The 112,189-nt window shown below is 44.9% G+C and overlaps 3 protein-coding genes across 6 annotated transcripts; 2 read left to right on the top strand and 1 right to left on the bottom strand.

Moving 5' to 3' along the window:
- Positions 1 to 7,543: 7,543 nt before the first annotated feature.
- Positions 7,544 to 56,088, bottom strand: EXD1 (exonuclease 3'-5' domain containing 1). 4 transcript variants are annotated; one of them, XM_050799483.1, is made up of 13 exons: positions 56,023 to 56,088; positions 55,815 to 55,930; positions 50,799 to 50,984; positions 43,933 to 44,001; positions 40,278 to 40,335; positions 39,849 to 39,976; positions 36,718 to 36,776; positions 30,327 to 30,413; positions 22,165 to 22,269; positions 22,007 to 22,087; positions 17,258 to 17,401; positions 15,795 to 15,986; positions 7,544 to 9,423 (listed from the first exon to the last, which is right to left on the bottom strand). In XM_050799483.1, the coding sequence occupies exons 3-13, from the start codon at positions 50,929 to 50,931 to the stop codon at positions 8,761 to 8,763; spliced, it is 1,719 nt and encodes a 572-aa protein (XP_050655440.1). In that variant the 5' UTR covers positions 50,932 to 50,984; positions 55,815 to 55,930; positions 56,023 to 56,088; the 3' UTR covers positions 7,544 to 8,760. The 4 variants fall into 4 exon arrangements, with proteins under 4 accessions (XP_050655440.1, XP_050655439.1, XP_050655441.1 ...); XM_050799482.1 differs by lacking the exon at positions 56,023 to 56,088 and having other exon boundaries at positions 55,815 to 55,983; XM_050799484.1 differs by lacking the exons at positions 43,933 to 44,001; positions 56,023 to 56,088 and having other exon boundaries at positions 55,815 to 55,984.
- A 399-nt stretch (positions 56,089 to 56,487) lies between these two features.
- Positions 56,488 to 110,560, top strand: CHP1 (calcineurin like EF-hand protein 1). The gene is made up of 7 exons (XM_050799586.1): positions 56,488 to 56,789; positions 69,795 to 69,867; positions 83,569 to 83,649; positions 90,689 to 90,816; positions 98,205 to 98,266; positions 107,735 to 107,857; positions 107,996 to 110,560. The coding sequence occupies exons 1-7, from the start codon at positions 56,723 to 56,725 to the stop codon at positions 108,047 to 108,049; spliced, it is 588 nt and encodes a 195-aa protein (XP_050655543.1). The 5' UTR covers positions 56,488 to 56,722; the 3' UTR covers positions 108,050 to 110,560.
- Positions 98,646 to 99,190, top strand: LOC126959887 (40S ribosomal protein S24-like). Its single transcript, XM_050799601.1, has one exon. It carries the CDS (start codon positions 98,697 to 98,699, stop codon positions 99,087 to 99,089), a length of 393 nt encoding a protein of 130 aa, XP_050655558.1. The 5' UTR covers positions 98,646 to 98,696; the 3' UTR covers positions 99,090 to 99,190.
- Positions 110,561 to 112,189: the final 1,629 nt, after the last annotated feature.

A 112,189-nucleotide genomic window follows, 5' to 3' on the forward strand; every position in this document is an offset into this window, starting at 1 on the left:
TGGGTTGAAGTGATTCTCCTGCCTCAGCTTCCCAAGTAGCTGGGATTACAGGCATGTGCCACCACACCCGGCTAATTTTTGTATTTTTAGTAGAGATGGGGTTTCACCATATTGGCCAGGCTGGTCTCGAATTCCTAACCTCAAGTGATCCACCCACCTTGACCTCCCAAAGTGCTAGGATTTACAGGTGTGAGCCACCACGCCCAGCCCCCTACCCTTTCTTCTTGAATCAGTTTTAGTAATTTGTGATTTTCAGTGAATTTGTCCATAAAACTAAGTTGTTCAACTTATGGGCATAGATAGCACTGTCTGTAGTATTCCTTTATCCTTTAAACATATGTAGAATCTAAAATGATAGCCCCTCTTTCATTCTTTGTTGTTGTTGCTCTTTCATTCTTCTTTTTTTTTTTTTTTTTTTTTTTTTTTTTTTGACACACAGTCTTGCTATGTCACCCAGGCTGAAGTGCAGTGGCACGAGCTCAGCTTACACTGCACCCACTGCCTCCTCGGTTCAAGCAATTCTCCTGCCCCAGCCTTGTGAGTAGCTGGGATTACAGGTGTGTGCCAGCATGCCTGGTTAATTTTTGTATTTTCAGTAGAGACAGGGTTTCACCATGTTGGCCAGGCTGGTCTCAAACTCCTGACCTCAAGCGATCCACCCGCCTTGGCCTCCCAAAGTGCTGGGATTACAAGTGTGACTCACCTCACCCTGCCCAGCTCTGAAGACATTTCAAAGTAACCTTTTATAATGAGTATGTTAACTTTTTTAGAGTTTCTATGATTAAGATATATATTATATGGCAGGGAGCAGTGGCTCACGCCTATAATTCCAGCACTTTGGAAGGCCGAGGCGGGTGAATCACCTGAGGTCTGGAGTTTGAGACCAGCCTGACCAACACTGAGAAACTCTGTCTCTACTAAAAATACAAAATTAGCCGGGTGGGGTGGTGCTTGCCTGTAATACCAGCTACTTGGGAGGCTGAGGTAGGAGAATCACTTGAACCCAGGAGGCGGAGGTTGTAGTGAGCTGAGATCACACCATTGCACTCCAGCCTGGGCAACAAGAGCGAAACTCCATCTCAAAAAAAATAAAAAATAAAATAAAGATATACATAATATTATCCTTAGAGATTAGGAACATTTATCAGAATTCACATGTTCCTAATAGTTATGCTCTCATTAATTTTCACTGTATCCAATTCAGGTAATTTACCCAAAAAATGACAAGAAGCCTTTAAGATTTCTGGGTAAAGGCTGGGCACGGTGGCTCACACCTATAATCCTAGCACTTTTGGAGGCTGAGGTGGGCGGATCACCGGAGGTCAGGAGTTCAAGACCAGCCTGACCAACATGGAGAAACCTCGTCTCTACTAAAAATACAAAATTAGTGTGGTGGCACATGCCTGTAATCCCAGCTACTCAGGAGGCTGAAGCAGGAGAATCACTTGAACCTGGGAGGCAGAGGTACTGGTGAGCCGAGATCGTGCCATTGCACTCCAGCCTGGGCAACAGGAGTGAAACTCTGTCTAAAAAAAAGAAAAAACAGAGGTTTCTGGGCAAAGAAGTTTGAATTTTTTTTTTTTTTTTTTTTTTTTTTTTTTTTTTTTTTTTTTAAGACAGAGACTCGCTCTGTCGCCAGGCTGTATTACAGTGGCATGATCTCGGCTCACTGCAACTTCTGACTCCCTGGTTCAAGCGATTCTCGTGCCTCAGCCTCCCAAGTAGCTGGGATTACAGGCATGCGCCACCATACCCAGATAATTTTTGTATTTTTAGTATAGACGAGGTTTCACCATATTGGCCAGACTGGTCTCAATCTCCTGACATTGTGATCCACCCGCCTCAGCCTCCCAAAGTACTAGGATTATAGGCCTGAGCCACCGCGCCAGCCAAGAAGTTTGAATTTTTAAAGTTAGAAGTATGCCATGCCTCTCAAGAGAAAAATCTCATGCTCTTGACTGGGCATTGTGGCTCATGCCTGTAATCCCAGCAGTTTGGGAGGCTGAGGTGAGTAGATCGCTTGAGGTCAGGAGTTTGAGACCAGACTGGCTAACATGGTGAAGTCCTATCTCTACCAAAACTACAAAAACTCTCTGGGCGTGGTGGCGCATGCCTGTAATCCCAGCTACTCAGGAGGCTGAGGAGGGAGAATTGCTTCAATCTAGGAGGTAGAGGTTGCAGTGAGCCAAGATTGTTACTGCACTCCTGCCTGGGTGACAGAGGCCTTGCCACAAAAAAAAAAAAAAAAAAAAAAAGGCCTGGCGCGGTGGCTCAAGCCTGTAATCCCAGCACTTTGGGAGGCCGAGACGGGCGGATCACAAGGTCAGGAGATCGAGACCATCCTGGCTGACACAGTGAAACCCCATCTCTACTAAAAAATACAAAAAAACTAGCCGGGCGAGGTGGCGGGCGCCTGTAGTCCCAGCTACTCGGGAGGCTGAGGCAGGAGAATGGCGTGAACCCGGGAGGCGGAGCTTGCAGTGAGCCAAGATCACGCCACTGCACTGCAGCCTGGGCGGCAGAGCAAGACTCTGTCTCAAAAAAAAAAAAAAAAAAAAAAAAAAGAAAGAAAGAAAAAAGAAAAAAATCTCATGCTCTCAATGGTGATTATTACAAAAATTAGAGGTGGCAATATAATTGGTTAATGCTTTTAGAAAGCAACTTAGCAAGATCTGTAATAAACAAAAACAATTGTTAAAAACAAACTTTGATTTGCAAGTTCTAATATTGGATTTTCATTCTAACAAAATGATCCAAGATATGGAAAAAGCTTTATGCATGAAATCATTGGAAACAACCTGAACATACCCAAATAGTTAAATAAGCCATACTGTATCTTCTTAGGAATATTATGCAGTCATTAAAAATCTTTAGTTTGTGTAACAGCACAGGAAGGCATGCATGAGGCAGGAAAAATACACATGTATGATTACAACTATGTAGTGGGAAAAATGTCCTATCCATAGAGGTTGGAATTAACAAATATGTCAGCTGCTTTTTCCATTGGGTTAGAAAAATAAGTACATTTTTCTCTATTTTCCTGTATTTTTCAAATTCTATTTTATTGGGGTTTTTTTGTTGTTTTTTTTTTTGAGGCGGAGTCTTGCTCTGTCGCCCATGCTGGAGTGCAGTGACGCAATCTCGGCTCACTGCAAGCTCCGCCTCCCGAGTTCCCACCATTCTCCTGCCTCAGCCTCCTGAGTAGCTGGGACTACAGGTGCCTGCCACCGCGCCCTGCTAATTTTTTTTGTATTTTTAGTAGAGACGGGGTTTCACCGTGGTCTCGATCTCCTGACCTTGTGATCCGCCCGCCTCGGCCTCCCAAAGTGCTGGGATTACAGGTGTGAGCCACCGCGCCTGGCCTCTATTTTATTTTATTGCTTTTTTAGACACAGGATCTTGCCCTGTTGCCCAGGTTAGAGTGCAGTGTTGTGATCCTAGCTCACGAGGCTCAAGCAATCTTCCCACCTTGGCCTCCCAAAGAGCTAGGATTGTAAGCATAAGCCACCATGCCCAGCCAGTTTCCAAATTCTATTGAATAGCATATTAATTTTAAAATGAAATATCTAGGCCAGGTGCAGCAGCTCACGCCTGTAATCCTAGCACTTTGGGAGGCAAAGGCAGGCGGATCACATGAGGTCAGGAGTTTGAGACTAGCCTGGCCCACATGGTAAAACCCTGTCTCTACTAAAAGTACAAAAATTAGCCATGTGTGTTGGTGCACACCTGTAATCCCAGCTACTCAGGAGGCTGAGGCAATATAATCGCTTGAACCTGAGAGGTGGAGGTTGCAGTGAGCCAAGATCACCCCACTGCACTGTGACCCAAGTGACAGAGCAAAATTCTGTCTCAAAAAGAAAGAAAGAAAGAGAGAGAGAGAGAGAGAGAGAGAAAGGAAGGAAGGAAGGAAAGGAAGGAAGGAAGGAAGGAAGGAAGGAAGGAAGGAAGGAAGGAAGGAAGGAAGGAAGGAAAGGAGGGAGGAAGGGAAGAAGGGAAGGAAGGAAGGAAGGAACGAAAGAGGGAAGGAGGGAAGGAAGGAAGGTAGGAAGGAAGGAAGGAAGGAAGGAAGGAAGGAAGGAAGGAAGGAAGGAAGGAAGGAAGGAAGGAAGGAAGGATCTAATATATCTGGCCAGGTGCAGTGGCTCACACCTGTAATCCCAGCACTTTGGGAGGCCGAAGCCGAGGCTGGTGGTTCACCTGAGGTCAAGAGTTCAAGACCAGCCTGGCCAACATGGCAAAACCCCATCTCTACTAAAAATACAAAAATTAGTCGGGTCTGGTGGTACACGCCTGTAGTCCCAGCTACTCAGGAGGCTGAGGTGGGAGGATCACTTGAGCTTGGGAGGTGGAGGTTGCAGTGAACCGAGATTATGCCACTGCACTCCAGCCTGGGTGTCAGAGTGCGACCCTGTCTCAAAAAAAATACAAATAAAATAAATAAAAAATAAAATAGTGAAATGTTGGCTGTTACGATTTAAAATAAAAAAATACATAATATAAAAAGCACAATAGAAAAATGCATAATATCAAATGATGAACCATCAAAACAGAAAAATACATATCAAAAGCACAACAATTGTATTTACAGTATAATTGTAATTGTGTTTAAAGTGTGTGTGTGTACGGTGGGAGAGAGAGAGGAAAGAAAAATATCAAAGTGCCAGGAAGGATCGTATAAAGTAGGGTTGTAGTTATTTTTTCTCTTATTTTCTAAATTTTCTGTAAGTTATTTGTGTTGCTTTTAAAATAAATATCTTTTTGACAAATTACTCATAGGGAGTCAATTGCACCCAGGCATCCCGGTTTACCCGAGGCCTCATCTCAGCTTGCTGCTGGGCGTGCCTTGTCTCAAAATGATAAGATGCCTATAGGGAATTAAAGTTCTATTGTGCCATAACCTATCAAGCTCTTAGGGGCAAAGCCGCTGCAGTGACTTTTCATACTATAGTTGAAAGAACGCGGCCGGGCGCGGTGGCTCAAGCCTGTAATCCCAGCACTTTGGGAGGCCGAGACGGGCAGATCATGAGGTCAGGAGATCGAGACCATCCTGGCTAACACGGTGAAACCCCCGTCTCTACTAAAAAATACAAAAACAAACTAGCCGGGCGAGGTGGCGGGCGCCTGTAGTCCCAGTTACTCGGGAGACTGAGGCAGGAGAATGGCGGGAACCCGGGAGGTGGAGCTTGCAGTGAGCTGAGATCTGGCCACTGCACTCCAGCCTGGGCGACAGAGCGAGACTCCGTCTCAAAAAAAAAAAAGAACGCCTGAATGGAACAAGAAGCCAAGAAACACTGGTTCCGTTTTCAGTTCTGCATTTTTGACCAGGGTGGTCATTTAACCTCCTTTCCTTTTTCGGATACTAAAAGGGTCAGATTACTAGTGAGTCTCTAATTATAGGTTATGTATAGAAAAGTCAGCCGAGTAGAGGAGATAAAGAAAATTAGAGGTAGACTAGAGCAAGACTCCAAGAGTCTGGGAAGCATGGGTTATGATCTCTCAGACTAGGAAAATACAGAGTAAGTAAAGAACTCAACAATGGGTCGAGACAAAAGTGCAGGGTTTCCCAAAAGGTAGACAAGAAATCTGGGTAATGGGGCAGGGCACTAGCAACAGGTCTTGCGTTAACAGGAATTTTTTTAGACTCTATCTAGCAAAGAACAGAAATTCATGGTAAATTCATAGAATTTGGGTAGGCACTCCAGGCTGGGATTAACATGTAGAGAAAAATGCTGTTTTGGGTATAGATGAGTGTTTCACTTGAGAGAATACTGTAACGAAGCCCAAAAGGCTCATTTAGTTTGGGGAGTCAGTAGTTCTCAAACACACTGTCCAGTATAACTTTTTTTCCTTTTTTTTTTTTTTTTAAGACGTTATCTCACTCTGTCGCCCAGGCTGGTGTCCAGTGGTGCGATCTTGGCTCACTGCAACCTCCACCTCCTGGGTTCTAGCGATTCTCCCGCCTCAGCCTCCTGAAAAGCTGGGACTACAAGTGCGTGCCACCACGCTTGGTTTTTTTTTTTTTTTTTTAGATGGAGCCTCGCTCTTGTCACCCAGGTTGGAGTGCAGTGGCATGATCTTAGCTCACTGCAACCTCCACCTTCCTGGTTCATATGATTCTCTCACTTCAGCTTCCTGAGTAGCTGGGATTACAGGTGCCTGCCAGCATACCTGGCTAATTTTTGTATTTTTAGTAGACAGAGGGATTCACCACGTTGGCCAGTCTGGTGTCAAAGTCCTGACCTCGATTGATCTGCCTGCCTCGCCTCCCAAAGTTCTGGGATTACAGACGTGAGCCACTGCGCCTGGCTTTTTTTTTTTCCGATAAGAGTCTCACTCTGTTGCCCAGGCTGTAGTGCAGTGGTGCCATGTCAGCTCAGTGCAACCTCCACCTCCCAGGTTCAAGTGATTCTCCTGCCTCAGCCTCCTAAGTAACTGGGATTACTTGTGTGCTATCACACCTGGCTACTTTTTGTATTTTTTGTAGAGACAGAGTTTCACCATGTTGGCCAGGCTGGTCTCCAACTCCTGACCTCAGGTGATTCATCTTCCTCAGCCTCCCAAAGTGCTGGGATTACAGGCATGAGCCACCACGCTGGGCCGGAAAAATCCTTTTTATAACATGAGGGGTACTACGTTGTACTTTCTTTTTTTTTTTTTTTTTCTTTTTTGAGATGGAGTTTCGTTCTGTCGCTCAGGCTGGAGTGCAGTGGCATGATCTCAGCTCACTGCAACCTCTGCCTCCTGGGTTCAAGCAATTCTTCTGCCTCAGCCTGGAATTACAAGGCGCTGGAATTACAGGCGCATGCCACCACGCCTGGCTAATTTTTGTATTTTTAGTAAAGACAGTGTTTCACCATCTTGGCCAGGCTGGTCTCAAACTCCTGACCTCGTGATCCACCCGCCTCGGCCTCCCAGAGTGCTGGGATTACAGGTGTGAGTCACCGTGCCCACCCTGAGGGGTACTACATTGTACCTTTTTTTCCATTTTTTTTTTTTTTAACATTGTACTTTATAGCATGTATGTATATATGTTATGAGTAGCAACTGAATGATCTTATGGCTCACCTGAGGTCAGGAGTTCAAGACCAGCAACTGAGTGGTTCTGTTAAGAAGCTAAATGAAGTTCAAAAATTTTACAGGAATCCATGCCTTTTGCAGAGTTAACCTCGATTGACCACATTCTGGGCTCAACCTGGAGATGCATTCACCAGAGATAAACCAGTAACTACTCTGGCCCCAAGTGACTTTCTAAACTAAGTATAAGGTGAGACAAGGCAACTGCAGGGCTGAACCGACTGCCCTTAGGCCTGCCTTAATCTTAAACTCAGATTAGATCTGGGTTCCGGAGTTTGGAAAGGCATAGCAATTCTCTCAGTGGCACTCAGAATCAACCAGTGCAGACAAGGATGCTCCTGATCTTACATTGTTCCTAAGTGCAAAAAGAGTAAGAGTCGAATCACAGATTTATAAACTGGACTCTGGACCTAGAAATCCAGACATTTCTTTCCACCCTGACCCAATTAAGAAAAGTGAGAGATTGTTATTTTTAAGTAGAATATGCCAAAACAGGTTTATTGGTTATTTTACACAAAAGAACGTGAGCAATTTGCAAGCATTCAAGACTTTAAAAGGCTCAATACAAGCTGCCTTCCTTTCAACCTAAGAAAGTATACTAACTCCAGGCAAATAGAATGGAGTCAGATTTCAAGTTTATACAACAGACAGACTAAAAAGAAACCCAGGGTTCCTGCTTTGTTAGGAAAATGGACAAAACCAGCTAAAAGTAAAGGAAATAAAAACAAATTAAAATAAAGATATTGGCTGGGCACGGTGACTCATACCTGTAATCCCAGCAATTTGGAAGGCCAAGGCGGGTGGACCACGAGGTCAGTCAGGAGTTCGAGACCAGCCTGGCCAACATGGTGAAACCCTGTCTCTACTAAAAATACAAAAATTAGCCGGGCGTGGTGGTGGGCACCTGCAATCCCAGCTACTTGGGGGGCTGAGGCAGGAGAATCGCTTGAACCCGGGAGGCGGAGGTTGCAGTGAGCAGAGATCATACCACTGCACTCCAGCCTGGGCGACAGAGCGAGACTCCATCAAAAAATAAATACATAAAACAAAAATTAAATTATTGATTCCTATAATATTAACTATTTGCCTAAGAGACAGACAAAACATACAACATTCAAACATAAAGTTAATAACATATTTTAGAAAGGAAAAAAGTGGCTACTCCAGGCACACTGCCTATGATGTAGCCCTGCTCCACAAGGAGCGGTAAAAAAAATAAATAAATAAAACCAATAAATAAATAAAAAAGAAAAAAAGTACTGGTAAAATTATCAGGTACCAATTTTTAAAATGGATCATTAATAGTTTTACCAGCTCCCTTCAGAGGAATCTGCAAGTCAAGAAGCAAAACAAAATTTGAAAATGATGGCGTCTTCCTGACACTAAGCCCAAGATTTTTCCTTTCTTCAAATCCTCTAAACCCAAATTATGAGAAATAATGCACTCTGGTCACTGAGAACATTTCTACACAGTGACATAATCAGAAATTATACTTCTTCCATCATTTAACTTATTCATTCTCATTCTCTGCATACCTGGAACACAGGAGTAAGCAAGAGGATATAATTTTCCCCTGTGACTGAAGCATTACTACATTTACAACATGAGGAACGTGGGCACTGTGGAAGGCCCTGATGGCAAAGGAAATATGCCACCTGCATGGCCTTAAGAACAAACTGCACATCTCTAAGGCAGAGTTAGAAAAGGATTTATCCAGGAATCGATCTTCTCCAAGGCTGGACAAGGAGGGAGTGTGGAAAGCACAGCATTTTTTATAGGATAAAAGGTGTCACTTGGAGACATTCTGGTTTCCTGAGAAAAGGAAGACATTGAAACAGCCTGTTTTGTGCATTTTAAATCTTCCTTGTTTTCCACCATCAATAACTGTTCTATCTCCTCTTTCAAAGATAAACTTGCCTGCAACTCATGTTTGGGTGTCATAAAGTGTTCTTTCTGAGTTATTCTCTGGTCCTCTGACCCCTTTGACTCAGAGCAAATGAGTTTGTTACTGGAATCCTCACTGGTTTCCCCTTCCTCTATGGGAGGCAGATGCTGAGGCTTTGTAGCTTGTTTATTCAAAGATTCTTCTTTCAGTAAATTCACATCCCCATGAAAGTCTTGAGATGTAAAACTTGGAGCTTTATCTATCCTAAAATTTTTACCAAATAAGAAGCCTTTGACTTTCTCCTCTTTCCCTGCTCTCTCTATCACTAATTTCTTTGGCTGTAGCACTGTCCTTATTAGGAGCCCCTGTGCATTCACCCTGTATTCTCTTGCAGCTTTCTCCCTGCGCTGCTTCTGGAAGTCCTTGAGTTGAAGCAGTTCCTCTGGCAGCTCCATACATGTAGGCTAAGAAGAGAAAGCAAACACAAGTTTATTGTAACTAAACTTCTGAATTTGGTACTTAAAATCACTTTTTTTTTTTTTTTTTTTTTTGAGACAGAGTGTCCCTCTGTCACCAGGCTGGAGTGCTGTGGGGCGATCTCAGCTCACTGCAACCTCTGATTCCCTGGTTCAAGCAGTTCTCCTGCCTTAGCTTCTCAAGTAGCTGGGATTAGAGGCATGCGCCACCCTGCCCAGGTAATTTTTTTTTTTTTTTTTTTGAGACAGAGTCTCCCTCTGTTGCCCAGGCTGAAGTGCAGTGGTGTGATCTGGGCTCACTGCAAGATACGCCTCCTGGGTTCAGGCCATTCTCCTGCCTCAGCCTCCCAAGTAGCTGGGACTACAGGCGCCTGCCACCACGCCCAGCTAATTTTTTTTTTGTTTTAATAGAGACGGGGTTTCACTGCATTAGCCAGGATGGTCTTGATCTCCTGACCTCGTGATCCACCTGACTCGGCCTCCCAAAGTGCTGGGATTACAGGCGTGAGCCGCTGCACCCAGCCATGCCCAGGTAAATTTTGTATTTTAGTAGAGATGGGGTTTCACCATGTTAGCCAGGATGGTCTCGATCTCCTGACCTCATGATCAGCCGGCCTGCCTTGGCCTCCCAAAATGCTGGAATTATAGTCGTGAGCCACTGCGCCTGGCCTGAAATCACTTCTATTGTACCAAATGGTAATTGGTAAATGAGAGTCTATTCAAATGTGTTCATATAGCACCCTCTGGTGTCTTCAATTATAGTAGTACCATTTTTCCAGTAATTTCAATATTTTGAAAAGGGAATGAATCCATAGGGCTGTGTGTCTGTTTGTATATGCACGCATGTAAAAACATTATACAGGAAAAGTCAGTCTCCCTTCCAACCTGGCCTCAGCTGCCTTAGCAGGTACATCTTCTTAGAGCAGTTTCTTGTATTATCTCCCAAAGATAGTCTACCTGATCATATACATATATTTTTTTTTCATTGGATTACATTTTTATTTTCCTACAAATTTTTATTTTGTTAACTCTTTCAGGTTTGGGGGAGTTGTTGTTTTTTTTTTTTTTTTTTTTTTTTTTTTTTTTTAGACAGGGTCTTGCTCTGTTGCCTAGGCTGGAGTGCAACGGTGCAATCATGGCTCACTGTAACCTCTAACTCCTGGCCTTTAGTGATACTCTTGCCTCAGCCTCCTGAGTAGCTGGAAGCACAGGTGCATGCCACCACACTTTGCTAATTTTTGTGGGGTTTTTTTTGAGACAAGGCCTTGTTCTGTCACCCAGGCTGAAGTACAGTGGTGTGATCATGGTTTACTGCAATCTCTACCTGCTGGGCTCAACCAATCCTCCCACCTCAGCCTCCGCCACTCAGAGTAGCTGGAACTTCAGGTGTGTGCCACCACGCCTGGCTAATTTTTAATTTTTTTGTAGAGACAGGGTTTCACTACGCTGGCCAGGCTGGTCTTGAACCCCTGGGCTCAAGCGATCCTCCCACCTCAGCCTTCCAAAGTGCTGGGATTATAGGCATAAGCCACCACAACTGGCCTCTGATTATGTTTTTTAGCTGCTTTATATGGATATCAAAAAGCTAGTAATTTTTACATTTGTACCCAGGCACTTTATAAATTGGCTTTTTGTTTGTGGTAGTCTTTTTCAGTTGTTCCTTTTTAGTTTTTAGTTGTATAACTGGCAAGTCATAATTCCGATTCCTTTTTTCGATTTTCATAGCTCACATTTTATTTTCTAATTTCACTGGCTAATAGCTTCAAAAATGCTAAAATAGTGGTGAGAGTCACAATTTTTGTACTATTCCTGATACTAGTGTTCTCAAACAAATATGTAGTCTTCTCTCTTGAGATACTTTCCATATCCATGGGTTCTGCATCCATGGATGCAACCAATTGTAGATTGCAATAGTCAGGAAAAAGTGGTTCACACCTGTAATCCCAGCACTTTGGGAGGCTGAGGTGGGCGGATCACTTGAGGTCAGGAGTTCCAGACCAGCCTGACCAACATGGCCAAATCCCATCTCTACTAAAAATACAAAAATTAGCTGAGTGTGGTAGCACATGCTTGTAATTTCAGCTACTCAGGAGGCTGAGGGAGGAGAATCACTTGAACTCAGGAGGTGGAGGTTGCAATGACCCAGGTTGTACCACTGCACTCCAGCCTGGGTGACAGAGCAAGACTCTGTCTCAAAAAAAAAAAAAAAAAAAAAAGGATGGCTGCATTGGAAATGATTATGTACAAACTTGTTTTTTCATTTCATTATTCCATAAACAATGCAATATGACAACTATGTACATAGCATTTACATTGTATTAGCTATTATAAGTAATCTAAGAATGATTTAAAGTATAGGGGAAGATATGATAGTGAAAAACGAAAAAATGCTGCTGCACATTTCCATATAACCTATACATATCCTCCCCTATACTTTAAATCATACTTACATTTCATATAAGGGACATACATTTCATCCATACATTTCTTTTTTTTTTTTAGGAGATGGAGTTTTGCTCTTGTCACCCAGGCTGGAGTACAATGGTGCAATCTTGGCTCACTGCAACCTCCACCTCCTGGGTTCAAGCGATTCTCCTGCCTCAGCCTCCCGAGTAGCTGGGATTACAGGCATGCACCACCATGCCCAGCTAATTTTTGTATTATTAGTAGAGACAGGATTTCACCATGTTGGCCAGTCTGTTTTCAAACTCCCGTGCCCAAGGTATCTGCCCGCCTTGGCCTCCCAAAGTGCTGGGATTACAGGCATGAGCCACCACGCCCGGCTCATCCATATGTTTCATATAATCATCCTTATGTTTCACATAAGGGACTTGAGCATCATGGGTTTTGGAATCCATGGGGGATCCTGGAACCAATCCCCCACAGATACTAAGAGATGACTGTATATATTTTATTGGGTTAGAAAAGTTACCATCTATTCCAACTGTGACCAATAATGCATGTAGAATATTATAATTTATAAGATAATCATAAGACTTTCTTGGCTCTACTGAAATGGAGAATCTTGTCACACTGAACCATGCTTACAACTAGAATCCAGTGACACATTAAAAATAATAACATATATAGGGTTCATATAAAAAATGCTAGTATTAGGCTGGGCACAGTGGCTCACGCCTGTAATCCTAGCATTTTTTTTTTTTTTTTTTTTTTTTTTTTTTTTTTGAGACAGAGTCTCGCTCTGTCGCCCAGGCTGGAGTACAGTGGCCGGATCTCAGCTCACTGCAAGCTCCGCCTCCCAGGTTCACGCCATTCTCCTGCCTCAGCCTCCCGAGTAGCTGGGACTACAGGCGCCCGCCACCTCGCCCGGCTAATTTTTTTGTATTTTTTAGTAGAGACGGGGTTTCACTGTGCTAGCCAGGATGGTCTCGATCTCCTGACCTCGTGATCCGCCCGTCTCGGCCTCCCAAAGTGCTGGGATTACAGGCGTGAGCCACCACGCCCAGCCAATCCTAGCATCTTGGATGGCCAAGGAGGGCAGATCATCTGAGGTCAGGAGTTCGAGACCAGCCTGACCAAGATGGAGAAACCCTGTCTCTACTAAAAATACAAAATTAGCCAGGCGTGGTAGCGCATGCCTGTAATCCCAGCTACTCGGGAGACTGAGGCAGGAGAATCGCTTGAACCCAGGAGGCGGAGGTTGTAGTGAGCCGCTATCATGCCACTGCACTCCAGCCTGGGCAACAAGAGCGAAACCCCATCTCAAAACAAAGAAAAAAAAAAGCTATTATTTTAAGATTTGATATCAATATTCATAAGTAAGATTGGTTTATAGCGGCAACTGGCAAACTTTTCCTGTAAAGGACAAAACAGCAAATATTTTAGGCTTTGTGAGCCACAGTCTCATATACTACTTCTACTACTTTTTTTTTCAAACAATCGTTTAAAAATGTTAAATTTGTTCTTAGCTCATGAGCTGGAGAAAACAGTCTGCAGGCCAGATTTGGCCAGCAGGCTACAATTTGCCAAATCCAAGTCCATAGTCTCCCTCCCCTCCTCCTCCTCCCTCTCCCTTTCCCTCCCCCTCCCCTCACTCCTCTCTTCCTCCCTCTCCCTCTTCCTCCTCCTCCCCTTCTCTCCCTTCCTCCTCCTCTCCTTCCCTCCACACTCCTCCCCTCCCCTCCCCTCCCCTTCCCTTGCCTCTCATTTATTTTTTCTTTTTCAGACAGAGTCTCTGCTGGTCACCCAGACTGGAGTGCAGCAGCAGAATTTCGGCTCACTGCAGCCCCCACCTCCTGGGTTCAAACGATTCTCCTGCCTCAGTCTCCCAAGTAGCTGGGACTACAGGTGCCTGCCACCATGCCCAGCTAATTTTTGTATTTTTTGTAGAGACGGGGTTTCACCATGTTTGCCAGGCTTATTTCAAACTCTTGACCTCAGGTGATCATCAGCCTTGGCCTCCCAAAGTGCTGGGATTACAGGCGTAAGCCACCGTAGCCGGCCCCGGCCCTTTTTTTTTTTGAGACAGTCATTGTTAATATTCATAGTATGCTTGAAAAATGATTGAAATTCTCAGTTTAATAGTTTAAGCTTTTCCTTTTTTTTCTTTTCTTTCTTTTTTTTTTTTTTTTTTTGAGACAGAGTCTTGCTCTGTCACCCAGGCTGGAGTACAGTGGTGTGATCTCAGCTCACTGCAACCTCTGCCTCCCAGGTTCAAGCTGTTCTCCTGCCTCAGCCTCCTGAGTAGCTGGGATTACAGGCATGTGGCACCACACCTGGTTCATTTTTTGTATTTTTAGTTGAGATGGGATTTCATCATGTTGGCCAGGCTGGTCTCGAACTCCTGACCTCAGACCTATAGTTTTTTTATATCTCTCTGCTGCATAAGAATAAATATGGGTGGCCAGGTGCGGTGGCTCATGCCTGTAATCTCAGCACTTTGGGAGGCCGAGGTGGGTGGATCACAAGGTCAGCAGATTGAGACCACAGTGAAACCCCATCTCTACTAAAAAATACAAAAAAAAAAAAAAAAAAAAAAAAAAAACTTAGCCAGGCGCGGTGGTGGGCACCTGTAATCCCAGCTACTTGGAAGGCTGAGACAGGAGAATGGCTGAACCCGGGAGGCAGAGCTTGCAGTGAGCCAAGATTGTGCCACTGCACTCCAGCCTAGGCAACAGAGCAAGACTCCATCTCAAAAAAAAAAAAAAGAGAATAAATATGGAGGCCAGGCACAGTGGCTTATGCCTGTAATCCCAGCACTCTGGGAGGCCGAGGCAGGCTAATCACCTAAGGTCAGGAGTTCAAGACCAGCCTGGCCAACATGGTAAAACCCCGTCTCTACTAAAAATACAAAAATTAGCCGGGCATGGTGGCAGGTGCCTGTAATCCCAGCTACTTGGGAGGCTGAGGCAGGAGAATTCCTTGAACCCAGGAGGCTGAGGCTACAGTGAGCTGAGATCATACCACTGCATTCCAGCCTGGGTGACAGAGCGAGACTGCATCTCAAAAAATAAAAATAGGCTGGGCGTTGCCGGGCGCGGTAGCTCAAGCCTGTAATCCCAGCACTTTGGGAGGCCGAGACGGGTGGATTACGAGGTCAGGGGATCGAGACCATCCTGGCTAACACAGTGAAACCCCATCTCTACTAAAAAATACAAAAAAAAACTAGCCGGGTGAGGTGGCGGGCGCCTGTAGTCCCAGCTACTCCGGAGGCTGAGGCAGGAGAATGGCGTGGACCCGGGAGGCGGAGCTTGCAGCGAGCTGAGATCCGGCCACTGCACTCCAGCCTGGGCTACAGAGCGAGACTTCATCTCAAAAAAAAAAAAAAAAGAAAAAAAATTGGCTGGGCGTGGTAGCTCACACCTGTAATCTCAGCACTTTGGGAGGCCAAGGTGGGCGTATCACGAGGTCAGGAGTTTGAGAACAATCTGGCCAACATGGTGAAACCCCGCCTCTACTAAAAATACAAAAATTAGCTGGGCGTGGTGGCAGGTGCCTGTAATCCCAGCTACTCAGGAGGCTGAGGCAGGAGAATCACTGGAACCCAAGAGGTGGAGTTTTCAGTGAGCTGAGATCACGTCATTGTACTCCAGCCTGGGTGACAGAGTGAGACTCCATCTAAAAAAAATAAATAAATAAAATAAAATAAAAATAAAAAAATAAACATGGAAATATTAAACTTACCCATTCTTAGACAGAAATATTTCCTGGAAACCTAACTTAATATTATAAAAAGGTGAGGGGATGGATCATGCCCAAGCTGTTGCCCCTTCAAGAGTATTTATCACCAAGTTGGCCCCATAAAAACTATTGCAGCTATGAAGAAAGGGTGTCACTGCGTCTGCCTTCCTTGAGAAGAAGGCAGAAAGGAGGTCCTGAAGACAGACAGCTGCACCTACCTCGGTGCCTCCAAGCCGGTCTGCAGACCCTTCACGATACGTGTTTAGGTAACCATCCACCAGGGTGGTTAGGTCAGACATCATCTCATCTAGGAGTGCCAAGCGAAGGGGTAACAGGTAGGTAGCTTCCAGGGCCAAAATTTTCAGTAAAGAGGGTGACACAGGTCGGATGAACCACACTTCTGGATTTTCCTGGAGACAATAAAACAATTTCCTCTGAATAGTAAGCAAGACTTTAAAGAAAATAATTGTTTAAGGCCGGGCGCAGTGGCTCACGCCTGTAATCCCAGCACTTTGGGAGGCCGAGACGGGCGGATCACAAGGTCAAGACATCGAGACCATCCTGGCTAACATGGTGAAACCCCATCTCTACTAAAAATACAAAAATTAGCCGGGTGCGGTGGCGCGTGCCTGTAGTCTCAGCTACTCAGGAGGCTGAGACAGGAGAATCGCTTTAACCCAGGAGGCAGAGGTTGCGGTGAGCTGAGATCGCCCCACGGCACTCCAGCCTGGTGACAGAGTGAGACTCAAGAAAAGAACTGTTTAAAGTGTTGCTTAATTTAAGACACTATTGTTTTCTTCTATTATTACCTTCTACTTTCACACTATTGATAGCCTTTGAGCATACACACGCTTTGCACACATACTCCTACATTAACAGTGTGTGCGTAACAGAGAAAGAGCAGGGTAGAGGTTGGTCAATCAAGACTTCTCAAAGCCAGAGGCAGCAAACTTGATTATGTGAACAGAACTGCAGCCAATACAATTATGACCTAAGTTTTCATGCAAGGATGTCAGAAGCTAAAGAAAATTTACTTTACTTTGGGAGAAATAACTAGGGTGATTTTTGGTTCCATTGCCTTGATCCAAATTCTCACAAAAATTTCCCCCGTCACAGCTAGAAAATGTATTTAAAAGTGCTTATTTTATTTATTTATTTATTATTTTTTGAGACGGAGTCTCACTCGGTTGCCCAGGCTGGAGTGCAGTGGCGCGATCTCAGCTCACTGCAATGTCTGCTGCCCCTGCCCCCAACTCCGGGTTCAAGCGATTCTCCTGCCTCCGCCTTCCGAGTGGCTGAGATTACAGACGCCTGCCACAATGCCCAGCTAATTTTTGTATTTTTAGTAGAGATGAGATTTCACCATGTTAGTCAGGCTGGTCTTGAACTCCTGACCTCAGTTAATCTGCCTACCTCGGCCTCCCAAAGTGCTGGGATTACAGGCATGAGCCACTGAGCCCGGCCTAAAAGTGCTTTTTAATTGAGAGCCAGCAAATCTGGATCCTGGCTTTTATCCACTTGAGACCAGATATAAACTATTCCCATTTGGCACAGTTAAGATTTTGGCAATGTTCATATGAGTACATGGCAGCTGTCATTTTTCTATATAACAGGCTGATAATACAGCTCAGAAAACACTTGAAAAAAGATAATGTCATACACGACATCCTCTAACACTCACCTGAATCAGTTTTTGTCTCTTTTCTAGAAAGGAGAGATATTTAGGGGCTACTTTAAGGTGTTTGATTAAACTCTCCTGCAAAGTAGTGATGCAGTTTGGAAGATAGCCACCCGTTTCCATGGAAAACTGAAGTACATCTGCTACCTGTGGTATTTTAAAAAGACAAACAGAGCAGTTGAATATATACAGAGAGCTATCTCATGCCAGAAATATATTTAGAGAAATGTCTAAATAACATTTTCCCCAAGGACCCACACAATAGACCATGTCATCAGGAAATTTAAAGTTGTTCAGTCAACTTAATCTGAAAAATGGGGGGAAAAAAAAAACAGAATAAAAGCTCAATTTTTTTTTTTTTTTTTTTTTTTTAAGGTGGAGTCTTGCTCTGTCACCCAGGCTGGAGTGCAGTGGTGTGATCTCAGCTCACTGCAACCCCCACCTTCCAGGTTCAAGCAATTTTCCTGCCTCAGCCTCCCAAGTAGCTGGGACTACAGGTGCAAGCTATGACGCCTGGCTAATTTTCAACTTTTTTTTTTTTTTTTTTTTTTTTTTTTTAGAGACAGGGTCTTGCTATGTTGTCCAGGCTGGAGTGCAGTGGCTATTCACAGGCAGGATTCCACTACTGATGAGCACAGGGGTTCTGACCTGTTCCATGTCTGACCTGGGCTTGTTCACCCTTACTTAGGCAACCTGGTGGTTTTCCCCGCTCCTGGGAGGTCACCACATGGATGCCAATCTTAGTACAGGCATCCAATCAGCACAGCGCCCTACAGTCCAAAACTCCTTAGCTCAAGCAATCCTCCCACCTCAGCCTCCATAGTAACCATGACTACAGGCACAAGCCATCACACCCAGCAACCCAACTTTACTGTGTTCTTATCTACTTTCTTTTTTCTTTTCCTGAGACGGGTCTTCCTCTGTCGCCCAGAGCTGGAGTGCAATGGTGTGATCTCAGCTCACTGCAACCTCCACCTCCTGGATTCAAGCAATTATCCTGCCTCAGCCTCCTGAGTAGCTGTGATTACAGGTGTGCGCCACCATGCCTGGATAATTTTTGTATTTTTACCAGGGTTTCACCATGTTGGCCAGGATAGTCTCGATCTCTTGACCTTGTGATCCGCCCGCCTTGGGTTCCCAAAGTGTTGGGATTACAGGCATGAACCACTGCGCCAGGTCTTTTTTTTTTTTTTTTTTTTTTTTTTTTTTTTGATATAGGGTCTTGCTCTATCTCCCAGGCTGGAGTACAATGCCACAATTATGGCTCATTGCAGCCTCAATCTTCCAGGTTCAAGGGATCCTCCCGCCTCAGCCTCCAAGTAGCTAGGGCTACAGGCACATCCCACTACGCCTGGCTAGTATTCTTAAACTTTTTTGTAGAGACAAGGTCTCGCTACATTGTTCAGGCTGATCTCAAATTCCTGGGCTCAAGCAATCCCCCTGTCTCCGCCTCCCAAAGTCTTGGGATTATAGGCGTGAGCCACTGCCCCTAATTTTTTTTTTTCTCCTTGTTTTATAATACCTGCCTGCCTTATGGTTGTTTATTAGTCTTTGTTACCCTTTAGGGAATGAAGAAAGGGAGATAAAATTCAAGAATTATTTTTAGTGGGCTGAGAATGCATTCCTATAGTCCCAGCGAGTTGGGAGCTGAACCAGGAGGATCTCTTGAGCTCAGGAGTTCAGGGCCAGCATGGGCAACATAGTGAGACTCCGTTTCTGGGAGGAAAACAGATGGGCCTGGCATGTTGGCTCACACCTGTAATCCCGGCACTTTGAGAAGCCAAGGCTAGAGGACTGTTTGAGGTCGGGAGTTCAAGACCAGCCTGGACAACATAGAGAGATCCCATATATTAAAAAAAAATTAAAAATCAGCCAGGCATGGTGGTGTGTGCCTGTAGTCCCAGCTACTTGGGAGGCTGAAGTGGGAGGACGGCTTGAGCCCAGGACTTTGAGGCCTCACTAGCAGAGAGCTATGATCATGCCACTGCACTCCAGCCTGGGCAACAGAGCCAGACCTTGTCTCAGAAAAAAAAAATTACTTTTATTATCTACTGGTAACCAGGAAAATTTTATAAGAAAACCTAAGGCCGGGCACGGTGGCTCAAGCCTGTAATCCCAGCACTTTGGGAGGCCGAGACGGGTGGATCACAAGGTCAGGAGATCGAGACCATCCTGGCTAACCCGGTGAAACCCCGTCTCTACTAAAAAATACAAAAAAACTAGCCGGGCGAGGTGGCGGGCGCCTGTAGTCCCAGCTACTCGGGAGGCTGAGGCAGGAGAATGGCGTAAACCCGGGAGGCGGAGCTTGCAGTGAGCTGAGATCCGGCCACTGCACTCCAGCCTGGGTGACAGAGCAAGACTCGGTCTCAAAAAAAAAAAAAAGAAAACCTAATAAAATAAATAATTAAAAGTATTTATCTATGTGTGGTAGGCTGGCCAATGGCCCCCAAAGATAACTACTTCATAAGCACTGGAACCTGTGAATGTTATCTTACATGCAAAGGGGACTTTACAGCTGGGATTAAGTTAAGGATTTTGAAATGAGATTATCCTGAATTATCCAGGTAGTCCCTAAATGGAATGACAAGTGATTTTTTTTTTTTTGAGACGGAGTCTTGCTCTGTCACCCAGGCTGGAGTGCAGTGGCGAGATCTCAGCTCACCTCAAGCCCCGCCTCCCGGGTTCACGCCATTCTCCTGCCTCAGCCTCCCGAGTAGCTGGGACTACAGACGCCCGCCACCTCGCCCGGCTAGTTTTTTTGTATTTTTTAGTAGAGACGGGGTTTCACCGTGTTAGCCAGGATGGTCTCGATCTCCTGACCTCGTGATCCACCCGTCTCGGCCTCCCAAAGTGCTGAGATTACAGGCTTGAGCCACCGCGCCCGGCCTGACAAGTGATTTTTTAAAAAATTTTTTTATTTACTTATTTTTTTTTTGTGGCACAGAGTGTTGCTCTGTCACCCAGGCTGGAGTGCAGTGGTGCGATCTCGGCTCACTGCAAGCTCTGCTTCCTGGATTCACACCATTCCCCTGCCTCAGCCTTCCGAGTAGCTGGGACTACAGGCACCCGCCACCACTACGACTGGCTAATTTTTTGTATTTTTAGTAGAGATGAGGTTTCACTGTGTTAGCCAGGATGGTCTCGATCTCCTGAACTCGTGATCCACCCGCCTTGGCCTCCCAAAGTGCTGGGACTACAGGCGTGAGCCACTGCGCCCGGCCTGACAAGTGATTTTTTTTTAAGAGTGAGGCAGAAGGAGATTTTACTACAGTCAGAGGAGAAGGTGATGTGATGATGGAAGCAGGGATTACAGTGATGCACTTTGAAAATGGAGGAAGGGGCTACAAGCCAAGGAATACAAGTGGCTGCTAGAAGCTGAAAAAGGCAAGAAAACTCACTCTCTCTTCAGAAGAGCTTCTAGAATAAACCAGCCATGCAAGACACCTTGACTTTAGCCTAGTGAAAATGATTCAAGATTTCTGACCCCTAAAACAATAAAATAATAAATTTGCATTGTTTTGGGCCACTAAATTTGTGGTGATTTGTCACAGCAGCAATAAGAAACTAATACACTGTTATAGAAAAACAAATTGGTGAAAATTCTGCTTCTTGGACTATGTAACTCTAAAAAGAAAAACATGAACAGATATGCCAAGGTCTTCATTAGACAATACATATAAGATCTAATCAAGAAGCCTAATGTCCTCAAGGAAACAAACAGCAATTATGTTAGATTTTGGAGTAAGCATAAAAGCAATCCCTACTAAGTGAAACATCCTGAAAGAAGGCACAAAGGAAGAGGTAAGTGAGAAATGGCAGCAAATTCATTATGAGTAGATATACAAACAGAAAAAGTGAACCAAATATAGTAACATAAAATTGAACTTTTAGAGATTGCTGCTCAAAAATAATTGGCCAACTCATTAGTTCAATTTCTCTCCAAAGGCTCTAAGCTTACATAATCAAGATTTCCCTTTCCTGTCATTAACCTAAAAGACTAGAAGAACTTGAAGAAAACATAATTAAAACTAGTGGTTTTACTGTTCTCACAGTCAAACCAGAAACCCAGATCAGCTCTAAGAGCTAGTAGAGGTTCATGCCTTTACTTGGGTGGCTGAGGCAGGAGGATGGCTTGAGAGCAAGAGTTTGAGACTAGCTTGGGCAACACAGTAAGACTCCACTTCCAAATAATAATAATAATAATAACAACAACAACAACAATGGCTAGTAGAATCTAGGGATTTATCATTTCTCTAAGGTCCCCTAGATGACAGACAAATTATATCACTTCAGGCTGTTTGGGGCCCACATAGATTTGGGGGGGGCATACGCAGGATGACCTGTACCCCTGAGCTAGATGTCAGCTTGCCTTAATTGTTACATATGTGGTAAAGGCAGATATGTGATTGTTCATCTCACACTATGTCTCCCATATCAGGCTTCTGAATGATCCCTAAATTGCTCAAGTTTCTGAATGCTATGGAGTATGAATCTTGCTTCTTATTTGACAAATTCTGGAGCAAAATGAGGAAAACATCTTTATAAATAATTTTAAGCAACTTTTCTGCAGTGCTTTTATAGTACACCAAATGTTCTCACATATTGTACAAACATTTTACATGAAAAGTGAGCAGAAATGGAGCATGAAAAAAAAAATTTAAAAACACTTTCACTCATCAGATGACCAGATGAGCCTTTTTATCTACAGGAGCTGCATATAATGGTTTGAATCCAGTGCTTCCCTTCATGTACCTGTGTGTCAAAGACATTATTCAGCAAAATTCCATACTGATGAGAGAGGCAATCAGAAAGCCAACGACAATCATGGATAACCTAAGGAATCAGAAGGGAACAGTCATTAGAACCTGGCTGCTAATCTTAATAGCACAGGAATCGGTTTATATACTTACCTTCAAAATTCTCTTGTCTTCTAATATCATCTGAAGTCCATTGTTGAAAGCTCGACTTCCCAGAAGGAAAATGTCAAATAAGTAAACTCGGCAATTTGTGGCCACCTACAATAGACCATCCAGACACACATGTCATAGGATAAGACAGAACTGAGGAAGGGAAATTTGAGGATGAAGAGTAAAAGACATGTGATAAAATATCTAACATCTTCACTTTATTTATTTATTTATTTAGAGACAAAGTTTTGCTCTGTTGCCCAGGCTGGAGTGCAGTGGCACACTCACGGCTCACTGCAACCTCCATCTCCTGGATTCAAGCAATTCTCCTGCCTCGGCCTCCCAAGTAGCTGGGATTACAGGCATGCGGCACCAAGTCCATATAATTTTTGGTTTTGTTTTTTGTTTTTTTGGGTTTTTTTGAGACAGAGTCTTGCTCTGTCACCTGGGCTGGAGTGCAGTGTTGTGATCTCGGCTCACTGCAGCCTCTGCCTCCTGGGTTCAAGCAATTCTCCTGTCTCAGCCTCCCAAGTAGCTGGGATTACAGGTGCATGCCACCACGCCCAGCTAATTTTTGTTATTTTTAGTAGAGAAGGGGTTTCACCATGTTGGCCAGGATGGTCTCGATCTCTTGACCTCATGATCCACCCGCCTTGGCCTTCCAAAGTGCTGGGATTACATGCATGAGCCTCCGCGTCCAGTGAGAAGGGGTTTCACCACATTGGCCAGGCTAGTCTCAAATTCCTGACCTCAGGTGATCCACCCACCTCAACCTCCTAAAGTGCTGGGATTACAGGCGTGAGCCCCTGCACCTGGCCAATTTTTGTATTTTTTGTAGAGATGGGGTTTCACCATGTTGGCCAGGCTGGTCTCAAACTCCTGACCTCAAATGATCCACCAGCATCAGCCTCCCAAAACTTTATTTTTTTTGAGACAGGGCCTTGCTCCGTCACCCAGGCTGGATGACAGTGGCGTGATCTTGGCTCACTGCAACCTCCACCACCCAGGCTCTTGTGATTCTCCCACCTCAGCCTCCCAAGTACCTGGATTACAGGCGTCCACCACCACACTCAGCTAATTTTTGTATTTTTTGTAGAGACTGGGCTTTGCCATGTTGCCCAGGCTGGTTTCAAACTCCTAGGCTAAAGCAATCTGCCTGCCTTGGCCTCCCAAAATGCTGGGATTATAGGCGTGAGCCACCATACCCCACCACATCTTCACTTTTAAATGATAGGTACTTGATTCTTAGAGAAAACAGGTAAAATTTGTTCTTAAGTAAAAAAAGTAAGACACAATCACTGTGATTTTCTTTTTTCTTTTTTTTTTGTTTTTTGAGATGGAGTCTCACTCTGTTGCCCAGCCTGGAGTGCAGTGATGCGATCTCGGCTCACTGCAACCTCCACTGCCCAGGTTCACGCCATTCTCTTGACTCAGCCTCCCAAGTAGCTGGGACTACAGGTGCCTGCCACCATGCCAGGCTAATTTTTTTTTTTTTTTTTTGTATTTTTAGTAGAGACGAGGTTTCACCATGTTAGCCAGGATGGTCTCGATCACCTGACATCATGATCTGCCCGTCTCAGCCTCCCAAAGTGCTGGGATTACAGGCGTGAGCCACCAAGCCTGGCCAATGATAGGTACTTGATTCTTGGAGAAAACAGGTATAATTTGCTCTTAAGTAAAAAAAAGTAAGACATAATCACTGTGATTTTCAAAAGGAAAGAAAAGGACAAGCTGGTGAAAGAGACGTTCCCTTTTTTTTTTTTTTTTTTTTTGAGACAGAGTTTCGCTCTTGTTGCCCAGGCTGGAGTGCCAGGGCGTGATCTTGGCTCACTGCAACCTCCGCCTCCCAAGTTCAAGCAATTCTCCTGCCTCCTGAGTAGCTGGGATTACAGGGACCCGCCACCACATCTGGCTAATTTTTTGTATATTTTAGTAGAGACAGGATTTCACTATGTCGGTCAGGCTGATCTTGAACTCCTGACCTCAGGTGATCCACCCCCGTCAGCTTCCCAAAGTGCTGGGATTACAGGCGTGAGACACTGTGCCTGCCATTTTTTTTTTTTTTTTTTTTCAGATAGAGTCTCACTCGGTCGCCCAGGCTGGGGTGCAGTGGCCGGATCTCAGCTCACTGCAAGCTCCGCCTCCCGGGTTTACGCCATTTTCCTGCCTCAGCCTCCCGAGTAGCTGGGACTACAGGCGCCCACCACCTTGCCCGGCTAGTTTTTTGTATTTTTTAGTAGAGACGGGGTTTCACCATGTTCGCCAGGATGGTCTCAATCTCCTGACCTCGTGATCCGCCCATCTCGGCCTCCCAAAGTGCTGGGATTACAGGCTTGAGCCACCGCGCCCGGCCTTTTTTTTTTTTTTTTTTTGAGACGGGGTCTTGCTGTCACCCAGGCTAGAGTGGAGTGCAGTGGTGCAGTCATGGCTCACTGCAGCCTCCTCCGCCTCCCAGGTGATTCTCTGGCCTCAGTCTCCCAAGTAGCTGGAACCACAGGCGCATATCACTATGCTCGGCTAATTTTATTTATTTATTTATTTATTTTTATTTTTTTATTTTTTGAGACAGACTCTTGCTCTGTCGCCCAGGCTGGAGTGCAGTAGCGCAATCTGGGCTCATTGCAACCTCCGCCTCCCGGGTTCAAGTGGTTCTCCTGCCCTAGCCTCCCGAGTTGCTGGGATTCCAGGCACCCACCACCACGCCCAGCTCATTTTTGAATTATTAGTAGAGACGAGGTTTCACCATGTTGGCCAGGCTGATGGCGAACTACTGACCTCAGGTGATCCGCCTGCCTGGGCCTCCCAAAGTGTTGGGATTACAGGCCTGAGCCACCATGGCTGAGACTTTCACCTGTTACAATTTCAACTTTAATATTTGACCAGTCTCGGCCAGGCGCAGTGGCTCATGCCTGTAATCCCAGCACTTTGGGAGGCCGAGGCGGGTGGATCACCTGAGGTCAAGAGTTCTAGACCAGCCTGGCCAACATGGTGAAACCCCACCTCTACTAAAAACACACACACACACACACACACACACACACGCAAAAAAATTAGCCAGGTGTGGTGGCAAGCGCCTGTAATCTCAGCTACTCGGTGGGGTGAGGCAGGAGAATCGCTTGAACCCAGGAGGCGGAGGTTGTAATGAGCCGAGATCGCGCCATCGCACTCCAGCCTGGGGGACAAGAGCAAGACTTTGTCTCAAAATAAATATATAAAAATGAAAGAAAGGAAGGAAGGAAGGAGGGAGGGAGGGAGGGAGGGAGGGAGGGAGGGAAGGAAGGAAGGAAGGAAGGAAGGAAGGAAGGAAGGAAGGAAGGAAGGAAGGAAGGAAGGAAGGAAGGAAGTTTGTTTACCAGTCTCATCTATGGCATTCTAATTATGAACTAAATATATGGTCTTCCTTCTGGTTTCCTGAAATATAGCTCCTAAAACCCTTGGAATCTTGAAAGTGAGTGATGAGTGTTTTTTGTGTATTAATGGGATGACTGGAGGCTGGGGGCTCCTAGATGCTCCTAGAGTTTCAGGATGGGTACTGGTCATAGGAAAGACAAACGCATGATTAGAGGGCTGGGACTTTCATCCCACTACCCAACTTCAAGGGAGGAGAAAGGGGCTGAAGGTTAAGTTGATCACAAATGGCCAATGACTTAATCAATTATGCCTACATAATGATGCCTCCATTAAAAACCCCAAAGGGAGGCTGGGCAAGGTGGTTCACGCCTGTAATCATAAGTACTTTGGGAGGCCAAGGTAGGAGGATCTCTTGAACCCAGGAGTTCAAGACCACCTGGAAAACTTACGGAGACCCCATCTGTACAAAAAATTTAAAAATCAGCTGAGCATGGTGGTGCACCTGTGATCCCAGCTACTCGGGAGGCTGAGGTGGGAGGATCACTTGAGCCTAGGAGCTCCAGGTTGCAGTAAGCCGTGTTTGTACCACTGAACTCTAGCCTAGGTGATAGAGATAGACTCTCTTTTTCTTTTTTAATTAAAACAAAACTTCTTCTTTTGAGATGGAGTTTCGCTCTTGTTGCCCAGGCTGGAGTGCAATGGCACAATCTCAGCTCACTGCAACCTCTGCCTCCCTGGTTCAAGCGATTCTCCTGCCTCAGCCTCCTAAGTAGCTGCAATTACAGGTGCCTGCCACCATGCCCAGGTAATTTGTTGTATTTTTAGTAGAGAATAGGTTTGGTGATCCACTCACCTAGGCCTCCCAAAGTACTGGGATTACAGGCGTGAGCCACCACTTTTTTTTTGGAGATGGAGTTTCAATCTGTTGCCCAGGCTGAAGTGCAATGGCGTGATCTCAGCTGACTGCAACCTCCATCTCCTAGGAGCAATTCTCCTGCCTCAGTCTCCCAAGTGGCTGGGATTACAGGTGCGCGCCACCACACCCAGCTAATTTTGTATTTTTAGTAGAGACGGGATTTCACCACTTTGGCCAGGCTGGTAGTGAACTCCTGACCTCAGGTGATCCACCTGCCTTGGCCTCCCTGGGATTACATGCGTGAGCAACCACGCCCAGCCAAAATTTTTCTTTAATATGGCAATGGGGTCTCCTTATGTTACCAAGGCTGGTCTTGAATTCTTCGACACAAGTGATCCACCTTGGCCGGGCGCAGTGGCTCAAGCCTGTAATCCCAGCACTTTGGGAGGCCGAGACGGGCGGATCACGAGGTCAGGAGATCGAGACCTCCTGGCTAACACGGTGAAACCCCATCTCTACTAAAAAATACAAAAAACTAGCCAGGCGAAGTGGCGGGCGCCTGTGGTCCCAGCTACTCGGGAGGCTGAGGCAGGAGAATGGCGTAAACCCGGGAGGCGGAGCTTGCAGTGAGCTGAGATCCGGCCACTGTACTCCAGCCTGGGCGACAGAGCCAGACTCAGTCTCAAAAAAAAAAAAAAAAAACCACAAAAAAAAAACAAGTGATCCGCCTGTCTCAGCCTCCCAAAGTGCTGGGATTACAGGTGTGTACCACCATGTCTGGCCCCCTTTTTTTTTTTTATTAATTTTAAAGAGTCTGTCCAAAAAAAAAAAGAAAAGGCCTAAATTCACAGGGCCTCTGGATAGCTGAGCAGGGGCAGGTTCCTGGGGGCGTGGGTGGCACACCCCTTCCCCCATACCTTGCCACGGTGAATAGCCACGGTGCCTGGCCTAGTCAACTCTTTAAAAAAAAAAGAAAAGTAGGGCCTCTGGGCTGGGCGCGGTGGCTCATGCCTGTAATCCCAGAACTTTGGGAGGCCGAGGCAGGCGGATCACACGGTCAGGAGTTCGAGACCAGCCTGGCCAATGTGGTGAAACCCCCCCTCTTTACTAAAAATACAAAAATTAACCAGGCGTGGTGGTGGGCGCCTGTAGTCCCAGCTACTTGGGAGGCTGAGGCAGGAGAATTGCTTGAACCCAGGAGGCAGAGGTTGCAGTGAACTGAGATTGTGCCACTGCACTCTATCCTGGGCGACAGAGCAAAACTCCATCTCAAAAACAAGTAGTGCCTCTGGCCAGGTGCAGTGGCTCATGCCTGTAATCCCAGCACTTTGGGAAGCCGAGGTGGGCAGATCACCTGAGGTCGGGAGTTCGAGACCAGCCTGACCAACATGAAGAAACCCCATCTCTACTAAAAATACATTAGCCGGGTGTGGTGGCGCATGCCTGCAATCTCAGCTACTCGGGAGGCTGAGGCAGGAGAATTGCTTGAACCTGGGAGGCAGAGGTTGTGGTGAGCCTAGATCGCGCCACTGCACTCCAGCCTGGGCAACAAAAGCAAAATTCCATCCCCCCCCCCCCCCCCCCCCCCAAAAAAAAAAAAAAGGAGTGCCTCTGAAATGGAGTGGAGATTTTTTTTTTTTTTTTTTTTTTTTTTTTTTTTTTTTTTTTTTGAGACTGAGTCTGGCTCTGTCGCCCAGGCTGGAGTGCAGTGGCCGGATCTCAGCTCACTGCAAGCTCCGCCTCCCGGGTTCACACCATTCTCCTGCCTCAGCCTCCCGAGTAGCTGGGACTACAGGCGCCGCCACCTCGCCCGGCTAGTTTTTTGTATTTTTTAGTAGAGACGGGGTTTCACCATGTTCACCAGGATGGTCTCGATCTCCTGACCTCGTGATCCACCCGTCTCGGCCTCCCAAAGTGCTGGGATTACAGGCTTGAGCCACCGCGCCCGGCCCGAGATTTTTTTTCTCTCATAAGTTTTATTTTTATTTTTTGCTTTTAATACAAGTGCACGCGATGCTTTTATTTAAAAAATTAAACACACAAGCCCAGGGATCTGGTTGGGGAAAACGTGTCCATTAATTTGCTTCCAGTTGCAGAGAGGACAGCTGTAGGCCAGGCACAGTGGCTCACACCTGTAATCCCAGCAATCTGCGAGGTTGAGGTGGGCAGATCACCTTAGGCCAGGAATTGGAGACCAGCCTGGCCAACATGGTGAAACCCCGTCTCTACTAAAAAGACAAAAATTAGCCAGGCATGATGGCTCATGCCTGTAATCCCAGCTACTCAGGAGGCTGAGGCACTAGAATCGCTTGAACCTGGGAGGCGGAGGTTGTAGTGAGTCAAGATTGTGTCACTGCATTCCAGCCCATGCAACACAGCAAGACCCTGTCTCAAAAAAAAAAAAAAAAAAAAAAAAAAAAAAAAAAACCAAAAAAAAACAAAGAAAGGAAAGAAAAGAAAAAGGAAAAAAAAAAAAGAAAAAGAAAAAGGACACCTATAGCCAACTGCATGTTCCTCTGATACCCAGAAACCAAAAGGGACAATTTAGGAAATAACCTAGAACTGCCCAGACCTGTGTTACCAGGAAGACTACTCTCTTTTGTTTTGGTAGATGGAAGTTTTGGGTTGTTTTAAGTAATTTGTATTGTGCTGCTAATTCAAACCTCGTCATCTAAAAGCTAAGCTTGGCTAGCTGCAGTGGCTCAAGCCTGTAACCTCAGCACTTTGCAGTAAGGCTGACTCAGAAGGATCGCTTGAGACCAGGAGTTTGAGACCAGCCTGGACAACATAGGAAGACCTCATCTCTGGAAAAAAAAACAAAAAAAGTAAAGGAAGAGGGACCCAAAGGCTATCCATCCTCTAGCTATTCTTCAAGGCTAACTATGAACTTTTAAAAAATATTGGCCAGGGTGGTGGCTCATGCCTGTAATCTTAGCACTTTGGGAGGCCAAGGTGGGCGGATCACTTGAGATCAGGAGTTTGTGACCAGCCTGGCCAACGTGGTGAAACCCCGTCTCTACTAAAAACACAAAAATTAGCCAGGTGTGGTGGCACATCCCTATAATCCCAGCTACCCAGGAGGCTGAGGCAGGAGAATCGCTTGAACGCAGGAGGCGGAGGTTGCAATGGGCCAAGATTGCACCCCAGCCTGGATGACAGAGCAAGACTTTGTCTCAAAATAATAATAATAACAATAATAAATAATAATAATAGTAATGATAATAGGGACTCTCATTTGATATCTTCCAGGTCCAGGGAAACTAAAATGATGTGGTGAGAAACCTGCTCTGGAAAGCTACCACCTCAGAATGAAAAGAGACAACACTCTTCATAGAACGAAGGTGACAGAACAGAACTGGGAAGGACCTCCAGCAGAGCCTGAGAGACAGCACTGACGGTTTAACAGTGAACCTATTCTTGCCACTGAGCTTTAAAAAAAAAAAAAAAAGAATCTCATAGATTCTCCTTACAGGAGACAGAAGCTCTTTCCTTTTGAAAAGAATAAATTGAGTACCAGGAGAAGGAAGAACATTCCAACAAGTTATGCAACAATGACACTAGGGTGACAGAAAGAAAACAATTAATAAATCTACCAGTGAGCCAGGTGCAGCGGCCTATCCCTGTAATCCCAGTGACTAGGGGGTCTAAGGCAAGAGGATTACATGAGGCCAGGAGTTTGAGATCAGCCTGGGCAACACAGCAAGACCCCATCTCAAAAAAACAAGGCTGGGTGTGGTGACACTCATCTGTAGTCCCAGCTACTCAGGAGGCTAAAGTGACAGGATAGACAGCATGAGCCCAGGAGTTCAATGCTGCAGTGAGCTCTGATCTGCACTGTGGCCTGGGTGACAGAGTGAGACCCCATCTCTAAAATACAGTTTTCAAAAAGAAAGAAAGAAAAAATCTACCAGTGGCTCTATAATTACTTCAAAACAAAAAGTTTTCAAAAATCTTTGACCTGCAGCCAGCACAGTTTGCCATGGCGACACACATTCGCTCCTTCTGCTGCCACACTCAGGACATTCTGCTTCTTGATATGGAGTATCTGGTAAGAAAAAGAAGGAAAGGAAAAAGTTTCAGGGAATAAATGTTGGCATGATAACATCATTATTGGCACAAGTACAATTGTCAGCAGTAAACAAAGTGCATCATCTTTGTTAAACTCACAAAATTTGATTAATCCAAAACAGTATGTTTTACATACACACATAAATCAGCACTGAATACTTCTGATTCTTTTTTTTTTGTTTTAGCAAAAGTATTCCACAGCTGGAAAATAAATCACTCAGACCCCAAATGACAATAAGAGTTGAAAACTCAGACACTTTTTGTTACCACTGATGCTACAGAGAAAGACTCATAATCTGTTTTTATTTTTTTAATTGAGACAGAGTTTCACTCTTGTTGCCCAGGCTGGAGTGCAATGGCGTGATCTTGGCTCACTGCAACCTCCACCTCTCGGGTTCAAGTGATTCTTTTCCCTCAACCTCCCAAATAGCTGGGATTACAGGCATGCACCAACACACCCAGCTAATTTTGTATTTTTAGGAGTGACAGAGTGTCACTATGTTGGTCAGGCTGGTCTCAAATTCCTGACCTCAAGTGATCCACCCGCCTTGGCCTCCCAAAGTGCTGGGATTACAGGTGTGAGCCACCAAACCTGGACCAAAATTATAATCTTTTTTTTTTTTTTTTTTTTTTTTTTTTTGAGACGGAGTCTCGCTCTGTCGCCCAGGCTGGAGTGCTGTGGCCGGATCTCAGCTCACTGCAAGCTCCACCTCCTGGGTTCCCGCCATTCTCCTGCCTCAGCCTCCCCAGTAGCTGGGACTACAGGCGCCCGCCACCTCGCCCGGCTAGTTTTTTTTTTTTTTTGTATTTTTTAGTAGAGACGGGGTTTCACCGTGTTAGCCAGGATGGTCTCGATCTGCTGACCTCGTGATCCGCCCATCTCGGCCTCCCAAAGTGCTGGGATTACAGGCTTGAGCCACCGCGCCCGGCCCAAAATTATAATCTTTAAGACAAGATTCATCATGCAAACTATGGCATGCCCTAACACAGGGCAATTTACCATATCTGAAAGGAATATATGTGGTGGCTAAGTCTCAGAGTATCCACTGCTCAGAAAGACGGAAACAAGGACTCTTCAGGTCTCTTAAAGCCACGGATTCACTGAATTACTCAAAACTGAAACAGTGGCCAGGCACAGTGGCTCATGCCTGTAATACGAGCACTTTGGGAGGCTGAGGCAGGAGGATTGCTTGACCCCAAGGGTTTGAGATCAGCCTGGGCAAAGCAGCGTCTCTACAAAAAATACAAAAAATTATCCAGGCATGATGGTTCACACTTGTAGTGTAGCCCCAGCTACTCGGGAGGCTGAAGTGGGAGGATCGCTTGAGCCTGGGAGGCTGAGGCTGCAGTGAGCCATGATGATGCACTTCAGCCTGTGTTAAAAAAAAAAAAAAAAAAAAAAAAAGGCCGGGCACGGTGGCTCAAGCCTGTAATCCCAGCACTTTGGGAGGCCGAGATGGGTGGATCACGAGGTCAGGAGATCGAGACCATCCTGGCTAACCTGGTGAAACCCCATCTCTACTAAAAAATACAAAAAAAAAAACTAACCGGGCGTGTTGGCGGGTGCCCGTAGTCCCAGCTACTCGGGAGGCTGAGGCAGGAGAATGGCGTGAACCCGGGAGGCGGAGCTTGCAGTGAGCTGAGATTGGGCCACTGCACTCCAGCGTGGGCGACAGAGCGAGACTCCGTTTCAAAAAAAAAAAAAAAAAAAAAAACACAAAAAAACAAAATAATGGTACCCCAGGTACACACTCTTGTTCTTTGATTATCTATAATCTTATCCTATTTCATTATATAATTCTATAATCCTTAATCAGTCATTCATAAAAACTTTTAGGTGATACAAGATTCTCCCCGTTTTATAGGTAAATTATTCAATAATAGAAAGGCATAGTAATTTACACTAGCAACATATCTCCCTTTAGAGAGCACAAAGTGTTCTAAATTCTGAGTATCTCTCATCAATGATGAGAAAATGGCACTGAATTTCAGCTTCATCCCCAATCAACCAAAGATGGCTGCGGAACTGGCAACAAAAGCTGCATTCTCTATTGATGAGAATTCCTAATTACCTCTTCAAACTTCCAGAGCAAAAGCTTTATTTTGGTTTTTGTTTTGTTTTGTTTGAGACAGTCTCACGCTGTCCTCCAGGCTGGAGTGCAGATCATAGCTCACTGCAGCATGAACTCCTGGGCTCAAGTTATCCTCCTACTTTAGCTTCCTGCAGCCTCGACCCCCCGGGCTCAGCTGATCCTCTCATCTCAGCCTCCCAGGCAGCTGGAACTACAGACCTGTGCCACCATGCCCAGCTAATTTTTTGTATTTTTTGTAGAGGTGGGTTTTGCCTTGTTGCCCAGGCTGGTCTCTAATTCCTGGGCTCAAGTGATCTGCCTGCCTTGGCCTCCAAAAGTGCTGGTATTACAAGAGTGAGCCACCATGCCTGGCCACAATTCTTACCCTCATTTTTTTCTTATTGTTATCATGGACCCTTTAAATAATCTGTTGATACATAAATAATTCTTACAACTCAATGATAAAAATAATTATTACAACTCAATTAAAAAATAGGAAAAGGTTTGGGCACGGTGGCTCATGCCTGTAATCCCAGCACTGAGGGAGGCTGAGGAGGACAGATTGCTTGAGCCCAGGAGTTTGAGACCAGCCTGGGCAACATAGTGAGAAACTGTCTCTACACAAAATATAAAAATTAAGGCTGGGTGCAGTGGCTCACGCCTGTTATCCCAGTACTTTGGGAGGCTGAGGAAGACAGACTGCTTGAGTCCAGGAGTTCAAGACCAGCTTGGGGAACATAGCAAGACCTCATCTCTCAAAAAAAAAAAAAAAAAGAGCTGGGCATGGTGGTACATGCCTATAGTCCAAGTTACTCAGGAGGCTGAGGTGGGAGGATTGCTTGAGATCCTAGGAGGTGGAGGTTGCAGTGAGCCAAGATCATGCCACTGCACTCCAGCCTGGGCTACCAAGCAAGACTCTGTCTCAAAAAAAAAAGGCAAATGATCTAAATAGATGTTTCTCCAAAGAAGTTATACAAATGGCTAGTAAGCTCATGGAAATGTTCAACATCATTAGCCATCACAGAAATGCAAATCAAAACCACAATAAGATACCACTTCATACCCACTAGGATGGCTATACTCAAAATTACAGATAAGTGTTGGCAAGGATGTAAAGAAATTGGAACCCTCACAGACTGCTGGTAGAAATGTAAAATGGTACAACAGCTTTGGAAAAAAGTCTGGCCATTCCTCAAAAAAGTTAAACACAGAGTTACCATATGATCTAGCAATTTCACTCCTAGGTAACTACCCAAGAGAAATAAAATCATCCACACAAAAACTTGTCCATGAATGTTCATAGTAGCATTATTCACAATAACCAAAAAGAAGAAACAACCCAAATGTCCATCAAATGGTGAATGGATAAATAAAATGTAGTATATTCATAGAATAGAATATGATTTGGTGGCTGGCTGTGGTGTCTCATGCTTGTAATCCCAGCACTTTGGGAAGCCGGGGCAGGTGGATTGCTTGAGCCCAATAGTTTGAGACCAGCCTAGGCAACATAATGAGACGTTGTCTCTACAAAAAATATAAAATAATTAGCCAAATGTTGTGGCACATGCCTGTAGTCCCAACTACTTGCGAGGCTAAGGTGGGAGGATTGCTTGAGCCCAGGAGGTCCAGGCTGCAGTGAACTGTGATGCCACTGTACTCCAACCTGGGTGACACAGAAAGACCCTGTCTCAAAAAAAAATTTGTTTTAATTTATAAGGAATATTATTTGGCAATAAAAATAAGTGAAATACTCATATAAGCTACAATGTGGATGAACCTTGAAAGCATTATGCTAAATAAACAAAGCCTGTCAAAAAAACTACATATTTTATTATTTTATTTATTTATTTACTTATTTTTATTTATTTATTTATTTTTTTGAGATAGAGTCTCACTCTGTCACCCAGGCTGGAGTGCAGTGGCGTGATCTCGGCTCACTGCAACCTCCGCCTCCTGGATTCAAGCAATTCTCCTGCCTCAGCCTCCTGAGTAGCTGGGAATACAGGTGCGCACCACCACACCCAGCCAATTTTTGTGTATTTAGTAGAGACAGTTTCACCATGTTGGTCAGGCTGGTCTTGAACTCCTGACCTCGTGATTCACCCATCTTGGCCTCCCAAAGTGCTGGGATTACAGGCGCGAGCCACCGTGCCCGGCCTGTTTTGTTTGTTGTTTTTTGAGACAGAGTCTCACTGTCTCCCAGGCTGGAGTACAGTGGCATGATCTCAGCTCACTATAACCTCCACCTCCTCCCTCTCAGACCCCCCAGTAGCTGGGATTACAAGTACCTGCCACCACACCCAGCTAATTTTTGTATTTTTAGTAGAAATGGGGTTTCGCCATGTTGGCCAGGCAGTTTTAGTGGTTGCCAGGGGCTGAGGAGTGATTAGGAGTGGTGGATAAGGGGTGTGAGGTTTCTTTCTGGTATATTGAAAATATTCTAAAATTTATTATGTTGCTTTATGTACAACTCTGTGAATATACTAAAAGCAAGTGAGTTGTACATTTTAACTAAATAAATTGTATGGCACATGGATCATATCTCAATAATACTATTTTTTTTTTATAAAAATCTTCAGTTCAGACTTAAAAAATAACCTGTTGATAGCTAACTCTCATTTTAAGAATGCATCCATAGGCCGGGTGCGGTGGCTTAAGCCTGTAATCCCAGCACTTTGGGAGGCCGAGACGGGTGGATCACGAGGTCAGGAGATTGAGACCATCCTGGCTAACATGGTGAAACCCCGTCTCTACTAAAAAATGCAAAAAACTGGCCGGGCAAGGTGGTGGGCGCCTGTAGTCCCACCTACTCAGGAGGCTGAGGCAGGAGAATGGCATAAACCCGGGAGGCGGAGCTTGCAGTGAGCTGAGATCCGGCCACTGCACTCCAGCCCAGGCGACAGAGTGAGACTCCGTCTCAAAAAAAAAAAAAAAAAAAAAAAAAAATGCATCCATGGGCCAGGTGTAGTGGCTCATGCCTGTAATCCCAGCACTTTGGGAGGTTGAGACAGGCGGATCACCTGAGGTCAGGAGTTTGAGACCAGCCTGGCCAACATGGCAAAACCCCATCTCTACTACTAAAAATACAAAAATTAGCTGGGCGTGCTAGTGCATGCCTGTAATCCCAGCTTCTTGGGAGGCTGAGCCAGAAGAATTGCTTGAACCTGGGAGGCGGAGGTCGAGGTGAGCCAAGATTGTCCCACCGAACTCCAGCCTGGGCCACAGGGCGAGACTCCATCTCAAAAAAAAACATAAATAAAAAATTCTGACTCTTCTCTGAAACTGCCAATGGCTTTCCATCTCACTCAAGTCAAACTCAAAATGTTTACAATGTCTAGAAAGCCCTAAGTGAACTGCCTCCTGCCCTCTTCCATCCCCTACCATTCTTCTTCACTGTGGTCCTGTCACACTGACCTCCCTGCTGTTCATCCACACAAGCTAGGAATATTTCAGCCTCAGGGCCTTTGTGCTTGCTAATTCCACTTTTAAGTTCTTCACTTTTTTTTTTTTTTTGAGACGGAGTCTCGCTCTGTCCCCCAGGCTGGAGTGCAGTGGCGCGATCTCAGCTCACTGCAAGCTCCGCCTCCCAGGTTCACGCCATTTTCCTGCCTCAGCCTCCTGAGTAGCTGGGACTACAGGCGCCTGCCACCACGCCTGGCTAGTTTTTTGTATTTTCAGTAGAGACGGGGTTTCACCGTGTTAGCCAGGATGGTCTCTATCTCTTGACCTCATGATCCGCCTGCCTCAGCCTCCCAAAGTGCTGGGATTACAGATGTGATCCACAGCGTCCAGCCTTTAAGTTCTCCACTTTGATATCTACATGGTTCCCTTACTTACTCAAGTCTTTGTTCTAATGTCACCTGCTTAGAGATGTTTTCTCTGTCTATCCCACATAAAATAGGACCTCCTTGTCACTCTAGTCCCCATAACATGCTTTATTTTTATTCCCAGCACTTACTGCCACCTAAAATATAAGCGTTTGTTTATTGTCTTGCATTAGAATTATAAGCTCCTGGAGCGCTGGAACTTTGTCTTGATTATGGTTTTACTCCAGATCTCAGAACAGTGCCTGGCATATAGCAGCCACCAAATACTACGTTGAATTAATAGGAAAAAAAAATCAAAAATCTTATAATAAAGAAATTTATGAGACACAGACATGATACCTACATACAGGCAATACTAGTAATGATTGAGGACAATACTTACTGCAGCACCAAACTTCTGCTGGAATTGATTAATGACGGTGTATGTCACCTCCTCTTCCTCTACAGGACAAGGATCGCATTAGATATATTTCTCTTCCTCAGCAACAGAATAGCTTTCCCACTAATTTTGGCCACACTCATATATTCCTACTCTATTGCAACTCAAATGTCTAATGTTATTTCATTATCACCTGCATTAGCCCATCACACAGTGAACACTAATTAACATCTTGTTTGTCAAATCAGAATAAACAAAAACCCCACCAATGATAATCTTACAAACTGAACTGTTTACATGTCCTGTGATAATCCAGTAATGTTTCCCTCCTCATAGGTTTATATCTTGAATACTTCAAGGCATACACTTTTTTTTTTTTTTTTTTTTTTTAAGACAGAGTTTCACTCTTGTTGCCCAGGCTGGCGTACAATGGCACAATCTCGGCTCACTGCAACCTCTGCCTCCCGGTTTCAAGCAATTCTCCCATCTCAGCCTCCTGAGTAGCTGGGATTACAGGCGCCCACCACCAAGCCCAGCTAATTTTTGTATTTTTAGTAGAGACGGGGTTTTGCCACATTAGCCAGGCTGGTCTTGAACTCCTGACCTCAGGTGATCCACCTGCCTCAACCTCCCAAAGTGCTGGGATTACAGGTGTGAGCCACTGCGTCCAGTCAAAATTTGTTAATATTTTATTTAAATTGAGATGGGGTTTCACCATGTTGCCCACGCTGGTCTTGAGCTTCTGGGCTCAGGCGGTCTGCACAATCCGCCCACCTCAGCCCCCTGAAGTGCTGGGATTACAGGCATGAGCCACCATGCCCAGTCTTATTTTATTTTTTTTAATAGAGATAGGGTTCCACTATGGTGCCCAGGCTGGTCTTGAACTCCTGGCTTCAAGCAGTCCTCCCACCTTGGCCTCCCTAAGTGCTGGGATTACAGGCATGAGCCACTATGCCTGGCCCTGTTTTGTTTTTAATGAAAAAAACAAACAAACAAACAAAACAAAATAAAACAAAACCCAAAACGCCACAATGGCTTCTCCTCTCATTTCAAGGTAAAGTTTAAGTCCCAGTTGGGCGCGCTGGCTCATGCCTGTAATCCAGCACTTGGGGAGGCTTAGGCGGGCATATCACAAGGTCAGGAGCTTGAGATCAGCCTGGCTAACATGGTGAAACCCCATCTCTACTAAAAATACAAAAATTAGCCAGGCACAGTGGGCACGCCTGCAGTCCCAGCTACTCGGGAGGATGAGGCAGGAGAATCGCTTGTACCTGGCAGGTGAAGGTTGCAGTGAGCCAAGATCGTGCCACTGCACTCCAATCTCGGTGACAGAGCAAGACTCCATCTCAAAAAAAAAAAAAAAAAAAAGAATGCCGGGCGCGGTGGCTCACGCCTATAATCCCAGCACTTTGGGAGGCCGAGGTGGGCGGATCACAAGGTCAGGAGATTGAGACCACGGTGAAACCCCGTTTCTACTAAAAATACAAAAAATTAGCCGGGCGCGGTGGCGGGCGCCTGTAGTCCCAGCTACTCAGGAGGCTGAGGCAGGAGAATGGCGTGAACCCGGGAGGCGGAGCTTGCAGTGAGCCGAGATTGCGCCACTGCACTCCAGCCTGGGCGACAGAGCGAGACTCTGTCTCAAAAAAAAAAAAAAAAAAAAAATTAGCCAGGCGTGGTGGCACATGCTTGTAATCCCAGCTACTGAGGAGGCTGAGGCAGGAGAATCACTTGAACATGGGAGGTAGAGATTGCAGTGAGCCAAGATCGCACCACTGCACTCTAGCCTGGAGGACACAGCAAGACTCTGTCTCCAGAAAAAAAAAGTTTAAGTCCCCACAAAGCTCTACAAACTCCTCTTTGACTCACCGGTCCCATCTCACCTACTGCTTCTCTCCCTGCTTCAGCTGCTCTGATCTCCTTGCTGTTCCTTCAAGATCCTGGCATGTTCCTACCTCAGTGTCTTTGTAATTTTTTTTTTTTTTCAGCCTAAAGCACATTTCCCCAAGATATCTCTAAAGCTTGATCCCTCACCTCCTTCAGGCCTTTATGCAAATGTTATCATTTCAGCAAGACTTGTCCTGGATACCCTAAAATTGCAAAACCACCCTCCCTACATACTACTTCTCTTCCATTTTTTTCCTCCCTAGTATTTGGCACTATTATAGTATATATTTTACTTATTTATCTTTTTTTTTTTTTTTGAGACAGAGTCTCGCTATGTCACCCAGGCTGGAGTGCAGTGGAACGATCTCAGCTCACTGCAAGTTCCGCCTCCCGGGTTCCCGCCATTCTCCTGCCTCAGCCTCCCGAGTAGCTGGGACTACAGGCACCCGCCACCACGCCCGGCTAATTTTTTGTATTTTTAGTAGAGACGGGGTTTCACGGTGTTAGCCAGGATGGTCTCGATCTCCTGACCTCCTGATCCGCCCGCCTCGGCCTCCCAAAGTGCTGGGATTACAGGCGTGAGCCACCGCGCCCGGCCATACTTATTATCTTATTTAGCATGTGTTTGCTGCTCAATAAGGGAAGAGATACCATACTTCAGAATCCCCAATGAATGAGTGTACCCCAATAAATGAGTACACACACAGTATGCACTCAATTATTAAATAAACAAATGAATCACAATATTTTATCTTAATTCAGAACCTAGAAGCAATGGCTCAGCTGAGCATTCTGTAGAGAATCTTGATTCAGGGTTATACCAACTCTAAACAGTAAAGAGAGCCTAGTTGAATTTGACTGACTTGATTCAAAAAAAAAAAAAGAGAGAGAGCCTAGAAAATTCAGAGCCTCGGCCGGACGCGGTGGCTCACACCTGTAATCCCAGCACTTTAGCAGGCCGAGGTGGGCGGATCACCTGAGGTCAGGAGTTTGAGACCAACCTGACCAACATGGAAAAACCCTGTCTCTACTAAAAACACAAAATTAGCCAGGCGTGGTGGCGCATGCCTGTAATCCCAGCTACTTGGGAGGCAGAGGCAGGATAATCGCTTGAACCCAGGAGGCAGAGGCTGCAGTGAGCCAAGATCACGCCATTGCACTGCAGCCTAGGCAACAAGAGTGAAACTCCGTCTCAAAAAAAAAAGAAAAAGAAAGAAAGAAAAGAAAAAATTCAGAGCCCCTATACTCACCTGATGGGCTGTACTTGAGGTCATTCAGCAGAGAGGTAGTTGGTGCTTCAGGGGCAGGAGAAGCAGGCTCACATGCATTTAGGTCTTCAACCTTCATTTTCTCCTTCCGGGTTCTTTCTGCATTTAGACTATCCTTACAAGAAACAATATTTGGGTGAACTTGTTCTTTGTCATTGACACCACACACAGATTTTGCCACACATTAACATTAAGGACAGTGGTCCTTCATTAACTAGAGGACCCATTTGTCCACTGATTACACTGACTTGAGGGCGCTATCTAACAATGGAAGAAAACACCTATATATTTCTTCTCATTTCTATTTCCTTATGCCAAGGAATTAAGCGGCTGGTGAATTAGAGTTAAGGCTTTCTACCCTAATGTGCACATTTGGGAAACATCATAATTAAGAAAATTATTCCATCTTACCTAACAGAAGATGCTTTTTCTCTCACTGAGCCTTGTTCCACTTCATCTAGTAGTTCTACTGTAAAATAACCAAATGGCTTCCAACAGAGTTTCCAATCAGAAATCAATCAACTACTCCACTACCCACACACTCCCAGTTTAACCATGTACTGCAAACAATAGTTGGAAATGAAATGTTAGTCCACAGAGGCTTTTACTGGCCAGCAATAAATACAACAGAAGAGATCATCTAAAGTACCAAAGACTCTCAATATTCTATCCCTACAAAGCTTCTTGGTTATCTAGAACGATTAGGAACCTTTCTATATATCCCCTTCACCCTTTTTGTTCTAGGGAACCTTTGTGGTCAAATTAGCTCTAGAGATTTCTTTCCCACTCATCCTAATCTTAATGCACCTTCCCGCACATGGTGTGCTGTTTGAGGGTTTTCCCTTTTTTTTTTTTTTTTTTGAGACGGAGTCTCGCTCTGTCGCCCAGGCTGGAGTGCAGTGGCCAGATCTCAGCTCACTGCAAGCTCCGCCTCCCGGGTTCCCGCCATTCTCCTGCCTCAGCCTCCCGAGTAGCTGGGACCACAGGCCCTGCCACCTCGCCCGGCTAATTTTTTGTGTTTTTAGTAGAGATGGGGTTTCGCCGTGTTAGCCAGGATGGTCTCGATCTCCTGACCTTGTGATCCGCCCGTCTCGGCCTCCCAAAGTGCTGGGATTACAGGCTTGAGCCACCGCGCCTGGCCTTTTTTTTTTTTTTTTTTGAGACGAGGTCTTGTACTGTCACCTGGGTTGGAGTGCAGGGGTCCGATCTCGGCTGACTGCAACCTCCACCTCCCAGGTTCAAGCAATATTCCTGCCTCAGCCTCCCAAGTCCCATGCCTGGGACTATAGGCATGCACGCCACCACGCACAGCTAATTTTTGTATTTTTGGTAGAGAGGGGGTTTCACCATGTTGGCCAGGATGGGTCTCAATCTCTTGACCTCGTGATCCGCTCACCTCAGCCACCCAAAGTGCTGGGATTACAGGTGTGAGCCACCACACCTGGCCTCATTTAGGTACTTTTCAAGCAAAAAGCCTCTATGTTTCAAAAGTCTCTTTTTTCTGTACTATCTAGAAATACTGAATCTGGAGCAGAGAAAAGGTAAAATTGACTGAAAAATGCTGATTAGCCATTATTATCCTTCATCTTGACAATTTTTATCCAAGGTACTTTTGGGGAAGACTCCTCCATGGTTGATTGGGCCACAGGACAAAGAAAGAAATGACTATCCTTAGAGCTTAAAAATTATGAACAAAGCCTATAATCCCAGCACTCAGGGAAGCTGAGGCAGGCAAATCAACTGAGGTCAGGAGTTCGAGACCAGCCTGGCCAACATAACGAAACCCTGTGCCTCTACTAAACAAAAATACAAAAATTGGGCTAGGTGCAGTGGCTCATGCCTGTAATCTCATCACTTTGGGAGGCCGAGGGGGGCGAATCATTTGAGGTCAGGAGTTTGAGACCAACCTGGCCAACATGGTGAAACCCCGTTTCTACTAAAAATACAAAAAAAAAAAAAAAGCTGGGTCTGGTGGCACACGCCTGTAATCCCAGCTCCTGGAGAGGATGAGGCAGGAGAATTGCTTGAAATCCCAGGGGCAAAGGTTGCAGTGAGACAAGTTCGCACCACTGCACTCCAGCCTGAGTGACAGACTGAGAATCTGTCTCAAAAAAAGTATGAACGAAGACCAAATCCTGGAGAAGAATTTAGCAGGTGATGAATTCCATGCGTATAGATCATAAAGCTGGTCAGTCATCAGCCTCCTGAGTTGGGGAGACGATAGCAGTGATTCCTTCACTTCTCTCTACAAACCCATTCACAGCCTAGCTTTGCTCCAATCCAGAGCTCTGTTTCACTGCAAAGGCCGATAGTGAAAACACAATTAAGAACTCCAACTACCACCACTATCCTTGCCATTATAAAAGCGTATTCAAGGGACAGAGTGTTCATGACAGCATACGCAATGAGAAAGAAATAGGTAGCTGTCCAGACTTGTATTCCCTGAAGTGGCTCTGGATTGGCAGTCATTAATTTGGTGAGATTTTCGTTTCCTCCTAAATTCTAGTTTTCTCACAAAGCAAAGCAATCTTTCAAGCAGTAGTAAACTCTCATTTACAGGAGTCCTTTCCTTTCTTCAGATCTGCCCCAAAGTGAGAGATGCACAGTCCTAAGAGGTCCCAGAGTGCTCATTCCTCCACTCCTTCTATCCAGCTCCTGATCTGTACTCCTTAAAAGGCAGAAGCACAAAGCTCCTGAGTTCCTGAAAGTAAGAAATGTTCTTGCTTTCTCTTGTCCTACTTGACATGTATAAAGCACACTGATGAGCTTCTACAGCTACTCTTTCAGGCAAACAATTGTACTTACTCTTGCTAAATGGTTTGTGTTAGCAGAAATAAAGAATAGGGCTGCTTCCTGCCATTCCAAAATCTGAAAAGCTCTGAAAACCAAAATTTTGTTGTAACTCTTGGTGGCAAAACTTGACCTGATAAAGCTATTTACAGTCCGATTTTTTTTTTTTTTTTTTTTTTTTTTTTTTTTTTTGAGACGGAGTCTGCTCTGTCGCCCAGGCTGGAGTGCAGTGGCCGCATCTCAGCTCACTGCAAGCTCCACTTCCCGGGTTTATGCCATTCTCCTGCCTCAGCCTCCCGAGTAGCTGGGACTACAGGCGCCCACCATCTCGCCCGGCTAGTTTTTTGTATTTTTTTTTAGTAGAGACGGGGTTTCACCGTGTTAGCCAGGATGGTCTCGATCTCCTGACCTCGTGATCCGCCCGTCTCGGCCTCCCAAAGTGCTGGGATTACAGGCTTGAGCCACCGCGCCCGGCCACTTTTTTTTTTTTTTTTTTTTTTGAGACAGAGTCTTGCTCTGTCACCCAGGCTGGAGTGCAGTGGCGCGATTTCGGCTCACTGCAAGCTACGCCTCCCGGGTTCACACCATTCTCCTGCCTCAGCCTCCCGAGTAGCTGGGACTATAGGCGACCACCACCACGCCCGGCTAATTTTTTACATTTTTAGTAGAGACGGGGTTTCACTGTGTTAGCCAGGATGGTCTCGATTTCCTGACCTCATAATCCACCCACCTCGGCCTCCCAAAGTGCTGGGATTACAGGCATGAGCCACCGTGCCCAGCCTTATAGTCTGATTTTATTCCACTTAGTATGACTGTCCACCAATTTCTCTGGAAAAATGTGTTGATTATAGAGTACTGCCCGACTTTCTGGAGGTGTTATGTAATATAAACAGCGTATACTCCATTACATTTTCCAAAAATCCAGAAAAATTCTTGATTCTGGACATTTGGCCCCAAGGTTTTGGATGAGGAATTGTGAACGGACTGTGAATTTTAAGCAGCTTGCTTAGCAAGACAATCCCTTCCTGTTCACGTTCCTAACTGCCTGCTGGTCCGAGTCTATAGTGATAATCACCAGCAGACCTGACATTGTAAAACCAAATGATTATCATTCTATAAGACCCTTTTACTCATAGAGTACCCACAGAAGCAGTAAGAAGGATCCATTCTCAAATACCAACTTTAAGAATTCATAAGCGCAACATTAAAGGCAAGACATTATCAAATATTGGAATGAAATCTCAGTACCAGCATTCAAGGAACATGGGGGTCTCACCATTCACAATCTCATGCCCAAAAAACAACTGCACTCCTGGGACACTTCGACCTGTCTCCACATTCTTCACTGTTACAGAAAACAATTCATTCGGTTAATAAAAAATAATATTTTCCTAAAACTCTAAGAAAATATGATGCCTCTCAAAATTTCCCAAGTCTGAGTTTTATTTAAAAAAAAAATCACGAAAAAAATCTCCAAATCTTCCCCCAAGGAATGAAGAGTCAATAATAAATGACAAAGCTGCAGCCTTTAAACAAGTAGTATAAAAAAACAAGGGAAACCCCATTAAGGTCCAGGAGAAACTAAAAAGTATAGTACACTGAATTTAAAATTCTCCTGAGAATATTCTAAGGCCTTTGGGGCTAAGGACTGTCTATTAATTATATTTCTATTTATTTTTACTCCACTTAACTCCAGAAAAAAAATTTAAGGCAGCCCACAACTTCTTTTTTTTTTTTGAGTCTCGTTCTGTCACACAGGCTGGAGTGCAGTAGCACGATCTTGGCTCACTGCAACTTCTGCCTCCCGGGTTCAAGCAATTCTCCTGCCTCAGCCTCCCGAGTAGCTCAGACTATAGGCGAGCCACCATGTTTTATATTTTTTAGTAGAGACGGGTTTCACCGTGTTAGCCAGGATGGTCTCAATCTCCCGACCTCGTGATCCACTCGCCTCAGCCTCCCAAAGTGCTGGGATTACAGGTGTGAGTCACCGCGCCCGGCCAAGGCAGCCCACAACTTCTAGTGACCACACCCTGCTTCATGTCATGCTACACACTCAAAAGTATCATCGAGGACAATGATCCAAATCCTGGTTCTCCTATGAGGAGATAAGGGAGTTAGGAGAAGGTTAAATGCCATGTCCACAATGTGCTGTCATTTTCCTAGATGGAAGTATTCATAGCAGCGGTCTTTTTCCACACCTCTCAGCAATCCAAATAACTGAGTTCCGCCCTCACTATTGCACTGAATATATTCCTACCAGGGTCAAAGATCACCAACTACTTATTTGTCAAATCCAAAAAAATGTTTTGCAACCTTATCTTCCTTGACTTTCCTGCAACCTTTGGCCATACTGTTCTCTCCTTTCTTTTTAACTCCTGGCCTCAAGTGATCCTCCCATCTCAACCTCCCAAAGTACTGGGATTACAGGTGTGAGCCACCATGCCCACCCTTCTCTTCTTTCTTCTTTAGTTACAGGACACCGTGTTTAGTTCTTTTCCTACTAATTACCTAGAGCTACCATATTGAGCACGCACTCTGAGCCAGACATCATGCTATTTCCCTATATTCAATTTTCTAGTAACATAATAAGAATTTCATTGTCTCAATTATGGAGGACTCTGAGGCTCAGCAAGGTTGAATAACTAGCTCAAGGTTCCACTGCTAGCAAAAAACAGTCAGGATTTAAATTCAGGCCTCAGTGATTTTAATACGTTTTTTTGTTGTTGTTGTTAATTGAGACGGTCTTACAGGCTAGAGTGCAGTGGCACAATCCTAGCTCGCTGCAGCCTCGAATACCTGGGCTTAAGCAATCCTGCCTTAGCCTTCCGAGTAGCTGGGACAACAGGCATGTGCCAGCATGCCTGGCTATTCTTTTTTTTGGTAGAGATTGGGTCTTACTACGTTGCCCAGGCTAGATTCAAACTCCTGGGCTCAAGCCATCCTCCTACCTCAGCCTCCCAAAAGTCGTGGGATTACAGATGTGAGCCACCCTGCCTGGAAATACACTTTCTTATAATCCCTGTTACAGTGGCTCCCTGATTTGCTCCTTCCAGTCTCCCTAGCTGTCTCTACACCTCTGCTTGCCCCTTATACACTGATGGTCCCCAACACTTTGTCCCTCATCCTTTTTCCTTCTCTTTGAATGATCATACCCACTTCTTAGTTGCCCTGACATTCATTTTTTCTCCCACATGGACTATTCTTCTCAGCTCCACTCATATTTTCAACTAAGAACAAACTTACTAAAGAATTTTCAGGCCAGGCACAGTGGGTCATGCCTGTAATCCCAGCACTTTGGGAGGCCAAGGCGGGTGGATCATGAGGTCAAGAGTTCAAAACCAGCCTGACCAAGAGCGTGAAACCCCATCTCTACTAAAACATCAAAAATTAGCCAGGCGCAGTGGCAGGTGCCTGTAATCCCAACTACTTGGGAGGCTGAGGTAGGAGAATCGCTTGAACCCCGGTGTCAGAGGTTGCAGTGAGCCGAGATCACGCCACTACACTCCAGACCGGGCGACAAAGTGAGACCCCATCTCAAAAAAAAAAAAAAAAAATTTTCAAAAGGGGCCAGGTTCTGTGGCTCATGCCTGTAATCCCAGCCTTTTGGGAGGCCAAGGTAGGCAGATCACCTGAGGTCAGGAGTTCGAGACCTGGCCAACACGGTGAAACCCCATCTCTACTAAAAAATATAAAAATTAGCCGAGTGTGGTGCCATGCACCTGTAATCCCATCTATTCAGAGGCCAAGGCAGGAGAATCACTTGAACTTGGGAGGCAGAGGTTGCAATGAGTCGAGATCCCTCCCAAAGTGCTGGGATTATAGGCATGAGCCACAGTGCCCAGCCCCTTTCCCATTGTTAACTCCTACTCAACCAGATGGAGTTCCATCACCAATTCCTCCTTTAGGAAATCACTTCACTGTCCTAATTCAAGCACTTCTAGATATAAATTAGTTGAATATTTGTGTTTTTATAGCATCCTTTGCATCTTTCTATCAGAGAGGATCTCACACTCCATTATACCTGTCTACCTATTTGTCTATTTATGATACTAAGTTTTTATTTAAATTTTTATTTATTTATTTTTTTTGCCAGATGCAGTGGCTCACGCCTATAATCCCAGCATCTTCGGAGGCTGAGGTGGAAGGATCACAAGGTCAAGAGATTGAGACCATTCTGGCCAATATGGTGAAATCCCGTCTCTATCAAAAATACAAAAATTAGCTGGGCGTGGTGGTGCATGCCTATAGTCCCAGCTACTCAAGAGGCTGAGGCAGGTGAATTGCTTGAACTCGGGAGGCAGAGGTTCCAGTGAGACAAGATTGAGCCACTGCACTCCAGCCTCGCAACAGACCGAGACTCCATCTCTAAAAAAAAAGAAAATTTTTTTTTTAGAGATGGGGTCTTGCGCTGTTGCCCAGGCTGGAGTACAGGAGCACGATCATAGCTCACTGTAGCCTCGAACTCCTGGGCTTAAGTGATCCTCCCACTTCAGCCTCCAAGTAGCTGGGACTACAGGTAGGAACCACCATGACTGGCTAATTAAAAAAAAAAAAATTTGGCTGGGTGCAGTGGCTCACGCCTGTAATCCTAGCACTTTGGGATGCCGAGGTGTGAGGATCGACTGAGGTCAGGAGTTCGAGATCAGCCTGATCAACACGGAGAAACCCCATCTCTACTAAAAATATAAAATTAGCTGGGTGTGGTGGCACATGCCTGTAATTCCAGCTACTCGGGAGGCTGAGGCAGGAGAATTGCTTGAACCCGGGAGGTGGAGGTTGCCATGAGCCGATACCGTGTCATTGCACTTCAGTCTGGGCAACAAGAGCAAAACTCTGTTTAAAAAAAAAAAAATGTTTTTTTAGGCTGGATGTGGTGGTTCACACTTCTAATCCCAGCACTTTGGAGGCTGAGTGGGAGAACTACTTGAGTCCAGGAGTTCAAGACCAGCTTGGGCAACCCAGAGAGACCCCATCTCTACAAAAAATTTAAAAAATTAGCCAGTCTTGGTGGCACATGCCTGTAGTCCCAGCTATTTGGGAGGCTGAAGCAGGAGAATCACTTGCGCCCATGAGGTCAAGGTTGCAATGAGCCATGATAGTGCCACTGCACTCCAGTTTGAATGACAGAGCAAGACTCTGTGTCGAAAATATTTTTTGTCGGGGGCTGGGTGTGGTGGCTCATGCCTATAATCTCAGCACTTTGGGAGGCTGAGGCGGGAGGATCACTTGAGCCCAGGAGCTGGAGACAAGCCTGGGTAACGTAGTGAGACCCCATCTCAATTTTTAAAAAAAGAAAAAATAGGCCTGGCACGGTGGCTCACATCTGTAATCCCAGCACTTTGGGAGGCCAAGGCAGGCGGATCACAAGGCCAGGAGTTCAAGACCGCCCTGGCCAACATAGTGAAACCCCGTCTATGTTTTTTGTAGTTTTGTACTTTGTAAAAATACAAAAAAAATCAGCCGGGCATGGTGGTGGGCGCCTGTAGTCCCAGCTACTTGGGAGTCTGAGGAAGGAGAATGGCTTGAACCCGGGAGGTGGAGGTTATAGTGAGCTGAGATTGCGCCACTGCACTCCAGACTGGGTGACACAGCGAGACTCTGTTTCAAAAAAAAACACAAGAAAAACTAAATTAATTAAAAATAATTTTTCTATAGATGTGGTTTTGCTATGCTGCCTGGGATGGCCTTAAACTCCTGGCCTCAAGCAATTCTGCCTTACCCTCCCAGGTAGCTGGGACTATAGGCTAGACTAAGTTCTCACTGCAACCTCCACCTCCCAGGTTCAAGCCATTCTCCTGCCTCAGCCTCTCAAGTAGCTGGGATTACAGGCACCCACTACCATGCTCAGCTAATTTTGTGCTGGGACTACAGGCGTGAGCCACTGAGCCCAGCCCCTAGACTAAGCTTTTTAAGAACAGGGACCACCTTATTTCTGCATGTGTCCCTGGTACCAAGCACAGTTCCTGAGATATAAAGCAATCAATACACGATTACTAAATGAATTAATGTTGCACAAACCTGTTACAATCCCATCCGAGCCCCTAAAAGTCTGTTTTAACTCAAAATTTGGCTTAATAACATTAATCTTTCAAATGCCATTTATACATGTTTCAATGATGAACCTGAAACTTATCATGCCAGGAAACTCTATATATTGAAACTTCCAGATTGGCAGAAATGGAGGTACTGGGAGGGTGGCACAACCAAAGAGGACATGGAAATTCCATGTGCCTTCCTCCACACAAAAAAGAAACCTTAAATCAGAAAAAAATATTAACACGAAGTTATTTCATTGGATGCAGCTGCAAGTTGTAAGACTTAAGGTTGTCCTGGCTGGGCATGGTGGCTCACGCCTATAAACCTAGCATTTTGGGAGGCCAAGGTGGATCACTGGAGCCAGGAGTTTAAGACCAGCCTGGGCAACATAGGGAGACTCCATCTCTACAAAAATAAAGATTAAAAACACTAACCAGGTGCAGTCCGCACAAGTGTAGTCCCAGCTACTCAGGAGGCTGAGGTCAGAAGATCACTTGACCCTAGGAAGTTGAGGCTGCAGTGAGCCGTGATCACACCATGCCATTGCAATTCAGCCTGGATAATAGAGCATGAATGTGTCTTTAAAAAAAAAAAAAAAAGATTGCCCTATGTTTCTCTTGCGTTTACCTGTTCTTGAGCTTTATCCTTTATGATAAACTGGAATTGCAGCTGGGAGTTGTAGAGGCTACCTGGTGACCATGAGGATAACAGATGATCACTGACGTGGCAGAGCAGGAGCAAAAGGCACCTGGTTCCTGCTGGTGTCTTTCAGCCATTGCACTATTCTTCATCTGACTACCTCTTTACTTTTTGTATGAAAAAAATTAGCCCCTTACTGTATCAACTCATCTGCTGAAGCCAAAAACGATTCTAAATAATGTGGTGGTTATTTTTAATTTCAAAATGCATATGGAAAGAAATTAAAGAGCCAGGCATTGGTGGCTCAAGCCTGTAATCCCAGCACTTTAAGGAGGCCGAGGTGGGCAGATCACCTGAAGTCAGGACTTTGAGACCAGCCTGGCCAACACAATGAAACTCTGTCACTACTAAAAATACAAAAATTAGCCAGGCTTGGTGGTGGGTGCCTGTAATCCCAGCTACTTGAGAGGCTGAGGCAGGAGAATCGCTTGAACCTGGGAGGCAGAGGTTGCAGTGAGCCACGATCACGCCACTGGTCCAGCCTGGGCAACAGAGTGAGACTCATTCTCAGAGGAAAAAAAAAAAAAAAAAAGGCCAGGAGCAGTGGCTCATGCCTATAACCCCAGCACTTTGGGGGGCCAAGGCGGGCGGATCACCTGAAGTCAGGAGTTTGAGACCAGCCAACAGCTGTATTTTTATACTTTTTGTATTAAAAGTACAAAAATCAGCTTGGCGTGGTGGTGTGTGCCTGTAATCCCAGCTACTTGGGAGGCTGAAGCAGGAGAATCACTTGAACCCAGGAGGTTGCGGTGAGCTATCACGCCACTGCACTCCAGCCTGGGGGGTCTGGGGGACGGAGCAAGACATATCAAGAAAAAAAAAAAAAGGAAATTAAAAAAAGAAGTACCCAATTAATTTAAAAAAACTTTTTATATTGAAAATCCCTGCTATCATATCAAAAGTGGGGACAAACCAGGCCAGGCGCAGTGGCTCACGCCTGTAATCCCAGCATTTTGGGAGACCCAGGTGGGTGGATCATGAGGTCAGGAGATTGAGACCATCCTGGCTAACACGGTGAAACCCCATCTACTAAAAATACAAATAATTAGCCAGTCGCAGTGGTGGGCGCCTGTAGTCCAGCTACGCGGGAGGCTGAGGCAGGAGAATAATGTGAACCCAGGAGGTGGAATTTGCAGTGAGCCAAGATCGCGCCACTGCACTCCAGCCTGGGCAACAGAGAGATACTCCATCTTCCAAAAAAAAAAAAAAAAAAAAAAAGGAAGTAGGGACAAACCAGCATATTCAGTCACATTGTTCTGTTTGGGAAAACAATATTCTAACCTTCCTCCCATACTTTCCCTAAAATAGGAATAATGCCACCCTCCCAATCGCTAATGGAGACGAAAGCTATCACTGAAAATCACTAATCTCTTAAAAGGCAGAACAGTATGAGAAATAGAACAAGACCTTTCTTCAGGATAACAATCTTATTAGGGTCAACATGCTGAAGCACACCCTCGAAGACGCCACAAACCAATGTGAGTTTCACCCTCTTCCACAAAATCTGGCTGAGGAAATGGTAGTCACTGCTGGGGTCCATTCTAATTGATTCCAAAAGCCGTCTTCAAATAATCTTCTTTACGCATCCAAACACTTGAAAATTAATAAAGAGATCTATGAATTTTACAAGATTTTTTGGGAGTAAAGTTATTTTCCCTTTCCCCATATCAGTAATGGACAAGAATAAAATCTGAATAATTCAGTTTTGTTCATCTTTTTGGAATGATGAGAAAAGGATCATCGCAAGCACCAACTCCCATACATAGGAAACTGAAAACCATAAAAAACTGGGCAAGTTAGGCTTGGCTTCTATGTTTATAAAATGGGCAAGATATCATCTTTCCTTCCTTAGCTAAATGGAAGAAGCAGAACATTTAGAGGTTTTTTAATGGCACATTTATACATCATTATAACAAAAAACCGAAAAGAGCAAATGAAAAAATGGACATACACAGACATATTTGCCAATACGTGTTGCAATAAATTGTTTAGGGCAGCACAACTACTTGAGCTCCTATTTTTTACAACTCTGGTTGAGAATTTAAGGGCGTGGTAATTTTTACCAAAACTGAAGCTGATATTTTAAGTAAAGCAACTAAATTTACCCTTTACTTAGGAATTAAAGGAAATCAAGGCAGGTAGGAGGATAGTGGTACATTGGGAAAAGAGCTTTTCTTTCAAATTGTGTTTAATGAATTGAATTTTAGAAACTGTTTCCCATAACTTGGGTCTATGCTATCCTATTAATTTTTAAGTCTAGGTACTTGAAATGTTCTATTTCTTTGTGTGTGTGTGTGTGTGTGTGTGTTTAATTTTCTGTCCTACAACAGTTCTATGCTAAAGGTATTTTAAAATAAAAGCCAAATTGGCCGGGCATGGTGGCTCATGCCTGTAATCCCACCACTTTGGAAGGCCGAGGCAGGTGGATCATCTGAGGTCGGGAGTTCGAGACCAGCCTGACCAACATGGAGAAACCCTGTCTTTACTAAAAATACAAAATTAGCCGGGCGTGGTGGCGCATGCCTGTAATCCCAGCTACTCAGAAAGGCTGAGGCAGGAGAATCGCTTGAACCCGGGAGGCGGAGGTTGTGGTGAGCCAAGATCCCACCATTGCACTCCAGCCTGGGCAACAAGAGCAAAACTCCGTCTCAAAAAAAATAAAAAATAAAATAAAATAAAAGCTAAATTGAAGATTGAAAAATAAATTGTTTACCCAGAAATGTCTGGGATGTACCCTCTTCTGGATGTATCCTTTTCTGGATTAATAACATTTCCATAGTCTGACATTGGTACCAGCCAACCAACACAATTAATGCATAACCAATCCAGTTGCCAGATTATTGGAAGGGCCATTCCATGCCACCCTGGCCACAGCTCAGGAATTGGGCTGCATACTATCACCAACCAGTCATGTGCAGCCTGACAGATGGAACTGCCACATACCACACACTCAAATGTTTTTGTAAAAATGATACATGTCCATTATAAAGAATTACAACAATACAGGCCAGGTGCAGTGGCTCACACCTGTAATCCTAGCACTTTGGGAAGCCAAGACAGGCAGGTTAATTGAAATCAGGACTTCGAGACCAGCCTGGCCAACATGGTGAAACCCCACCTCTATTTAAAATACAAAAATCTGCCAGGCGTGGTGGCACAGGCCGGTAGTCCCAGCTACTCAGGAGCCTGAGGTAGGAGAATCGCTTGAACCTGGGAGGCAGAGGTTGCAGTGAGCCGAGAGTGCGAGATTGCGCCACTGTACTCCAGCCTGGGCGACAGAGCAACACTCTTGTCTCAAAAAAAAAAAAAAATTATAACCATATAGAAATGTAAAAAGTAAAGAAAAAATGTACTAAGAAATATTATTCATAGTAGGTACTCACCACTGGGTGCAGTGACTCATGCCAGTAATCCCAGCACTTGGGGAGGCCAAGATGGGCAGATTACCTGAGGTCAGGAGTTCGAGACCAATCTGACCAACATGGTGAAACCCCGTCTCTACTAAAAACACAAAAATTAGCCAGGTGTAGTGACGTGTGCCTGTAATCCCAGCTACTCAGGAGGCTGAGGCAGGAGAATCGCTTGAACCCAGAAGGTGGAGATTGCAGTGAGCCAAGATCACACCATTGCACTCCAGCCTGGGAGACAAGAGTGAAACTCTGTCTCAAAAAACAAAACAAAACAAAAAAAAACAAACAAAAAGCAGGTACTCTTACATTCTTTACCATAATACAGTAATTGTTTAAAAGTTATTTTAGAACTATTCTGTTTAGATGTCCTTGTATTTGGAAACTTAAATATTCTTCTACAGTTTTTTAAATTTAAAAGCTGCTTACTTTTGCCACACTAGGAAAATTCATCCAGTGAATTTAACCATAAAAACACTGATGAAATAACTAGAGCCTAAGTCAACTAGGAAGAAGGTGAGATGTTACATACAATTTTCAGTCAAACAAATAACCTATATTTTTACATTTTAAGGTATATCAAGTGCTTACACAAATATTACTTGATACAACAACCATAACCTAATTTACAAATGAAGAAACTGAAGTTTAGAAGGTTAAGACACCGGCCGGGCGCGGTGGCTCAAGCCTGTAATCCCAGCACTTTGGGAGGCCGAGGCGGGCGGATCACGAGGTCAGGAGATCGAGACCAGCCTGGCTGACACGGTGAAACCCCGTCTCTACTAAGAAATACAAAAAACTAGCCGGGCGAGGTGGCGGGCGCCTGTAGTCCCAGCTACTGGGGAGGCTGAGGCAGGAGAATGGCGTGAACCCGGGAGGCGGAGCTTGCAGTGAGCTGAGATCCGGCCACTGCACTCCAGCCTGGGCGGCAGAGCGAGACTCCGTCTCAAAAAAAAAAAAAAAAAAAAAAAAAAAGAAGGTTAAGACACCTGCCCAAAGTCACACAGCTAGAAGGTAATGCAATGTGAACTAAGACCAGGCCTCTAGGGTAGGATGTTTGTAGCCTAGTGCAAGACCAAGTGTTATGCATCCAGATAGAACATAAAACAAGTCATCAGAGAGTCTAAGAAAAATCATTCTTTAAGTTAATCCAACAGGCAAAAGGAGATTTTTAAAGAAAAAATACGTAAAACTGGAAAAAAAAAAAAACAGCGCTTAATAGAGGCAAACATTTTTATTTTATTTTTGAGATGGAGTCTCACTCTGTCGCCAGGCTGGAGTGCAGGGGCGCGATCTCGGCTCACTGCAATCTCCGCCTCCCAGCTTCAAGCAATTTATACTTTTAAAAGCTACCCAAGAAAGAAAAGTTTGTGAAACACCTGGAAAATAAGAGAATTAAAGAAACGTTAAAGAAAAAAAAAATTAAAGTCAGAAAAAAATACTAGTATGAAGCAAAGAAAGCTTTGACTGGAGACAGCTGCAAATGGTAAGATTCAAGATTAGGAAGGAAAAAAGTAAGGTCAGCATCAAGAGATGGGCTTCAAGGCTGACTGAGAAAAGGGACATTCATGGGGCTGACAAAATTTTCCTATCACACCCATATTCCAACATACAAAGCAGCTCCAGTGATTTAGCTCTTAGACGGACATATCCAAAATGTTACTGAGTATTAAGGACAACATCACTAGGTTAGACAAGTGCACGCCAATCATCAAAATAACTCTAAGGCCGAGCACGGTGACTCACGCCTGTAATCCCAACACTTTGGGAGGCCAAGGCTGGTGGATCACCTGAGTTCTGGAGTTTGAGACCCGCCTAGCCAATATGGTGAAACCCTGTCTCTACTAAAAATACAAAAATTAGCTGAGCGTGGTGGCACGGGCCTGTAATCCCAGCTACTCAGGAGGCTGAGGCACGATAATCCCTTGAACCCGCCTGGAGGCTGCAGTGAGCCAAATCTGCACAGTTATCAGGCCATTGCGCTCCAGCCCGGGCGACAGAGTGAGACTCTGTCGCCAAAAAACAAAACAGGCCAAGTGCGGTGGCTCGCACCTGTAATCACAGCACTTTGGGAGGCTGAGGCGGGCGAATCACCTGAAGTCAGAAGTCCGAGACCAGCCTGACCAATATGGAGAAACCCCGTCTCTACTAAAAATATAAAATTAGCTGGAGGCGGTGGCGCATGCCTATAACCCCAGCTACTCGGGAGGCTGAGGCAGGAGAATCACTTGAACTCGGGAGGTGGAGGTTTCGGTGAGCTGAGATGGCGCCTTTGCACTCCAGCCTGGGAACAAGAGCAAAAACTCCATCTCAAACAACAGCAACAACAACAAACAAAACAAAACTGTAGTTCTTCAAACTAGAACCTCAGCCTGCAGGGAACGTGTGGGGCCTCAGGCTAAGCTGTAAAGCCTTAGGAACACTTAAAACTAATAACCTAAGTTGACCTGGGAAAGCTTGCTAAGACAAAAATACCCTGGTACTTAGGTTCTAACAGACAGCGGTCAGAATTCAGTTCTTCCATATCTTATACGGGTTCTAACCAAACAGGTGTGAAGGGGTAAGGCCGGTGAAGCAGTAAGAACTGGTTCACCTGAGAGTAGGCACTAATTTAATGGGTGGCTTTTTACTTTTTTTTTTTTTTTTTGAGACGGAGTCTCGCTCTGTCACCCAGGCAATGCCGCGATCTTGGCTCACTGCAACCTCCGCCTCCCGGGTTCAAGCAATTCTCCTGCCTCAGCCTCCCGAGTAGCTGGGATTACAGGCATGCGCCACCACGGCCGACTAATTTTATATTTTTAGTAGAGACGAAGTTTCTCCATATTGGTCAGGCTGGTCTCGAACTCCTGACCTCAGGTGATCAGCCCGCCTCGACCTCCCAAAATGCTGGGATTACAGGCGTGAGCCACCGTGTCCGGCCTACCTTTTTAATCAAAACAAACAATACACCATGAGAATAAAATGCAAAATTTCTCATTTTTAAGACAAAGTAAGGAACTTCAAATAAATGGCGGACCATAAGCTAGGAATTCACTGTCCTCCATCGTTAGGGCTTTTTCCTCCGAAGCAAGTTTGGGAAATCTGGATCCTAATTTCAGCCAAGTGGTGAATTCCTCGAACTTCAGTCTAGAACTAAAAGAAGAGGGGGGCTGCAATGAAGGAAAAAGTCTCGGGACGCTCCACGCCACCCGGCGGCGGTTATCAAATCACAGCCTGAAAACAACCTGGAGAAAGGTCCGCGACGCGGGTCACCCACGCTGCAGAGGGGACGCCCGCCCGGCCCAACGTCCAGTCTCGTCTGTTTCCCAAGGAGCCAATCAGCACGCGGCCCCGAGGCTGGCTCCCCAGCGCCCCCTGCGGCCGGGAGGAGGACGGCCGCCAGGAAAGATCCAGAGCGCATGCAGTCCCCGAGGGGCACACCCTAGGGTTCCCCCCACGCGAAGTTTCTCTCCGCAATCCGTGCCACCTATCGAGTAGGATTCCTAGTGTTCGATTTCTGTGAGAAAAGGTAGGCTACGCTGCCTGCCGCAGGTTAGTTTGTTGTAAAACGGTTGGTCAATGGAATTGCCCTTTTAATTGCGTCGTTAGCGCCCGAGTGGCATCGCCCCTTTAAGGCCGGTGGCAGCTGCGGTTCCGGGGGCGGGGTCCATCTTCAGCAGGACTTGGGCTGGAGCTGGGCTGATTCATTCGGGGCTGGAACTCGAACGCTGACGTCGACTCCTGAGCCGGGCGCTGCCTCGCGCCTGATTGGCGGGTCCTCGGGGCCGCCCTCCCCAGCGCACCACCCCTGGGTTCCCTCCTGGGTCCGCAGTGGAAACACTGCCCTCTCCCTTCTTGACCCCTAGCCCGCCCTTCCCTCCCTCCTTCCCTCCTGTCGCCCTCTCTTCTGGCGCCGCTGCTCCCGGAGGAGCTCCCGGCACGGCGATGGGTTCTCGGGCCTCCACGTTACTGCGGGACGAAGAGCTCGAGGAGATCAAGAAGGAGACCGGCTGTGAGTTCGGGTTGGGGGTGGGAACGCCGGGCGCCTCAGACTGGCCTCGCAACCGAGGGCGGCTGTCGCTAAGGTCTGGAGCTCGGGTGCCTGTGAGGTTGGGGGGGTCCTGGGCAGCCTCCAGGTTTCGGGACCGAGAGCTGGAAGACCTGTTCTTCCAGCTGCAGCTTCCTGGAGCGGGGCTGTAGCTACTGTGGGGGTGTCCTTCCCTTCAACATCGGGAGTCTTGATAACTCTTAGAGCGTCGACGCCCCCCTTTTCTGCCCCTTGCCCATCAAAGTCCCCGAACTCCTTTCCTTTCTGTTGCCTAGCACCACCCTTCCCTATGAAGAGGCATCCTGAACAGTAGGTAAAGCCCGAGAAGCAAATTCAGGAACTCGAGATGGATTCTATAGAAAATCCATTTCTGGGCAAGGACCTAAAACCTCTGACAACTATGGGAAATTACAAACAAGTTCTTGTCACAAATTAGGAAAACCACCCAGAAAGCAAGACCGTGTAGTAAGGCTTTGGGAGACATGACCCGATGCCTGGAGACCTTTCAACAGGGATCTGGGATTGTGAGACTTCTTTCAATCTGAACTTCTAGAGAAAAAACACGGATACTATGAGCACCAGTTTTTTACTTACACGAGGATACTTGCTGGCCTAATTTCATATATATATATTGATTTTTACTGTGCTGGTGTACTTTTTTATTCGCTATTGAAATTGGATGTGCTTCAAAAATCTCCGTGTGAATTTGTACTAGGAACTGATTTTTTTTTTTTTTTTTTAAACGGAGTCTCCCTCTGTCACCCAGGGTGGAGTGCAGTGGTGTGATCTCAGCACACTGCAACCTCTGCCTCCCAGGTTCAAGCGATTCTCTGGCCTCAGCCTCCCGAGTAGCTGGGAGTACAGGCGCCTGCCACCACACTTGGCTAATTTTTGTATTTTTGGTAGAGACGGGGTTTCACCATGTTGGCCAGGCTGGCCTTGAACTCCTGACCTCAAGTGATCCACCCGCCTCGGCCTCCCAAAGTGTTGCGATTACAGGTGTGAGCCACCCTGCCCTGCAGAACTGATTTTTTTTTTTTTTTAATAGTCCAGTCTCTTCCTCATTAGCCTGCACAAAGGAGCAAAAGGACTCTGGGGATTCTGAAGCTCTGTAAAATACCAGCATACCTTTGAATAGTCCTTGATAATGCAATGTATGATACAATTGTATTGATGCATACAATATTTTATCTTTTCAGTAAACCTTTACGATTCTTGTTGAGTTAATGAATGATGTAGCACCTGAGCTCTGTCTCTTCATCATACCTGTCTTTGATAATGAGATGACCAGTAACTCACTCAGGGGCCCATATGCAGATAGTACCGAGGAGTGCTATGGACAACTACAGAATTACTCAGGCCTAGAATATGTTAAGTGCTGTTCTCTGCTTTGTGACAAGTTCAACTTTCTAGAGTTTTCAAGTTGGAAGGGATATTATCTAGCCCCACCCCTTGCTGGATTGGTTTGCCCCTTTCAGCCTCCCCTAAAATATGGCCCTTAAGCCTCTCTGTAAAGACATTTGATAGTGATAACCTCTCCACCTACCAAGGCAGTTCTTTTCACAATTTTGAATGACCCAAAGTAGTTATCTCTTTATAATTTGCAGTACTTGTTTGGCCACTGACTTACTCTGACCCTAGGAGTGGAGATACAAGCAGTTTGGATTCAGCAAGCATTTTATTACATTTTGTGGCCATAGCTTCTGGCCACATTTGTAATTAGAACTACTTTAGGTCTAGGGTGACACCGAATTAAAGTATTTGTGTTAAAGAGTCACATGGAGAAATAAGCAGAATGAAAGAGAAATAAATACAGAGTCACTTAACGAGAAAGTGTAAACCATAGTGAGGATGCAAAAAGCCATTTTTGCTTCAGAATGAAGGGAGCGGTAATCCCATTCTGGTTTACATACATTTGACCAAATGGAAAGGGCCTGGATGGGATATTTTTACCATGTGGCTTGTGGAGAGACAACTGAGTGCTCATGGAAAAGCTGTTTTCCCCATTTCTCTCCACAACCAGTGCAAATGTATGTATTGAGCCAGAGTGCTTAGTGAAACAAGTGCTTACTGAATTTTTACAGTGTCTGTTCAGTACTGTGCTAGGTACTGAGAGCAGATGGTGACAAAAAAACGCCCACAACCTGGTTGGGGAGATAAGCCCAAGAGAGTTATGATTAGCATCATGACATAAGAAAGCTGAAATTGTGTGTCACCCACCTTCAGAAATCAGGGAAGAGAGCATCCCTGTGGGCTGTCCTCGTGGAGGATGGGAATTGGGCCTTGATACATGGATGAATGGAGTAATAGATTAACCTAGGGCATTTTGGGTGACTTCCAGGAGAGATACCCCCAAGCCTGCTACAAAGTCATTCCTCTGTGCTGGGAACCATCAGTTTATCCAAATAGTGTCCATCATCAGAGTTGTTTTTTCTTTTTCTTTTTCTTTTTTTTTTTTTTGAGACGGAGTCTGTCTCTGTCGCCCAGGCTGGAGTGCAGTGGCCGGATCTCAGCTCACCGCAAGCTCCGCCTCCCAGGTTTACGCCATTTTCCTGCCTCAGCCTCCCGAGTAGCTGGGACTACAGGCGCCCGCCACCTCGCCCGGCTAGTTTTTTGTATTTTTTAGTAGAGACGGGCTTTCACCGTGTTAGCCAGGATGGTCTCGATCTCCTGACCTCGTGATCCGCCCGTCTCGGCCTCCCAAAGTGCTGGGATTACAGGCTTGAGCCACTGCGCCCGGCCCTTCTTTTTCTTTTTCTTTATTTTAGAGACAGGGTCTTTGCTCTGTCTCCCAGGCTGGACTACAGTGGCTTGAGCATAGCTCACTGCAAGCCTTGAACTCTGGGCTTAAGCCATCCTCCAGCTTCAGCGTCCCAAGTAGCTAGGACTACAGGCACATACCACCATGCTTAGCTGATTTTTATCTTTATCTTTTGTAGAGATGGAGACTTGCTATTTTGTCGAGGCTGGTCATGAACTGCTGGCCTCAAGTGATTCTCAGGCCACTTTGGCCTCCCAAAGCGCTGGGATCACAGGTGTGAGCCACTGCACCAGGCCCAGAGTTGCTTTTTCAAGGAGTAATTTGGTATGATGCAAATGATTTTGAAGAATAAAAACGGATATCCGGAGTGGGTAGAGAGGTGGACTTTGTCCTATTTTCATCTGCCTTTTGTTCTATGAAGAATTTGGAAAACTAACAAAAGCACTTTAAGAACAATTATAAGACATTTTACTACTTCCTTTGCCAGTAGAAAATGTAACATAATTGAGGAATGCTAACTTTATATTCAATGCGAAAGCTGTGCATTGGAATTGATGATTATATTTAACCATATTTTTTGTAATTTTAAAGAGATTAGAATTTATACATGACTAGATTAGCTGGTATTTGATATTTAATGAATAACAGTAAGTGTTTGGAAAAGTAATACCTGTGAGCCTCAGTTTCATCATCTGTAAAATTAGAATAATAATAGTGCCTACTTTATAGGATTCTTACGGCAATTAAATGAGATGAATTATGTAAACTACTTAGAATAGTGTCTGGTATAATAACCTTCATGTGAATGTTGTTATTTTGAACCATAGATAACAATCATCTTACTGGGAAAATACCATTGGCATGTACTAGTTATAAAAACTATGTGTAGGGCTATATTATTGGGGAGGTGACAACATTTTATACTTCTTTAGTGGACATTTGATTAGGAATTAAGTACAGATGTTTTGCCAATTCCAAGGAAATAAAATTTTTAAAGGAGTTTTTAACAGTTAATGAAACTGTTAAGTCACGATGTTTTCACAGTTTAGGAACTGTCTAAGAAATGCTTTCTGTTGGAATATTTGCTAAATTGTCTTTGTTCTACTACCTTCTTTCAGACTTCTGCATTTTCATAAAGCTTATTTGAAAAAAAAGGTGTAATTGGGGATAAGCCACAAATGTCTTAGGAGTTTCTATAATCATCACCCTTAATTCACTTAATTGTAGCAATAAGCTAGCTGTGAATTACTTAAAACTTTACGAGGCCAGGCGCAGTGGCTCACACCTGTAGTTCCAGCAGTTTGGGAAGCCAAGGTGGGTAGATCGCTTGAGCCCAGAAGTTCAAGACCAGCCTGGGCAACATGGGAAAACCTCATCTCTACAAAAAATAAATTTTAAAAAAATTAGCTGGACATGGTGAAGTGTGCCTGCAGTCCCAGCTACTCGGGAGGCTGAGGTGGGAGGATTGCTTAGGCGGGAGGTCAAGGCTGCAGTGAGTCATGTTTGTGCCGCTGCACTCTGGCCTGGGAGAAAAAGACCCTGTCTCAAAACAACACCACCACCACCACCACCACCACCTTGAGAAACAATTCATGCCATTCAAGTAGTAATAAATACAGATTATTTTTAGTCTCTACCTTGTGGTATGTGTCATATGGTACGGGAAGGGTGTTGAACAGGTTTAGGAAGTAAGTTGTACAGGTTGGTGAGGTTTTGTTTGTTTGAAAGAGTGTAGTAATGGTAGAGTTCTAACAGAGTACAAGCCTGGCAAAGGCAATTGCTTGAGAACAATTTCATGGCTAGAATGTAAGTAGAAATTCAACTTTAGGTTTCTCGTGCCTCTAAATGTAGGACCCTTCACAGCCCTCACCAGCCTGAAGGTTCCGTCACTGTAGAAACCCCGGCTGTCTTCTGCCTTCTATTGAATGGAAATGCATGGATAACTAACACCTCTAGCTGGTTTTGGCTTAAGTGACTTGTAAAGCTCTGTACTTTTCGAGTTCTAGTGCAAAGTTTTATCCTCATTTGTTGCCATAAAGGGGTAAGAAGCAATTATTTGTCAATTAGAGAGGGCATTGTGGGAAAGAGACCCTAAGAACTTTTTTTTTTTGAGACAGGGTCTCACTCTATTGCCCAGGCTGGAGTGTGGTAGTGCAGTCATAGCTCATTGCAGCCTCAAACTCCTGGCCTCAAGTGATCCTTCCACCCCAGCCTTTCAAAGTACTGGGATTACAGATGTGAGCCACTGTTTCCCTATGTTGGCCAGGACGGTCTTGATCTCTTGACCTTGTGATCCACCCACCTACCAAAATCAAGCCTGATTTTTAATTTTTATTTATTTTTTTGAGACAGAGTCTTACTCTATCATCCAGGCTGGAGTACAATGGCATGATCACAGCTCACTGCAGCCTCAAGCTCCTGGACTCGAGCAGTCCTCCCAGCTCAGCCTCCTGAGTAGCTGAGACTATGGGCACATGCCACCATGCCTGGCTGATTTTTTATTTTTGTAGAGATAGGGTTCCACCATGTTGCCCAGGCTGGTCTCGAACTCCTGAGTTCAGGTGATCCACCCATCCCGGTCCCCCAGTGTGCTGTGATTACAGATGTGAGCCACTGGCCAGGAACTTTTTTGTGGTTGCAAGGAGCAGACAGTGGTCCAGAGCATAGAGTAGTTGGAGGTTTATTCATTCAGAGGATAATTGACCCCAGCAGCAGCTGCAAAGATATAAGCTTTATTTATGTAAATTTTTGGATAAATCATTTGAAAGTTGTAGGTATTAGAACTCTTCACCCTTTCATACTCCTGCATGTATCCCATAAGTATTGGGATGGTTTTTATGTAACCACAATACCATTATCACACCTAAGAAAGTTGATAATACTTCTTAATATTATCTTTTTTTTTTTTTTTTTTGAGACAGAGTCTTGCTCTTGTTGCCTAGGCTGGAGTGCAGTGGCTTGATGTCAGCTCACTGCAACCTCTGCCTCCTGGGTTCAAGCAATTCTCTTGCCTCAGCTTCCCAAGTAGCTGGGATTACAGGTGCCTGCCACCAGGCCCAGCTAATTTTTTGTATTTTTAGTAGGGACTAAAATATTTGCTAAATTGTCTTTGTTCTACCTTCTTTCAGACTTATGCATTTTCATAAAGCTTATTTGGAAAAAAAAAAAAAAAGGTGTAATTGAGGATAAGCCACAAATGTCTTAGGAGTTTCTATAATCGTCACCCTTGATTCACTTAATTGTAGCAATAACCTGGGTTTCGCCATGGCAGCCAGGCTGGTCTTGAACTGATCTCAGGCGATCCACCCACCTTAGCCTCCCAAAGTGCTGAGATTACAGGCATGAGCCACTACACCCGGCCCCTTTTTTTCTTTCTTTCTTTTCTTTTTCTTTTTTTTTTTTTTTTAATTGAGATGGAGTTTCACTTTTGTCGTCCAGGCTGGAGTGCAGTGGAGCGATCTCAGCTCATTGCAACCTCTGCCTCCTGGCTTCAAGTGATTCTCCTGCTTCAGCCTCCCAAGTAGCTGGGATTATAGGCATGTGCCACCATGCCCAGCTAATTGTTTTTATTTTTAGTAGAGATGAGATTTCACCACGTTGGCTAGGCTGATCTCAAACTCCTAACCTCAGGTGACATGCCTGCCTCAGCCTCCCAAAGGGCTGGGAGTATAGGTGTGAGTCACCTTAATATCATCTATCATTCACTTCCTTTTCAAATTTCTCCAATTATAAGAAGGTAGATTTTATTTGTTTTATATAATGTTTTCAAATCTCTCTTAATTCTAAGAGACTAGTCCAGTGCTTGAAGTCTTCACGTCAGGGGAAATGTTAAGGTGTAGTGTGTTCCGGGAAGCACAGGCTTCAACTTTCCTTTATCTAGAGCTACCTTTAGCTGCACTTGTAATCTTTACCTAGGTTATCAATCTGTTCTTCTGCATTAAGATTTGGAATAAAGGCAAGGACTTTTTCTTTTTTTCTTTTTTTCCGAGACAGAGTCTCGCTCTGTTGCCCAGGCTAGAGTGCAGTGGCCGGATCTCAGCTCACTGCAAGCTCCGCCTCCCGGGTTTACGCCATTCTCCTGCCTCAGCCTCCCAAGTAGCTGGGACTACAAGCGCCCGCCACCTTGCCTGGCTAGTTTTTTTGTATTTTTTAGTAGAGACGGAGTTTCACCCTGTTAGCCAGGATGGTCTTGATCTTCTGACCTCGTGATCCGCCCGTCTCGGCCTCCCAAAGTGCTGAGATTACAGGCTTGAGCCACCGCGTCCGGCCTTTTTTTTTTTTTTTTTTGAGACGGAGTCTCGCCTGTCGCCAGGCTGGAGTGCAGTGGTGCAATCTCGGCTCACTGCAACCTCCGCCTCCTGCGTTCAAGTGATTCTCCTGCCTCAGCCTCCCGAGTAGCTGGGACTACAGGCGCCCGCCACCATGCCCGGCTAATTTTTGTATTTTTAGTAGAGACAGGGTTTCCCCATGTTGGCCAGAATGGTCTCGATTTCTTGACCTCATGATCCACCCACCTCCCAAAAGTGCTGGGATTACAGACGTGAGCCACCATGCCCAGCCCTCCAAAATAACTTTTTCTTACTCCCTTTTTGTTTTCATTCTTCCCTCTGCCATTTCTGCTTGGCACTTCTCTGAAATGCCTTCCTCCTCTTTGCACAATGCAGTGATGATAGAGAGATTTCAGCAAGGTTAACAGCGTCTTTTTTTGCTTTTTGTGTGTGTGTTTTTTTTGAGACAGAGTCTCACTCTGTCACCCAGGTTGGAGTGGAGGGGTGTGATCATACCTCACTGCAACCTTGAACTCCTGGGCTGAAACAGCCCTTTTGCCTCAGCCTCCTAAGTAGCTGGGTGTACAGGAATGCGCCACCATGCCCAGCTAATGATTCATTGATTGATTGGGAGGCTAAAGTGGGAGGATCCCTTGAGGAAAGACCAGTTCAAAACCTGGGCAACAAAGCAAGACCTCATCTCCACAAAGTGCTAGGATTACAGGCATGAGACACCGCCCTCAGCCAAACAGGGTCTTTTACATAATCTTTCAACAATTTAAAATGATTATTTACTCATACCAGTGGAGAAAAAATATAGCTTTATTCAAGACATGTTTATAGCCAGGAGCGGTGACTCACGCCTGTAATCCCAGCACTTTGGGGTGGCCGAGGGGGATGGATCACGAGGTCAGGAGATTGAGACCATCCTGCCTAACATGGTGAAACCCCATCTCTACTAAAAATACAAAAAAGAAATTAATTGGGCGTGGTGGCAGGCACCTGTAGTCCCAGCTACTCTGGAGGCTGAGGCAGGAGAATGGCCTGAGCCCAGGAGGCGGAGTTTGCAGTGAGCTGAGATTGCGCCATTGCACTCCATCCTGGGTGACAAAGTGAGACTCTGACTCAAAAAAAAAAAAAAGACATGTTTATATGCACGGCCTTCTCTGAGAGTAACTGTCAACTCCTGATACTTCCTTTGAGTTACCAAGAATTGTTCAGGTTTTGGGCACCTGTCTGACTAGCCTAGAGCCTTCTGGGGAAAATACTTCACTGGAAACATGATCGGCCTTCATTCACACCAGTTCCAATACCTTTCTACACATAGATGGTGTAGCTCCTTTATAGGGAGATTGGGATTGTTCTGAGATTGCTTTATATTCTTTGTCACAGTGAATTTGGTACCTAAATTAAAGCCTTCTCTCCTTTTTGTTAACAGAATTATTTGGGGTTTTTTTTGGTTTTTTTTGTTTTTTTTTTTGAGACGGAGTCTCGCTCTGTCACCCAGGCTGGAGTGCTGTGGCCGGATCTCAGCTCACTGCAAGCTCCGCCTCCCAGGTTCACGCCATTCTCCTGCCTCAGCCTCCCGAGTAGCTGGGACTACAGGTGCCCGCCACCTCGCCCGGCTAGTTTTTTGTATTTTTTAGTAGAGACGGGGTTTCACCGTGTTAGCCAGGATTGTCTCGATCTCCTGACCTCGTGATCCGCCCGTCTCGGCCTCCCAAAGTGCTGGGATTACAGGCTTGAGCCACCGCACCCGGCTGTTAACAGAATTGTTTGTAACCATATCATTACGGTTCTAAAATTTGTCCTAAAATTTTCGAGATTAGTTTAGATATGACCATATTCATTAATATTAAAAGTTGACATTTGGTTTTATGTTTCTCCACTGACTCCCATATAACCCAGTTCGTCCTGGAAGATAGCAGTTTTTTTTAATGTTTTGGCTACTTATTTACATTATTTATTTTTAACATATTAGTACTTTTTTTGTTATTGTTTGTTTTGTTTTGAGGCGTAATTTCACTCTGTCACCCAGGCTGGAGTGCAGTGGTGAGATTTCAGCTCACTGCAACCTCTGCCTCCCAGGATCAAGCGATTCTCCTCCTGCCTCAGCCTCCCAAGTAACTGAGATTACACCACCACACCTGGCTAATTTTTGTATTTTTAGTAGAGACAGGGTTTCACCAGGTTGGCCAGACTGCTCTTGAACTCTTGGCCTCAGGTGATCTGCCTGCCCTCAGCCTCCCAAAGTACTGGGACTACAGGCTTGAGCCACCACGCCCTGCCACATTTTGAATTTAGCAGCCATAAACTGGTCTTAACATACTATAGGAGGTTTTAGTGTCTAGTTATTTTATTTTATTTTATTTTATTTATTTATTTATTTATTTATTTTTTATTTTCTATATTTTTGAGACAGAGTCTCGCTCTGTCACCCAGGCTGGAGTGCAGTGGCGTGATCTCCGCTCACTGCAAACTCCACCTCCTGAGTTCATGACGTTCTCCTGCCTCAGCCTCCCGAGTAGCTGGGACTACAGGCGCCCACCACCACGCCTGGCTAATTTTTTGTAGAGATAGGGTTTCACCGTGTTTGCCAGGATGGTCTTGATCTCCTAACCTCATGATCCGCCTGCCTCGGCCTCCCAAAGTGCTGGGATTACAGACGTGAGCCACCGCGCCCGGCCTCAGTGCCCAGTTATTTTGGATGATATAGATTAGAAAGATGTTTAATGGCTCATATGTGGATTTTTTTTGGTTTAAAATAATTTTTTTTTTTATTTTTGTAGAGAAGAGGTTTCACTCTGTTCCCCAGCCTGGCCTTGAACTCCTGGCCTCAAATTATTGTCCTGCCTCTGCCTCTGAAAGTCCTGGGATTATAGGTGCCAGCCATCATGCCTGGCTCTCATTTGTTCATTGAAGGGGTCGGATTAGATAACCTTTCTTCCAATTTTAAAATTATATAAATTGAATTAAGAAGTACTCCAAAGCAATATAGAAAAAGTGTGAATTACTAAATGAAAAGCAAGCTATTACAACTTAGTAAAGTATACAAGTAACTGATATTAGATGATATATGAAGAGCCAGGCGCGGTGGCTCAAGCCTGTAATCCCAGCACTTTGGGAGGCCGAGGAGGGTGGATCACCTGAGGTTGAGAGTTCAAAACCAGCTTGACCAACATGGATAAACCCCGTCTCTACTAAAAAAATATGCCTATAATTCCAAATAAGGCTGAAACTTGAACCCGCGAGGCGGAGGTTGTGGTGAGCGGGCACTCCAGCCTGTAACAAGAGCCCAAACTACTCAAAAAAAAGGGAGAAATGAAAATGGCTGTTGGGAGTGAACAAATTTTGCTTTTGGGAGAAATGGCGGATGGGATCTCCGCTCACCCTGGGTTCAAGTGAGTAGCGGACTATGCCCAGCAAATTTTTGTATTTTTAGGAGCCGAAATCTCGCCTTCTGCACTCCAGCTGGGATGGGTGAGCCACTGCGACAAATTTAGCAAGACTTATTTTTGCTAAACTAAAGGAAAAAAAAAAAAAAAAAAAAAAAAAACGGTTGTAACTGGCAAAGTCAGCAGGGAAATGGGGGGTGATTAGTGCAGCAGTAATACGTGTGCCTTCAGGCTCAGGAGGTAAGCATGATGCTGATAATAGCTGACCTGGAGTGCTTGCTATGTGCCAGGCACTTTGCCAAGCACTTTCCTTTCATTGACTGGTGAGTTCGCTCTACGATCCCATTCACATACCCCTCTCTAGCAAGTGGTGGTGCTAGGAATGGAATCAGAATCTGTCTGCCTAACCCTCACGTGTGTGTACACTTCACAGTGAGCCATTTATACCTGCCTGACTGGCAAAACAGTCCACAACTGTCTCCTTAGTGACTGGATCCCTGCTGGCTCTGCCCTGATGGAAATGCTTTTGCCTTCTCTGCTCAGTGATCACCTTAGAGCGCTAGGACAGAACAGAGCCCAGCTTCAAGGGTGAAACCTGATGCTGAAGAATTCACAGCCACACACAGTGTGTCCTTTTATCCTAGCTCTGAGCCACTCACCACCTGCTTGTCCCTGTTTACTTTGTCCCATTGTTCCCAACACTACAAGTAAATTTTTGTTTCATGAGCTGAGGCCGGAGGACACCTTATCAGAACTACTTTGGCCACCCTTTAAACCTCTGAAGGTACAGCCTAGGACAAAGTCCACGCTTGTCACACCCTTTTTGGCTGTTGTCTTTTCTCCTCTGATAACTCTGTTTGTTTCCTCTCTCTTACTTCCAGTCTATCAGGAGACTAAACTATTTCCCAGAAAGGCCTTTTTGAGTTTTTAGTGTTATTGTGTACCTGCCATTATTGCATCATTTTAATTGTCAACTTGTATCTTGAGTTTATGGACTAAATCCAAAATGAGGAGCAAAATAGCTTTCTGGTAAGTGTCATCTGATGATAGCATGACCATTTTACGAATTTGCCTAATGTGCTTCCTTGGAGCCAGTTCCCCTCCTGGGAACTCAGTGAAGCTCATGCAAGCACAGAAAAGAGGCTGATCTTTTACCCAAAGGTCCATCCCTAGGGAAAAGATAAAGCCTCTAATCTTGGTGTAGGAGTAAACCAGATTTTTAAAATAGAATCTGTTTGATGTACCTCAATCAAACATTCTACACACAACACCTACCTAGCAGTACAGCCTAAAACAGCAAACTGATCAAACTGTTTTTCAATCAAAACAGGCATTTTTAGCTGGGAACTGTGGCTCATGCCTGTAATCCCAGCTACTTGGGAGACTGGGGCACGAGAATTGCTTGAACCCAGGAGGTGGAGGTTACAGTGAGCAGAGATTACATCACTGCACTCCAGCCTGGGTGACAAAGTGAGACTCTATCCCCAAAAAATAAAATAAAATAAAATAAAATTTGAAAAATAAGTAAAATAGGCTGGGCATGGTGGCTCACGCCTGTAATCCCAGCACCTTCGGAGGCTGAGGCGGGTGGATCACCTGAGGTCAGGAGTTCAAGACCACCCTGGTCAACATGGCAAAACCCTGTCTCTACTAAAAATACAAAATTAGCTGGGCTTAGTGGTGGGTGCCTGTAATCCCAGCTACTTGGGAGGCTGAGGTAGGAGAATCGCTTGAACCTGAGAAGCGGAGGTTGCAGTGAGCCAAGATCTTGCTATTGCACTCCAGCCTGGGCAACAAGAGTGAAACCCCATCTCAGAAAAAAGAAAAAAAAAGAAAAGAAAAAAGGAAAATAAAATAAAGTAAAAACATACATTTTCTTAGTGTCTAAGTCAGCGCATTGAAACATGAAAGTTTCACAGCTTCCTTTTAAACTAAATTTGGGCCGGGCATGGTGGCTTACCCCTATAATCCCAGCAGTTTGGGAGGCTGAGGTGAGTGGATCACCTGAGGTCAGGAGTTCAAGACCAGCCTAGCCAACATGGGGAAACCCCGTATCTTCTAAAAATACAAAAAATTAGCTGGGTGTGGTGGCGGATACCTGTAATCCTAGCTACTTGGAAGTCTGGGGCAGGAGAATCACTTGAACCCAGGAGGCGGAGGTGGCAGTGAGCTGAGATCTTACCACTGCACTCCAGCCTTGGTGACAAGAGCAAAACTTTGTCTCAATAAAATAGGATGGGATAGGATTGGACAGGACAGGACAAAAATTTGCCTTTGTTTTGTTAAGTCTTAACTATCTGATATTCATCACAGTCTTAATTAAGCCTAGACTTCATTTCTGAGATTGAATTTTGATTGCCCTTGATTTAGTTTTTTTCTAACTCCTTTCATTCTTTAGCTTTTAAACTTTCTGCTTTAACATTCTAGAGATAAGAGTTGCGACATCCCTGGCCTACTGAATTTTGAAGCATTTGACAGCGAGGGGTGGGTTCAGCGTGAATGAGGGCTACTCCCCGCCAGCTGGGACTAATTTTGTGCTCTTTAGTTTCCCACAGTCAAATCACTCGCCTCTACAGCCGGTTCACCAGCCTGGACAAAGGAGAGAACGGGACTCTCAGGTAGGCAGTGTTTTTCTTTATTTTCCTCACAGAAACCAGAAACTCTCTGGCAGTGTCTGAATAGCTGCCTTTATCCCTAGGGTAGACATGATAGGCATCCAGCATGCAGATAGCAAAGACCATTTCTCTACTGGTCTTTGAGCATCATTGATCCACAAGGGAATTAAATCAGCAGAACAGGCTGGGCGTGGTGGCTCACGCCTGTAATCCCAGCACTTTGGGAGGCCAAGGCGGGCGGATCATGAGGCCAGGAGGTCGAGACCAGCCTGACCAACATGGTGAAACCCCGTCTCTACTAAAAATACAAAAATTAGCCCAGTGTGGTGGCAGGCGCCTGTAATCCCAGCTGCTCAGGAGCTGAAGTAGGAAATTGCTTGAACCCTGGAGGCAGAGGTTGCAGTGAGCCAAGATTGCACCACTGCACTCCAGCCTGGGCAACAGAGCAAGACTCCATCTAAAAAAAAAAAAAATCAGCAGAACTATGACAATTAAATGCATTACCAGGTGCATGCTGCTTTATTCCAACTCCCCTTCATTTAGGTGATCATTGTTCTGATCCTAGGAATGTATTTTCAAGATTTCAGCTCTCTCTGCTTACATTTTCCCATAATCCTTTCCCAAACATTGGCTTTTAGGAAGCTGACCCGTGGCAGTCCCAAGTGGTCCAGGTTGTTTTGTCTTCTCTCATTTACCAACCCATAACCCTAAGGTTCATCACTTTATGTATGTTAATGTTGGACAGAATGTTCAGTATTTTAGTCTAGAGCAGTGGTTCTCATCTGAGGGCCATTTTGCCGCCTGGGGCACAATGTCTGGAAACATTTGTAATTGCCATGACTGGAGAATGCTACTAGTGCGTAGTGGGTTGTGGCCAGAGATGCTGCTAAACATCCTACAGTGCACAGGACAGCCCACATGACAAAGAATTATTCTGGTCTAGATGTCAGTAGTGCCAAAATTGAGAAACTCTGGTCTGGGGAAGTATATGATATCAGAGTGATGTAATGCTGCATTGTTTTATGTTTGTAATTGTCTTACCATAGTCAAATGAAACATTATTTACCATTATCTCCCACACTAACTGTCAGTAGCAACCTTTCTTATACTGGGGTTCTTCATCTTTGATTGGCATGTACTGAAGCTGTTGCCTTTCCTTGTGGCTGGCATGAAGCAGCTTAGGACTTCTTTAGATAGCTTCTAGCACAGGTGTTGGATGTAGCATAAAGGGGGAGGAATACAGTTGCTAAGCCTTTGGACAAAATCATCACCCCAAATAGAAACCCCATACTTATTAAGCATGCGGTTAAGCAAACCTGTTTCCTCCTTCTCTCATTCCCTGGCAATCATAAATCTACCTTCTTTTTCTCTCTGGACAATTCATATAAATGCAATTATGTGGTCTTATAACTGACTTCTTCCAGCTGGGCGCGGTGGCTCATGCCCATAATCCTAGCATTTTCGGAGGCTGAGGCAGGCAGATCACCTGAGGTCAGGAGTTCGAGACCAGACTGGCCAACATGGGGAAACCCTGTCTCTATTAAAAATACAAAAATTAGCCAGTCGTGGTGGTGGGTGCCTGTAATCCCAGCTACTCAGGAGGCTGAGGCAGGAGAATTGCTTGAACTTGGGAGGCGGAGGTTGTAGTGAGCCCAGATTGTGCTGTTGTACTTCAGCCTGGGCGACAGAGAGAGACTTTGTCTCAAACAAACAAACTGACTTCTTCTTAACATGATGTTGTTAAGGTTCATCCATGATGTAGGACCAGTACTTCATTCCTTTTTATGGCTGAATAAATGGTCTGTCATATGGATATGTCACATTTGTGTATCCATTCAGCAGTTGGTAAACATTTGAGTTTACACCTTTTGAGTATTACAAATAGTGTTGCTTTGAACATTTTTGGGTGCACATGTTTTAATTTCTCTTGGACATTCACCTAGCAGTGGAATTGTGGGTCATATGAATTGTCTTTTCACTCTTTATAGCGTTCTTTGAAGCACAAAGGTTTTTAATTTTGATGAAGTCCAATTTCTTTAATATTTCTTTCGGTGCTTGTGCTCTTGGTATCATGTATAAGAAAACATTGCCAAATCCAGTATCCCAAAGACTTATCCCTTTATCTTCTTGTAAGGGCTTTTTATAGTTTTACTTCTTATATTTAGGTCTTTTGATTTATTTTGAGTTGGTTTTGTATATGGTGTGAGAGAAGAGTCCAACATCATTTTTTTAGCATATGGATATCCAGTTGTCCCAGCACCATTCATTGAAGACATTATTAAAACTATGTGAATTTACACTTGAAAAATAACAAGATTTGAAATCTGTTTTTAATTTCAGCTCCAATACTTAAAAATTCCTTTGAGTTTATACTTTGCTCATAAATTCAGACTTAACCACCCAGTAAAGACATATAATTTATATTAGTTCTTTTTTTTTTTTTTTTTGAGATGGAGTCTTGCTCTGCCACACAGATGGAGTGCAGTGGTGCGATCTCGGCTCACTGCAACCTCCACCTCCTAAATTCAAGCGATTCTCCTGCCTCAGCCTCCCAAGTAGCTGGGACTACAGGCGCGTGCCATCACACCTGGGTAATTTTTGTATTTTTTTAGTAGAGATGGGGTTTCACCGTGTTAGCCACGATGGTCTTGATATCCTGACCTCATGATCTGCCCACCTCTGCCTCCTAAAGTGCTGGGAGTACAGGCGTGAGCCACCACGCCCGGCTTATATTAGTTCTGAGTTCTCTTCTTCTTTGTAGAAAGTCGGTGGTTTCTAAATGTGTGTGTTCTTATCATGTTTGCTGTATGCTGGAAAATAATCAAAAAGTTTTTTTTAAAATGAGCTGTTGCTTTTTTTTTAAGACGGAGTTTTGCTCTTGTTTCGCTCTGTCGCCCAGGCTGGAGTGCAATGGCGTGATCTCGGCTCACCGCAACCTCCGCCTCCCGGGTTCAAGTGATTCTCCTGCCTCAGCCTCCCGAGTATCTAGGATTACAGGTGCGCGCCACCACGCCCTGCTAATTTTTGTATTTTTAGTAGAAATGGGGTTTCACCGTCTTGGCCAGGCTGGTCTCAAACTCGTGACCTCGTGATCTACCTGCCTCAGCCTCCCAAAGTGCTGGGATTAAAGGTGTAAGCCACCATGCCCGGCCAAAATGAGCTATTTCTTCTTAGAAGGGTTGAAAACTGGCCAGGTGCAGTGGCTCACGCCTATAATCCCAGTACTTTGAGATGCCAAGGCGGGCGGATCACTAGGTCCGGAGATTGAGACCATCCTGGCTAACACGGTGAAACCCCGTATCTACCAAAAATACAAAAAATTAGCTGGGCATGGTGGTGGGCACCTGTAGTCCCAGCCACTCGGGAGGCTGAGGCAGGAGAATGGCGTGAACCTGGGAGGCAAAGCTTGCAGTGAGCTAAATTGCGCCACTGCACTCCAGCCTGGGCGACAGAGCGAGACTTCGTCTCAAAAAAAAAAAAGAAGAAGAAAAGAAAGGTTGAAAACTTGCCAGGCGTCAGTATTGCCTGCTCCTTAAAATCTAAGTAAGGGCCAAGCGTGATGGCTTACCACCTGGCTGTAATCCAGCACTTTGGGAGGCCGAGGCAGTTGGATCACTTGAGGCCAGGAGTTCGAGACCAGCCTGGCCAACATGGTAAAACCCCATCTTTACTAAAAATACAAAAATTAGCCGGGTGTGATGGCACATGCCTGTAATTCCAGGTACTTGGGAGGTTGAGGCAGGAAAATCGCTTGAACCTCGGAGGTGAAGGTTGTAGTGAACCAAGATTGCGCCACTGCCCTGCACCCTGGGCAACACAGTGAGATATCCTGTCTTTAAAATAAAAAAAAATAAATAAATCTGGCCATTTGTGGTGGCCCATTCCTGTAATGCCAGCACTTTGGGAGGCTGAGATGGGCAGATCACCTGAGGTCAGGAGTTCGAGACCAGGCTCGCCAATATGGTGAAACCCCGTCTCTACTCAAAATACAAAAATTAACCGGGTGTGGTGGTGCATGCCTGTAATCCCAGCTGCTTGGGAGGCTGAGAGGCACGAGAATCGCTTAAACCTGGGAGGTGGAGGTTGCAGTGAGCCAAGATCATGCCACTGCACTCCAGCCTGGGCAACAGAGCGAGACTCCATCTCAAATAAAATAAAATAAAATAAAATAAAATAAATAAATAAATAAATAAATAGGTAAGATTTGCTCAACCCTTAAGATACCATTTCACAGCCTGTGGAAAGCCAGCAGACTAGCTTACTCATTTGGCAGGTATTTACTGAGCATCTATGATGTGCCAGACACTGTTCTCCAAGCTGGCAATTTTTGTTTTTTGTAAGAGACAGGGTCTCACTGTCTCCAAGGCTGGAGTGTAATGGCGTCATCACAGCTCACTGCAGCCTCAACCTCCTGGGCTCAGGCAGTTCTCCCACCTCAGCCGCCCAAGTAGCTGGAACTACAGGCGTGCACCACTATGCCTGGCTAATTTTTTTTTTTCTTTTTACTTTTAGCAAAACAAAAAAGTGCACATTATGTGGTACAATGGAGTAGTTTCTTCTAGGTATTCGAGGTAACTTGGTGCTTCTCCCATTACTTTTATTTTCATTTTTTGTGGAGACAGGGTCTCACCTTGTTTCCCAGGCTGGTCTCAAACTCCTGGGCTGCATCAGTCCTCCGGCCATGACCTCCCAAAGTACTGGGATTACAGGCATAAGCCACTGCACCTGGCCTGAAAGCTCTAGGTCATAAACCTGTTCTTTGATCTCTATCATGGTGTGGATTGAAATGTAAGAAAGGTTGGGCGAGGAGACTCATGCCTGTAATCCCAGCATTTTGGGAGGCTGCGGTGAGAGGATTCCTTGAAGCCAGGAGTCCCAAGACCAGCCTGGGCAACATAGTGAAACCCCGTCTCTACAAAAAATAAAAATAAACGAGAGAAGCACCAAGCTACCTTGAATACCTAGAATAAATTATCCAATTGTACCACATAATGTGCCACATAGTAAACAAGTAATGCATTTTATGTAAACTGTTTTGTTGGACCCACCCACCAGTGGCATTTCACTCTGGCTGTGCCTCCTGACAATTATCATCTTAGCCTGTGGCCATCCAATTAAATTGTCTTCCCCCTTCTCTCAACCGTCTCCTCTTCTACCCCCTCTAGCCTTAGAAATGAGTTGGCCTAACTTGGAACTCTTCTCTGGTAGAGAGTGATCCAGTTCTCTCCAGCCTTTGTTGCCAAACTCAGCTTAAGGCCAGTCTTGATCTTTCCAGGACCCATCAGGGTGCTCATCTGAATATAAGTGGCTTCCAATCTTTTGTTACCTGAAACAGCCTCCACCTTCTTTTTTTGGTTTTTGTTTTTGAGACAGAGTCTCACTGTATTGCCCAGGCTGGATTGCAGTGGTGCCATCATGGCTTACTGTAGCCTCCCACCTCAGCTTCCTGAGTAGCTGGGACTACAGGCACGTGTCACTCTGCCCGGCTACCTTTTATATTTTTTGTAGAGAGGAGGTCTCGCCATGTTCCCCATGACTAGTCTCAAACTCCTGAGCTCAAACCATCCGCCTGCCTCAGTCTCCCAAAGTGCTGGGACTACAGGTGTGTGCCACTGTACCCGGCCTTCACCCTCTTTTTTTTGAGACAGAGTCTCGCTCTGTCGCCCAGGCTGGAGTGCAGTGGCGCGATCTCGGCTCACTGCAAGCTCCGCCTCCTGGGTTCACGCCATTCTCCTGCCTCAGCCTCCCGAGTAGCTGGGACTACAGGTGCCTGCCACCATACCTGGCTAATTTTTTTGTATTTTTAGTAGAGACAGCGTTTCACTGTGTTAGCCAGGATGGTCTTGATCTCCTGACCTCGGGATCCACCCGCCTTTGCCTCCCAAAGTGTTAGGATTACAGGCATGAGCCATCGCACCCGGCCTCGCCTTCACCTTCTTTTTTTTTTTTTTTTTTTTTGAGACGGAGTCTCACGCTGTTGCCCAGGCTGGAGTGCAGTGGCGCGATCTCGGCTCACTGCAAGCTCCGCCTCCCGGGTTCCCGCCATTCTCCTGCCTCAGCCTCCTGAGTAGCTGGGACTACAGGCGCCCGCCACCGCGCCCGGCTAATTTTTTTTGTATTTTTAGTAGAGACGGGGTTTCACTGTGGTCTCGATCTCCTGACCTTGTGATCCGCCCGCCTCGGCCTCCCAAAGTGCTGGGATTACAGCTTGAGCCACCGCGCCCGGCCATCCTTCACCTTCTTAAGAAGGCAGTTGTAATTATTAGGAGAAAGATTTTCCCTTCAACATTTTTTTTTTTTTTTTTTTTTTTTTTTTACTTTCCTCTTCAAAGTACTCCATGTCTGGGGCCTGAAGCCAAATTCTGCAGAGTGAGAGGCTACAGTGTACAGTCTGGGGCATTCTGCATTCCTTTGTAGTGATCAGCTCCAGTGGGACATAAAGCAGAATCTGTGGAAGGCTTTGGTTAGAATGCAGCTTCTTCAGAGTGCTTTCGGAGACGCACTCCAAAGTATGCTTTATAGAACAGTCATTCCTTGGTCTATCAATAGGTGTTGTGTTTAAAAAAAAAAGAAAAGAAAGCAAAAAGTTATTGACTAAAATTTGTGAAAAGCTTGGTCAACAAGGTTAAATAGGCTTCTTCCTAATTACGAGATTTCACCACATCTTTAATATACTCGGGTGAATTGGGAACATTCAGGGGAGTAGTGTTGTAAATAGTGTTCGCCAGATTGATTTGCAATTTCCCTGTCTGCCTTTTTACATGGACTGTCTCTTCAGATTGATATTTCACAGAATATAGATATGTACTGTAACCTTATAAACCTTACTTTCTTCCGATGCCATTATTTTGGGTGAGATATTTCTACCATTGCTATAGAAATTGTTTTTTCTAAAAAGGCAGCTTAGGCCGGGTGCAGTGGCTCTTGCCTATAATCTTAGCACTTCAGGAGGCCGAGGCAGGAGGATTGCTTGAGCCCAGGAGTCTGAGACCAGCCTGGGCAACATAGGGAGACCCTGTCTCTAATTTTTTTTTTTAAAAAAAGCAGCTGGCAGTGATCCCCAGCCTTTTTGGGACCAGGGACCAGTTTTATGGAAAATAATTTTTCCCCGGGGGTTAGGTGGGATAGTTTCAGGATGAAACTGTTCTACCTCAAAGCAGCAGGCATTAGATTCTCATAAGGAGCACTCAATGTAGATCTCTCACATGCACAGTTCACAATAGGGTTTGTGTTCCTATGAGAATCTGGTGCTACCACTGATCTGACAGGAGGCGGTGCTCAGGTGATGATGCTCACTTGCACTCTGTTCACTCCTGCTGTGTAACCCGGTTCCTAACTCGCCACAGACTGGTACTGGTCTGCAACCCAGAGGTTGGGGACCCCACGGGTCCTAAAGTGGTCTTTTGCAGGTCAGGTTAAGGGAAGAGCCTGGTCGGTGTCTGAACACAAAGATGGTTTATCTTCTTTAAATACTCTCTGTTCTGATGTAATCTATGGAGTTACAAGGCAGAATAACGATTACCCTTTGGGGAGGGGAGCAGGTAAAGACAAAAGGAGCATAAGGGAAGCTTCCGGGTATTGGTAATAATCAGTTTCTTCATCTGGAGGCTGGATAGAGTCTTCCCTTGGTGAAAATTTATGCCGAATGCTTTTGATTTGTCTACTTTTCTGTATGTTATACTTCAATAAAGTTTGCTTTAAAAATATCCTCTGGGCCGGGCATGGTGGCTCATGTTTGTAATCCTAGCACTTTGGGAGGCTGAGGTGGATGGATCACAAGATCAAGAGATCGAGACCATCCTGGCCAACATGATGAAACCCGTCTCTAGGCCGGGCGCGGTGGCTCAAGCCTGTAATCCCAGCACTTTGGGAGGCCGAGACGGGCGAATCACGAGGTCAGGAGATGGAGACCATCCTGGCTAACACGGTGAAACCCCATCTCTACTAAAAAATACAAAAAACTAGCCGGGCAAGGTGGCGGGCGCCTGTAGTCCCAGCTACTCGGGAGGCTGAGGCAGGAGAATGGTGTGAACCCGGGAGGCGGAGCTTGCAGTGAGCTGAGATCCGGCCACTGCACTTCAGCCCGGTCGACAGAGCAAGACTCCGTCTCAAAAAAAAAAAAAAAAAAAAAAAAAAAACCCGTCTCTACTAAAATTACAAAAATTACCTGGGCGTGGTGGTGCATGCCTATAGTTCCAGCTACTCTGGAGGCTGAGGCAGGAGAATTGCTTGAACCTGGGAGGCAGAGGTTGCAGTGAGCCGAGATTGTGCCACTGCACTCCAGCCTCATGACAGAGTGAGACTCCATCTGAGAAAAAAAAAAAAAAAAGAAAGTCTTAAATACCTCCTCTTGATATTCTGAAATTTCATATGTATATATCTTATTGTGAAGTATTCTTTATTATTCATTGTTCAGCATTAGGTGAACCTTCTTATACTAAAAATGGGTCCTTTAGCTGGGAAGTTTGCTTCTGTTCCTTTTTTTTTTTTTTTTTTTTTTTTTGTAAGAAGCCTCACCTGGATTTTGTTCCTATTTTAAAATTTATTTATTCTCCTCCTCTTTATTATTTATTTATTTATTTTTGAGACGGAGTTTCGCTCTTACGGCCCAGGCTGGAGTGCAGTGGCACGATCTCAGCTCACTGCATCCTCCGCCTCCCGGGTTCATTCGATTCTCCTGCCTCAGCTTCCCTAGTAGCTGGGATTATAGGCATGCGCCACCACGCCTGGCTAATTTTCTATATTTAATAGAGACAGGGTTTCTCCATATTGGTCAGACTGGTCTCAAACTCCTAACCTCAGGCGATCTGCCTGCCTTGGCCTCCCAAAGTGCTGGGATTACAGGCGTGAGCCACTGCACCTGGCCATCTTATCCATTTAATTTAAAAATACGGATTAAATGCTTTAGCTAATGGAAATTTTTGTCATTTCAGTGTTAATAAATATGTTGTACCATATGATTAACCTCTCATACTACTTAAATATGGAAAGCTGTGTTTTCTTTTTTTTTTTGAGACAGAGTCTCACTCTGTTTCCCAGGCTGGAGTGCAGTGGTGCTGTCTTGGCTGACTGCAACCTCCGCCTCCCGGGTTCAAGCAATTCTCTGCCTCGGCCTCCCGAGTAGCTGGGATTACAGGCACCCGCCACCACGCCCATCTGATTTTTGTATTTTTAGTAGAGACGGGGTTTCACCATTTTGGCCAGGCTGGTCTTGAACTTCTGACCTCATTATCCACCCGCCTCCACCTCCCAAAGTGCTGGAATTACAGGCATGAGCCACCGTGCCCAGCCTAGAAAGCTGTGTTTTCTAATTGAATGTGTTTTCCAGTGGGTATGTCCTATTAACAGATTTTAATCTCCTCATTATGTACAAGTCAACTAAAGCAACAACCTGTGGGTGCTTGAGATAGAAGTTACCTGTGAGGCTGAATCTCTGTAAGAGAAGGGACTTGTGCAGTGAAGGCAAGCAGTGTAGAGGGATGGCATGTCTGGTTACTAACAGTCTCAAAACTCTGGTTTTTCTGAGCATCCCTATGCCCTTGAATGTCTGGAAAACCACTCCCCATTGGAAATTTGTTGGCCACAAAGAATGCCATTGTACATGGCTCTGTTCTCAGAATTGACTACTACCAGTGATACTGTCTTTTTCTCAAAAAATCTTCAAAGAAGGTTTTCCTAGGTATACCATGAGGCAGAACATAATGTTGGTATGTTTTTCAGTGAATCCACACAAATCTATTTTCAGATGGATCTTATGCTTGTGGTGTTTAGGTCACTTTGGAGTATTTATTTTTTTCTATTAGGTTTATGTTGATGGGCAAATTTGAGAAGCTAAGTTTTAGAGAAACTGCCCAGATCTCCATTCTACTATAAAGCAACCAGTAATAATAACTTGTTTGTATATTGTTTATTTAACAGTTGACAAATTATTTTTTATACTCTTTCTGTTTTGTTTTGTTTTTTTCTGTTTTGAAACAGGGTCTCACTCTGTCACCCAGGCTAGAAGGCAGTGATGTTATCATCGCTCCTTGCAACCTTGACCTTCTAGGCTCAAACAGTCCTCCCGCTTCAGCTTCCCAAGTAGCTGGGACTACAGGCACGTTCCACCATGCCCGGCTAATTTTTTGTTTTTTTAAATTTTTTAGAGATGTGGTCTTGCTCTGTTGCCCAGGCTGGTCTGGAACTGCTAGCCTTAAGCAGTTCTTCCGCCTTGGCCTCCAAATGTGCTGGGATTATAGGCTGAGCTGCCATGTGCAGCCCTCTTTCTTTTTAACTTTAATACTTTTAGCAATATTCTCCTTGATCTGAGTGACTGGAACTACATTATGTATACAATCTAAATTCTAAGACTAGAGTTAGATAGTATTAAAGGACAGGTCCTTATTGACATCGGAGGGCCAAGTGTACACTTCCTTATTGAGACTGAAGTTCAGGCTAGGTTGTGCATCACCACTTGATACTAGACTTGGTTTTTAAACTGCCTCTTCCCAGCTAAAGTTTCTTAAGCTTGTTAGACATTAAACTGAGGTATGTGGCCATGCAATTCAAATCAGCCTTAGTCTTACTTTAAAAGGGAGTAGTTATTGTTTCTTGACCTCTGTCAGACAAGAGGAGCTACATTTTGATGATAGTGTAGACTTTGTATTACAGAACAAATTATGTAATAAAAGCTTTGTACATGTTTGTTGAATTAAATAATCAGGACCTCGGTAATTTTCTCTTTCATCATCTTAAGCAATCCAGTTATCTTATGAACAACTTCTTCTGGTTTATTCATTGATATAAAATTATTACCCTAAATGGTCAAGAAAAGACTAGAATCCAGGATGATTGTTCCAGAGCTTTGTGTTCAGTCCACCACGTCAGTTTCTACCTGTGTCACCAAATGTGGTGGAGATGAGCTTGCTGAATTAATTAAGCACCATGTAAACGTTAAACCACAAGAAGAAAAGAGTGTGAAGTCTCCTGGGTACAGCAGGAGTATTTTATTATCTTCCGTCTTTGCTAGCTTATGTTACAAAGAGGGTGGAGATATACATTTTATCTCTCTGCAAGTAAACTTCTTGAAGGCAGGAGTAAAATCTATTCAAGTTTATAATCTTTTTTTTTTAACTTTTTATCTGGAAATAATTTTAAACTTGAAGAAAAGTTACAAGAACAATACAAGATAACTTTTACTCTGATACCCAGATTCACCAATTGTCACATACTTCACTGTTTATTTCCTATAAAAAGGACATTCTCAGATCGAACTCAAGAAAGTTACGTTTTGAAACAGTACCGTTATGTAATATTCCATATTTTATATAGTCCATGCTTCATTTTCACGTATTACCCGGTAATGTCCTTTATAGCAGGTGTTTTCCTAGTCCAGGATCATGTGTTGGGTTTTGTTGTATGTTTCTTTAGCCCCCCTTGATCTGGAACAATCCTCTGCTTTTCTTTGTCCTCCATGACATTGATATTTTTGAAGACTACAGCACAGGTAAGTTGTAGACAGCTTTGTATTCTTGGCCCAGAAAACAACCAAATAAAGTTTTTAAAAAGTACTTATTGAAAAACTTGGAGGCTGGGCACGGTGGTTCACACCTATAATCCCAGGACTTTGGGAGGCTGAGGCGGGTGGATCACCTGAGGTCAGGAGTTCAAGACCAGCCTGGCCAAGATGGTGAAACTCCACCTCTACTAAAAATACAAAAATTACCCAGGTGTGGTGGCGCCCGCCTGTAATGCCAGCTACTTGGGAGACTGAAGCAGTAGAATCGCTTGAACCCAGGAGGTGGAGGTTGCAGTGAGTGGAGAGATTGCGCCACTGCACTCCGGCCTGGGCAACAAGAGCGAAACTCCGTCTCAAAAACAAAAAAAAAAAAAAGAGGCCGGGCGCGGTGGCTCAAGCCTGTAATCCCAGCACTTTGGAGAGGCCGAGACGGGTGGATCACAAGGTCAGGAGATCGAGACCATCCTGGCTAACCCGGTGAAACCCCGTCTCTACTAAAAAAATACAAAAAACTAGCCGGGCGAGGTGGCGGGCGCCTGTAGTCCCAGCTACTCGGGAGGCTGAGGCAGGAGAATGGCGTGAACCCGGGAGGCGGAGCTTGCAGTGAGCTGAGATCTGGCCACTGCACTCCGGCCTGGGCAACAAGAGCGAAACTCCGTCTCAAAAACAAAAAAAAAAACAAAAAGAAAGAAAAATCTTGGGGAGAGTAACTTTCATTGAAAAGGTTCAGTATTAGGGCTGGGCACTGTGGCTCAGGCCTGTAATCCCACCCAGCACTTTGGGAGGCCGAGGCCGGCAGATCACCTGAGGTCAGGAGTTCAAGACCAGCCTGGCCAACATAGTGAAACTGCGTCTCTACTAAATGTACAAAAAACTAGCCAGGTGTGATCGCAGGTGCCTGTAATCCCAGCTACTTGGGAGACTGAGGCAGGAAAATTGCTTGAACCTGGGAAGTGGAGGTGGCAGCGAGCCAAGACCATGCCGTTGCATTCCAGCTTGGACGACTGAGCAAGACTCTGTCTCAAAAAAAATTCAATATAGGAAAGAAATGTGGTTTTTAGAAAAATAACACATACTTTGACTCAGATTTAAATCACAGTTCTGCTACTTAGGAGTAGTGTGGCTTTGGGTAAGTTACTTTATCTTCCTGACTCTCAATTTCCTCAGCTTTAAAAGGGTATACATAAAACATGGGCATGAAGAAATGAGATGGCCGGGGCGCGGTGGCTCACGCCTGTAATCCCAGCACTTTGGGAGGCCGAGACGGGCGGATCACGAGGTCAGGAGATCGAGACCATCCTGGCTAACACGGTGTAACCCCGTCTCTACTGAAAAATACAAAAAACTAGCCGGGCGAGGTGGCGGGCGCCTATAGTCCCAGCTACTGGAGGCTGAGGCAGGAGAATGGCGTGAACCCGGGAGGCGGAGCTTGCAGTGAGCTGAGATCCGGCCACTGCACTCCAGCCTGGGCGACAGAGCGAGACTCCGTCTCAAAAAAAAAAAAAAAAAAAAGAAATGAGATAATGTATGTAAACAGTTAGAGCAGCACATGATGTGTATGCAATGAATGGTAGCTGACAATATTTGCTTTGGTATAACCTCACCTGAGTCATGTAAGGATGACTGCTCATGTCATGTTTGAGGGTTAAATACTTCTGTAGTCCTAGTCCACAGAAAATGGAAATGGAGAAAAAGCTAGAGTCAGAATAAGGAATCAATTGGTTGTCACATTCTTTCCTTGCATGTAAATAGCACCTAAGAATTCCTTGCATTTTGTAAGTGCCTAAAAATCTTAACAAGGATATGGAAATCCCTCTGTTTGTCCCCATATTCAAGTTCTGCAGTATTTGATACTTTCCATTTGCTGTTCACTTTCCAAACTTAATAACTAGGTACGAAATGCTAATGTTCAAGGAATCATTTACTAAGGGACAGATTAGTATTTGTCCATCAGTTGGCTTATTGACGTAACCTGTGTGCTGAATTCACTGGAATGTGGCATAGTCAAATCTGGCTCCTTCCACTACTGAGTTGTTGCAAGAAACACTTGGCAGCTATTAAAGTGCTATTCTTTGCAGTTATTTGGTATAATTTGCCACAGAAGTAAATTCCAGGAGGTAATATTCTTGCTAGGTTACACTCCTGACTTAGGGAGTTCATGCTAAGGGCAATGATCTCTATCTAACTCAAGGTGATTCTCTTGGCAGCCGGGAAGATTTCCAGAGGATTCCAGAACTTGCCATCAACCCACTGGGGGACCGGATCATCAATGCCTTCTTTCCAGAGGGGTGAGTCAGTACAGTTGTTGGACTTCCTTCCTGAGGCTATCACAACCTAAATTATTTGCTAATCTGGAATAGTGATATTGATTGTGCCATCTCAGACTGTGATACCCCCGATTATATTGGGCATTTCTAATTTTGTCATTTCTAGAATATCTCTTCTATTCTACCCTCCTGTGTGTTTTAAACTTCAAATTGATATATGAGCCTGTCTTCAAAATTCTGTCTTTATGCTTATCATTGATGTAAAACTAGACTTTTAAAAAATGTTTATTTGGAAGTAATTTCAAATTTACAAGAAAGTTGCAAAAGTTAAAAGTAATTCAAAGAATACTTGTATATCTATTGCCCTGATGCATCTATTGTTATATTGTTAACATTTTGCCTCATTTGTGTGCTCTCTCTCTTAGTAGCAACCCATTAAAATATAATGCAAGCCACACATGTAATTTTACATTTTCTAGTAACCACATTTAAAAAGTAAAAATAGGCCGGGCGCGGTGGCTCAAGCCTGTAATCCCAGCACTTTGGGAGGCCGAGACGGGCGGATCACGAGGTCAGGAGATCGAGACCATCCCATCCTAGCTAACACGGTGAAACCCTGTCTCTACTAAAAAAATACAAAAAACTAGCCGGGCGAGGTGGCAGGCGCCTATAGTCCCAGCTACTCGGGAGGCTGAGGCAGGAGAATGGCGTAAACCCGGGAGGCGGAGCTTGCAGTGAGCTGAGATCCGGCCACTGCACTCCAGCCTGGGCGACAGAGCGAGACTCCGTCTCAAAAAAAAAAAAAGTAAAAATAAGTTGGCCGGGCGTGGTGGCTCACGCCTGTAATCCCAGCACTTTGGGAGGCCAAGGCGGGCGGATCACAAGGTCAGGAGATCGAGACCATCCTGGCTAACATGGTGAAACCCTGTCTCTACTAAAAATACAAAAAATTAGCCAGGTGTAGTGGTGGGCGCCTGTAGTCCCAGCTACTCAGGAGGCTGAGGCAGGAGAATAGCGTGAACCTGGGAGGCGGAGCTTGCAGTGAGCTGAGATGGTGCCACTGCCCTCTAGCCTGGGTGATGGAGCAAGACTACGTCTCAAAAAAAAAAAAAAAGTAAAAATAAGTTAACTTTGGTAATATATATTTTATTTAATATATTAAAAATATTATTTCAGGCCAGGTGTGGTAGCTCACGCCTGTAATGCCAGCACTTTGGGAGGCCGAGGCAGGCAGATCACGAGGTCAGGAGATCGAGATCATCCTGGCTAACATGGTGAAACCCCGTCTCTACTAAAAATACAAAAAATTAGCCGGGCGTGGTGGCGGGCACTTGTAGTCCCAACTACTCAGGAGGCTGAGGCAGGAGAATGGCGTGAACCTGGGAGGCAGAGCTTGCAGTAAGCCGAGATCGCGCCGCTGCACTCCAGCCTGGGCGACAGAGTGAGACTCTGTCTCAAAAAAATATATATATGTATATATACACATACAATTTCAATATATAATCAATATTAAAAATAACTGAGATACTTTACTTTTTTTGTTTTGTTTTGTTTTTGTTTTGAGACAGAGTCTTGCTCGGTGCCCACGTTGGAGTGCAGTGGTGCCATCTCGGCTCACTGCAACCTCCGCCTCCCAGGTTCAAGCGATTCTCCAGCCTCAGCCTCCATGGTAGCTGAGATTACTGCCACATGCCACCATACCCGGCTAATTTTTGTATTTTCAGTAGAGACAGGGTTTGGCCAGGCTGGTCTTGAGCTCCTGACCTCAGGTGATCAGCCTGCCTCAGCCTCCCAAAGTGCTGGGATTACTGGCGTGAGCCACCACGCCCAGCCTACATTTTTTCATAGTAAATTTTTGAAATCCAGTGTGTAATTTACACTTACACATATCAGGTCAGACTGACCATGTTTCCAGTGCACATAACCAGATGTGACAAGTGACTGCAATATTGAACAGCGCAGCTTATGTACCCGTGCTTGCTCTACAGACCCTCTCTTGCAGACACTTTTTCCCTCTCTCTTTCCCCCTCTTTCTATCTACACATACTGTATGTGTGCGTGTATATATATACATACATGCATGTACGTACATACATACACATATATACATGTAGGTATATACACATATATATACTTATGTAATTTTTTTGTGTATGCGTGTTCACATAATTGTATTTCTGAACTATTTCAGGGTAAGTTGCATAGTTATGAGGCTTTACCTCTGAATGCACCAGTGTGTGTTTGCTAAGAATAGGGACATTCTTTTACATATCCATAGTATAGTTTCTACTTCAGTAAACTTACATTGATACAATCCTCTTATCTAATCTATTACTCTGTTGTATTAACGTATTATCTAGTTTATTCTAATTTATATTCATATTCCAATTTTGTCATCTAATAATCTGTTTTCTAGCACTTCCCCACCTCCGGTACAGGATCTAGTCTGGGTCACTTGCCAAGTCTCTTTAGCCTCCTTTAATCTGGAACATTTCCCTAACCTTTATTTTACTTTTGTGATACTGAATAAACATATAGTTCTCATAACACACACACTTTGTAAAGTAGATTGTTCTTAATGTGGGGTTTTCTAGTGTGAAACTAGTCTTTTGATATGCTTCACTACCTAATACGCTGCTTTCAGAGTAGTGAGTAAATATTTACTGATTCGATTAGGTACCTTTTCATCAATAAAGCTTACATATAAGCTTGTTTTAAGTAATTTCCTAAACAATCTATTCCTAGTTCATATGGATAGTCTATGACCCACAGGACTTCAAAATATTATATGGGTGCCAGTTTTTAATGAGACTGTCAATGAGGATACTGTCAGATAAAATGCCTGGAGGAAATTTTAGAACTTTAAATTGAGAGCAAAGGAATTTGCTAGTTGAGAGGGTTGGGCATTCAGTAAATGTGAGTGAAAGTCAGAAGGCGAATGAGGTCGGGCAGTTAGTTCATGTAAAGACGGGAATCAAATCATGTTGACTACAAGGAATCTTATGCCCTCTTTCATTTTCTCGCTTTCTCTCTCCTTGAACTGCCCTGTTTGTTTCAGGTGTGGTTTGTATGCTGAATTCTTCCTTTTTTCTGCTTCCTCTTTTACCCCTGCAAAGCATTGAACCCTATCCAGAGATAACTTTCACAGCTATGCTTTGTATCCAAACCTTTTGCAATGAAAAGTAAACCCAGGAGAGTCACTTTGCCAACTTTTTTTCAGAATTCTTTAGTCACCATTGATTACTTGAAGCAGCAGCTTGTGGGAAGCTGTTTTGTAAAGCTAAACTACATTTGCTGTGACTACAGTATCACCTGTCATTCTGTCCACGAATCTACTGCTAAGGAAGTGGGACAGAGTGCATATGAGGAAGTGGAGGGCTGTACTGGGCTGCACTGCTTGGCTCTTAGCAAGCCGTGACTGCTTCTTGCGCTAATCATATAGATGTATTTGGCTTCTGGGTTTTTCTTTCTTCCCTAGGCATATGCACATGGGGGCTTTTTTTTTTTTAAAAAGAGTGAGATTTGAAAGTGGACTATGTTTATTTAATTCCCTTTTACCCAGAAACTTTATGCTAGCAATACTCATTAATGTGTTTTTTCTAGCATATGATTTAAATTTTACTCCACGTTACTTGATTCCTCAGATCTGACATTTTTTACCAGATCCTGGTCCATCAGCAGTATAGATACATTGAAGAACCAAAAGATCATTCTTTTTTTTGCTTTGTTTTGTTTTGTTTGTTTTTTTGAGACGGAGTCTCCCTCTATTGCCCAGGCTGGCGTGCAGTGGCGTGATCTTGGCTCACTGCAACCTCTGCCTCCTGGGTTCAAGCGATTCTTCTGCCTCAGCCTCGCCAAGTAGCTGGGACTACAGGCGCATGCCACCACGCCCGGCTAAGTAGAGACGAGGTTTCACCATGTTGACCAGGCTGGTCTCAAACTCTTGACCTCAGGTGATCCACCTGCCTCGGCCTCCCAAAGTGCTGGGATTACAGGCATGAGCCACCGCGCCCAGCCAAGGTCATTCTTTTGAGTGCAGATGGCTCACAGGCTAGCCTTTGAACTCTGCCTTTAGAAGGCCTTATAAACTGAGTGTCTATAGAGCACAGAAGAGACGCTACATACCTCAGCTGTTTGGTGGGTTACAGAGTGGGGTTTTTTTTAGGTAACCACAGGAACCAGGCCATCTGCCTTAGATAAATAAATGATATTATGTCACATGGGGCATTCTTTTTTAATATTAAAGAATATTCTTCATTCAAATTTTGAGAATTATTTCTTACAGGGTAGTTGATTAGCCTGTGGCACAATAAAAAGATTTTCTCTAAGCTTAAGTACCAAGAAGGCTTTATACACAAGAAGTCTAGGTCTTTCAAATCTTTTTTTTTTTTTTTTTTTTTTTTGAGACGAAGTCTCACCCTGTCGCCCAGGCTGGAGTGCAGTGGTGTGATCTGGGCTCACTGCAAGCTCTGCCTCCTGGGTTCACGCCATTCTTCTGCCTCAGCCTCCCGAGTAGCTGGGACTACAGGCGCCCGCCACCATGCCCAGTTAATTTTTTGTATTTTTAGTAGAGGCAGGGTTTCACTGTGTTAGTCAGGATGGTCTCCTGACCTTGTGATCCACCCGCCTCAGCCTCCCAAAGTGCTGGAATTACAGGCGTGAGCCACCACGCCCGGCAAAATCATTCTTTTTTGAGACAGAATCTCCCTCTGTCACCCAGGCTGGAGTGTAGTGGTGCGATCTTGGCTCATTGCAACCTCCATCTCTGGTTCAAGCAATTCTTGTGCCTCAGGCTCTTGAGTAGTTGGGATTATAGGCCCCAGCTAATTTTTGTATTTTTAGTAGAGACGGGGTTTCACCATGTTGGCCAGGCTGGTCTTGAACTCCTGACCTGAGGTGATCCACCCTCCGTGGCTCTCAGAGTGCTGGGATTATAGACGTGAGCCACTGTGCCCTGCCTAAAAGATTATTTAGAGAAAAAATATCCAATTATGAGGGAAAAATAAAATCATAATGTGTCCACAGAATTATGCATATGTTTTAAATGTTTCAAAGTATTTATATTGATTGGAGAAATGCTTAAAAGTTAAAAGAAGGCAGGATACTAAGTTACATAATACAGTTATCTAAAAAGCATAGAAAAGTTACTAGAAGAAAATGCATTCATATATATATGGGGGAGTCTTGCACCGTCACCCAGGCTGGAGTACAGTGGCACAGTCTCGGCTCACGCAACCTCTGCCTCCTGTGTTCAAGTGATTCTCCCACCTCAGCCTCCCAAATAACTGGGAGTATAAGCGTGAGCCACGGCGCCTGGCTGACTGATTGATTGGTTGATTGATTCCCTCTTTCCTTCCTTCCTTCCTTCCTTCCTTCCTTCCTTCCTTCCTTCCTTCCTTCCTTCCTTCCTTCCTTCCCTCCCTCCCTCCCTCCCTCCCTCCCTCCCTCTCTCCTTCCCTCCCTTCCTTTTCTTTTCCTTTTCCTTCCTTTTTCTTTCCCTTTCCTTTCCTTTTCTTTCCTTTTTTTTTTTTTGACATAGTCTTGCTCTGTCACCCAGGCTGGAGTGCAGTGGTGCAGTCTTGGCTCACCGCAGCCTCCGCTTCCCAGTTTCAAGTGATTCTCATGCTTCACCCTCCCGAGTAGCTGGGATTACAGGCACCCACTACCACGCCCAGCTAATTTTTTTGTATTTTTAGTAGAGACAGGGTTTTACCATGTTGGCCAGGCTGGTCTCAACTTCTGGCCTTAAGTGATCTGCCTGCCTCAGCCTCCCAAAGTGTTAGGATTACAGGCGTGAGCCACTGTGCCCAGCCAGAAAATATATTTATATTAACTATGGTTGTAATTGGTAGAACTTGGATCAGTGTTTTTGTATCTACTTCTCTTTTTTCCACATTTTCAAAGATATTTTTGCTTTTATAATTAAATAAACTTGGCCAGGCATGGTGGCTCACGCCTGTAATCCTAGTACTTTGGGAGGCCGAGATCACGAGGCAGATCACGAGATCAGGAGATCGAGACTATCCTGGCTAACATGGTAAAACCCCATCTCAACTAAAAATACAAAAAATTAGGTCGGGCGCACACCTGTAATCCCAGCACTTTGAGAGGCCGAGGTGGGCGGATCACCTGAGGTTGGGAGTTCGAGACTAGCCTGACCAACATGGAGAAACCATGTCTCTACTAAAAATACAAAATTAGCCAAACGTGGTGACGCATGCCTGTAATCCCAGCTACTCGCAAGGCTGAGGTAGGAGAATTGCTTGAACCAGGGAGGCGGAGGTTGCAGTGAGCTGAGATCGTGCCATTGCATTCCAACCTGGGCAACAAGAGCGAAACTCCTTCTCAAAAAAGAAAGAAAAAGAAAAAAAAATTGGCCAGGCATGTTGGCATGCACCTGTAGTCCCAGCTAACTCGGGAGGCTAAGGCAAGAGAATTGCTTGAATCCGGGAGGCAGAGGTGAGCTGAGATAGTGCCACTGCAGTCCAGCCTGGGCGACAGAGCAAGACTCTGTCTCAAAATAAATAAATATATAAATAAATAAAAAAAATTAAAAATTAAATAAACTTTATTTTAAAAGCAGCCTTTCCATAATGTGCCTTAATTTTAAAATATCCCTTGGTATACATTACTGCAGGGGAGATGTGGGAGGTGGCTGAGGAGTCACTGGGTTGAAATGACTTAACAGAGTTCAAAGCAAAGAGTTCAAGTTTTGGCTCTCTTTTATGGTGCTGGCACTACTCTACATTCGTTTTTTGGAAAAGAGATGCAAGTAAATTCAATAGATAACTGTAACCCTGATAAGTCCTGTTACCTAAGTCTGGTTAAATCATTTATCAAGTGGGAGTAGTAGTGGGAGTAATAGCACCTGCCTTACAAGGTTGGGGTGAGGCTTAAATGATATGGTACTGTGAGCCCCGAAGTACCGTGCACATGGAAAGAAACCTCATTAAATGAACTTTCAGGCTACCGTAGCTAAAGCTTTTGCCAGTATATTTAATTTGTAAGAAATAATCACCGTGATTGACATGGTGTTCTGTTTGGTATATTTCACAATCAGAGAGGACCAGGTAAACTTCCGTGGATTCATGCGAACTTTGGCTCATTTCCGCCCCATTGAGGATAATGAAAAGAGCAAAGATGTGAATGGACCCGAACCACTCAACAGCCGAAGCAACAAACTGCACTGTAAGGAGCTAAAGTCTTCTGGCTTAAAATACTTGCTTTTCATTTCTTAAAAGTCATGTATGTACTCACTCATTATTTGAACAAGCATTTACAAGAGCATACTGGTTAAGACCTCAGACTCTGGAGCTAAACTGGCCAAGATTAAATACTAGTCTACTCTTTTTTGGCCGTGTGACTTTGGGCAAGGTACTTAACCTCTTTGGGCTTCACTTTTCTCTTCTGTCAAATAGGATTCTAAGGGGTTCCGCATTGGATTGTTGTGAGGATTAAATGAGTTAATAAATGTCAAGTGCTTCAGATAGTGCCTGACATATACTAGGTACTTAATAAGTGTTACCTGGTATCATTGTAATTCATTGAGCACCTACTCAATGAGCAGGTGTGGAGGTGTGCCAGGCACTGTGTTAAGTGCTAGCGTGGCAATAGTGAACAAGATCCAGGCCCCACCTTTAAGGAATAATGATAATCCTCAACTCATCTTAGAATTTGATAGACACTGGATATGACTTAAGTAGTGGGGGACAGCTGGATATAGTGCAAGATTTAATTTTTATACCCATGTCTCATGCCCCTTTTCCTTTAATACTTGTTTGCTTTCCCTTCTGCCCTTACTGGTTCGTGTATAATATTGCCCAATTCCTTACAACACTTCTCCAGGAAATTGAAATTAAAGTTCTCTTTTTATTCAATACAAGTTGAAATTGCAGTTGTATTAAAACTGACTGAAAGCTGAGCGCAGTGACTCATGCCTGTAATCCCAGCACTTTGGGAGGCCAAGGTAGGTGGATCACTTGAGCCCAGGAGTTTGAGACCAGCCTGGGCAACATGGTAAAACACTGTCTCTAATAAAAATACAAAAATTAGCCAGGTGTGGTGGCATGCACCTGTGGTCCCAGGTACTTGGGAGGCTGAGGTGGGAGAATTGCTTGAGCCTGAGAGGTCGAGACTGCAGTGAACCATGATGGCACCACTGCACTTCAAGCTAGGTGACAGAAACTCTGTCTCAACAAAGAAAAGAAAACAAAACAAAATCTTCCAAATAGCAGTAGTGGATTTGGGCATTACTCGGTGTCTTAGGATGCCTTTAGCTGACTCAGCTGGCTTAAACAATAAGGAAATATATTAGCTCACTTTACAAGTCAGGTTAGGCCAGCAGGAGGGTTGATTCTGTTTCAAGCACTAGGGATTTTTCTCTTTACTCCGCCATCCTCATAGTCTGTTTTATCCTAAGGTATTTTGGTCACATGACAGCTCTCAGTTGTTAACAGGGCTTTTTTTTTTTTCTTGTTCACATCTGGCAGTAGAGGAAGAGAGATATATATAGAGAGAGATCGAGACTGAAATTGAGCAACACTCCTCCCAAGCATGGAATGTAAGTCCTTCCCCTCACTTTGATAAGTCAGTTTAGATCAGGAGAGTGCCGAGTGCCGAGGAGATTAGGCTAATGAGATTCCCCTCCTGATGCTGTGGTTGGGGTTCTGCTAGGGAAGAAGGTTGGAATGCCACAGAAATGGCAAACTTCAGGATGAGATAGAATAATAACAAAGTGCTATGCAGGTTATGCTTGGTTTTATTTTGTTTTTGCTTAATTTTTTGAGATAGGGTCTCACTCTGTCACCCAGGCTGAGTGCAGTGGTGTGATCACGGTTCACTATGGCCTTGACTTTCCTGGCTCAAGTGATCCTTTTGCCTCAGCCTCTCAAGTTGCTGGCACCACAGGCGTGTGCCCTACACCCAGCTAATTTTTTATTTTCTAATTTTTTCTAGGGATAGGGTCTCACTATGTTGTCCAGACTGGTCTCGAAATCTTGGACACGAGCAATCATCCCACCTTGGCCTCCTGAAGTGCTAGGATTACAGGCATGAGCCTCCATACCCAGCCTGTTTTTTTCATTACATACTTTAGTCTTGGCTGTAGGATTAACTTTTATAGGAAACTAAAAATTAATTAGATTTCTGTTGCAGTCTAGGTGTAGGGATTACATACATGTAATTAGACCAGTAAAACCAAAGCTAATTCTAAGGCCAAAGAAAAGACTAGAAGAGTCCAAGAAGTCCTCAGTTTCTATCTAAATGTGTTGCTTCTCTTTGAAGTTCCCACAGGGCTATATAAGCTGTAGGATGGTGCCTCTTATTGTAGACTGAGAGCAATTGAATGTCATATATCTAGCAACACATTTGCCACTGAGACACATTTACCTTAGAGAAAGGGGATGTGGGCTGGGTGAGGTGGCTCACTCCTGTAATCCCAGCACTTTGGGAGGCTGAGGCAGGCGGATCACCTGAGTCAGGAGTTCGAGACAAGCCTGGCCAACATAGTGAAACCCCATTTCTACAAAAATACAAAAAAAAATTAGCCAGGCATAATGACGGGTGCCTGTAATCCCAGCTACTCAGGAGGCTGAGGCGGGAGAATTGCTTGAACACAGGAGGCGGAGGCTGCAGTAAGCCGAGATCGTGCCATTGCACTCCTGCCTGGGTGATAGAGCAAGACTCTGTCTCAAAAAAAAAAAAAAAAAGGGTATGTGTTACTTAGAAATGTGAGTTTACAGGCCAGGCGTGATGGCTCATGCCTGTAATCCCAGCACTTTGGGAGGCCAAGGCGGGTGGATCACTTGAGATCAGGAATTCAAGACCAGTCTGGGCAACATGGTGAAACCCTGTCTCTACTAAAAATACAAAAAATTAGCCGGGCGTGGTGGCGGGCGCCTGTAATCCCAGTTACTCGGGAGGCTGAGACAGGAGAATGGTTTGATCCTGGGGGGCGGAGGTTGCAGTGAGCCGAGATTGCACCACCGCTGTCCAGCCTGGGCAACAGAGCAAGACTCCATCTCAAAAAAAAAAAAAGAAAAAAAGAAATGTGGGTTTACAGAGGAGTGGAACCAAATTTTATTATGGGTTATCCTTTGCATAGAATACTGTCTTCAGGAACTCTGAGAACACACTTTGTCCTATTTCTTTTTTATGCCACAGTGAGAGAATTTTAATCACAATCAGCAAGGCTCAACTATACCCATGTAGGCACAGGCCCACGTACATACAGTGCCACTCTGCTCTTCTGTTTGTCTCCTAGAAGTGGTACCTTATTGCTTTCCTCTTTGAACTGGTGACGTTATAATGCTTTGTGTAGGCCAGGCGCAGTGGCTCATGCCTGTAATCCCAGCACTTTGGGAGGCTGAGGCGGGTGAATCACCTGAGGTCAGGAGTACGAGACCAGCCTGACCAACATTGTGAAACCATGTCTCTTCTAAAAATACAAAATTAGCCAGGCATGGTGGCGCATGCCTGTAATCCCAGCTACTCGGGAGGCTGAGGCAGGAGAATTGCTTGAACCTGGGAGGCAGATGTTACAGTGAGCCAAGATCACGCTGTTGCACTCCAGACTGGGCAATAAGAGTGAAACTCCATCTCTAATAATAGTAATAATAATAATAATGCTTTGTGTAAAAGATATAGCCCTATGTACAGGTGGATAGTGTTAAAAAAAAAAAAAAAGTGAAAAGTAAAATTCATCTTAGAATGCCCAGGGCATGGTAAGTAAGAGAGAATTCTAGAGGTCTACAGGTTTTCCTTCCCACATTCTAATTGTCTTCTTAAATGGTTTAAGTTTTTATAAAACATAATGATGTGGAAAGTAGAGTCTACATTAGAATATTTTTTTGGGTGTTGAGGAGTATAGGTGGAGTAGAGCTTGGGAGAGTAGCCAGGAAGAAATAGCAGCATTATTCATAGAATCCAAAAGGTAGAAGCAATCCTAGTATCCATCGACAGATCAATGGATAAATAAAATGTTGGGTACACATACAATGGAATATTAGTCTGTATTAAAATAGAAAATTCTGAGGCCAGGCTCGGTGGCTCACGCCTGTAATCACAACACTTTGGGAGGCCGAGGCGGTTGGATCATGAGATCAGGAGTTCGAGACTAGCCTGGCCAATATGGTGAAATCCCATCTCTACTAAAAATACAAAAATGAGCCTGGCGCGGTGGTGGATGTGTGTAATCCTAGCTACTCGGGAGACTGAGGCAGGAGAATTGCTTGAACCCGGGAGGCGGAAGTTGCAGTGAGCTGAGATCACACCACTGCACTCTAACCTGGGTGACAGAGCAAGACTCCATCTCAAAAAAAAAAGGAAATTCTGGCACATGGTACAACATGGATGAATCTTGAAGACATTTTGCTGAGTGAAATAAAGTGGATATAAAGGACAAATATTGTATGATTCCTCTTATGTGAGGTTTCCAGAGTGGTCAAATTTGTAGAGACACAAAGTAGAACAGTGGTTGCCCAGGGCTGGGGGATGGTGGTGGTGATGGTAATGGAGTTGTTGTTAAAAGGGTACATTTTCTGCTGGTGAAGATGCAGAAGTTATGGGGGGATGGATGGTGGTGATGCTTGCACAACAGTGTGAAAGTACTTAATGCCACAGAACTGTACCTGTAGAAAAGGTTTAACTGATAAATTTTATGTATATTTTACCACAATAAAAAAAAAAAAAGAAGCAGCCAGGCATGGTGGCTCATGCGTGTAATCCCAACACTTTGGGAGGACAAGGTGGGCGGATTGCCTGAGGTCAGGAGTTTGAGACCAGCCTGGCTAACATGGTGAAACCCTGTCTCTACTAAAAATACAAAAATTAGCTGGGCATGGTGGCACCTACCTGTAGTCCCAGCTACTCAGGAGGTTAAGACAGGGAAATCGCTTGAACCCAGAAGGCAGAGGTTTCAGTGAGCCGAGATCATGCCACTGCACTCCAGCCTGGGTGACACAGCAAGACTCCGTCTCCCAAAAAGAAAAAAAAAAAAAGAAGCAATAGCATTGATTGAAGTAAAGGTAAAGGTTTGTAGCCCGGGCAACGGAATGAGACCCAGTATCTACCAAAAAAAAAAAAAAAAATTGAGCTGGGCATGGTGGCACACACCTGTATTCCTAGCTACTCAGTAGGCTGAGGTAGGAGGATCACTTGAGCCCAGAAGTTTGGGGCTGCAGTGAGCCATGATTGCACCACTGCACTCCAGCCTGGGCGACAGAGTTGAGACCCCATCTCTTAAATAAAATAAAATAAAATAAAATAAAATAAAATAAAATAAAGGAAGGTAAAGGTTTGACTGAGATCATTCTTTTGGTTTTTCATTAAGCAAATGTTTGAGCACCTACTACATGCCAGGTACTATTTTAGGCCCAGGATACAGTGATGAATAAATCAGGTAAGGCCCTTGTTTTCTTAGAACTTAAGATCTAATAAGAGAGACAGACTATAGAGAAGACGGATGAATAAACAAGGTTTATTGTGGCGAGGTCTGTGAAGGAAGTGAATACATGAGATGAGAAAGGCATGGGGAGATGTCACTATTTTAGAAAGAGTGGTCGGTGAAAGCCTCTCTGAGGAGCTGAAATTTGAGCTAAAGGTCCCGGCACAGTGGCTCACCGCTATAATCCTAGCACTGTGGGAGACTGAGGCAGGAGGATTGCTTGAGCCCAGGTGTTCAAGACCAGCTGTCCGGGCGCGGTGGCTCACGCCTGTAATCCCAGGACTTTGGGAGACTGAGGGGGGTGGATCACAAGGTCAAGAGATTGAGACGATCCTGGCCAACATGGTGAAACCCCATCTCTACTAAAAATGCAAAAATTAGCCAGGCGTGGTGGCGCGTGCCTTAATCCCAGCTCCTCAGGAGGCTGAGGCAGGAGAATTGCTTGAACCTGGGAGGCGGAGGTTGCAGTGAACCGAGATCATGCCACTGCACTCCAGACTGGGCAAAAGAGCAAGACTCCATCTCAAAAAAAAATCGATTTATCTAGACAAAAACCTTGTACCTTTCACCAGCCTGGGCAACATAGTGATACCGTAGCTCTACAAAAATTTTAAAAAATTAGCCAGGCGTGGTGTCTGTGGTTCCCACTACTCTGGAGGCTGAGGTGAGAGGATCCTTTGAGCCTGGGAGGTTCAGGCTGTAGTGAGTCATGATTGTGCTGCTGCACCCAGCCTGGGAGGCAGAGCAGGACCCTGTCTGAAAAAATAAATAAATAAAAATAAAATTAATCAACCACATTAAACAGAACAGAAAAAATATATATATCAGAAGTCTCTCCTAGCTTCTTCCTTTCTCTGGAATTCTGATACATACCTTACAAGGAGTAAATTAGATTTTAAAATTACTTTTATGTCATCTTTCAGTGGACTCACCCTTTTATTTTGGAGGGGAATGATACTTAAACCGGTAGATATTAATCCATGTTCTTATGCCTTTGTGCCTAATAATAGCTCTGCCTGGAATGGCCACGCCTTGGCACATTTCAGTTTGTCTTTCAGGGCCTTGTTCAAATGTTACCTCTCCTTGATGTTTCCCCAGCTCCACCAGAAAGCCACGTCCGCCATACACTTTGTTCCCCCAACAGTTTGGATATGTTGTAGTGCTTAGGATGTAAGTAGGATGTATTCGAGAGAGTCGTGTATGTTGTTCTCCTCTACTAGATAGTGAGTTCCTAAGGACAGAGTCTAAATCCGTGGATCTTAATAGCTCTAGAGCAGTGGATTTGGGACTTTAAGGGTTTGCAGCACTCTGTTTAAGACCCACAATCTTAGTGGCATTCTTGAAGTGATTCAAAACCTAAAAACCACACTAAATTCAGTTGTGGGACAAGACATTCACGTCCTCAGGCTGGCGATTTGTCACCACACCTATAAAATCACCCAGAGATAACACCCTATTCTGTTGGTAGCGCTTCAGCAACAGTGGCAGAAATCTAATGACTTTGCTTTTCTGATTTCTATCTCATGGACCTAAGCAAAGTTCTCCTATATCGTAGTTTCTAGAAGGCTTAAAGAGAAAGAAACATGATAAGGCCAGGAGACCATCTGAGCCATCATATTTACTTGAAACTCAATTTCTTTACCTGCGGGACTCCCCAGTGGTAGAGAATTACTTGAAATTTGAGACTGTTTTGCCCAGGAGGCTCTTTTCCCAAAGCAGTGCTTTGTGTGGGCCGCTCTCATGGTGCCTGTGTGGTGCCTGTTGTTGGTTCTCCCTGAGTGGTACCTGGTAGAACTGATGTTTGTGTGAGGTGACCTAACTTGCAGAACCACGTAAGGGGTGTGTTGGGGGGCTGTTTAACATTCTAGGTTAAGAAGAAGGACATTTGGCTTTCTTTTTATGAAGTTTTCTGATTTATTGGAAGAGGGAGCATACTTCATTTAACCTAAGAACTCATCAATTCTCAATTCTTCAGTGTTACAAATTTTTAAAAGCCCTATAAGTAATGGCAGTTGTTCTTGGAAAATTGATTAATTGGCTGTCAGTTTTCTGTCTAGTGTCTTATATATTTAGTGCCTTGAGAAGGGGCATCACACTACAGAATTTTGACTAACTTTATGTTTTTCCCTTACAGTTGCTTTTCGACTGTATGATTTGGATAAAGATGAAAAGATCTCCCGTGATGAGCTGTTACAGGTATGTCGGAGAGCTCCTGGAGAACTTGTGCTTGGACTCTGCCTGCTTATTATTGTGGGCAGGACCTGTTCTTTAGTAAGCGTTTATTTAACACCTGCTATGTGCAGAGTCTTGTCCTGGTTATAAGGCAAAGGAGATGACCTGGGAAAACCTGAAATGGCTCATTATGTTTTCATAGACAGATGTCTCCACCATCTAAAAGCTAACTAGGCTGGGCATAGGGGCTCACGCCTGTAATCCCAACACTTTGGGAAGCCAAGGCGGGCGGATCACCTGAGGTCAGGAATTCAAGAGCAGCCTGGCCAACACGATAAAAACCCGTCTCTACTAGAAATACAAAAAGTGAAGGGGTGGCCTGCCCCTCCACACCTGTGGGCGTTTCTTGTTAGGTGGGACCTGAGAAAACAAATGAGACGGATAGGCAGCCATCATGAACGACACCGTAACTATCCGCACTAGAAAGTTCATGACCAACCGACTACTTCAGAGGAAACAAATGGTCATTGACGTCCTTCACCCCGGGAAGGCAACAGTGCCTAAGACAGAAATTCGGGAAAAACTAGCCAAAATGTACAAGACCACACCGGATGTCATCTTTGTATTTGGATTCAGAACTCATTTTGGTGGTGGCAAGACAACTGGCTTTGGCATGATTTATGACTCCCTGGATTATGCAAAGAAAAATGAACCCAAACATAGACTTGCAGGACATGGCCTGTATGAGAAGAAAAAGACCTCAAGAAAGCAACGAAAGGAACGCAAGAACAGGATGAAGAAAGTCAGGGGGACTGCAAAGGCCAATGTTGGTGCTGGCAAAAAGTGAGCTGGAGATTGGATCACAGCCGAAAGAGTAAAGGTGCTGCAGTAAAGGCTACCTGTGTCCATTTTGGATTTTTCACAAGCAGATTAATAAACTAAAAACTTTCATGTGAAAAAAAAAAAAAAGAAATGAGACACAGAGACAAAGTATAGAGAAAGAAAAAGTGGGCCCCAGGGACCGGCGCTCACAGTACACTCATTATCTTTACCATCTTAGAAAAAGGGAAGTGGCAGGATAATAGGATCATCGTAGGGAGAAGGTCAGCAGTAAGACATATGAATAAAGATCTCTGTGAATAAGTTTAAGGAAAAGTGCTGTGCCTTGATATGCATATGCAAACATCTCCATAAACCTTTTTAGTGCATAAAGAGCAGCATTGCACTAGCAAGTCCCACCTTTCGTCCTAAGGCGGTTTTCTCCTTTCTCAGTAAACAGAACATACAATCGAGTATTACACCGAGATGTTCCATTACCCAGGGACGGGCAGGAGACTGATGCTTTTCTCTATCTCAGCTGCCAAGAGATCTTCTTTCCTCTTGTACTGGTCCTCCTCAGCACAGACCCTTCACGGGTGTCAGGCTGGGGGACGATCTGGTCTTTCCCATCCCACGAGGCCATATTTCAAACTATCACATGGGGAGAAACCTTGGACAATACCTAGCTTTCTTGGGCAGAGGTCCCTGCGACCTTTGGCAGTGTATGTGTCCCTGGGTACTTGAGATTAAGTGAATGGTGATGACTTTTCACAAGCATACTGCCTTCAGGCACTTGTTTAACAAAGCACACCCTGCACAGCCCAAAATCCCTCAAACTTTGAGTCACCACAGCACATGTCTCTTGCAAGGACAAGGTTGGGGGTAGGGTCACAGATTAACAGCATCTCAAATACAGAACAAAATGGAATCTCTTATGTCTACTTCTTTCTATATAGACACAGTAACAGTCTGATCTTTCTTTTCCCCACAAAAAGTAGCTGTCCATGGTGGTGGGTGCCTGTGATCCTAGCTACTCGGGAGGCTGAAGCAGTAGAATTGCTTGAACCCAGGAGGCGGAGGTTGCTGTGAGCCGAGATTGCGCCACTGCACTCTAGCCTGGGCGACAAGAGCGAAACTCCATCTCAAAAAAAAAAAAAAAGTAAATAAATAAAAGCTAACTAAATGGCTTTTAGGTACTGACTGAGAGTTAAAATATACAACATGGTTTACATCAGGTAATTCATTTATTGCCAAATCAGATTATTGGCAGCCAGGTAATTCTGATGATACTTAGTTAAATGCAGTCATTTAGTCTGTCCTTAGGGTTGACTAAGAGTCAAGGAGCTGCTGCTGTGCTGGTGTACCCTGAGCCAACTGCCCACTGTTCTTTGTTGCTTCAAGGGATGATTCCCTGTTTTCCTACTAGCAGTGACTGGCATTTCATCCTAGGATGAAATTACTCAGGGCAGATTCAGGAGCAACCCAATGTATTCTTACATTTCTATGAGCAAAAAACAAAACAGTCTGCAGGTCAGTGTTAGTGTCCCTTGCTTTTGAGTTGGGAATTTCTTCAGCGAGAAGAGTTTATTTTCTTGAAAGTTGCTACATATGGTTTTCTGAGTTCTGAAGAAAAAAGACAGTGGCAGTCACTCTGTAGTTGCATGTGTTTATTCTCTGACCCAGATCTGACCTCAGGTGATCCACCCGCCTCGGCCTCTCAAAGTGCTGGGATTACAGGTGTGAGCCACCATGCCTGGCCCATGTTTTCTTAATATGATTCCTGTGAAAGTATTGGTTGAACTTTTGGAGGTTATTATCTTGATTGTGAGGACGGTGCCATGGGCGGGTACATATGTTAAACCTTATCCAATTGTACATATTACTTTTTTGTTTTTTTGTATTTTTAGTAGAGACAGGGTTTCATCATATTGGCCAGGCTGGTCTCGAACTCCTGACCTCAAGTAATCCACCCACCTCAGCCTCCCAAAATGCTGGGAGTACAAGCATGAACCATCATGCCTGGCCCCAACTGTCCATTTTAAATATGTACATTTTATTGTATATTATTTATACTTCAATAAAGATACTCTACTCCCCAACTCATTTTATGAGGCTAGCATAACTTTTGCCTGACAATCTTTTTTTTTTTTTTTTGAGACAGAGTCTCACTTTGTTGCCCAGGCTGGAGTGCAATGTCACCATCTCAGTTTACTGCAACCTCTGCCACCCAGGTTCAAGCGATTCTCGTGCCTTAGCCTCCTGAGTAACTGGGATTACAGACATGCTCCACCATGCCTGGCTAATTTTTGTGTTTTCAGTAGAGATGGGGTTTCGCCACGTTGGCCAGGCTGGTCTTGAACTCTTGGGCTCAAGCAGTCCACCCACCTCAGCCTCCCAAAGTGCTGAGATTACAGGCATACCTGGCCACACCTGACAATCTTATAAAAGACAGTATAAGAAACGAAAATTAGGGGCCGGGCATGGTGGCTCATGGCTGTAATCTGAGCACTTTGGGAGGCCGAGGCAGGTGGATCACAAGGTCAGGAGATTGAGACCATCCTGGCTAACATGGTGAAACCCCATCTCCCCTGTCTCTACTAAATATACAAAAAATTAGCCGGGCATTGTGGCGGGCGCCTGTAGTCCCAGTTACTCGGGAGGCTGAGGCAGGAGAATAGCGTGAACCCAGGAGGCAGAGCTTGCAGTGAGCCGAGATTGTGCCACTGCACTCCAGCCTGGGTGACAGAACAAGACTCTGTCTCAAAAAAAAAGAAAAGAAAATTATAGCTCAATCTCTTTTAGGCAAATAGTTGTAAAAATCCCAAACAAAATATTAACACACTGAATCCAGCAATATATAATATAATATATATATTATAGCCAAGGATATATTATAGCCAAGGTGCAATTGTACTAGAAATTCAAAGTCGGTTTAACATTAGAAAATCAACCAATATATTTCACCCACACCAACACTTTAAAGAAGAAAAATTGAGTGGTCTTTTCCATAGAAAAATGTAATGGATAAAATCATCATCCATTTATTTTATTTTATTTACTTATTTATCTTTTTTTCTTTTTTTTGAGATGGCGTTTCGCTCTGTCACCCGGGCTGGAGAGCAGTGGCGCGATCTTAGCTCAGTGCAACATCCGCCTCCCGAGTTCAAGCAATTCTCCTGACTCAGCCTCCCATGCAGCTGGGATTATAGGCACGCACCACCATGCGCTGTTAATTTTGTATTTTTAGTAGAGATGGGGTTTCACCATGTTGGTCCAGGGTGGTCTCGATCTCCTGACTTCAGGTGATCCACCTGCCTCGGCCTCCCAAAGTGTGTGAGCCAGCTTGCCTGGCCTCACCATCCATTCATGATTTAAAAAAAAAAAAAGTCTTAGAAAACCAGAAGTAGAGGGAACCTTTCTTAAATCAATAAAGCGTATATATAAAATCCTTCACCAAACATTAAAAATACGAGACAGGCGGATCACGAGGTCAGGAGATCAAGACCATCCTGGCTAACACGGTGAAACCCCGTCTCTACTAAAAAATACAAAAAACTAGCCGGGCGAAGTGGCGGGTGCCTGTAGTCCCAGCTACTCGGGAGGCTGAGGCAGGAGAATGGCGTGAACCCGAGAGGAGGAGCTTGCAGTGAGCTGAGATCCGGCCACTGCACTCCAGCCTGGGTGACAGAGCAAGACTCCGTCTCAAAAAAAAAAAAATAAAAATAAAAATAAAAAATAATAGTAGACTGCGTGCTTTGTTTCACCTCTGTAATTCCAGCTACTCGGGAGGCTGAAGTAGGAGAATCATTTGAACCTAGGAGGAGGAGGTTGCAGTGAGCCGAGATCGGGCCACTGCTCTCCAGCCTTGGCAACAGAGCAAAACTCTGTCTTAATAATAATAATAATTCACTATTAAACTTCTTTTTTTTTATTTTTTTGAGACAGAGTCTTGCCCTGTCACCCAGGCTGGAGTGCAGTGGTGCAATCTCAGCTCACTGCAACCTCCACCTCCTGGGTTCAAGCGATTCTCTTGCCTCAGCCTCCCGAGTAGCTGGGACTATAGGCACCTACCACCACGCCTGACTATCTTTTGTATTTTTAGTAGAGACAGAGTTTCACCATGTTGGCCAGTCTGGTCTTAAATTCCTGACCTTGTGATCAGCCCACCTCAGCCTCCCAAAGTGCTGGGATTACAGGCGTGAGCCACCGCACCCGGCCTTAAGAACTTTGACTGGAACAATAAGTGGCGGCATGGACAGGCGGAGGGAGCACTGGGCTGGGGATGGAGGCCTGGGCAGATAGTCCATGCCACTGCTTCCTGTGACCTGAGTCAAGCCACCTCTGGGCCATCATGTCCTCATTAACAGATCGGATGAGATGACCTTTTTTTTTTCTTTTTTGAGACAGTCTCACTACATTGCCCAGGCTGGCTTGAACACTTGGGCTCAAGTGATTCTCTGGCCTTAGCCTTCCAAGTAGGTGGGACCAGTAGCTGGGACGACATACATATGTCATTTGCACCTGGTGAAATGATGTTAAAGACACCACCACTTCTATCCCCACCCTCCGACTCACACTATAGATACCCATACATAATCCAGTTTTATAATTCTACAAATAAAACACCTCAAAATATTTGGTCTGGGATCTGAAGAAGCTGCTGTTTGAGGTTGGATTCATCTGCTTGGCCACACACAGGGAATATGGCAAATGAGTTGTCTATTGATTATCTTTGCTAGCATTCTCTTTTTTTTTTTTTTTTTGAGATGGAGTCTCGCTCTGTTGCCCAGGCTAGAGTGCAGTGGCATGATCTCAGCTCACTGCAACCTCCTCCTCCCGGGTTCAAGTGATTCTCCTGCCAAGGCACGCACTACCATGCCCGGCTAATTTTTGTGTTCTTAGTAGAGATGGGTTTCACCATGTTTTTCAGGCTGGTCTCGAACTCCTGACCTCGTGATCTGCCTGCCTCGGCTTCCCAAAGTCCTGGGATTACAGGCATGAGCCACTGCACCTGGCGCATTGTCTCTTTTTATTAATCCTTCTATTTGTGTATATTTGTACCTAAAATGTACAACTTCCAATTTTCTTTTTTTTTTCTTTTTTTTGAGAGGGAGTGTCTCTCTTGTCGCCCAGGCTGGAATGCAATGGCGTAATCTCGGCTCACTGCAACCTCCACCTTCTGGGTTCAAGCGATTCTGCCTCAGCCTCGCAAGTAGCTGGGATTACAGGTGCCCACCACCATGCCTAGCTAATTTTTGTATTTGTAGTAGAGATGGGGTTTCACCATGTTGGCCAGGGCTGGTCTCGAACTCCTGATCTCAGATGATCCGCCCACCTCGGCCTCCCAAAGTGCTGGGATTACAGGCGTGAGCCACCACCCCCGGCCACAACTTCCAATTTTCAACAATTGGATTATTTAAAAAATAATCACTTTGGATACAAATCAGTATTTCAGCTTTTTTTCTTTTTAGAAAATCATGTAATTTACTATTGATGGATTGATTGATTGACTGATGGGGTCTCTCTCTGCTGCCTAGTCTGGAATGCAGCGACTATTCACAGGCATGATCATAGCACACTGCAGCCTTGAACTCCTGGGCTCAGACCATCCTCCTGCCTCAGCCTCCCGAGTAGCTGGAACTATAGGCACGCACTACCACACCCGGCTTGTAATTTTGCTCTTGTTGCCCAGGCTGGAGTGCAGTGGTGCAATTTCAGCTCACTGCAACCTCTGCCTCCCGGGTTCAAGCGATTATCATGCATCAGCCTCCCGAGTAGCTGGGATTACTGGTATGTACCACCACACCCAGCTAATTTTGTATTTTTAGTAGAGACAGGGTTTCTCCACCATGCCCGGCCCATGAAATCGATTTTTAAAAAGCAAATTACAGGCCGGGCGCAGCGGCTCACGCCTGTAATCCCAGCACTTTGGGAGGCCAAAGCAGGCAGATCACCTGAGGTCGGGAGTTCGAGACCAGCCTGACCAATGTGGCAAAACCCTGTCTCTACTAAAAATGCAAAAATTAGCCAGGCATGGTGATGGGCACCTGTAATCCCAACTACTCGAGAGGCTGGGGCAGGAGAATCACTTGAACCTGGGAGGTGGAGGTTGCGGTGAGCCGAGATCATGACATTGCATTCCAGCCTTGGCAATAGATCAAGACTCCATCTCAAAAAAAAAAAAAAAAAAAATCTCATGAGATTGTAGAAGGAAGTAAAGGAGTAAAGGAGTGGAGGAAAGGAAGCCTGTGAACCAATGGACTAGAGGCCCTTTCCTTCCTGTGGAAAAGCTCAGTTCTTACCATCTGAAGACAGAGGTGGCTGACTGCAGTAATAATATAAGGAGTCAGAAAGGTACCCTGTCCCCCATTTTATATTGCCTAAGAACCAGCCTTTCCATATTGCCTGACAGTCAAATTGTTAAAGTTGCTTATTTTGTTTAAGGAAGCAATTTTCAAAGTATGTTCACACCCTAAAGATGTTAATAGAATTCCCAGGGGCCCGAGGATTGGTGAAGTTTAAGACAGATTTAGTGAAACAGTGTTAAATTCTCTTACTCAATTCTCGCAACCCTTTAATTATGCTTGTTATTTTTCTCAGAGGGGGATTTAGCATTTAACTCTTAAAGGATCTTTGTGTTTTCTTGGGCCATACTTTAGGAGCAGCTGGCTTAGTGCAGCACCTCAAAGACATTTGGGTGGGATTTCAGAAAGCCCCACCAAACTGATTTAAATCAATAAGGAACTAGTTAGGCTCACGCAACAAGAATGTTTGGGACAGACTGTCCACGCTGGTACAGTACCTCACTGATGTCCAGGAATCAGGCTTATTCTGTGTTCTTGGCCTGGCATCCATAACTCGTATTACTCACCTCATGGCTCCAGGGTGGCTGCAGTGCCACCAGACAGCATATCTGTATTCTGGGTAAGAAGAATGAGGAAGGGCAAAATGCAAAGGACTCTCCCTTAGTCTTTGTCTTCTTATCCAGTCACCTAGATAAATTCTGCTTACATCATTGCCTAGATGAGAAGATAAGGGTTTCAGCCTTTTAGCTGTTATTTAGTCACATGATGGTAAAGATGGGGATACATTCTGAGACATGCAATGTTAGGCAATTTTGTAGTTGTAGGAACATCATAGAATGTACTTACATTAACCTAGATGATATAGCCTACTATACACCTAGGCTATATGGTGTAGCCTATTGTTCCTAGACTACAAACCCATACAGCATGTTACTGTTCTGACTACTATATGCAGTTGTAACAAAATGGTAAGTATTTGTGTATCTAAACATATCTGTGGCTGGGCATGGTGGCTCATGCCTATAATCTCAGCACTTTGGGAGGTGGCAGAAGGAGAATTGCTTGAGCCCAGGAGTTGAAGGCCTGCCTGGGCAACACAGTGAGACCTCATTGCTACAAAAAATTTTGAAAAATTAGCCAGGCGACTGGGTGCAGTGGCTCAGACCTGTAGTCTCAGCACTTTGGGAAGCAGAGGCGGGCGAATCATGAGGTCAGGAGTTCGAGACCAGCCTGGCCAATATGGTGAAACCCTGTCTCTACTAAAAATACAAAAATTAGCTGGGTGTGGTGGCACGTCCCTGTAATCCCAGCTACTCAGGAGGCTGAGGCAGGAGAATCGCTTGAACCTGGGAGGTGGAGGTTGCAGTGAGCCAGGATCATGCCATTGCATTCCAGCCTGGGCAACAAGAGTGAAACTCCGCCTCAGGGGGAAAAAAAAATTAGGCATAGTTGCATGCACCTGTAGTGTAGTACCAGTTACTTGGGAGGCTGAGGTGAGAGGATCACTTGAGCATGGGAGGTGAGGCTGCAGTGAGCCACATTCGCACTCCAGCACTCCAGTTTGGGCAACAGAGTGAGATCCTGTCTCAAAAAAAAAAAAATATATATATATATATATCTAAACATGGAAAAGGTACGGTAAAAATAGGGTACTGTAATCTTTTTTTAAGATTGTTTTGGCTAGGTGTGGTGGCTCATGCCTGTAATCCTAGCACTTTGGGAGGCCGAGGTGGGCGAATCACGAGGTCAGGAGATTGAGACCATCCTGGCTAACACAGTGAAACCCCTTCTCTACTAAAAATACAAAAAATTAGCTGGGCGTGGTGCCGGGCACCTGTAATGCCAGCTATTTGGGAGGCTGAGGCAGGAGAATGGCGTGAACCCAGGAGGGAGAGCTTGCAGTGAGCTGAGATCGCACCACTGCCCTCCAGCCTGGGCGACAGAGCAAGACTCCGTCTCAAAAAAAAAAATTAACTTTTAGGTTTAGGGCTACACATGCAGGTTAGTTATATAGGTCAACTCTTGTCATGGGGGTTTGATGTACAGAATATTTCGCCACCCAGGTACTAAGCATAGTACCCAATAGTTATTTTTTTCTGTTTCTCACCTCCCACTCCGCCCTCTGGTAGGCCCCAGTGTCTGTTGTTTCCCTTTTTGTGTCCATGTGTTCTCATCAAAATACATTATTATAATCTTACAGCACCACCATTATATATGTGGTCGGTCATTAACCAAAACATTATTATGCAGTGCATGACTGTATTTGAGGGCATCAAAGGAAAAGGGGGATGGTGATAGCTTTATTTTTAATCTCAATAGTCCCTCTGATTCCCAAGACCCTTGTAATTCCTGGCTCTTGGTCTTCCAGGTGCTACGCATGATGGTCGGAGTAAATATCTCAGATGAGCAGCTGGGCAGCATCGCAGACAGGACCATTCAGGAGGCTGATCAGGATGGGGACAGTGCCATATCTTTCACAGAATTTGTTAAGGTTGGTCACTTACCTCTTTGTTTGAAAAAGTGACGTTTTACTGCACAGGAGGAAGTGGGGAGAACATTACTCAGATAAGAGCTTGGGAGTGTTGTGACATTCATAACCTTCGTAACTGTTACTGGTTTTCTCCCCCAGGTTTTGGAGAAGGTGGATGTAGAACAGAAAATGAGCATCCGATTTCTTCACTAAAGGAGACCAAACTGTTCCTTGCAGTCTAGTATTTAAGAACTGGAACTTGAAAGTCCTCCTTCCACCAACTCCACCTCCAGCCCCTCATTCCCCTTCTCCCAAAGTACTACTGCTGTTGCATGACAACCCCAAATATGTTCTGTCAACACAAACCTGCCTTTGGTGTATAAACAGGGCATTACAGAATGGTACACCCTATCTATTTCTGTTCGGTATCCATTCACTAGTTCTTCATTTATAAATATCTTCCCTGTTCTGCCGCTGAATGCCACACATCCATCCAGTCTGAGAAAGTGAGAGAGGCAATCATGCCAAGAACAAGCCAGCAAAGCTCTTTCACCAGGTGTAGACTGTAGCCCTGCTGCCTTCCCTCCAGCGAGTCTGCCAGCATGCTTTATCCTTTTTATATGTTCTTTGCTTCCTACTTGTGTGTCATCCAACATACTGTTCACTTTCTCTGGCCGTCTTTCTGCCTTTCATTAAGCCTCAAAATCTCCTCTGTTCTACTTGCACCACAAGCTATGCCCTATATATGTATTTTTGACTTGGCAGGATAGTCCAGGGGTCTGGCAGTTTTTATTTACCTTCATTATTAAATGGGCCTCTGGGATGTTGCCTCTCCAGGAGCTTTTTGGTAACCAACATTTCTCTCAAAGTATGAGACCATCCTCTGCACTCCGCTCTGTCATCAAAGGCTGCTAGGTGGAGATACCCTTTTTGAAAGGTGGCCTTGGTGAGAGGTATGGAGTCAAGTCTTCTAGGCTGCTTGCCCACATCACTCTACCTCTGGCCTCTGATTCTCAACTTTGTACCTATGTGGCTCCTCTTGTTAGTGCAATGTTGACTGTTAAAAAAAAAACAGCAGTATGCTTACAGGTTTGCTTAGTTTGGGGACACTGTAACTACCAGAATGGCTGCTCTGACAATATGCCTAGGGACTTTCTCATGGCTTTTATTAACAAGGAGGCTGGGCACCCTATAAAGCCTCATGCATTCACACCTTTGCAGCATGCTTTATGCCTCAGTGTTATATGCACTGCAATGTTTTCCACTTCACATTTCCAAGTAGAAAGATTAGTGTTACGGAAGTGCCTAATATCCCAGTCCAAATTTATTTATTTATTTATTTATTTTTTGAGACAGAGTCTTGCTCTGTCGCCCAGGCTGGAGTGCAATGGTGTGATCTCCGCTCACTGCAACCTCAGCCTCCTGGGTTTAAGCGATTCTCCTGCCTCAGCCTCCCAAGTAGCTGGGATTACAGGCACGCACCACCATGCCCGGCTAATTGTTTGTATATTTAGTGGAGACAGGGTTTCACCATGTTGGCCAGGCTGGTCTTGAACTCCTGACCTCGTGATCCACCCGACTCAGCCTCCCAAAGTGCTGGGATTATAGGCGTGAGCCACCACGCCTGGCCCCAGTCCAAAATATTTAAAGATTGCTTCCTTAGTGTCTTGAAGTTTTGCACAAATTTTTTTTTGAGACGGAGTCTCACTCTGTTGTCCAGGCTGGAGTGCAGTGGCATGATCTTGGCTCATTGCAACCTCTGCCTCCTGGGTTCAAGCAATTCTCCCGCCTCAGCCTCCCAAGTAGCTGGGTTTACAGACGTGGCCACCATTCCTGGGTTATTTTTGCATTTTTAGTAGAGACGGAGTTTCACCATGTTGACCAGGTTGGTCTTGAACTCCTGATCTCAGGTGATCCTCCGACCTCGGCCTCCCAAAGTGCTGGGATTACAGGCATGAGCCACCACGCTCAGTCACAAAATTCTTTATGAATTTTACACTTGGCAAATGTTAATGATGAAAGCCATAGTCTGCTCCTAATACATGTCCAAAGCATTGACTATTTATCATTAGCTGCCTGGTTACATTAGCTCCCTAGCTCCTTGTATAGACCACTGCTAATTCCTTAAAAACAAGAGGTCTGGCACTAGTAGCACAACCTAAGGTGGCATTACAGGTCTTTGAGCAAGCCACAGTCAAACTTTTCTGCCAAAGTCAGTAGACTTCAGTGTGTCAGGCTGCTGCTATCCTAATGTATGTGTCTATGAGTCTATTTATCCACACATCTGCCCTTGGCTGACTTTCTCTGACTCATTGCTTGCTTGCTTGTTTCCTTGCTTTGGAAAACTATTGAAGATGTGTAGGTTATTCTTTAGGAAGGGGATTGCTACAAAAATACCACTGCAAAAGGGTGGAAAAGGGTGGAGAACAGGGGAGTAGCCTGGCTGGATGGCTCAAATATAAATGAATGAGGAATTCTTTATGAGTATCAGTCACACTTTGTGATCAAGTGATGTAATATAGGAATTAGTGTAAAAGGGAAGAATGTCTGATACTGATCTATTAGGTACTTTAGAGGCTTCTTGATTGGCATAAAGTTCCTAAGGTTATAGCTTTTCCCTCCTTTTGGCTGTATAGCAAAGTGTTTTAATCCAAGGTTGTGCCTTACTGTTCCATTAAAATTGTATCTTCGATCCATCAATAAATACTTGTGGTTGAAACAAAATAACTTTTGTCCATTTTACAAGAATTTTATGTAACTTAGTCCCTTCAAGTTTGAAATCACAGTGTCTCCCTAACTCAAGTTTATGTCTGTACTGTCAGCTGCAGTCTACTCTGCTGCTGCCTGGACATATGAAGTGGAAACATTCTTCGAGGGGCCAGCACTTTTGGCCTCTAGACACAGTTTTGTCAGCTGTGGCCACTTCCCATTCATTCCAGCTAAGATGCAATTTCTGTGCTTGACTCCCCAACTCCTTCAATGTAGAAAAAGCCTAAAAATCCAGTATCTGTCTATTCCTTGTGAAGTTGCCCACCTCCTCATTCATGTGCAGCTTCAGTGGTGACATACTCTGCTTTTACATGGCTTTTTCTTTTCTTTTTTTTTTTTTTTTGAGACGGAGTCTTTGTCACCCAAGCTGGAGTGCAGTGGCGCGATCTCAGCTCACTGCAAGCTCTGCCTCCTGGGTTACACCATTCTCCTGCCTCAGCCTCCCGAGTACCTGGGACTACAGGCGCCCACTACCATGCCTGGCTAATTTTTTGTATTTTTAGTAGAGATTGGGTTTCACCATGTTAGCCAGGATGGTCTCGATCTCCTGACCTCGTGATCCGCCTGCCTCGGCCTCCCAACGTGCTGGGATAACAGGCGTGAGCCCCCGCACCTGGCCAGCTTTTTCTTTTTGTTTTTTGAGATTGAGTCTCACTCTTGCCCAGGCTGGAGTGCAATGGCACAGTCTTGGCTCACTGCAACCTCCACCTCCTAGGTTCAAGCAATTCTCCTGCCTCAGCCTCCTGAGTAGCTGGGACTACAGGCACGTGCCACCACACCTGGCTAATTTTTGTATTTTTGGTAGAGATGGTGTTTCACCATGTTGGCCAGGCTGGTCTCCTGAGGTCAGTTGATTCACCTGCCTCGGCCTCCCAAAGTGCTGGGATTACAGGCGTGCGCCACTGCACCAGGCCAGAAATCTGCATTTCTATGCATTTCTATGAATCCACCCAGATGACAGCCCTCTTGGTGTTTGGCAAGCACGGTACGCTCGGCCCCTTGTCATAACCCCGAAGAGGAGCCACCCCATATATACCCTTCCTGTCATCTCACGCGTCCTTGTGAAGAGACCACCAAACAGGCTTTGTGTGAGCAACAAGGCTGTTTATTTCACCTGGGTGCAGGCGGGCTGAGTCCCAAAAGAGAGTCAGCAAAGGGTGGTGGATTATCATTAATTCTTACAGGTTTTGGGATACCCGGTGGTGCTAGGAGCAATGTTTTGCCGGCAGGGGGTGGATCTCACAAAGTACATTCTCAAGGGTGGGGAGAATTACCAAGAACCTTCTTAAGGGTGGGGAGATTACAAAGTACATTGATCAGTTAGGGTGGGGCAGAAATCACAATGGTGGAATGTCATCAGTTAAGGCTATTTTCACTTTTGTGGACCTTCAGTTGCTTCAGGCCATCTGGATGTATAGGTGCAGGTCACAGGGGATATGATGGCTTAGCTTGGGCTCAGAGGCGTGACACCTGCCACTCTGGGAAATGGTGCAGAAGAAAGGATGTCCTACAGTTGGGTGTAGCAAACGACAAAACTGCCAGTTATAACAGGTTTCCTCTATGCAGGAGGGCCCTCAGAAAAGT

The sequence above is a fragment of the Macaca thibetana genome, chromosome 7 (genome assembly GCF_024542745.1).
Source record: "Macaca thibetana thibetana isolate TM-01 chromosome 7, ASM2454274v1, whole genome shotgun sequence".
NCBI lineage: Eukaryota > Metazoa > Chordata > Mammalia > Primates > Cercopithecidae > Macaca > Macaca thibetana.

What these genes read in the sequence shown, in the direction of transcription:
- LOC126959887 (XM_050799601.1), top strand. Translation starts at nt 98,697, where the DNA reads ATGAACGACACCGTAACTATCCGCACTAGAAAGTTCATGACCAACCGA.
- EXD1 (XM_050799483.1), bottom strand. Translation starts at nt 50,931, where the DNA reads ATGGACCCCAGCAGTGACTACCATTTCCTCAGCCAGATTTTGTGGAAG. An exon ending in GCAAACTGTGCTGGCTGCAG is followed by an intron (nt 22,270 to 30,326) that starts GTCAAAGATTTT and finishes GGTCTATTGTAG; the next exon opens with GTGGCCACAAATTGCCGAGT. An exon ending in AGAGACAAAAACTGATTCAG is followed by an intron (nt 15,987 to 17,257) that starts GTGAGTGTTAGA and finishes TATTGTCTCCAG; the next exon opens with GAAAATCCAGAAGTGTGGTT.
- CHP1 (XM_050799586.1), top strand. Translation starts at nt 56,723, where the DNA reads ATGGGTTCTCGGGCCTCCACGTTACTGCGGGACGAAGAGCTCGAGGAG. An exon ending in AATGCCTTCTTTCCAGAGGG is followed by an intron (nt 83,650 to 90,688) that starts GTGAGTCAGTAC and finishes TTTCACAATCAG; the next exon opens with AGAGGACCAGGTAAACTTCC. An exon ending in CCCGTGATGAGCTGTTACAG is followed by an intron (nt 98,267 to 107,734) that starts GTATGTCGGAGA and finishes TTGGTCTTCCAG; the next exon opens with GTGCTACGCATGATGGTCGG.